Below are 121896 nucleotides of genomic sequence, written 5' to 3' on the forward strand. Positions count from 1 at the left end.
TATCAACCAGCATATTTGTTAAATCTGTTTATTGATGGATTGGCAGATTGCTGAAGCATTAGTTATTAGTCAGAACGCTTTATTATACTGTTAGATGCAATGTGTACCAATCACCAGCAGAGGGAGCTGCTAGCCCATTTATAGTCACTGACCTGGCCTTTGTCCTAACGTGCACTTCACTGTAGGGTTTCTCAGATCTAATCCCTGGGACTCGTTGCCCTGCAGAGTTCAGAGTATTTCCTACCACTGATACACCTGAGCCAACTAATGAGCTCATTTATAAGCCCTTCATGAGGTGGAACAAGTGTAAATGAGAGCAGGAAGAACTTCAAACCGTACCAGGCAGCGAGTCCCCAGGACTCTAAACCGCCTTTCTTTACCTCTCACTCCAACAGGGAGTTGGCAGGCTGGAACCGGTCACTCTGAGTGCTAAGCAACTTCACAAACATTGGACATTGACCAATCAGAACATAATAACAAAACTGGTTCCAAAAATATGTATAATACTGCTTGCACTGCCAACACAAATTTGTACTCTTCTGCATTTTGACAGGAGAAAACGGCAATGAAATAATTGGTTCATTGTGCTTCTTTCATCACGTACTTCAAGAAATTAGATTTGGGACAAAGATATAGTCAGTGTGACTTAGTCACTGACATTGTTTTCCCCTCCACTACTGCTTTCCTCTTCCCGTTTTGCACCCAGTACTATTACATTAGAGAGGGACAATGATGTCTGTGTATAAGTGTATGTGAGTCTGCTTGTGTTTGTGTTGATGGAAACAATTTCAATTCATATTCAAGGAATACATATACATATACATATATACATATCCTGGGCTCATTATGTACAATATTCACAATGAACGTGTGCTCTGTTCTAAGATGAAGGTGTGAGTCGTTTTTTGGCATGAAGACAGCACATAGTGCGTCCTTTCCACACTTCTGAGTTTTTGCTGCCAGAAGTAGCCTTCACAGGGTAACATTACTTCCGCTACAACAACATCCATGGCTGAATTGAAGAGTAAGAGCTTTTGCAGTGTCCTTTTGTGTAACAGTTGTTAACAAAAACAGATTTATCTCAGCTTTCATAGCTTTCCTGTGAGAAAACGATGGGTTAGAGCAATCAGGAGGGACGAAGGGATGAATATTGTAATACACAGAGGAAGTACATTTGTGTGTAGATAGCATTTCACCTCTGGCTTACATTTGTCACTGAACAAAAAAAACACTCTTCATTCTCACTACAATTATGAACTCAATTCTCACTGAACTACAACTACAACTAGCTAATGTTAGCAAAAGCCTTCTATCAGTGAAAAAAATTGTCCTTTCTCACCAAAATCATCATCAGTGCTAAGGTCAGTTAACGTAACCTGACCCCGATAGGTATGAATGAATTCTTCCATGAAGAATTTATATCCTTTATTCAGCTTGGAATCCTTGGCTGCTGAGTGTTCTCCAACAATTCTGGATACATCTTCAAAGTTTGTCTCAGCAGCGATAATAAAGATGAGGTGAAAACTCTTTCTACTCAGAGCGAAGGTGATAATAATCCTGGTGTTTCTGTTGTAAACAGTCGACAGTAAGTCTTACCAGAAATAATTTTACCCTGCGTCTAGGTACTTCTTTTGTGGAAAGGGCCCCTCGTTTATCAACTTCTAATCATAAGTTACAGCCATGCCACTCTTCCTCTAATGACTTGTAAAGTGTTCTATAAACATTCAGGGACAAGAGGCAAATGTCAAGAGCAAATTATCATGGATGATTGCTAGATTTGCTTGCATTTCATTGATCACCATGTGGGCCATTATTATTTTCATGAGTATTGGTGTACTTGGAAGTTCAGACCCTCAGCTGTTCTGATCAGGCTCAAGCTCAGCCTCCATCTGCCCTGCCATGCCCTGCTGGGAAATTCCACTCCTTTCCTCCTCCAGCATGAGGGAGAGTGCCAGGAATCCAAGGAGGGAGCATGGCCGTAAAAAAGAGGACAGCTGCCCCCTCATGTCCTATGTTCTCCATTCCGCTGTTGGCAGAGGAACAGTTAAATCGTGAAGTGGGAAGTAGGATAGCGACTAGTGTACTTGAACAGATGGAGGTACAGCCAGGATTAGTGGCTCCAGACCCACAGAATGTCCATGTTCTTCTCTCCTTAAGACACACTGAAATACTCAGAACAAAAGTGTGCATGCATGTAATTTCATCCAGCCCAGCTGCATTGACAGTCAGTACCTCTCAAGTGGTGTTCTTGTCCTGGGGCGGTCTTTTTGTTGTGGGGCCTGGGCTGAGGAAATGTGGCTTGTGTGTTGTGTGTGCATATAAATAAAATACAGAACCAACCATAACCACCGTCCCACCGGCAGCATAACACCAGATCTTCTACTCAGATTTAGCGACTTATGCAGTGGGCACATGGCAATTCACATATAATAAATAACAAATATAATAATAATATAATATAATAATAAACAAATATACACCTTCTATATGTCCTTCTATAACAAAGACTTTATATATATACTGTAGTTATATACTGTATATAACTTAAGAAGTTAATTGACCAGGTGTGGTCCATTCCCTCGTTACTTCAAGACAAATGATGCAGATAAAAGGTCTGGAGTTGATATCAGGTATTGAGTTGGCATTTGGCAGCTGTTCGACTGGAGCTACCAGTATGAAGTCCAAGGAGATCTCAATGCAAGTGAAGGAGGCCATCATTAGGCTGAAAAAACAACATAAATCTATAAGAGAGATAGCAAAAACCTTAGGTGTGGCCAAATCAACAGTTGGGTACATTATTAAAAAGAAAGAAAGCACTGGTGAGCTCAACAACATCGAAAGGCCTGGAAGACCACGGAAGACAGCTAAAGTGGATGATCACAGAATCCTTTCCTTGGTGAAGAAAAACCCCTTCACAACATCAACAGAAGTCAAGAATACTCTGGAGAAGGTAGGCGTATCATTGTCAAAATCTACAATCAAGAGACACCTTCATGAATGTAAATGCAGAGGGTTTATAACAAGGGTGCAAACCCCTGGTAACATTCAAGAACAGGTAAGCCAGATTAGACTTTAGATTAAGCCAGAAAACATCTAAAAAAAAAGCCTCCTATGTTCTGGAATAAGATTCTTTGGACTGATGAAACCAAGATTAACTCGTACCAGAATGATGGGAAGAGAAAAGTATGGCAAAAGAAAGTAACAACTCATGATCCAAAGTATACCACATCATGTGTCAAACATGGTGGAGGCAGTGTTATGGCATGGGCATGTACATGACAAGACATGTAATGGAATATTCTTCAATGGCCAAGTCAGTCGCTTGATCTCAACCCAATAGAGCATGCTTTTCACTTACTGAAGACGAGACTGAAGGCATAAAGACCCACAAACAAGCAGCAACTGAAGGTGGCTGCAGTGAAGGCCTGGCAAAGCATCTCCAGTGAGGAAACTCAGTGGAAACTTGGTGATGTCCATGAGCTCCAGACTTCAGGCAGTCATTGACTGCAAAGGATTTTCATCCAAGTATTAAAATTATGGTTATATTTTGTACAATACAATTTTGTCACTTTGTCCAAATACCTTTGAGCCCCTGAAAATTGAGGTACTTTGTTGAAAATGGCTGTAATTCCTAAATGGTAAATGCCATATTTTTTGTGGACCCTCTTAAAATAAAGCTGAAAGTCTACACTTTGATCACATCTTGATTGTTTTATTTCAAATCCATTGTGGTGCTGTATAAAGGCAAAATCACAAAAACTCCACCATTGTCCAAATACTTCCGGACCTGACTGTATATATATATATATATATATATATATATATATATATATATATATATATATATATATATATACACACACACAAACAGATAGATAGATATCCTTTGAGATGGCCCAGAGTCTGGATCCCCTTGTGCTTTGTGTGGTTAGTGCCCTTGGAATCTCTACTCCCACCTTTACAGCCCCCATATGAATGCATCAATACATACTCTACGTCAATGTGCAATATATGTAGTTAAATAGAATACACACACACAAACCACATAGCCTGTAAACTCCTGACCTGATCAGAACTGTTTAACAAAAATATATTGGTATGAAATGTGGTGACTAACTGTCCAGAATGTAATCAGTACTCAGATAATGTTCAATCAATAATGTAATCAATACACCGTTATTTCTCGGAAACTGACAACAAAATTCTATTACTGTAAAAGCCATTAGATGTGAGTGAGAAGATAGAGATTTCAAAATTGTGAGTTCATTAAGAAATGGCGTATTCATGGTAAAAAAAAAAAAGGCAGAGACACAGCTAGATATTTGAAAAATATTTTGCTTTTGATTTGCCCACGAAAGAAAGTTGTGTAAGAGAGTATGTAAAATCAATTTACATACCATAACGCTACAAATATGAAAAGACAATAAACAGGGGTGTAAAGAGTGCTGATACACAAATGCAGGTTTGTTTCACTGCTAAATCAGTTACAGCAAATCAAAGTCATGGTTAGATAAATTAGTCGATGAATTACAAATGACTGTTACAATCTCAGAACAGAGCCAGAGAGAAATAATGTATAACAACATTCATACTAATGCATGCTTCTTATATAATGAGATGTACTGATGATGCACATGTGTTCTTAAGAAGCAAAACAGCACATTGTCTGCAGCCATCTACAGAATTACTGGTGCCCTTTAAGAGAACAATTTTTCTAAATAGAAGTACAGGTATGTTCTCCCAAAAACATATGTGGCAAAATTATTGGCACCTCAAAAGAAAATGCAAACAAACTGTCATCGGAGATACAACTGCGACTGGCAAGTGATCCAAAGACTTTTGTGAAGATCATGGATCATGAATTCTGCCACAGGATATTTTACTCTAGAATCTGGTTGCCTCTGCCAGGAGGTAATGACTTGGCCATAGCTTATTAAGCAAGTTAATGTCTGAAGAGTGCATGTACAAATTACATGTACCAACTTAAGAATAAAATAGAACTTCAAATGTTCTGTATGGAAACAATAATTTTTTTGAAAAAAATATTGTATTACAATTAAAGTATATCACGTATTACATATCAGTATTACAATATATGTCTCAATATGCTACATTTAAGCTTAAAAGATCAACACATTTTGCATTTTTACATATTAATTATTGCTTATTTTCATGTACAATAATTCTGGTATGGACTACACAAATCAAGCCATCATAACTGTATGATTCCTCCTACATGTGACTACTAAGTAATGCTTTGAAATTCTGAACTGCTGTTATTTTGAGCTTTTTGAACTAATAGAAACACCAAGGCCCATGCTCATGACTCCCTGACTTCATGACTGCCACACCCTCCTGACTAACCTTTGGAAAAGCATTCGTTTCTTCTCATGCACTTAAACAAACATTCACTTGACACTGATATGACAGATTTGTAACTATCCTGGCTAAATATAGTGGTCCAGATTAGCCAAGCGAGAGCATGAGGTTCTGGAGGAGAGGGCAGCTCCCTGAGGAAGGATGTGTGCTGGGAGAGTAGCCATTTCTACTGAGCGGAAGCTGTGACAGAGCCATGTGTTCAGACTGGGGGAGGAGGAGAGAGATTTACTCTCTAAGTGTGCACTGATATCTCATGCATAAAGTCAGAAAACCATGAAACCTAGGATTCGTCTGCTTCTACTAAAAAGATTCTTTTTTACTGTTGGGTTTTTTTTGTTAAAAAAAAAGAAGGCGCCTTTTAAGAATAGAACTATAAATGACAACTTATAACAACATCTGGAAAAGTCGTCTCTTTCTCTAATAATGAAATTTGGAAACTAAAGCTGCTAATCTGACCTTTAAGGCTATTATCAGCCTACACAGACACTGCTGCTCTACTCCCAGACCGTTGGTTTCTAACACTCTGTCTAAGGTCTGATAAGAGCTCTTCTACTTTTAGTCTCTCCAGTGAACTGTGCTCTTAAAATAAACACAAATATCTGCTGCTTTTTTTCTACAACTAAAGTATTCAAAACTAAGTATTCAAAACTAAAATTGCAGATCTCTCTCTCTCTCTCTTATTCATTCTCATTTAATGGCAAAAGGACACATGCAAAGAACCACACCCTTAAAATTCCCTTGCTATTTTGAGTATCCTTGTGAAAACATGTACGTATACATTAAGGATGCAGATGTTCCAAATGCCACATGAACCGTAATGTGTCCCTCTTGCTGAGTGATGCTGTGTAGTGTGGATTTAGGTGGAGCCTGCATAGGGAACAGCACTGGAAATCCCTAGCTAGCATAAAGGTTCACTTGCTCTGGGCTGTTGTCCCAGGAAAAGAAGCGTGTAATCAGTTAGGACAGGGAGGCTTCAGCACCTGTTTGGGTCTGTGGATAAGAACACAAATGAAACGAGGTATTCAGTGAAGCATGCGATACACATTAAAAAGAAAAGTAAACCTTATTTTAGCAGCCTAAATATATATATTGCAGCATAATATGCAGTTTGCCTAAACAGTATGTCCAGGGTTAATGTTTCTTTGTATAATTATTTATTTATTTGTGTCCCAAATCAGTATTAATTGCCTGCCTAGGGGGAAATTCTGCCCTGCACTGCTTATGCAGCAAGTGTCTGGGTTACCAGGCCACACAAAGCTGCAATCACAGCAAGCTTACTGACTCAGAAACCCCTGGCACTGCAAGCTGTAAACACCACAGAGACTTTATCTGTAGACAATCAAATAGTCCAAGAAGATGTGTAGATTTCGCTTTAGTGGAAAGCTTTTTTAAAATATTGACCTAACAGTTTTACCGGTCTCAGGGTTTGAGATAACTGAGAAACAGGGCATGTTAAATTTATCTACAGAATGATGCTGGGATCTGCTCAATGTCATCGGACAGCATGTGGATGTGTGAGACTAGGAACAGTAACAGTTTCACACACACTAGAAGCACATTTAGATGAATAATAAATGCAGTAAGAATCAGAGGCATAGACAAAAACAGAAAAAAAGAATAAGTTGCTCTAAAAAAGATGGTTATTTTTAACTGGGGGAAAAATTGCTCAAGGGGCACGTGGTCCTAAAAATGTCCAGTTTTACAGCCTGACCCTAGGAAAACAAGAAAGGAAGTGTTCTAAGCATGACTAGGACGTGCCAATGTCATTCAGAAAGATTTCACATTGCTAACGGTCTGGCGTGTCCTGAAGAATCCCTATTCATGAGCAGTGAAAGGAGCTTTTGTTGCACACCAGCTCAAGGATGGAAAAAGAGAGAGACACAGACCCCTCGTCGGCCCTCTGTGTGGATGTCCCAGCCTGGCAACCACACTGTGATTGACAGGTCGCTGGACCAATGAGCGCGGCGGACAATGTGGGCGGGAGGTTCAAACGGGCACGCCTGATGGGCGGGGCTATGCAAATATAGAGCCTTTCTCGAAGCGGGATGCTCCAGTGAAATGCTTCTGGCGCGCGACTGAGAAAAGCTGAAAACTGAGGCTAAGCACTATACATCATATCTAATTCAAAAACAAGCATGGCGTCCAAGTGTCCAAAATGCGAAAAGACAGTGTATTTTGGTAAGTTTATTCAATTAAATTTCTTTTCTAAATTAAATGAGAAATATGTTGAAATATTTTGGAATGTATTGGACAGAGTCCAAATGTAAGGTGGCTTCATTTCATCTCCACTGCTTTGTCCTGCTTCAGTACACTGAACTACAGCTGAAGTAAAGCAGGTTGCAGTGAAGCAGGCAGGAATACCAATCTGTAATCTACACAGGGCTCAATATAAAAGGCTCCCTAGACATTCTAGTCACTCGTAAATCACCTTAGCACTTTAGCAAAATACTTTCTGCTATTAGCTGATGAGATGCGTTCACTTTCCTACACATTTCATGCAGAACTGACACCAAATGCCCAGTTCTGAACCTTTACAATACAAACCTCTGTTTACTTTATTATACAGGTGTGTTAACTAGAGGAGGACTGACACTACTGTCTTGCAATGTTATCATTTTTTAAAATAATTTTTATTTTTCAATTGGATTAATGTTGACACACAACACAGCAGTTATATTAACACACTCTCAAAGTCATTTGTTTAATGTTGTTACTGTTTTACTGGAGAACTTGTATGATCATTTTTAACCCAGTGACTTTATTTTTCATGTAATTTTCATACTAGTCCTCAGTGGATCCCTGGTTGTGTCCAGTTTCAGAGATTTTGTAGTGTAATGAAAGAGCAGGTCTATATTTGACCTAGGCATTTTCACACCCAAATGAATTATCCATTACCATCGTACTCTATAGTACTTCATGAGTTACTTCCCTGCAGTCTGACAGTGCAGGATCATTTAATATATCCATTCTTTCTGTAGGACCCTTTTAATTTATCTTATTTATAAAGTGATCCAATGGTACAGTGTGTGTTACTGTCCAGTGATCCAATGGTACAGTGTGTGTTACTGTCCAGTGATACAGTGATACAGTGTGTGTTACTGTCCAGTGATCCAATGGTACAGAGTGTGTTACTGTCCACTGATCCAGTGTGTGTTACTGTCCAGTGATCCAATGGTACAGTGTGTGTTACTGTCCAGTGATACAGTGATACAGTGTGTGTTACTGTCCAGTGATCCAATGGTACAGAGTGTGTTACTGTCCAGTGATCCAATGGTACAGAGTGTGTTACTGTCCAGTGATCCAATGGTACAGAGTGTGTTACTGTCCAGTGATCCAGTGTGTGTTACTGTCCAGTGATCCAGTGTGTGTTACTGTCCAGTGATCCAGTGGTACAGTGTGTGTTACTGTCCAGTGATCCAATGGTACAGAGTGTGTTACTCTCCTTCTTCATACTGCATGGGACTCAGCTACTAAACTGTAACTCGTCCCATCAGTCACAATGTCATGTAATAAAATCAATTGAGTGAATAGAATCAGGGTTATATAACAGCAATCGCAGCCCTACAGCCGTTCATCTGTTAGGCACTGATAAGCAATGTCCCTCAAGAGACCGTTTGGTTCTGGTATTTGTATAAATAAGCCAGTTTATAATTGGATGTCACAGCGGTTTTGACACTGCGCTGTGTTGTTTTGTCAGTCCCCTATTTCTAATTTGCCTTTTTCAGCATCAGCTACAGCTCTGTGCATAGTGGCATCGTTTATTTCTCTACATGGTTCAGGCGGTGGCTGCACTTGATTTTCCAAAACCCTAGACGTGATGGTTTTGTCTACGTCATAGGGTGCTGGACCGGATCAATTAAACAGTGTTCTAATATTAGCACCCAGCTGAAATCATGGCAGCTGTGGTCTCTCGGGTGTGTCCCACTCCTCCCTGTCTCGGAGCTACTCTTAAAGTCTGATGAAGGAATTTCTGAAAGGTTGCCACTGCATGCATACATCTACCTTCCCAACTACTTGAGTTTGCTGGAGAGAAGATCCCTATTCAGATTAAATACCACTGGACGTCTAAAGTAACATATCATTCTTTAATTTTACAGACTGACTTGTGAATATAAGATTTTACATTCCTTATAATGTTTAGAAAGTCAGTTCATCTTTTTACAGCTTGGCACCAGCAAAACAAGAAAGGAAGTGTTCTGAGCACTATTAAGACTTTCCGTTTACTAACTTTTACCCTGTTAGGAATTGAAATGAACTGTGGTGTTGTAAAATGGGTGGCAGGTTTTACCATGCATCCTCTTTATGTAAAATCTGCTGTCCCAAATGGTATTTTCAAATGAGCTTCTACACATCATGTATCCTGTTTAAAATGCAAGTGGTAAACCACTGTGTTGAAGGAGGCATTTTAAATGTTTAAAGTGTACATTTTATTACTCTGCTTTTTCCTTTATTGGTAAAAGATTCTGTAACTGTTCTACAGCTGTTGTAAGCGTTAGTGGAAGCCTGCTGCTTTTCAAATGAAAGGCCAAAAAGCCACATTTCCCATTCATTGTCAATCTTCTGTGCTTCCTTTATGTAGGGTGGTAATTATATTTTCAAATCCTCTTTAACATGTCATCTTTGTGCTTATTTAAATATTTATTTCAAGCTTACTTTACCTTATTTTAATGTAGCCAAGCAAGGAAGGAAGGAAGGAGGGTTCTATGCCTATTCCATGCCTCGATCATGACACATCTGCCTCGTTACTTGGCAACATACTACCATTTATACATAAAGTGTTTCATAAATCAGCCTGATGTAATTAATTTGAGTTTCAGCCAAATTTCTATGTACTGGTTTCGTGCTTTGTATCAAATTATTTTGGTAACTGATATAAGCATGGATGTTGGTTTTTGTATAACTTTGCTTTTTGTCGTTCTTTTTCATGTTCTCTGTAATGAATACTACTGATGTTGCATGTGAGAACACAGACTTTAATAATTCAAAGGTTAACGTTGGATAAAATAACTCTACAGTATTGCTAACTTATTATTTGCCAACAAACTATTACAATAACTCTGAAATGTTAATTTATTTATTTATTTTTTGTACGCGAATATGCTAGCTGCCTATCTCACTGAGCATGTTCATTTTGTGGTCCATTATTATGGAATGTTCTCGTTGGTTTGGGTAACGTATGTAAACATATCCAATCGCTCAAACTGGTTAATGTTCAGAAATTTTGTGCATGCTCCTGTTGATATCTGAAGTCTGTTCTTCTGTCTCAGTTTGGCGATTCCATATTGCGGTAATCATAGGGCCCTACATAGGTAATGCTTGCACAAGGGCCTGTTATGGTGACTTCCCTCAGTACGGAAACCCCACCTTGGCTGGCACCACAGTGGCCTTCTGTAGCCAGGTTTGAGGAGCCCTTGCATCAGCCTGAGAAAGCCAGACACATCTGCACACCAGAGCTTTCCTGCCACACCCAGTTGCTACTGCTATGTAACGCCTGAGTTCAGAAGCCAACTCAAACTGGAACTCAGAGCTCACACTCAACTGACAAATTTATGATTTGTTTGGAGATATTAGTAGCACGTCTCCTCTAAATTAGGTTAAGGCCATGGAGCTTAGTCAGGAGTGTTCACAGATCAGAAGAGGCACAGCTGTTAAAGCGGATAATGTTATTTCAGAGCAAATGTGCTGTTAATAATGAGAGATTAGAGAGGAAGCACTGGACTGGCCCACAGTTTTGTAGAGGTTTTTTATGCTGTAATTGTACTGCCAGGCCCCCTCTGTGTTTGTGCATGGGAGGTTTAGTCCCATCGACCAGATGTATGAGGCGAGCAGATCATGTAATAATCAGGTCCCTGTAACTGAAATGCTGGATGGACTCAGCTGGCATGCGTTCAGAACAGAAGTCAGAGATGAGATTGGAAGGTCTGGTTACGAGTTCAGCTTTGCAAATATTGTTGGAGGCCCGGGTTTTATTTGCCTGTGATTACACATTAATCATTTGCTAAATGCAGGGTGAGCAACCAATAATTGTATTTTTTCCAGCCTCCCTCTTGTTTTTCCTCAGTCTCTCTGGCGTAGGTTGTTGGGTTGCCGACTTGCTGTTGATTATCACGGAAAAGCAATTAGCCTACCAGAAAAAGAACCTCCTTTCAGTGAGCCCCGTAAAGAGCCTCTGTAAATTACCAGCGCTTTGCGATTTCTCCTCTCCCCATTACCCACTTAAATACACCTCTTTAACAATTCCCCTACTTGGATTATCACAGACCACACACAGAAAGGTAATGACAATTAAAGTAGTTGTTAATTCTGTGAAAATGTTCCAGTGTCGAATGATCTGAGTCAGGGTACGTTTTTTTTTTAAGGTAAGTTTACACTAAAAGAGTCTCTAAAAGATATAACAACCTTTTATATGGAATAATGTAATATCATGTTTAGATATTTGCATCTATTTGATATGCAACAGAAGAAACTTTAACGCTAGCTCATACTTTTCATGAGCTGTAATATAATATGTTCAACATGCGGCACAAGAATTTTGCAGCTAGCAAATTATGCTTGTGTCTGTTACATCTTTGTGTTATTATCTGCAATCAGGTAAGCATGTAGTGCTCTATCTGCTACACTAGATAAAGCCTGATATCCCCTCATGGATAATCTTACACGGTGCATAGTTGGTATCCTGTGCTTTGGTGTCCTTCATTTCAGGACTCCATAATGCAATTCTAAGTACTACAGTGTCCCCAGTGAAGGGGACATCAGTATCTGGCATGAAGATGACTCGTGGTGACCACCAGGCTGACTGTATATAACAGAATTGATAGATTTATGCAGCTAGTGCAGCCTGAAGTAATTGGCTACACACTGTTTCGATTGTGTTTAAGTAACTGGAAGAGGGCCAGCTACTAACTAGCTGGATGAGACACTCAGACCCTCAGACAACCTCTTGTGTCTCACAATGACAGCAGTACCTTTTAACCACAAGTCTATATGTCTGCTTTTTCTCCCACGTGGTCTTCTTAGGCCTGGCACTGCCTCGTGTCTCACTCTAAAGCACTTGCAGTCCACTGACTCCTAATGTCTCCGTGGACAGATTAGCCTCTATTTTTATTAGCAATAATTTATGCTGTGGGGAACTGACGTTCTGCTATTGAATCTCTGGAGAACAGGTGTAGCTTTGTACTCATGGAGGATTTGCAATATAGTAGTTGCATTATTATCAGGTCATATAAAGGACTTGCTAGAGTCCAGCACTTTTTTTGTGCTGTGATGCATTATATTTCATAGTGAAAATGATCCCTGTTGCCCTGAGCTGCTCCCACGAGAGAGTCTGAGGAGGCAGTAGGACCGACAGACCTTAAACAATACTCCTTCTTCTGGCGGAAAAGCTACGGAAGAGGAGAGATCTGGAGGAAATGGTTTGCCCTCTTTGGCCGGTTGTGCCCAGGTCTGATAAGAGGAGGTGTTTCCTCTAGTGGATGAAAGCTGCCCCAGCATGACTCCATTCTGCATTGTGTACAGGAGGAGATTTATAATTGAAACATGTATACTTAGGCCTGTGGTTAACTCACTTGGGACACACAGGGATAGAAACCGTCTAGAGGAAGTTAGGAGATTCGGATACAAAAGAATCAGAATGAGAAGTTGACAATATGGCTGTCCAGCTGCAGCTTCAATTTTGCATTCATGTGTATCAGCAGGAGAAGTGTTGATGCACATGATGTAAAAATAAAGCTACAGCTGCAACAACAACTGCAATTTTTTTTTTATGTTAAATGGTGCACTACCATTTTTTTATAGATTGCGAACATACAGTGGGGTCCAAATGTCTAAGGCCACATTGATAATCTGGGATTTTTTCCATTTAAAATTGGAAATAAACAGAAGGTTTTAGAATTTTGAAATATTTAAAACAATGAAAGTAAAAATGTTCAATATCTTGACTGCTCAAAATTCAAGATTTTGCACTTCTTCTAGGTCTCTATTTAAATGTAAGTAAATTTGTGATATTGACCATGTTATCTGCTTTGTAATAAAGGTCAGATTTTCTTCATGCCTAATCTCTTCTATTGAAGCATGTGTTTGGATGACACTCTGATGGATTTGTTAAGTGGATCATAAGTTTTTGCACAAACTTGTGGAGTCCTTGCCAGATCGAGTGCACACTGTCATTAAAGCAAAAAAGGGGACAAACTAAATACTAAAAACTCTGAAATTCATGTAAAGATTTCAAAGATTCTACTTTTCACTCAAATTGTTGTCAGAATATAATTTGTAATGAAAATTGTTGTATTAATTAGACAATTTTCACTAGTGCTCTCAGACTTATGGACCCCACTGTATTGATTTACAATAACCAACCAGACCAACTCTAAAGTGACTGTAAATTTTCAAAGAAATTAGCCATACATAGAGTTTCAAATTTTGTGTCTGGTTGCTTCAGAGCTCCAGGATCTGAGTTTCGATCCTTTCCTCTGGTTACTGAATGTGTGGGTTCTTCACATGTCTATATTGGTTTCCTCTGGATTCTATGGAAAAAAATACCAGTAGTTGGATTGGCTACTCTTCACTGGCATCCCATCTGGGTGAATCTGTGTCTTACACCCAATGTTCCTGGTGTAGACTCTGGATGCACAGCATCCTTGACCAGGATAAAACAATTACTGAACATGAGACTCTCATGGACATTGTATAGACAAGGAATTGTCAAAACAAGGAGAAGAGTTCTGTACTGTTGAATTACCAAGCAAGATACATGCAGTAGATTTATCAAAGTTCATTTCTATATTGAGAATTTAAAGGTGCTGTAATTGATTGATTTAAAAAAAAAAAAAAAAAACCTTCAGCTCAATTGTCTTTACATCCTGATAGCTATTAAAATAGATGCTCTGAGAAAAGAAATCTCAGTGACTTTCTTGGGCTCTTATCAGCCACTAAAATACATCGATATCCTCTCTAATGTAGTATTATTGATGTATCTTATGACAACAATGGCAGAGAAAGATGATGTTAACCAAAAGTGCCAGTTCCACTGTTGTGACAACAACTTGCACTATGAAACTGCCTGAAGATTGCAGTAAAAAAAGAAAGCATTCATAAAAATGTTACAAGTAAGAAAACACTGTAGTGAACAGTGGTTTTGGTTCTCAGTGCTGGAGAGACTTGAGACAAGTGTGGGAATCTTACCCAATTTGCTTTATTTCTGCAGAATAATTATGTTGCTTGAAAAGGCCAGGTGTAATTTGTTATATATACATACACAACATATGGTTTTGTGTAGCTGTGATTGTTGCTTGCTTGGATGTAGATTACAAAAGAGCCATTGTTGGTGAAACTTTTCAAGCATTGATTCAAAGCATGCTTTTAATGCAAACTTTTAATGTTTTGTAAAAATCATTAAAGTTGGCATTGCTAAGTTTCTTGAGCTGAAATCTGGTATGTAAGTGCAGATGTGGCCCAAAATCTGGACCTACACCAGCACTTTCTGGCTCATGATTCTACATCATGTTTCAATGGAGGGCCTGGGATAGGCCATTTTGACAGAAGTTGTCAAAATCACCAACAGTGCTTACAGCAATGTACTTATTTTAAGTACTTCCTCTACAGTGGTGCCAAATATGGCTTTTGATCAAGTACAGGAAACCACAGTTACAAGATTTATCTTCTCACTAGAGCACAATGTAAATCATAAAAATCTGGGATGTTGCCAAAGGAGGTTCGTTCTTATAATTAAGGAAATGGGTAGAGTAACCACTACGAATATTTATTAACATGCCTGTGCTTCTTTTCTCTCACCTGGTCTCTTTCTAATCTTCTTCCTTTCCTCTCTACCTCTCTCTCTCGCTCCACTAGCTGAAAAGGTGACATCTCTGGGGAAGGACTGGCACAAGTTTTGCCTGAAGTGTGAACGCTGCAGCAAAACCCTGACACCAGGAGGCCATGCTGAGGTGAGTGTGTCCAGTGTGTACTGTGTAAAGGAGCGCACTGAGGGGTCCATGCTACCATTGATCAAATTTTTTCCAGGCTAGCAGGAAGAACTACCTTGTTTTCTAGATCACTCTGGAATATAAGAATCATCCGAAATTATATTTAAAAAAAATAATAACATACAAAATAAAGTTACATTACTGTACCAGGCAATTTTGCGTAATATTTTTTGCACTTCCCAAAAATACAGTTTATACCCTATCCTTTCTTCATTGTATAATCTCACCTGGAAACTATAGCCTTGTACCTGAGAACTGCTGCTGTGATCATAGAGGCTATTATGCTTATACTGAACATCCCTTCAACACAGTTAGTACTGTTTGGCATTATAGTGTACAAATGTAGAAGTAATGATTTACTGTATAATCCCACCATCGGGTGTCACCCAGAAGAGGATGGGTTCCTTTTTGACTCTGGTTCCTCTCGAGGTTTTTTCCTCATGTCATCTCAGGGAGTTTTTTCCTTACACTGTCGCCTCTGGTTTGCTCATTAGGCATCTAAATAGAAATCTATATTGGATTGGAAAGCTGCTTTGTGACACTATATATTAGTGTGGCCATAGTTCAGCACCGTTTTATTTCCTTTACTACAGTCCTTATCTTAATCCAACTGTCAGGCCTGGAAATATCTGCCTGTAAGTACATCCTTTTGAAGAAGTCATAGCTAGGGATGTGCCTTCTGCTTAATTTTGATATAGCATATACCTCACTATATACCTCACTGAATTGTTTTCTGACCTGACTGAATCACATGTTATTGTCAGAGTCTGCTGTTATTGACTGTTATTTTGATATATGATTGAGTCAGATGATTACGATTAATGCTATAATGGTAAATGAATTAAACACTGGCTTTAGGTGAACTACTGTAAGACAGTTTGGCATGTAACAATGATGTTCTCTGTAGCAAAATGCAGCTTGATTGCTTTTCCTCTTTTCCTTTTTCTCCCCAACTTTCTCGTGACACAACAGTCATTTCACTGTTAGAATACTTGCACCTCTAAAGGTTAACCGAGTATTTGATTACCTAGTGTGCACACACCTCGTCATTACACAGCAATATTTAACACTTAAAAACTGTAAATCATTTTCTTAGTTCCGTTTTTAAACAATTACTGGTACGGTATTGCCAATTTATCAATTTTTCAAAAACAAATGGACAAACAACTAACTGCTAGAGTACCATACCTACAGTAAAAATGATCATATATTAACACATGATCATATGCATGAAATAACATGAACATCATTTCACTGTATAAATTGCAGCACAGCAAATGTGTCTTGTATCATGTGTATGGTACATGCTGATTTTCTGATCATTTGTATTTGCTTCAGAGGCTTTGGGGCTAGGGCAAGACTGGTCTGTTTGAAGAAGGAGTAGGCTTCAGGGCTCTGGGAACGTGACGTGTGTTGCTGTGTTTGGGGTGACAGGCCAGTGAACTGCTGGACTCGGTTCTTCCCTTTAGTTTTACTTAGCAGGCATAAACATTAAAATCAGGATCTACACTGAGACAGCAGTATACTGTAAATGGTTAAATAAACAAAGCTACCTTAACTATCATATTTATTCATCTTTTTTTTTTTTTACTGTGGTGTAATTAGAAATCTTTCCTACCTTTCCTTTTATAGTTGCCAGACACGCAACAGCACTTTATTTACATTTTTAAACTGTCCCATGGGGATAGTCTACTGTGATTTTTGTATATTTTGGGCTTTCCTGTTTTTGTGTTTCTGCTATAATGATCTATAACTTGTTCCTCATCTTCCTGTATGATCATCATACCAGACTCTTATGTTTGAGATCAGAGGTGGGAGCAGTAGTATGGGATGTTTTATAGGAGTCAAGTCTAAGCTTGTTCCTATTTCACTCTATAAAGGCAGCTTGATGAATACTATATTATGAACCCCAAATGTCTTCTCCGTTCTTATTTATGCTTCCAGCAGCTGGATTAAAGCTGTAAGCATCTGGTATTTGCATTTACTGTAGAAACAATGCCTCTACCATCCCCAGTTGAATGCTGGTCTGCATCAGTAATGTCTCAGTGAGGGTATTTATACGTTCAATCCATGCGATGGCACTTCATTATCTTACCTAGCCCATCGTGAGTGCATGCTCCAATGTGCCCAAGTCTCATGTTTTGTCTGCCTGGAAAGGTAGCTAACGTAGTTTAATCCAAATGTTTGACGAGCTACCCTGGAGCTCTGGGTGGCAATGCTACATACTGCACCACAATGCTGCCTTAAAAATTTTAGCAGTGAAAGCCAGTAGGGAGCAGTTTTTATTATCCAACTCATGGGCAAGATAAAAAATGCTGGTGACTGCCATATCAGTAGCCTACTTGTCACCTGACAAATAAAAAAAACAAAAAACAAAACAAAACAAAAAACTTGTACCCCAGGCTACTAATGTGTCAATCCCTGTATCAGATGTGGAGCTTATCTTACCGTGGTAAGGATGTGCCTCTGTTAAGACTGAGCCCCATTGTTATGGAAATGAGAGTATCAACAGTCATGACTAAAGGATATGTTTTCCCCTTTAAGACTGATGGCACTATACTTTAGTGCACTTTAGAGATCTTGTACTATTCAGAATAAAACCCACCATAGTCCCAGGTGGATAATCCCTATAAAAAATCTGGATAGATTCCCTGTCATTAATGACAAATGGTCTTCTAGATATTACTGTGCTGTGTTTTGGTATCCAAAAGTTCAGTTATAAGACATCCTCCTCTTGAAGAGCTTGTGGGGGTTCATGAGGCTATGCTCTTGGAAAACATGGGGTTGGGTTTCTGATGGAAAAACAATGGCAAAGACATTGGTATTAGGTTGTGGGAAGTGAGTGGGCTGGGACCACCTAATTCATCTCACCAGTATCTGTAGAGAAAGCAGTCTGGCTCGAAATGGAAAGAAATGAATCCTTGCCTCAAGTGGTAGGCTGAGAAAGTTATCACACCAGATTCTCAGTGATTGCACCAATATACAGGGTGTCCCAAATTCTCCATACATAGAGGACTATGTGTGCTAGCACCATGTTGGTTAGAGACTCTAATGGATAGAGACTCGGACTTGTAACCCGAAGGTGAACCTGAAGGTCGTGGGTTCGAGTCTCAGGTCCAGCAGGGATTGTAGGTGGGGGGAGTGAATGACCAGTGCTCTCTTCCACCCTCAATACCACGACTGAGGTGAGACCCTTGAGCAAGGCACCAAACCCCCAACTGCTCCCCGGGCGCCGCAGCAAAAAAGGCTGCCCACTGCTCCGGGTGTGTATGTGTGTGTGTTCACTACTGTGTGTGTGCACTTGGATGGGTTAAATGCAGAGCACAAATTCTGAGTATGGGTCACCATACTTGGCCACACGTCACTTCACATCATCATCATCATCATCAGTGGATGTTCGTGGATGTCCACTTCTCGGTTGGTCCGCAGCACTTCCAGTCTTTTTGAATTTGTTAATAAGTTTGGTAACAGTGTTGTGTGTGATGTGCTTTCAATACGTTCTTCTTTTGTCAAAGCCATTCTTAAAGGCAATCTGAAAAAAATATATATATTAACTAAGTATGAAAAATTTTGGAAGACGTTTTGCTAAAAAGTGTTCATTTCCCCCATGTATAGAGGTTTTGGGACACCCTGTAGTGTGCAGAGAAATAGACTTACACTTATTATCCTGTTCAGTAGTCCTGATGAGTAAGAATCTGCCCTTTCCCAGTCTTGACCATTTGTGGTATAACTGTCTGGTATGATGAGAGTGTAGGCATTTCTGCAATTTTTCCCAGCAGACGTCTGCTAACAGGGCCACTGGCCTTGTTCATGATTTCCTCCTGACATCCTCTCACAGCTGGCCATTAGTTGTTTCCATGCTAACCACATCCCAGCCTCATCCCAGTCACAGAAGTGAAGGTTATTCATATTCAGCACATACCTGCTTGTTACAGTTTATGCATCAACAGAGCCCTTGTTATAGTTTATGCAGCAACAGAGCCTTAGTAACTGCTGATAGAGTTGTCAAGAACGGGGAGCTGATGCCATGGGACAGCAAGCATTTCTTTGGCTTTTAAACTCAAATGGATCTGTTCTGGAGGTGCTGTATACACGCAAAAAGCTTAAAATGTAAACTCAACTTCTAGCCAAATTAAAGATACAGCAAACAAAAACATCACTCACAAGTGCACACAAGTGGATTTAAGACTTCAGACGCCATCATATTTATAACAGATTGAAATATTGATGGAACATTGCAGGTTTTAAATAGCTGCCAAGTTTTAATTCATGCCTTGCTTACATTCTTCTACCTCTTTTTTTGCAGCATGATGGGAAACCCTTTTGTCACAAGCCCTGCTATGCTGCCCTCTTTGGGCCAAAAGGTGAGAACTGAGTTCATGACCATGTACAAAACTAGCAGTGCCATAAAGAATCCATGGCAACCATTTTAATACCAGATAACTCAAGTATAATTACATACTGATACTTTTTGATACAGATTCTGATACTGAGAACAAAATGAATAACCTACTTGGTATTAAGCAATCGGGGGCATCATGGGACTTTTTATTTACCTTTGTTTTATGTTGGTTGTTGCTATGCGCTGCTAGCACTGAATTCCTCGTGCTGAATTTTATGTTTGATGTTTATGTTATTGGATTTAGACAGTAACTTTAATAGAGACTGTGATGGAGGCAAACCTGAGCATTCAGAGCTGTAGCAGCGAGTGTGGTCCTTACAAATTAGCACAAGGTCCCATGAATTGCACCTTGATTCACAAGCAAAGTGGAGACCCGAAGCACATATGTCTCAGTGCTCAGTGCTCACAGAAATGAAGTGCATCTCACATGTGACTGTTTCTCTGCATGCTTGCGTCACTACTCCATGCTCACAAATACATTTTTGGTTGACCAGCAGTATCTTGCTGATACTGCTGTGTGCATTCAGATTGGCAATGCTCATATTTTCTATTAAAAATTCAGTTTAAATGCCATAAGATGTTTCTTCAGGTTACTTGATTGTAGGCAGATGCTGAAGTACCTCCTGCTGATATGTTCTCACAGCACAGTTTGCAGTCTGCTTTGCTTTGATTATTAATTGTAATTGTGAAATATTTTAAGTTTACTGTCTTTTCGTGTCATCTGTTCATAAATGTGACAATATACCCTAGATGAAAACCTGCACTTCACCCAGTATCACATGGTATTGGATGTATCGAACCTTTTTTTTTTTTTTTTTTTTTTTTTTTTTTTTCCTAAAGAAAAAAAGTAAGAGTAAATGATTATGGTACTGGACCGAAACCCGGTACCACTATCATATCGATGCATACCTATACAGATGTAATACACTTAATATGACCACTTACTGTATCTTACTTCTTGAATTGGTGTAGCTCTGAACTTTTCAGAAAGTATGTGTACATATGGTTTTAAAATGCCTGCAATTGTGTCAGTAAATGGAATTGAAGTTATTGCAGGTTATTACGCTTCTACTTTAAAATATATGAAAACATTGTTCAAACTGTAAGCAGCGGATTTTGGCAGTTTCAGTATAACAGGTGCTGAGTAAATTCTGAGTAAGGAGTAGACAGAGCTTTCACCTGTCTGTCAGCATGTAACTGGGTTAAAGTAAAAGAAAGTGAAACAAATGAATTTCATTCCACTTGTTCACAGTTGTTGGATATCATCTGCTGATCATAAAAGTTAAATGGCTCTCTCTGCAGTTTCGTATGACAGAGGGCCCTCTGCTGGACAATACGTGTTAGATGTTGTTTGATAAATTGTTGGATGTCACTACAGTGATTTTATTAATGTGATTAATAATGACAACAGTTTGGATTTAAACATTTAGGATCATAGATGAAAAGGATTTTCCAAACTAAACTGAACCTGAACTAATATATGAAAGATGTTTACCTTTATGTTATACCTTTATTACCTTTGTGTGTTTAATTTGTGCCCTTGTTTTCTTGGGTGGCTTTCATTTTTGCTTCTTATGCAGGTGTAAACATTGGGGGTGCAGGCTCTTATGTGTATGAGGCACCCGTCAACAAAGACCCAGCCCCGGCTACTGTGGACTCTGCACCCAAACCTGATGAGAAGTGGGTCCCTGCACCCAGCAGACCTCCTTCTAAAGGTACAAAAAGAATTGCTTAGACTGTATTCACATAACTCAGTCACTCTGGGGAATTGCTGAGGCCAGTGAGCCCAGCTTTTCCCACAGCTGCAGGCCAGAGGCTTTCAAACACTTTCTTTAACTCTCTGCTGCTCGTTCATACCCAGTATCCAGTGAAAACAACAAAACAGAGCGAAGGGAAGTGTCTGAGTGCCTGTCTGTATGGATTTTTCTGTTCTCATTTCAGCTGGAAGCATCACCACCTTTTCTGGGGAGGCAAACATGTGCCCCAGGTGTAATAAGAGGGTCTACTTTGGTAGGTTGCTCAGTCTCATGTGAATTGGTATCATGTAATCTAGCACTTCATAGGTAATAGGAATCTTAATAAAGCTATATTGTGTCATGGCAGCCGAGAAGGTGACGTCTCTGGGGAAGGACTGGCATCGGCCATGTCTGCGCTGTGAGAGGTGCAACAAGACCCTGGCTGCTGGGAGTCATGCAGAGGTGAGGAGAAAAGTAGAAAAGACTGAGCAGATAAACCCATAGTGTCATCTCAGCGATTTCTCTTTTAACAGTGTGGTCATTTAGAAGCAGGATGATCTGAAAGGTTCCATGCAGTGATTTTGTCTTATGTGTTTAAGGTTGCATGAAATTATTTTTGATTCAAAAAAACAAATTGTAATAAACTTTAACATTTTATTTGAATGTGTAGAAATAAGATTGTCATGGTGTATGAATGGACAGTTACCTCAGCGCTAACTTTTTTAAAAATCCACAATGCAATTCCATCTATTATCTTCTACCCTTTCATATTTGTACCCAATGAAGTTCCTTATGGCAGTGTTTTCATCCCTTTTGTGTCTGTCTGCATCTCCCTGGATTTTGCAGCTCCCTCCCTCGCATCCTCATTTCTCCACACAGGGGACACGGCCTCACTGAAAGCGCTTTGGCTACTGTTGTATACATGCTACATTAGCTGCCACTAGCATAATGTTATCATACACGACAGCTATCAAACCCACAGAAGAACATAGCATTGCAGACCAAAATGAAATGAAATGAAGCCACAAATCTATTTTTGGCTAAACAGCACTGAACACTACCATAGTGTTTGGATTTTTTTTTTTTTTAGCATGCCATCTTTCCTTGCAGCCACACTTCCTTTCAGCTTACAACAACATAATATATATTGACAGTATAAGAGGTTTTATGGAAAAGACATTCTTAAAAATAAGGAAAGTAATAATACATCATAATAAAATAATTGATAATAAGCTTTTCCGTTAATTGTCACCACTGTGTGTTTTTAAATGGTCGATTAATACCATGATACCATGAGAAGTTTATACTAGGTTACCATACTGGGAACATTTCTGTAAAACTGTAAAACCCCTAGTAGAAAATGTATCCAAATCCTGATGTGTTTGTTTTATGTTGTCAGCATGATGGCCAGCCCTACTGCCATAAACCATGCTACGCTGTCCTGTTCGGGCCAAAAGGTACAATCTTTTTTTACCCTCTAGGTGGAGCTGTTCAATTTATTATTCTCTTCAGCATTCAACATTTAAGTAGATTCTAAAAATGCACATCTAGTGGTTAAATTTAAGAGGAAGCATGTGCACTTATGTAAAATAATTAAGAAATAGTCTAAAAAAAAATTTCAGTTTATTGGCTGTTCATAGTTTTACATATAGTTATTGCGCGCGCGCGTGTGTGTGTGTGTGTAAAATGATGCTTTGTCATATGTCATGTTTCATTGTGGTGCTTTCAGGAGTGAACACAGGTGGTGTTGGCAGCTACATTTATGACAAGGAGGTCAACACAGAGGCCCAGCCATGAGCATGCATCTTCAAAACGTCCCTGCACTACAGTCACACATCACCACTACAAACACAGCCACTACAGTACCTCATACAGGCTCACACACACCTTCCCCAACACATACACCAACACATTCCCCAGCCTCCAGCCACACCGACTGAGAGCATTGCCAACATGGACATCTGTGGAAACCTGATGCCACATAACGTAACCCATCCTGACCTTTGACCCTTCACTGATGGTTGTCTGATGGCTTCATCCTTGTTACACATAGATGCTGTCAGTCTGAGCATCCTGTTCTGATGATTTGTTATGGAGTATGGCAATATATTTAAAAGTTTTATAAATAGATCTTACGTATGTGATCCAACCCATTATTATTGTTATGTTGTACCACGCTCTTCCACAGTAGGGTGCTAGCTACAATAACGTCAGTCATACAGCACTGTAGAATAATATCTCTGTGGTGGTTTTCCAGCTGAATGTAATGAAATGTAAAAAAAAAAGTTCTGAAAGTGTTTTATATGTAAAGGATTTGGGATTTTTTAATACCTTGCTGACAAGATTATTGGTCTCACTTCTCGAACTTCTTTGCCCAGGTGCAGCGCTGCAGTACTTTATATCTGCAATAAATAAGTCTACTATAAATCTACAAAATATTCACCAACCCAGATTTACACTTTGGCTGCCTCTACAGCATTTCTAACTCAACAAAGATGTGTACGAAATCTACAGACAGTAAAATAAAGGGTCAAATCTTATTTTTATGAGAGAAATCAAACCTGTCTCCAGGTGGTTGTGCGGTAGAAGGGTGTTGTGTGGCTTTGTGATGGCTCCCTAATGATCAAGTAGCTGAGACTAGTACTTATAGTAGCTGACCATTTTTAGCTTATGTCCATTAATGTATCAATAATTTGTTTAATGTATTACATTAATGTGGTCTGAATGTTGAAGAATTACTTGCATGAAAACACATTGCCAGTCAGAATTAGCTGATAGGAAGCTTTAAGTTAAACTTTAATGACAATGCATTCTTATGGAATGTGCTTTAGTACTTAAAGACTGTTATTGATTGTGTGATTTATTTTAGTTGGTAAAAATGAGACGAATGCTTCCACTTATGTCCTGCTGCTTGTGTTCTTAATAAATTTGTATACAACCTTTCTTTGCTCTGATTGTCTATTTAATTTGAACAGTTCATAAAATGAGTAAAATTTACAGCAGTGCCAGTTTTAAGAAAGATATACGTGATTCGTGGATCAAAAGGAATTGTGTTAAGTTCAACATAAGTTTCATCCAGCGATATAAATCATAAATTGTTTTTAATTGTTTTGCATCTTAGTGGCATGGTGGCTCAGTAGGTAGTGTTGCTGCCTCATAGCTGCAAGGTCCCCCAGTTTGGTCCTGAGCTCCATCTGTGGAGTTTCACATGTTCTCCCAGTGTCCATGTGGGTTTGCTCCAAGTTCTCTGGTTTCCTCCCAACTCCCAAAAACATTTGGCTATAGCAGGTATAAATAAGTGTGTGAGTGTGTCCATGGTGCCCTGGAGTGGCTTCTCTTCCAGGGTGTATCCCTTCTCATGTCCAGTGTTTCCGGGACAGTGTCTGGATCTACTGCGACCCTGACGAGGAAAAAACAGTTACTGAAGACGAAGTAATGTTTTGCCTCCATTTTTCAGACCACTACTTGACAGTTGAGGTCACTGAACTTCCGGTGTTCCACTGCGTTACTCTTTTTTTTTCCCCCTAAAGAAACATGTTATACTCAATATGCTATACTAAAGCTTTTGACAAACAGTCTTTAAACTATGTATTTTCTACTGTGCTACTTATGATTTAACAACAAATGCCTCATTGCATATGCTATGTTGTTAACAGCAGAAGATTGTTCACAGCCGGCTGACTGTTGGACTTTTCCTCTACCACGCCCAGCTATTTGCTGAAAGCCAAAGGCAGACCTGCCAGTACATTTACAGATAATTTTTCACGAGCTCTCAGACATGACAGGCAGTGACAAAACACATCACTCACACAGAGTGCACAAATAATATCTCACCATTATATACTAACATACTACTTGAAAATGTAAGAAGTATAGTTATGCATTGTTAGTAGGATCTTTTTTAATCAACGTACTTTGCAGGTACAAGGTTAATGCTTTTGCGATGCTATATGTTTATAACAAAGCTCGTCGACAACAAAAGATAGCAACAAATTGAAATAATTGAAATGACTAAATAGTGTGACACTGTACATGTCTTATTTCATGGGAACAGGAGCAACAGACAGATTTTCATTGGCACACCATGCACACTCCCATGTGGAAGCCAATTTTCACCCTGATCTCATGCTGGGATAATGGGATAAAGGCTACATCAACAGCAACCTACAAGTTTCTATGCTAGCTTCTATGCAAGTATGCATAAAAAACTGGTAATGCTACATATTTCCCTAAAAATTTGATCATCAGGGGTGTAGCCAGTGCTTTTACAATGATGTGGCAGGGTTAAACCCAACAACGTTATTGAGGAGGCAATCTAAGGTGGGGTAAAATACTAATCCACACGTATATAAGATGACATACTGTGGCTTCCCCTAACCTGCTTGTTCCTGCATGACATTAGACTTGATGACAATTCTCCTTGTTGGACAAACTACTGAGATTTACCAAGTCATTCAGTTCCTCATCTTATGGCATTGGTAACTGCACTGACTATTACTACTACCACTAATAATAATAATAGTAATAATAATAATAATAATAATAATAATAATAATAATAATGTCCTACTGGGATGGCCATGCATGCTTTACATTAGATTGTCCCATGGTGATCTCACACACAAGTGTAACATAAGAGTTGCCTCAATGCTATAAACTTTCTCAAGTGACATCCCGCAATACTAAAACTGCTAAATCGTGTCACATCATCATATTAAAAGGTTTGAATACTGTATATATCCAGTACCCAGGCCTGATCCTACAGCTAAAGAACACTGCATTGTCTGTCTATAACTCGATTGTACTCTGTCTCATCAAACTCCACCCAAGGAAGCAATGCTGTGGGCTGGATACATACTCCAGAACTTTTCAGTATCCACTAGGGACATATTGTTCTTAGATGAAATGCAGTTCTGTCCATGCACACAAGGTTCCATGGTAGTTTTCTGATGCTAGCAGCCAAATGAAACAGGGTCTGGCCAGATAAAGTGAGATTTAGTTTGGAGACCGTCTGATGCAGCTGTGCTTATACACACTCACACAGCAGAGACTGATAATAATGCCTGTGATTAGCTAAAGATATCATTTGAAAGCCCTGAAGTTGAACTGTAGAATATTTAAAAGTCAAATAAAATGGTTTTTTTTTTTTATGTCTCCACTGGAACACTGTATCTTCTGTGAGTATGGCTATTTTCTGTCACATGCTACAGTAACATTTGTGCAGACGTATACCAAAATCATCCAGCAGGGTGGAAATCATAGATTCATCTAGCAGATGGTCTCATGGTTTAAAACAAAAACATGGATACAGACTGTGGGATCTAAAGGGGTCACTGAGATTCAAGGCCAAAAATATTATACTATATTGGTCTTGGTTTAGTCAAGTGTTTCATTGTTCTTTTCTGCTAATTAACTTTATAAGCATGCATAATACTTTGTTAAGATGAACTTTTCATTCCAAAATGTTCTGGCTGGTTCGGTGTCAAGAGTAAACAGCTGCTCAACATTGAGACCTGTGTGACAGCCAAATGAGGTTGGATTATTTGTAGGAAAAAACTCTGAAATTAGATACTTCTCATCTGTTGGAGTGATTCTGCAAGCTGTATATGTTCCTCTCCGACAGTCAGACTGTAGAAATATGAGCTACTGCTTTCATTAACTCGGTTGTAACAACAGACTAGAAGACCTTCGACTGGTGCCTGTTTCTTTGCTCTTGTCTGGGCTCAGTATTTCCAGACACCATCTCTTACCAATACCAATATCCTCTCACTCCTATTGTATGCCAGTGACAGGCCTTAAGTAAGCAGATTGGGCTAGATAGCCACAGATAAACAGATCTGGGCTCGACTTCCTGCTGTCCAACTCGTAGATCAAACAAGTGGGCGCACGGCTCCTAGAACGTTTCTGCCAAGCAAAACAGAAGACCTACTCATCTGCTTTTCTGCTCTTATTGTTATCTGTCTCGTAAAGATGGTCCTAATGTAGTTAGCCATGGTCTGGGGAAAGGAAATTTCTGTTTTTATCATTCATGCTGCCCTCAAAGAGTGAACAGGAGGGTGTTCTATGTTAGAATGGTCCTCTCTTTGCAAGGACAGGAAGAGAAAAAAAACATCTGTATCTTTTGTAACTTCACTGAGGAAGTAATGAATGGTTCATTTATTCCTACAGGACATAATAGCAATAATTATTCGTTCTAAAGCCACTGGTAAGTCTTAGTCTTACATTTTTAAAGCCATTTATGACTATAGAAAGTCTGCTAAACTCCTTATGGGAAATAACTGGTGTTTCCTCTGGTTCATTCTTTTATTTTCTGTCTCTGAGTTTCTGTTGGCCATGTGTTTACTTACAGCCTCCCCATCACAGCATTTAATCTGGGCCGCCATCCCATACCAGATATCCTCTTCATTAGTTCCATCCCTTAGGGATAACAGTTGTTTTGGTTTAGGAGCACAAGCAAGTTGTCTAAAAGTTATCAAGATGTAGCTCTGGATGTCGCTTGTTTGTTTTCTAGGCTTCTATATTGTAGTTGCCCAGAATGACAGAACAGTAGAGAAGCCAAGGAAGATTTACCCAGAGACATTGGCCACGATCTATGCTTGCCCACTAGTCCATCCACCCATTTTCTGTACTGCTTATCCTACACAGGGTCACAGGGAGACTGGAGGCTATCCCAGGAGACTCAGGGCACAAGGCAGGGGACACCCTGGACGGGGTGCCAACCCATCGCAGGGCATGCACACTCACACACCCATTCACTCTCTACGGACAATTTAGAGATGCCAATCAGCTTATTACGCATGTCTTTGGACAGGGAGCACAGGGAGAACAAGCATACTCCACTAACTGGAGTACTGCTAACTACTAAGCCATTGTGCTCCCCTGCCCACTAGTCAATTAAGGAACAATACAGTAAAAGTACAATATTGGTTTCTTCCATCCAGTATTGTTCTGTTGTCCTGTCTAGTTAGAGTTCACAATCCTCTATATTTATTGTATAATTTGCACTTGTGTCACACTGTTGTGTATTTGCACTTTATGTAGTCATGTGTACTGTGCTGCTTATTATTGTGTGTTGTTCCATGGTCCTGAAGAAATGACCCATTTCATTCCAATATGTTTTTGTTCCAAATTAAATGGAAGCATGGTAATAAAATCCACTTGCCTGTTCTGAGAAAATGATTATTGAATGCAGGACTGGAGCAACACTAAATGAAGAGAAGAGAACCAAAATGTGGTGATTCCATGCTGATTTACTACATAACTTCCACACTGCACATTTTCATTACTTTTGTTACTCTATAGTCTTTGACTCTATCAGTATACACATTAAGTACAAGTGGAAGAGAGATATCGGGCATAAGACTAAAGCTGCATTAACCAGATTGATTTGTGCACAATATCCTCGGTATCCCACAGCTGCAGACCCGTTACCATTTCATAGTGTTGCATTCTTTAGTGGTCTGAAAGTGTTCCCACATAAACCCACCCTTTGATACAACTCTCTCACTTGGGAAAACTTTTCCCTCAGCCGCCCTTTTCTTGTCTGGCCAGCGAATCAGAGTTTGTGTTTGAGAGCTATAGTTTCCATGGAGACGGTAGCGTTCTCAGACGTCCGGCATTCCAGAGTATTTTAAGCGTGCTGACATTCTGTATCATACAACAGGCGTTTTAAATCTCTAATTTCCTGCTCATGAGGAAAAATTCACATAAACGAGTCATTTCCTAAAGGCAGAGGAACCAAATATAAAAAGGAAAATTGGTTTTCTGTTAAGACTGATGCTGAAAGAGACAAGTGAAACTTCAAATACATAGACAATTGAAACCGTTGTCAGGCTAGCATGTGATTACCACCTGATTATTGGATACTTGGGCAGCAATGAAAACCACATGATAGATGTGCCATAACCAGAGACAGTAAATGTTACCATTTGAAACCACAGTTGATTGCTTTGACTTTGCAATTTAAAAATGTCAACTTTCAATGCTCTTTCCTTAAATTTGGGAACTCTTTTTATAGGAACATAGTCTACTCATAGTAACCAGTGCAAAAACACTGGCTTTGATTACTTGGGAATATCAAGAGGACAAGCCTTAAAATAGCATAAATGTAGGTTATTTAATAAAAACCATAAAAATGAACACAATTACCACTTGCAGAGGCATCCAATGCACAGAGTCTGATGGTCATAATGTATATTCATGATGAACTACCAGAACAGAACTGGGGTAGTTCATGATATGATTAATTACATTAAATATCTTTTAACTTTGCAGCAGTAGCAGTGAAGTATTAAATTATTTAGGTGTGTAACCCAATAAAAACTGCTATATTGTAATTCAGTCCTGTAAAGAGGATAATCATTAGCGTTCTTCATTAACTTGGATATCCTTTTCTTTAAATTGGATGCATTACACCTAGAAAAACTTTTTTATGTCATTATTGATCATATCTTTCACAACTTCAGTCCTGAAATGCCAGAGTCTAGTCCAACTGCCTCAGGTAATTGCTAAGCGTTAGAAAAAGCAAATCACTAATCACCAGTGAGTTGTACACCCCTGAAACAGAGTATAACAATAATTATTTATAAGTATTTCATATTTTTCTAACACAATATATTGTATGGGGCAGCACAGTGGTACAGTCTTGTGGTCTCACAGCTCCAGGGTGATGGTCTGATGCATGTTCTCTCTGTGCCCATTTGGGTTTATTCTGGGTTCTCTCACCTTCCAAAACATACTGGTAGGTGGATTGGCTACTCTAACGTGCCACTAGGTGTGAATATGTGTGTGCATGGTATACTGCAATGGACTGACATCCCATCCATTCCTGCATTGTGCCCAGAGTTCCTGCGATAGGCTCCAGATTCTCAGCAACCCTGACCAGGATAAAGCATTTAGTGAAGATGAATGAATGAATAAATAAATAAATAAATAAATAATGAATGAATGAATATGCTGTATATAGTCACACTCATCTTTTCAGCAGAGCCACTTCTTTCATTCTGAGCCCCAAAACTCATGACCACAGCACAGTTTCCAGCTTTAACCAAGGCCATATCAAACAGGTGCAACTGAAATACTTCTTAAAATAAAACAATCATTTCTGCATGCAGAGGAAACAAAAGCACAAGAAATATGGAGAGAAGTGAGCACATACAATCAGAAGTAAACCCTGTGTGTTCTGTGGAATGTCTAATTTGGGGCTTAATAAGAGATGCCAAGGAGACTTAAGGACACACAGAAATATTCATTAAGATTTATTGGCAAAGTGAGTAAGGTGTGTTTCCAATTACTGTACCATACCTCCATATTCCATCACTGGATTTACAAGTTACCAGAGTACTGCTTATTTTACGGGCAAATTTTATGTGAACAACAGTGTTTATTAACAGCAGACCACAAAGGAGCTACCATGCTCAGATTTGATGACAGGTCGATGATGGGAGCTTTAACAACACATGCTTAACATTAGTCAATATCATCATAAACTTGGCCTGATATACAGGATATACTGCATATATCTAACATTCTTACATTCTACTTGCATTCCTAAAGCAAGCTGTCTGTGTAAGTTAAAAGTGATATAATGCATTATAAACTTCAGAATAAATTTCATCATCCCTTCATAAGTAAGAAATACTTATACAGATGTATAATGATTTCTTATGAAAATGTCAACAATTAAACTACAAACGAGCCTACAAACGTTTCAAAGAAACTCACTGATGCTATACAATGCTGGAGCAGTTCCAATAAGAGGAGAATGATTGCTTCTCCAGCCTTCAGTCTTTTTCCCTCCTGTCACACATACTTTACTAGCAGCATATTTTCCACAGCTACCTTCAATCATTACACTCCCTGGTAAAGCAAACCAATCAGTCAAAATAGAACCAAAAATAGTTATCATCCAGATCAAGCCAACCCATTTCTTTGGAGTACAGTAAGTTCTCTCACTCTTTTATAGTGGACATTATGTCAGGCCTATTAATCCTAAGCCAGGGATCTAGAGGAAGGAGTTCACACAGTATAATCGGTATAGCAGGGATCAGTTACTGCAGCTCCCATCTGTCACAGTCTTTTCATGTCCATCCTTCTTAACACCAGGTCCTCCATTATGAAATAACTTCCAAAGTTCCTTTCAACTACAGCAATATAGTCCCCTTTGGACTTATTACAGAGTATTACATAAATACTCTAACTACATTCAAATGCAGCCACGTTGGATTAATATTTTTGCAAGCACACATTAAAAAGCTAAACCCCAAGTTCCAATCCCTATAAAAATATCAGTAAATCTACATTCATGTTGATTACATGTGCTAATCTTTACCATGTGGTGGTTGGGCATGGGCCGAAAAGAACTAAGTACATGGGTATGATGTGGTGTGTGTGTCCGTACTGCATCTGATTTGTGCCTATGGTGGTTTAGAGCACGGGAACAAATTAGAGGAGATGACTGGTTGATTGCAGTACTTATGTGCTCTAAGAGTATGCGTACATATGATTAGCCTTATTACAATTTCAGAGCAAGCCAGCTAAATATAATACTGCAGAGGGAAAGATGCATTAGCCTCTGAGTTCTATTATAGTTGGGGGAAAAAAAGAGAGACTGGACTCGTAACTCAATGCTTGACTGCCCTGTGAAAGTTATTATCCTTTTTGGTGATATAAATCAGAATAACACTGATCTATGATTAAGTGCCAAACGTACTCCCTTCTGACTCACAGCACATGAAGATATCCAGACTGGTAGAGAAAAGCTGGAAAGTTGGCACGAAATGGGTTGGAAAATAGGGCGCGGTATGTTCAGTAGGCAAGACACCAGTGCCTTCACACACGCAATAGGGCCCCACCCTAAACTCCCATCACAGTAAGTGTGATGTCATCTTTCACCACCCATTAGTTGGCATGGCTGTTGTAATGTGATTGAATCAGCTCACACACACACACACACACACACACACAGGGAGTCACTGTCTAACATCATTGCATCATTCAAGCATAATGTGAAACCTTAGCATTGAAGAATCTGCCAGGTTTCACTGCTTACAGCTCTGCAAATAACCTTTAAAGAATGATCAGGATAAATATTTTCTCATGTTTTTCTTGAGGAACATAGGTATAACTGTAAACAGTGTGAACAACGGTTCACGGGAAAAGCATAAAGTGGCATAATAAATCCACATAATTGCTTGTAAAATCTGTACTGTACTGTTGCTGAGTGGATTATAATTGAATATTATCTAACTTGAAAGAAATGACTTATATAATAATTCTGTGGTGATTGTCTTATATAATGGAAGGAAGTAAGAGTGTCTGCTTGTCAATATTTACAGACTGAACGTGGGTAGCATATTTTGTATCATAGCTGAAAACAAGGTTGCAGCACTGATAAGAACTGCTCTTTGTTCACAGATGTGATGTCACTGCGATTCTCTGTATAGTGCCCTAATGCTGGAAACATGTAACCCCTCCCTTGATTGTTATCAAAGACAAACATTACCACTTTCCTCATCTCTCATTATAGACTTTATATGCCTTAGTTATGCAGTTGTATTGATATCAGCATTATACTGCACATTAGGAGTTATAAATGTTGAAACTTCGGGTTTATTGAGCATCAGCAGATATTCACCTTGTACCCTACAGGTGTCTGCCCAGCCTCTGTCTTCACTGTGCTATATCTGTGTGATGTTTTTGTAACTTTAGACGACATGTTCTATTAACACATGGGATTGATCGTGTGTGTGGACAAGCACGGATGCAGCTGTAACTAAACTAAAAATGACAGTTAGAGTGGGGAATTAAATACTGCAGGGTGAATCATAGTGTAAATTATGTATTGGATATACTGCCAATGAATAGTACTTACTAAAATTATACTCTAGTGTCCTCGGCCAAAAAAAGCTCCATTCTGATTCTGATTCAGATATAATGAACGACTCAATGCCACCACTCATTTTTGTGGTTCATGCATGTAAATGTAATGGGGAAGATGGCAAATTCGGTTTCAGTTCAGCATGGACAATTCGATTCAGGCCAAAATGCATTGATGTGTCCTAGTTTGTCTCTGTGAGTAACAACAATTTCAACCCATTTCTTCACTGGCTTTATTTAGTCTGGGACTCTGTACTACCTTAATTCTCAGTACTTCATTAATTCTCTCTCCAAATGCATCCATTTCCATCCATGCATCCAAATGCATTTCTCTCTCTGACACACACACACATACACAAACACACATTGATTGTCATGTCCAACGTTTGTCGATGGGAATGTTGGTTTTTAACTATATTCCATTTCGAGTCCTACCTAATCTAGGCTTGGAAATCAGTGTGGCTGTATCACAGACTGTTCTTTACACCCTAGTTACGGTTGTGATCATAAAGATTGTTACTGTGAAATTACATACTGGGTGAAAGACATATCTGTTTTGAATGACAGGATAATCCTGTAATTGTAACCTAGAGGCATGAGGTGATTATGCAGGTGCACAATTTGTTCACTGGACCATGTCCAACATTTACAGTCATAAAGTAAGGAATGACACTCAAATAATGCAACAGAATGCATCAATGCAGAAGGGTGTATATTGTAAAAAAGGTGTCAAAAAAGCTGAGGAAGTATAACAGCAACACTAGTCTAATCAAGTAGTAGTTACATTCAAAAAACACTATTAATTCTTCAGATTTTTATTAACATAAATGTATATGTAGTACAGCATCTGCACTGGCTGAACAAGTGTTAGAACTCCTGACACATAATGGAAGAGCATGTGAGGATTGCCTATCAGCTATGTAATGTTATTATAAAGTGCTATTTTTTTTCATAAAATGCTACTTCTGCCTGGACAGAAATACACTGTGCTCTAATCTAACATCTGCACTGCCATCACAGCAGAGCCCCAGGAGGAACAGTTCAAAATACATAGTTCAAAACACATGACAGCATTTCACTTCCTGTTTTCATTCTGCTTGTTTCTTGTTACCATAGCACAGGAAACAACCATAAGCAAATAATCACTGGTTGCCAGGAAACACGCTTGTCAAGCTGCTGTTTGCTAATTTTATGCTTTTGGGAGGAAAGTTAGCTATATGCCAAGAAGCACATAGATATATGTGCGGCAGACTGGGAAAACAGTTTCTGTTCTATTAAGTTCTGAAAACTCTGAAAAAAGGCTTTCTTGGACTGAAATATGTTTCACTTTTGCATATATTCTAAACCAGGAGTAAAGTTTTAGTCTTAAAATCTGGTTTCCCCCAAAAGTGAAATTGCAGAGTGCTGCATTTTACAGATTCCATTCCACTTGTACTGAAAGATACCAAAAATGCCTCCTTACCTAATGTGATCTTTGCAGGACAATAGCCAAGGCAATATAATACCTAAATAAATAAAAACATTTCCATGTTGTTTGGTGAAATATATTTATGGTTACTTACAATTTGTATGTTATAGACAGAAAACCCCAATTTAGGCCAAAACCTGATTTATCATCACTTTTGGCTGTTTGCTAGATTTCAGCCACAGCATTCAACAGGCTTCCACAGTCCTCCACACCTTATTTTGCATGAAGTATTTACATGGACACCATCCTTCCCACAATTCCCTAAAATACACAAATCACTTTCATGTAGAACAGAGAATGAAAATACACAGACTCAAATGAAGTGTAATAGACTGCATCAGTGAATCATGAAACACAATAAATGGAAACGTGAATTTATACAGGAATGCATAACAGAGATATGCAGAGAAATAAGAATTAATAAGTTAGTCGACATTTTGTGCTTGCATCAGGGTGTGAAAGTGGAGCACTTTCATAATACCAGGTTGTTAAACAACATACAGTATGTTGTAATTCTGAACATTGAGCACAATAGGTTTAGTAAGTGTGAAAGATAGAAGATTCAAAGCCTGACTTATAGAATGGTAAAGGCTATTTTACAACAGTCAGTGACATCACCAACAACCTCCACAGGGCAGGGGTGGAGGTATCACAATCACCGTTTGAAGAAAACCTCAAGAGCAGAAATATAGAGGCCATACCACAGGATGCAAACCACTCATCAGCAGTAAGAATCTGAAGGCCAGACTGGAATTCTCAAAGAAATACAGAGATGAGCCACAAAACCTCTGGAACCAAGATTGTGGAACCACCACTACCAAAGTGATGGAAATGCCAAAGTGTGGCGAAAAAAAGGATCTGCTCATGATCCAAAACATACGAGCTCATTAGTGAAGCACATTGGAGGTAGTGTCATGGCTTGGGCTTACATGGCTGCTTCTGGAATGGTCTCACTAATCTTTACCTCATGATGGTAGCAGCAGAATGAATTCAGAAGTCTAAAGAAAGCTCTTATGTGCCAATTTACACAGAAATGCATCCAATCTAATTGGGAGGAACTTCAACATGGAGCAAGACAATGACCCAAAACGCACTGCCAACACAGCAAATGACTTCATCAGGTGAAAAAAGGCCAAGTCAATCACCAGACCTTTACCCAACTGAGCATGCATTTCACCTCCTGAAGAGGAGACTGAAGGGAGAAAGCCCCCAAAACAAACAAAAACTGAAAGAAGCCGCAGTACAAGCCTGGAAAAGCAACACAAAAGAAGAATGCAACAGTTTGGTGATGTCAGTGGTTTGCCGGCTTGATGCAATTATTGCAAGCAAGGGATATGTAACCAAATACTAAGTGCTATTTACTTTAAGACTATCTGTTCCAATACTTTTGCTCACCTAGAAAATTGGGTGTTCTGCCACCAAAGGTGCCATGGTCTAAGATGTTTAACATATTTAGACGTAAATATCTAGAAATGAAAGCTGAAATGAAAATTCTGTTCTATCATCTCATGTTCATCTTTTGATCTCAAACCCAAATGTCTTCGGTGTATAGCAAAAACAACAGAATTGGCCTTGCCACTCCAATAGTTACAGAGGTGACTGTATGCTTTCTAAATAAGTGTCTTCTTGCAACTCTTGCTGAATTGTTTAAATTTAATTGTTTTTATTCCACATCTTGGTCTGTTCTGACATGAATGTTCTCTGAACCTTAAGCCAGCCCACAAGTTTATTTCAAACATTTTGTTTCATGGCCCATTTGTATTTGGAACTAAAGTACAGCAAAAAAAAAAAAAAAAAATGGAACATGCTGCAGGCCCTGAAGGACAGACTGGGAGCCTCTGTACTAACCTTAGCCTAGACTAAGACACATAGCTTCCTTTAAGTGCTTTGATATGCTTACTGCTCACCTATGACCTTACTTTTTATCATGTCTGAACAGGCCAAGTGTCACTGTTAAAGAATGTCAACAACAACATCATAGTCATGGTTACCATGGTCTTGTGTTTTTCTATATACGTGGTGTGTGTGTGTGTGGGTGCATATATGTACTGACTCATTTTCTCATTATCATTTTAGATTCATCTTTTTCATTTTTTCCAGTCCACAAAAAGTCTAGACTAGTCCAACTCAGACTATTCACTTCATACAAGCCTGTCTTGTTCCCAGCTCCACACCCCTGCCACCATACAGAAGTGATGCTTTTAGCCTGGAGAGTGTTAAGATGCCTTAATGTCTGATCAAAAGTGGCTGAGTCTTGCTTGTACTGTACTCTTTCGATCCTACTAGAGCATGATCCATAACCTGCTCCTACAAGCATCCGGCTCACGAAAACAGTCCTTCAACAAAAACACTCCATGCCAAACTTTAAGGCAGATAAATTACAGGAAATTAACAGATTCTAACTGTTCAGTTGAATGAAATACTGTACAAATTACCCGTTTCCACACATGAACAAAAACACTTACAAATTATGCATTCACAGACTTGGCTTAAATGGTGTCTCGTGCTGAGTTGAGGTAGAATTTGTGACTTATGTTTGAAATAGGATGGTAAATACACAATGGATTTGTTGTTCAAGTGGTCAAAGTCATGACTACACCGTTTCTAGACAACTGGGGGAACATGGAAGCAATGCATAAACTAGCTAATGACTAAAGCTTAAAATTTAGCTAGCTAGTAAATAAAGTGTGCTCATGCTGAATACAACACACAGCCTAAGATTCAGGACTCAGTTCAGTACAAATATTCCTTTTAACACACACACACACACACACACACACACACAAACATATATATATTTATATATTTAGGCCATGACAGAGCAATTCTGTTCTTCGCATATCCTAGCTTGTTAGGAAGTTGGGGTTAGAGTGCAGGGAAAGCCATAATAATAATGGCACCCCTGGACCAGAGAGGGTCAAGGGTCTTGCTCAAGGGCCCAACAGTGACATGGCAGCTTGGCAGTGCTGAGGCCTAAATCCTCAACCTTCAGATTGTTAACCCAGAGCCTAAACCACTGAGCCACCTCTGCCTGGCACCCTTCACCCCTGCACACACTCTGCTGTAGGTTGGCACCTCTTCAAGAATGAGGAGAGCCCTGCAGGTCCTGAGGTAAGACACTCCTGCTGAGGTTAAGGGGGACTGTGAGCATGGTAATAAGCAGAAAGATGAGAATATGAGAAAGGAAAAAAAAATCATTATAGAGCCACATGGTTTCCTGGATATACTATCAACAGTGAGAGGAAATTAAATTCAGTGGAAACATCCTTGAAGGTGAATATCCCAGCTCATAAAGCATGGAGGTGCACACACAGGGAGTAGGAACATAACTAGAAGGGAGGAAGGGAAAATTCAGACTTGAAGTGGTGATGAAACAGAAGCAGGTTTTTTTTCCCTTGAAGATGAACAGAGAAGTGAGGTCATGCATAACTTGGGTGGCATTACATGCAGATCTGGTTTTAAAGGCGCCATGAGGCAGTTGAGTCTGATTTATTTCATCTCTACCCAGATGAGAAATAACCGGTGAAACACATTCTCGGAGAGACTCAGTGTTTCCTCTGTCACTGGTGAATTTTGCTAATTAAAGTATGAACCAAAATATTATTCAACTACACAGATTAAAAAGCGACTTGTTTTATTTATGTGTTTATAAACATTTTAACATCATTCATATTTCACATAAGAGCTTTTGCATCAGCTGGACATATTACAAGAAGAATTATGGTTAAAAGAATTAAAAAAAAAACCCACACAATTTTCATGCAATCAACATGCCACAACAGTTAGATCAGTGTGTGTTCACATTATCTGTGTGTGTATGTGTGTGTGTGTGTGGGTACATACTTTACTGAGCATGAAAAGTGAATGGTTGACATGGTGTATTTGAGCAACACATGGGGTTGGTCTGAAGCTTTGTTATCTTTACTTGGACAAGTCAACAATGATGAGGAGTGGCCATTGGAGGTTTACAGACTAATGCAAAGTGACCACATCTACGCAAATCATGTAGTTTCAAAGCTAAGCTGTACAGAAAAGAAGGGAACTAGTTTTAGAGTGTCTTTGCCCTTTTGCATAACCAAAATAGAACATGATACTGTATATTGTTGTACAGGAACTTACATACTGTATTGGTTTTAGAACCTGTTGTTATACCTGCTCATTACTCTTTATTACTCATTTCCTACTGCATAACTTATAATTTATTTTCATGGATATAATCTTTAAATACTGTCCTGAGTTTATCAATTACACTGAGAGGCACACAGAGCTCTCACTATTCACGACATAAACAAAGGTGAATCTCACTGCAGATTCCAAGCACCAAATAGCTATTCAATGATTTATAAAAAGTACAAACAAACTTGTACAAAACATTCAGTGTCATTTTCTATTGTTCAGTAAAGCACCATTTCAACTGCTTGTATTCCTCAGACTGTCTCAAACTGTAATAATTTGGGAGTCGGTGATGTTAAGTTTCCAGAACCCAGAGAAATGCAATTTGTTTCCTGAACAGCACAGACCTGGCATAGCTGAAATGTTTAAAACAAAATGGACAGTGAAATGTCATCCAGTGTTAAGCTGAAATCAGAACAAGATCTGGGTAATGGAAAGTCATAAACTCTGTAGTTTGAGCAGCATGTGAGCACCAAATGTCAATAAACCCTAAATTTCAAATAAATTCCCAAATTTCCTAAGTACAAAGATTGCGACCAAAATTAGCCTCTTAATATTTAGCATTCCTGGGAGCACCTGCAGCATCCACCAACTAAATGATTAGATGCAATTATTCATAAACCTAACTTTGCCAATGAAGGCATCATAGTAAACCTCGGGGAAGATTTTGTCAAAAGTTATATGCACATCAAAGCTTAGATACTAACGTCATTCTCAGTGGATAGTGGATATTTTTTTGAATTCTTGAATTGGATTGGTTAGAAGGTGTTGATTCATTTTCTATCATTGTAGAATTAATTTGCTCTGACAGTAGTTTGGCCATAAGGCAAATCACAGGTTTATATTAATGTGTCCATTCTCAATTCAATTCAATTCAATTTTATTTCTATAACACTTTTAACAGTGGACATTGTCACAAAGTAGCTTTACAGAAAAATATAAATTTAGGATATAAATTTTAAATTTATGCATTTATAAATTTATCCCTAATGAGCAAACCAGAGGCGACGATGGCAAGAAAAATCTCCCTGAGACAGTTTGAGGAAGAAACCTTGAGAGGAACTACCAGACAACAGATTAACAGACGCAATCACAAATAAATGCCTTCTATAACCGTGTACTACATGGTCAAAAGTGCAATTGTGTAACCAGGAAATTCATCATAGTTTTCACTTGAAGTCTACTTTGTAGAAGTTATCAAACTGTCCAGTGATGGAGACTTGATTGCAAAACTGTTTGTGGCAATTGCAGTCCTAAAGCTATCATAGCAATTGCAGTCCAAAGCCATTTTCATGGTTTCTAAGTGGTACCATCCACAGTAATCTCATGTATCTTTAGCCTGTCCATATGGGGCTCTCCTCAGCAGCAGTGAGCGGTTTCCATTCTACTATGTTATCTACAGTAACAGCTACTTGTATGCTGGACACTCCACAGAAACAAAATTAAAAATTTAAGTTTTCTGTGAGGAGACATTTATTTAGCATTGTCAGTTATAACAGTCAGTGGTAAAGCTGTAACATTAAGTATTGCATTTTGTGCCTTATTAACTTCAAGTGAAAGAAAAAGGAGGGGCTGGTGAGGGAACAACTGTTTATAGTTATGTTAAACGTAACATGGAAAAAAATACAGCATGTCATTCTTCAACACATAACTATTATTGTTGCTGGCAAATGTTGTATAAAAGGAATAAAAGAATTTGGGATATGCTGTTATTTGAAAATAATCCACTTCAGGTTGGTAACTTTGTTATTTCCCTATATCAGCCCGCTTCCTTGTGTATTATTCCACTCCATGGTTAATATCTAAAATCTAAAATGTTTGGCATCCATCTCGGACCAAGCTACATATCTTTAAGTCTAAGGTTAAACCAGTAATTGCCTATATGTAGCAAAGGAAAAAGTGGATGACCAAACAGCTGTGGGAGAGACACCATCAAAGAGTTGGCCTTAAGTTGAACAGCATAGAGACAAAGCGGACAGTGACTACGTTTACATGCACAGCAATATTCCGATATTAAACAGAATTTGGCAATATTCCGATTGCCATATATATTGAGTCATGTATCTGACGTATATATGACTCAATATCTATATTGAGTCATGTATCTGACGCAATCTGATTGTCCAATTCAGATTACGACAATATTCTGATTCCCCAAATTCTGATTCCCACCCCTGGAATATTCCTGTGTTATTCGGAAATTTGTTGCATTTAAACACCTTATTCAGAAAATTCACTGAAAGGTGAAATATGTGCATACTCAGTCTGCAAGGAATTGTGGGTGCTAACAGATGCTTAGTTTAACAGATGCTTACCCTTTCCATTTCGAGGTGGTGTTGTCGGGCATTTTAGATGGAGAGAAGTGTTACAGTCCTAATTAAATTAGTGTGAATAAGTAGTAATAAAAGTAATAACTAACATACTCTCTAACCAGTGGCAATACCTTGAATCTCCCGAGAAATAACAGTAGGAAAGGAAACGCGCATGTGTAGATCGTCATACTTACAACAACCATGTATACAGGAATATTCCAATGGCTATACGCATAAAAACAACATATTCGGAATATGGTTCAACCCGAATACAGACCTCAAACAGAATTTGATGTGCAGGTAAACATAGTCAGTGTTTACTAATGCTCTATTCTCCACATGGGGCATTGGGCATAAGAAATATCCACTGAATCAACACACTATGATAAACATTTTACTATAACCTGCTTGCAAATCTTATGTTATAGTATAACAGACACAGCACATAAGAGAACATAATAAAGAAGACATTAACCACAAGGGCACCTTTGAAAAAAAAAAAAAAACACTCCAAAATTGCATAATACCATACTAACTTGTATGTCAAAACAGTACTTGAATAAATAGAGTTAACCCCTGTTTTTCACCTTTCCATCTCTGAAAAAAATGAAAGGTTTTGAGTCCAGGCCCTTTGAAGGCTCCCTCAATCTTGGGGCATTTGTTACAATGATAGTGCTGCTGTTCACCTCACTGTAACACTGATGGATATATAGGCAGCCATGCTACTTTAGACAACTGTCATGTTTTCATAGGCAATACAGGAATAGACAATATGCTCAAAGAAACACACTGCTGCCAGTTTATTACACAGTATATGAGACTGACATGATAGTACCCTGGCAGTGATTGTGGCGTTGGCATTGGTATGAGCGTATCAGGTGTAGCAGCATTGCTAGAATTTTTAAACACTGCCTACACTTAGTCACTACTTTTGAGACCCATTTGCCTTGCACCTTCTTCCATGCACAATGTGTGTGTTAAGCGTCCTCTAAGCCTTTATTAGTGGTTATTTCTGACCACAGAAATAACCACTAATATTTTTTTTAGAATATTTTTGGCTGGTGAACTGTTCACTCTCAACCCAGTAGTGACAGTGAGGTGTTTAAAAACTCTAGCAGCCCCGCACTCATACCAGTGCCATACACACTTCCATGTCAATCACCTAAACATTATCTTATCAGTGGTGGTCCCTTCTCATTGATGGACAGTGTAAATGGGTTAAGAAACTGTGCACAGTAACAGAAGGGCTACAGTAAGTAATTGTATACCTAAACTAAAATAAAGTAAAAGCTAAGGCTAAAGATAATAAACTAAATCTAATGTAAACTTCTCAGATTATTTCTCTCTGCTGAATGTAGGGTGAATTCAGGTAAATTGGGACAGTTAAACTTAGCAGCATTTATTTTCTGGCCTGATTAGTGAAAATCAAAACTTATGTTACTAAGCCCTTGCAGTGAACATGCTTGATAAAAGTGACTTCATGTGACATCATATAAGGAAGTGTGGTCAGGCTCATACCAGACGTTGACACCATACACATACGACATATGGACTGCCTCTTTTTCCATAAGTTTATAAAATTGCTATGACATATTTATAGTGCATGTACCTAAGATGTAGTACTGTAACAATATGAGCATAAAATCATGTAGATATGTTTATAATTGAATCATTTTCAAGACAGCATGGTGCAGGTTAATTGGGACAGTCTGAAAGTGGAGAAAGGAAAAGTGAAGAGTTGATACAATGAATGCATGAATGGATGCACGAAACACAGCTAAGGTTAAATGTTGCACTGTTGGAGTTTATGTGCATTAAATGGTGCTTTTGTGAAACAACCTAATAAGGGGAATGAGGTAGACTGGGAAATCTAGAATGCCTACTTAGTATGCAGAGTTTTTTACTCAGCGTACGTACTGTGTTCACATAAATTTAGAGATTGATGGTGACGTTTATGATTTAAACATCACCATCACCATGTTTTATTTATATGATAATTTTATAAATTATAAAATGTTACTTTTTACTGTGATTTTTAATTCATCTGTTCATGTTGAACTTTAGAAAAGTTTGATTGGTTATGAATTTGGAAAATAGTGAAGGTTTTCTAAAGCCTGTTATTGTTGTTATTGCTGTAAGTAAAAAAAAAGTTTCTTAGGCTAACATCATAATATGTAGTAAATTCATGTTCATAAAACATTAGAATATGTCGATGATGAATTTGGAGATTTTTTTCAAGGCCTGTTAGTATGTTGTTATTATGTTATAACATACAGTTCTGCTGTTTAAGCTTCTTCTTCTTCTTCTACTTATTATTATTATTATTATTATTATTATTATTATGAGACCCAAAATTTCTAAACGCTACTCCTCCTAGAGCTTTCAAGCTACACGCACCAAACTCTCCACAGACTGTCAGCCTGTTATGACTTTTCTAACTGATCGGAATTATGGTTTTCCCGTTATGGAAGCTCAAATTGGCCAAAATTCCCATTGACCTCTATTGAAAATATTGGACTGTTATAACTCCTAAACCTTTCAAGCTACTTCCACCAAACGCACAGTCCTTCAAGCTGTTCATTCTGATCATGTTATATTTTTTTCTAACTGATTGGATCTATGGTTTTCCTGTAGTGGACGATCAAATACCCCAAAAATTCCCATAGACTTACATTGACGGAATGTTCAGAGCTTGGCTCGGATTGTTCAAGATTTCAAAAACCAACTGTCCAAACTCACACACACCTGTGTGCACATGGCCTGAAGCCCCTCTTCCCTCCCTCTCAATGCCACACACTCTCTCCATCAATCTACCAGTAGCACACACACATTCTCTCTCCATATTTCTTTCTATCAATCTACATGTATCACTCTCTCACTCCTTCTGTCTTTATACTAATAACACTCTCTCTCTCTCCATCTATCTACTTGTCATTCTCTCACTCCATCTTACTTACTACTTGTCACTCTATTTGTCTGTCTGTCTTTCTGTCTGTCTGTCACCCTTTCTTTCTTTCTGTCTTTCAGCATCAAACTCTCTTCAAGCTAATGAGACAGTTTCAAACTTTCAGACTGGCTCTGTCAAGCCAACACCTAAGTCTGTCATGACGAGCTTTCCTGTCTAGTTGAAATTTGATTTACTGATGCTAGGAATAAACCAATAAAAATATGTATAAAAATATAAATAAAAATGTCCCAATTTATAAACATGTCATTATTAATGGTTGTCAGCCAGTCTGGAAAAAAGGGTAAGCAATGCTTCTGTAGAATACAGAATGTGACATAAACATAAACATCCTTCACAGTCAACATCTTGAGGATTACAGAAATGTATCATGTGCTGGGGAATTTTATGTTATTTATGGAAAGAAAGCTTAGACATTCTGGAAATTTAAAACTATTCCAATATATCTGAATTCACCATACTGTTTTGATGAGGAAGTGGGCAATAACTTCAAATTATTGTGACATAACTTACCGTTTTTCTCCCTCAAACACACAATAACCTCAAATTATTGTGACAGAACTTACCGTTTTTCTCTCTCAAACACACAATAACCTCAAATTATTGTGACAGAACTTACCGTTTCTCTCTCTCTCTCTCTCACACACACACACACACACACACACACACACACACACACACACTGGAGCCTCCCCTTCACGCAGTATAAAAGCGCGCTTGCAGCTGAAGGCGAGGTCAGTGCAGGTGGAGGGTTAATCGCCGCTGCTGCTGCGCAAATCTTTCCGCCCGGAGCTATTTCATTCTAGCAAGGAAACAATACTGCAACTGCCAACATGCCTAAATGCCCCAAGTGCAGCAAGGAAGTGTACTTTGGTAAGGAACCATGTTTCTACTTGTTTTTATGAAAGGAGAACGCAAAAATGAATACGTTAAACGAAAATGTTCAAGCTTTAACGTGTGCATTGCGCAAATAGGGCGCGTCAAGGAAGCGCGCAAATATATCACATGTGCTCTATTTGAACTCATTTCCTGTGTAGTGAGCAATATATCCGGAATAATGTTGTTAGGTAGTGCTACCTTTTTATTTGAATTTATGCTACAGTTGAGTTCGAGGGAAATTGAAGAAAGTGAAGATTACTCATTATTATTATTATTATTATTATTATTATTATTATTATTATTATTATAAGTACCTCAGTCAAAACTACCCAATACTAGTCCTAACAAGCTTTGTTTTTTTTATTCTAAGAAGCTGAAAATCTCTGACATAATCCTTATTTATTGCCTAAAAGTAATCTGAAAGATAAAAGTTTAGAAACTGCCTGCAGGATGATCCTGAGTGGATCACAGGGGAATTAGATATGATGTGAGGTGCTCTGTTTCATGTACTACACCCTGGAGCATTTTTCTTAGACAGGTGTCAGGAGGGTTCTGCCTGAGGCATGTAAATTCACTGAATCTACAATACAAAGCACTATCTCTCTGTTTGTAATGTCTGGACTCCAGCACTGTGCCAACAGTAGGATGAACTGATCCTCCATTCTTTTTTTTTTCTTTTCCCTTCCCCATAGATGAACTGCCCACCTTCTGCCAAAGAAAACACCCTGGTTCATTCACTAACTGCTTTCCTTGTCAGGGTTGCAATCAATCCTTATTGTTTCTATAAACAAAAGTAGCTTTTTCTGTCTTCTTGGTGGTCTGTCAAAAGTTTATAGGTCATATTATTTATGTAGGTTTGAATGAATTGGTAGGGAAGACATTCAATAATATGATTAAATACTCGTCGGTGGTTGAAGCCAGAAAGATTCTAAAGAAATCCCTAAAACAGCAATAAACTGTTTGTAGGTTTCAAAGCATGAGATTCAAAGTGCACTATCGCAAGACTGCTGTGTTTACAATAGTATATACTGCTACAGCTGTTCTGGTGATTTCTATTAAGCTGTGTAAGTGTTTTCGACTAGTTATATCCTCCTTATTCAGTAAAATGAAGTAACATCCAGTGTGTTAATATCTGTTTACCTTCTCATTCTTTACACCACTAATGTTCAGATGGAAACAATCTCTCTGTCGCTGCTTCGCTGATGGAGGCTTAATCTTATCATCATCCAGAAACAGAGAAAAATAATAAAATCCGCCCTTAGAGGAATTCAAAAGCCCTCTGCCTTCCTCCCTCAGCTACAGCAGCAGTGTAGGAGGAGTCCTTTACGAGAGAGCAGAACAATCCCCATAGTGTCGGGAGATTTACCAGTAATCACCATGGAATTCTATGCTTATGCACTATTTCTCATTATAGATTTGTGACAAAAACACACACACCACAGGAGAAGGTTAGAGCCATATTTAGTCTAATAGGGTTAAATAACGGTTATCTCAGTGCATACAGGTTTTTTTTAGTGTGAAACGTTTATCTACTTTTGCACTTCCTTTGAAGGGTTTTCACTGAACACTGAAAAAAGAAGTGAGACTCATTGCAAACCAAGTCAGAGATCCTAACAAAACAATGTTTACGCTATAAACCAGGGTTTTTAGGAAAGGAAATGTTCAGATGAAAAACAACAACTAGAGTAATTTCCATTCACTGCTGTCATTTCCCTTCCTGTCATCCTCTGTCACTTTTTCTCAGTAGAAGGATTTTTCCGTGGTTTTGTGTGTGTGTGTGCGTGTGCGCACGAATGCGCACGCTTTGGATGAGCTCTCCTGCTCCTTGGTGTGCGTCACTGGGAGTAACCAGGACTATGATATACAGAACAGATCATCTGCAAAGTTCATCACACTCAGTAAACTGATGAGGACATCATGGCAAAAATACAAGGCACACACACATACGCACCCACACTCAGTTTTGTATAAACTTGGCACACAGTATCAGGGACATCAGGGAGTGACCATCAATTCTCAGGGTACGGACTGTATATATAGTCTATAACAGGGTTTCTCAAATGTTTTACAGTTAACTGTTAAAAAAAAAAGAAAAAAAAAAGAGGAACCCCTCAGTACAGATTTATTTTATAAACAAAAAATAATTAAGCATATTATTTAAATGTGTATAATTTGCTATTTTGGCTATTTATTAGAGAATTTTTCATTTCTGAACTTTCCAGACCAAGCCTTTCAGGACTTTAATACACCACCTTCCACGCCAAGCCTTCATTTTATACAGGCCATATTGTTTGTTCAAATATTAAACTTTATGATATCCTAAACTCAGGTTTATTTTGGGAAATAACCTCTACAGCTATGCAATCTATATGCAATCTCTACAGCTATGCAATCTATTATTATGCAAATATTATCCTTCAGGTCACTTCAACCAGGCATGATGTGCCTAATAGCAATTAATACTTTTGTAATGTTTCACTTTAATTTTACATTTTCGTTACATTTTGTAGGTTGCTTTATGTGTGCTGCACTTTATGTACAAAGCCTTTGACAGCTTTTCTCTTCTTTTTTCATGGGAACATCTCCACGGTGTTGCAAGCATTTGGCCTCTATGCAATGCAGACCCTTCGTGAAAAAATCCTTTAACACGAAAACATGTGCAGACATCAATAATAGTAATAAATCTCATGATGCGTGCCTTTCTGTCCTTGCCTTGTTTTATGATATCATCATGGGAGTTGTTTTCATGTCTTTTATGCACTGCCCCACAGATAAAGCCTAGTTTATTGGCCTTTGCAAGGGAGGAGTTGGGAATTCACCAGAGATCATACTTTTGTGCAGAAACATATTGACCTAATGTCTTCCTTACCATAACTTAGAGACAACTGAGAGGGGAAAAAATACATTATTGAGCAGAGCTGATTTTATTAGACTTGACTTTCAACCATTCTAGAAGAATAGTCTCAAGGATCTGAGGAATATTCAAATAGAGATCTATTTATAGTATCAGGATGAAAAAAACTCACAATGTTAACCATATCTTAGAATTACAATAGTGCTTGTCTCTATTTTTCAGCCGAGAGAGTGTCATCTCTGGGTAAGGACTGGCACAGACCCTGTCTGAAATGTGAGAAATGCAATAAAACCCTGTCTGCAGGCTCCCATGCAGAGGTAAGAACCACATCACCAGCAAATCATTACATAAAAGTAACTTGATGCTGTTGACTCTACGGGCTGTTGATTTTGGCATCACACTGCAGTCAAAACAATGTCTGGAGCTACAGTAGCATCACATTTGTCTTGGGGAAGGGTGCACAAATGGGCTTTGCTCCATATCCATTTATAGGCTATAAATTGAATTATGTTTTCCTTCTCAGCATGAGGGAAAGCCGTACTGTAACAAACCATGTTACTCTGCACTCTTCGGACCCAAAGGTGAGTGAATATTCATTGTTGCATTACCAAAAAAAGGAGGTTGATTATCAACTAAGAATATGCAATAAAATTGTTTAGTAGATATGGTGTCCTCCCACTAAATCTTTATCTGCATTTAATTGAGCTCAGAGAGCTAATCCTTCAAGGCTTCTTATCAAGCTGTTATCTTGTGCCATCTCACATCATTCGCCACTTGAAGAAATAAGCTTGAAAAAAACCTTAGAAAAAAACCTTGCTATAGGCAAGCTGTCAGTATTTCCTCACTCAGCTGTCAGTATTTCCTCACTCAGCTGTCAATGTTTCCTCACTAAGCTGAACCATTTGCCAGTATGCTATACATTAATGGGTCTCTCTCCTTCTGTCTTTCTCGTTTTTTCTCTCTCAGGGTTTGGACGTGGAGGCACCGAGAGCCACACATTCAATTAAATCCAGACTCAGGTGAGGGCTTTAGCTGAGTATTTTTAGAAGTGAATTCCTTTTAATTATGTAGTTTAAGACATAAAGAAAATAAAAATAAACAGTTTTATAGTCTTATATAGTTCTTATCAGTTGCTCTTTTAAGTGCACACCTTGTCAATGTCCATTGATAATGTGGTGTTTATTCTGGCTATCATTTTTATTTACAGGTTTCCTCCCTCTACAAACCAGCAGGGGAAACTAGGACACCATGCTGCAAGCCTTTTTATCTATATATAGCTCAACCAAAGAAGAAAGTGACCAAATCATGGCCCTCTGGCTATGGACATACTATTTTTTGTTATGAGCAATGAGGGATGATTTCTGAGATCTAGATTAAGCCTGAATTTAGGCTAAAATGTTTTTTCACGGATTAATCTCCATCATTATATTTTAGTTCAAAACCAGCCTTAATGCAGTGTCAGAAATTAAGCCCAGTAGGTTTTAGTTTGGAGAATGTAATGTAGTTTGATATACATAAAACCATGGAATGATGTTTGGGATAGTTCTGAAGCACTATACAAAATCATTTTTGTAATTAAACATTGAGTTGTAAACATTCACGTGAAGAAGTGTGTCACTTTCTCATGCAAACTTTCAGTTTTACCTTCCCACATACATTTCTGTTCTTTGACTTTTTTGTTTATGAGTGTTTTGCCCATCAGAAGAGAGCAGAGCACAGTGTTGCCACTTAAACTACTGCACGTCTAGAAGTCCTGAAACCTACCCAGGAAATTAGTGCCTACAAACTGCATTACAGTCTTCAATCTTTAGAAGTATATATGCTCCCAAGAGCTCTTAGAAGGCAGTGTTAATTTCGAATTAATGTCCTACATTTAAGCAGTCATTTCCTCTAAAATAAATCACTCGGTTGCACCAAATGAAACCAAATGACTGAATGGTATTTAAGCTTTTGATGCTATTAAGTACTAACATTGCTGCTAGAATATCCTTATAAGGTAGCATTCCTTCACTTCGCCTACATATGGAATGCTCAAATCTGGAACGTTCCCACACTCACTTTGAGAACATTGACTCAATAGAGGAGTCTTAAAGTGAGTCTCGGTCTTCTCAGCAGTCCCAGAATTGACCAGACTTAGCCAGCCACTCCCATCTCTCTTCAACTGCCCTTCCTAGTGTACACATACAGCACCAACTTCAGCCTGCCATCAGAGGGTGGGCATTGCCATGGTAACAAACCCAAACAAGACCCAACACATGCCCTGCCAACACCCTCTCTCTTTCACATGCCTTTGCCCTCTAAACAAAGACCTTTTATCTCATTCTGAGAGCCTGTCCATAGAGAGCCAGAGAGATTAAAAAAGAAAAAAAAAGACATCTGTCTTGGCTCTAACAGCGTTATAGATGTCTGATTTTTTTTCAGGTTAATATGTAAGAAGTTGACCATGTGGATAGAGTAATCAATATGATCTTTTTTTTGTCTCCACCCTCCCAGTCTTATCAGTTCATACAGGAAGGACATGCTTATCATAGAATTTGACTCAGTAATGAAATCTCACATTACAGTAAACAGAATCCTGAAACTGACCAGTACACCACTTACCCAGTGCTTCTGTTTAAGCTGAACATGAAAATAGCCTGACACATCTAAATCTTTCACTTATAAATGACCTTTTGCACATCTTTATTCACTGAATTCACTCAGGTCTGATTTCAGCAGGGTTGCAGTAGCAAAATACTTCCCCTTTATTATTTTTTTATGCAAGGATATTGCTCAATCATTAAAAGAGCAAAAGCATACTGTAAAACCTTTTTTGGGGGGGCGTGTCTGCTACTTTCCCCCAAAGACCTAGTGAATAGTTTAATGGGTTTACCAGTATCGAAACGTCAAAGTACACTACTTTCATGGAAGCAAGTATGTTTTAACTTGTTAATGTAGTTTCCAGCTGTGATTTTTAACATCTTCATGTACTTCATTCTATTCTGACAAATGATGTGAAGTGGACCTTTTAAAAACATTTAGCCATTTGTGGTTTTCTGCAAGGCAATGATGAACACTGAACATACTGTAGATATTAGACAAACTTGAACTGTACACCAAAATCCCCAGTTAAGTCTTATAGTTAAGTCTTATAGCGTTCCTTTACACCCTGTGACTAAAAACTGTTGTTTTTTTAAAAGATGGGTTTTTTTCATCACTGGGGAATTTACTGCATGTTGCTTTGACTTCTTGACAATTTATATGTAATTACACATAAATTAATCGGTATTAACTCCACTGCGACCCGATAGTGTCTGACTGGTTTCTCTTTGTTCTTTGATATTCTACCTCATTTCAAGTCATTTTAGTAAACGTGTCTACCAAATGAATAGATGTAAATGTGAATGATTCTATGCTGACACTGAAATACAGCTCCTCTATAGCTATCACTAAAACACATGCTGTGAAGAAAAAAAGCCCATGTGGCTGATAGCTAATGCAGGCTAGTAATGTTAGATATGTTAGACCTATGTAAGACCAGCTAACTAATTAGCCAAACAAAACAACTACACATATTTAATGGGTTTTTACCAATGTGCCGTTGTGTCACATTGGAGTAGCTCAAAAAAGTGCACTTTTAATCCAACCAGATAGCTGCAAACATCTCAAATTACACACTGGAATCCGGTATGTAACTACTTGGCTGTTCTCCTTTCATATTTTCTTACCATTGCACTGCGCATGTGCATGACCTTAACGAGAGCTGTGGACAGAGGTCTTGAATTGAACTACTTCATAGAATAAGCCAGGATAAAGACATTATCAATCTGGAAAATGTGCTTTTTGTGGCTTGTACTGTTTTACAAACTGAAAAAAAAATTTCATGAATAGCAAACTTTTTTTTTATTTGCAATATTGGTCAAGTTACTTTAAACGCTCTTAGAAAATAATTTGAATTTTAGCTGAATACAAAAGTCTCTGATACAGTATAAAGATGCTGATGTCCAAAAGCCATACTGACGTCCTTGTAACTATAAAAATCCTAAATGTCTGTCTACTGTTCCAAAATATGTTCTCCACTCAACCTTTATACAGACCTTATTTATATATGCTAACAGTTTGGCTAACAGTTTCAGGTATAAATTGTTAAGTGTGAAATCCAGTAATGTGTACAGTATTAAACTCTTACCAAGGCATAAGCTACACTATGAAGCATTGCCCATTTTCTTAATAAATCATACAAAAGTGTTAATTCAGCAGGACGACTGAAACAATGTTCTATTCATAGCTTGTAAGAGAGGGAGTTACTGTAAAATCTGGTCTCCATTTCTCTAATTGACTGAGCATGGAAGGCTCCCATTTCTGTCATCCCTCTCTCCAACCCAGCCTCTCCTTCACTCCACAGTAATGATGGAGAGGAACTGGAAGCAATTACGCTTGTTGGAAGGATTGGCTTACAGTGTAGCACTTCTCTGCAAATGCTCTATAGGAAGCTAATGAGGGCAGAGTGAGAAGAAGGACAAACACTGCGCATTTGAAAGATCACCACATTTCTGCCTCTAGTGTATGGATTTGGGCTTCCTTAAAGAAACTCTAAGCCTTCTGGGATGATGAAACTCCTAAACAGCTCCACAGCTCTTGGCTGATGTTGCAGCGGTGCTACAGTTCTCCAGGCCAGCTCCCGCTGTCCATTATTTACAGGCCTAATGAGAGTTGTAAAATTAACAATGCAAACAGGAGATGTCAGATCGGCCTGGCACAAGATTACTGTTATTTCTGCACAAGCTGTAAATGCAAGCAAGAGAAGAACTGTGAGTTGTGGTCCAGCTGATCCAGCTGTTTTGTTTCTTCTGTAAGGAGCATAGTTTCAGTCAAAATGATTTGGCTGATAAAATAAAATACATACAAACTGAGAAGCAATTGTATATACTGCTTCCTATTTCACTCTACATAGCCTTTTGAAGTTTTCCCTGAAGGTATGTAAGCTCTAGGCTGTTAGGGTGTTTACATGCCTATAATCAGATAAAAGTCAGCAAATGGTCAAGTGTACTTCAACAGTCACCACAAGGTCAGTTGAATAGAACAAGGTTAATTTATCTTCTGATGTCTGTGATCCATTGCATCACTTCAGATGAAATTCCACCAGTCTAAACATAATTATAGAGGCGGTTTTGTTTCAAATTTGAGAGGATGAAAGACATTATGAGAACTTTCTTTTCACCAGTTCCCTCACTGCTTGAAAACTGACCGTCCACTGATTAATAAATTTTAAATCCTGCAAGTTTTCTATATGGCCTTATAGAATGACACCTGAGTTACATTGTGCAGACCCTGCATTATACACATTTGTCAAATAGATCTTTCTATAAAATAGCTCCTTAGATCTTTCATTGTTTCCATGTGTCATTTTTTTGTCCGATATTCTTTATCTGTTTGTCCAAGGTTAAGCCTGAATGGAGTGCGTGTGTGTGTCTGTGACTATATATATTCACCAGGCACTCATTTGTCTTTCCCTGAATCCAGATTGCTTACTCTGGCATGTGTTTCAGAACAGTTCCTGTCCCTGCTCCAGCCTGGATCTGTGCTCTACACCATAGCAACATCCTACACATCTCTCAACATTTCTCATTGTGCCTTCAGATCACAGCCTCTCTGGAAAACCTTTGAGATTATGCCCAGGCCATAAGTGATTTATAATGCCAATAATAGCTTCCTATTGAGTAAAAACACATTGATCCCAGTACTGCCAGGATTTTCTGAACCAAGTGTACCAAATATGTAATAAATACTACAAACACATACTAAACCAGCTAAACGCATAAAAAAAAAACAGATGCAAAATGAAGCACAGCCTTACTATTCAAACCAAGAAGCGTGATATTATATGTGACTTTATAGAGGTTTGCAGTTGTACTGCATTATGACTACAGTGTCTAAAAAAAAACAGACATAACCATTCAAAAATGTTGTAACTCATCTCAGGCAACAATATCTCATTTTTTCTGACTTTGGGCCTCTTTTATCAAGCTGGGTACAAAACATTTATTTGTAAATTGTGTGCAAGGCATTTACATGAGAAATGTAGTATTACTAAAATCCAGTTAGTTTGGAGCAATGATCATATCCTACAAGAGCTCTTGAGATGATATCCTACAAGAGCTCTTGAACTGATAGGCTTCAAAATATATAATTGGTGCAAGTTACTGCAAATTTGTATACAGATTACATTGAGAAGATTAAAGATTACACACAAATTGAATAAAAGATTTTGTGAAACTGTCAATTTTTATATTAATGACTTGAAAGAAAGCAATCAAAAACAAATCCATGGTTTTAAGATACATCCTAGGATGTGCTTGGTAATTTACAGGTGATTGGCATTTATCAATATGCAACAGTTAGCTCTGATCCGCTAATTTGATTGGTTGAGTAGCGTTCCAAAAGTGCCTAAATTTCCTATAACCACCCCGGGACGTTTCACTGTGTGTATCACTCCACTCGTCTGTGTTCAATTTCCTAGTGGAATTGAAACGGTTATTACAGTAGTGTCCGTGACATCATCAGTGGACATGGCAAATGATACTTTTCAGGAATATAACTGTTGACTTAAAATATGAAAGCTCGTCAGATGAAGATGAAAAGGAAGAAGGGACACCACTTTTACAGGGATGTACAAATCAAAGTGAGCTAGCTTGCCAGCTAGCCGATGTGCTATAAAATGAGTGTAGCTTCTTCGAGTTCTATTTCTGCTATCAGAGTAAAAATAAACATTCGGCCATATTGTGTCCGAAATGTCACTGACTTGATATTGCACAAACAAGAGTGAGGTTATACTGAATATCAGCACGGCTGTAATTAGCTACAGCACTCACCCCGTGACTTCATGTCTGAGGCCAAATCACAGCCATGCCGATATTCAGTATAATAGCACTCTTGCTTGGGCAATATTGCTTAAATATACACACGCAAGTACAAAGAAAATCAGCATTACAAAACTTTTGTAAATCTCCCAGGAATTTTTAGTTCAGTTTGGACTATGAAAACATTACACACAACTTCAATAAAAGATTGATTAATGAGGCCCAATGACTGCGTTTTCCTCTTAAATGAAAAACAGGTTGCATTTTCTAGCATACAGTCAACAAATACACAAAATGTGGTTAACTTTAAGGACATTATAATTTAAGGACATTAAGCACATTCTAACAATTTACTTAAATGTATTTTTTTAAGTAATAATTTATTTTCAATCTATAATTTGGGCAACAGGGTTGTACTTTCAAAGGACCTCATCAGTCAGTAACAAATCATGATGGTCTTCATGGTGTTCCATGGTACTTCTAATGTTTTAGAAATTCTTTTGTATCCCTCTCCTGATCGACACCTTGTGACAATGAGATCTTGTACATGCTTTGTAAGCTCTTTGCAGACCCTGGCTTCAACCAAACCAAAAAGATGTCAATAAAATCATACACAAACAGCTGATCTTTATTGTTGGCAGGAGTATGATAATTACTTTTGGACATACAGTAAGTTTGAATGTGATTGGTTCATTCTGAGCACAGTCACATGCCTCATTATAAAAGGGTGTGCACACATGCAACCAAATTATTGTAAGTATATTTCTTCTGCTTTTTTTCCCCTAAAACAATTCTGTTTGTTTTTCACTTGAATCTTTTGGTTGCTATATCACATTAAAGGTGGAAAAACGTGCATTATTAACAGGGGTGTGTAGAATTGTTATATCCACTATATTAATAAATAACAAAAGCAAAAGTGTCTGAATACTTATTTCTTCTTGCTGTATGTATCTGAAGTATGCACATACAGTAGGTTGATGTGAAGGACATTTTACCTCTGTTTAAAATGACTTTTACCTTGCATACCTTTAGAGTTTTTGTAACATTAAGGGGACACAAATGGCAGCCCAATCATGCAATCATCCAGAAACACTTTAAAGTTACAGCACTATCATAGTCTCTCTCTCACCACTACACTCTACTGGGGTTAGTTTGCAATAGACGACTGACTCCATCTAGTGATTTCTAGAGGAAAGCAAGAATTACCTGATGCATAAAGGATAAAAAAAAACATATTTAGATATTTGTCATTGTGATGGTATTCTTTGTACGATTTCCTAGTTTGGTTCTTTCAGTATGTAATGGGCCATGAATAATGTTTGCTTCAAAAAAACAGATAATTATAATACAAGTCCTTAGAGAAAACTGAGAGTGTTTGTCCTTACTTTGTGCCTCAAAGGTAGTTGATTTTTGGAGGTCTCAGTCAGGTTTTTCTCACTCTCTGCCAGTGACTCCATCAAAACCCTGACCTCAGATACACCATCACAGTGAAACTTTTTAAAGTTTCGGTGGAAGTGCAGGGGAATTCCACAAAATCATATTTTCATAACTGCCTCAACTGCCGGTCCCAATGCTGGGAGTGGTTATTTTGTGCATTCACTCATTTTAGATTATAAACAGGCCTAATCTGGGTATCATAATGCTATATTTAGGATATGTTTGCAAACTACCTGCATCTGACATAAAGTAAAGTAATAACGTAAAGCACTGTAAAATATCACCTTAACTGAATGTGTTCTGCTAGATCCATTTTAACAATGAGGTCTGTACCCCAAAGCTGTTGGGAAACTCAGTCAATATGAGTTACACATTTCAATATGAGTCAGATGTAGGAGATGGGCTTAGACCACCCCCAGTGCATTCTTTGAAATGAATAAATCAGAAAGTGTGTTGTATGATCACATCGAACTAAATCCAAATTGTACACTGCTGAAATATGTAGTTTGTTCTGAAAAGCACCAGCTGTCATAAACAGACATGGTCAAGCTGCTAGATCATCTTTGCCAGGCTGGGAAGTTATAATCATAAATTTAAACAAAAAAACTTTCTCTAATATCAATAGTAAAGCTAGTTCAGAAACACTGAAGGTGGCTGGAGCAGATCAGACAAAATCAACATCGATGATAGAGCTAGAACTCATCAGTAGCTAGTGAAGCTCTGTTGCAGTTCATCAGCAGAAATCCACAAGCTGCGGCCTGATTCCAAAGCAAGAGATTTTTGTGTCAAGTTTTGGTATTAGGAACAGTTTGTTCAATATAGTATTAGGCTTTGATGAATACGGAGATTGAACAACTTTCTGGATTTTGCTATGTATATTGTTGTGCTGAAATACAGTAAACGCATTGTAAAATGTTGGTCTTGAATCGTGTCTGTCCGTGACTCTATATTACTGGCCATGCTGTATAATCTAAATGAACTGAAGTTTATGCTAGTGTGAAATCAAATTAAAACGAGGGCTGAAGCATTCTCGGACAAGACTGACATCTTGTGGCACATTGTGCAGTTTTGATTTTTGAAAATACAACGTATTTTCTTTGTAAACTTATGATTAACAATTATGACTTTACAAAGATATTTTTTTGAACATATTTATTTCAAAACAATAATTGATCATTAAATTTAACACAAATAAGTTATACTGTAGTAAAAAGCACTTCTATGTAGGTCACCATTAGTGTATGAGTCCCTATGAAAATAGCATAGAAAGTATACATTTTGTTTCATTTTCATACACAAGCACACACACTTTATATATACACGTGTGTGTGTTTGTGTGAGTACATTTATATATATTACCTATACAAGCATTTCCCTTGGCTGAATAAAAGCAACAGTTGCTCCGTGGCAGCAAAACCTGTATTTATTTAGCTTTTATATTAATTTAAAAAAAAAAAAAAAAAAAAAAAACCTTGGCTAGACCATCTTACCACAAGGCCCCTGACCTGCCCGTACGAAAGAGCAGGTCAATCTCTTCACAAGTTTGCAACAAATACATAATTTCAAAAAATCTAAATAGATCTGGAAGCTTCTTCTTCTCACTTGGCTCTGAGTTTCAAACAGTTTTTATTATTGGTGTTAACACCCATACACATCCACACATACATGCACACATACACATATGTGTGCAAAAACACACTTCTACATCCACCCACAGGGCAACTAACACACACAAACACACAGACACAGAGTGCATAGCAGACTGAAGTGTGATGAGCAGTAATTGGAGCCGTTACTCTCGGCTGAGATCTCCACAGTGTGGCTGTTCTTAGAGGATGGGGGTTCAGCAGCCTCTGTTGCCATGGTGATATCGCCAAGTGCTGGGCCAGCAGAGTTGGAGTGTGACGGCGCAGCGCTAGAAATTTACAAACGTTACGCTTCATTCTTTAGCCACTCAAGCACATTTGTTCTCTTTTTCCCCCAAAAAATAACATTAAATAAATATCTTCTAATGATCTTGTTCAATCGAGGCTGCATTAGGGTTCAGTTCAAGTTCAGATTATGTTGGAGTTGGACAGGGAATGGAGGAGGAGGAGGAGGAGGAGGAGGAGGAGGAGGAGGGAAGAGTGGTAGCACATTTGCATCAAGATTTCAAATTGTTCTATTGCACTTTCACCCTCGGGTTCTGTCTTTTCCTGTCTAACACCTTAGAGAAGCTTTACAAACCGCAAACACAGGTAGCAAAAGTCTTAAATAAACTAACAGCTAAATGATAAAAAGAACTTCAAAACAAAAAAGTTACCTTTCCCAAAAACAATATAACAATATAACAATAAAACAGTACAATGACAACACTAAGAAGGATAATAACAATTATAACAACAATAATAATAAGGAATATATCAAAAACAATGATACTTTGTTGGATATATAAAAAAGAACCTTTGTAAAATTGATTGTCATGTCACGATTAAAAGTGTCAAAAACATCCAAGGCATCAGCGAGGTGGCCAGAAGTAAACGTAACAAAAACACCAAAGCCCAAAGTTACAGCACTACAAAAAAAAAAAAAAAAAAAAAAAAAAAAAAAAAAACAGGTGCACATGTACAGCTGTGCAAGCTTTTGGCAGTCAACCGTAAAAGAGTCACACAAACAGATTTCATTTAGAAAACTCAATAGAGGACAAAACGTATCAAGAGTGACATTAGTCCGTCCTCCTGTCTTTGCCAGGTTACATGTCCTGCAGTGTCCAGAGCACTGAATGCATGCTGGCCTGAATCACAGCGGATAATAAAGGGGTGAAGCGAGTCTGTGCTGGGTAGGTGGGCAGGTGGATAGGGTAAGCAGGTGGAACTCCTGGGCTGCACCCAGTGTGCGTAAGGGGACTGAAACGGTCATAGGACAGTGTTTGGTACTGCCCCTCACTCTACACACACACACACACACACACACACACACACACACACACACACACACACACACACACACACACACACACACACCCTCCTTGGCTTGTACTCCCTATAGCCCTATGTCTGAACGAGAAACCCTGAATGCTTCTCTTTGACACTAACTCTCTGGCACATGCCCACACACACACGCACGCACACACACACACACACACCCTTGGCTTGTACTCCCTATAGCCCTATGTCTGAATGAGAAACCCTGAATGCTTCTCTTTGACACTCACACCCTGGCACATGCACACACATGCTTGCACGCATGCGCGCACGCATGCACACACACGCACACACACACGCACACACACACACATTAAGGGAGTAAGTTAGTCCCTGAAGGCGTTCATGTTCCATCTCCCCGTTATTCCTCCCCGTGCAGACCAATGTATCAGGTCACGTTGGAGAAGCGTCCCAGCTCCGCCATGCAGAAAAAGAGAGTATTTGCTAGTGCCAGTCTTCATCATCTGTGGAGTCTTCCTCATCCGAGGAGTCCTCGCTGCTGGCTCGTCGCGTTGCTGCTTGCTCCCCTCGAGATCCATTCTGCTGAGCAGCCATTAAGGCTGCTGCGGCCGCTGCCGCGCGCTCCTCAGCCTCCCGCTGCCTGAGAGCCGCTGCTTTCTTCTCTTGCTCAGCATGGCTCTTCATGTGTGCGCTCCGGCTTTTCACCTTATAGAATATCCTGCAGAAACAACAACACAGCACACACTTGGGTTAGCCACCAGACAGAGGGGATGAAGACTGAATTATGAAGCAGCTTAACTGTGCCAGTAATGTATAAGTAAATATTTATTATCTGCGACGGCGCAGGCATCACCAGTTATTCTCCTAACCAGCACAGCTACATTAATCACACACATATTAAACTGCAGTGTATTGCCTTTATAAGGATTGTCACACTCAGAGGGGTTCAGTTTAGGTTTGTGTGGTGGGGAAGCACTATATCTGTCATAGGGGCCAACAATGTAAGAACAGTACCTTTTCATTTATACGTTATGTGTCACAGGTTTAATTTAGCCAACTGGGTGGCCACATTTGACATAAAAAAACAATTTATAGAACAGAATGGCCCAGACAGTTCTGACTCAACAAAAACCACAGGTTTATCTTAATGCACTCGTCCTAATACATTATTGCTTCTATAGTAATAACTTACATTTGTATGCTGAATGCTCAACGTAAACAGAGTAAGAAAAATGAAGGAGATGTTTTCTTTGAGGAGACATTTATATAACAATATTATATAATATTTTTGGAGTTTATAGGAGTCTCTAGTGGCAGCACTTTGCAAAAGTTTTCTGACACAGGAAGGTCTTCAGGAGAAAGGGCTTTGAATTCTGTGGTTTCTCTGTAACCTCTGTAACAAGCAGCATTTTTTCTTATTAACTTCAAAAGAGATGTTGGTGAGGGAATGACTGTTTATAACAGGAAATAACTTGTTTCGCCGGATGTTCAACAACATTAAACGTAACTATACACTGCTAAAAAAAAAATCGACATGTTGCTCATTAATACCTTTTTAAATTTATAATTATTGCCAAATTGCTGTGGTATGAGAGGAATAAAACACTTAACGGCAGGCTTAAGTGTAATGGATCAAAGCACCTAGAACAGCATGCCTCATCATTGTTTAAACTCTGTAGCACTTCACAACTGCCTTGACTAAATTACTGTATTACAAACCTTTTATTAAGATATTTAAATCAAATTAAAGTACAGGAGATTAGCTCATGTTGTTACATAAACACAGTAAACCGTTGTGCGTTTTCTGATGTTAATAGATTGTGAGAATGAGGTTTGATGATACAGATTGAATGCTTGAGTTGACGCTTCATATAAACACCTCACTATAAACCGTTCACAAAATATGACCACAGAGTGTCATAAACGGAAAGTACGAGCAAGCGAGCAAGATTCGTCTTTTGACAAAGCGAGAGCAGATGCACTGGCAAAATGCAAATGAGCAGCACTGGCCAATGGTGAGTGGGCAGAAAAACAAAGTGTACGAGATGTTTTCATATTCCAAATCATACACGTGCACACACAACCTGCACTCAGTCACTGGGCAGACAGGCACACAGCAGAGGGCATGGCATTTAACACTACGTAAAACTTTCCGTTGCTAAGAGACAGTTGATAATAACAGTGCCAGCCATTGCCATTACTGATATGAGACCTCTTATTGGAATCAGATGTTATGTTTTATTGCTCTCAGCTCTGATATACTCTAATGCACATTACTCACAGGCTTTCCCTATTAAATACAGGTCGTGTCCCTGCTATATGCAACAAAGGTACAGGAAAACAGATGATAAAGCTCAAAGCCAGTGCTTAAACTGATGCTTCAGAGATGTGGAGAACATGGTGAGGTCCTGGATAGCAGGATTTAAACCCATATCAAAGGGTTACAGGAGCATGAACCTCATCGTCAGATTTTGCACTTGAGCAAAACTACAAAGGGAAGTGACACGTTTGCCTTAAAACATTGCAAAACTGCTGCACAGTCAGAAACAAGGTTGCACAAAAAAAACATCCTAACAGCTTTAAAGTTATTTTCAGCATTACGTGTCAGATGAGCAACAACAGAAGCTGGCAATGTGATCACAGGTAATTAAAAAATGTTCATGCACATGACACAGTGACTAACAGCTGCCACGACTACCGGGAGCACATCATTTTGACGCCTGCTTATACCAATGTGGATCTGTTAAGCATAAATTAGATATCAGACAGTAAAACAGAGCAGTCGTTGCTCTCTCAAATACATATCAAATGAAGATGAAAAGATGGCTAGAAAAGAACTGGAGTGATTTATACAGACTAATGAGATATGAAGAACCGCAGCTATTTTTGTCACTTGATTGTTTACACATTTTATAAAGAATGTAAAAAGACCAGATGACTTTTTTTTTTCTAATCTTCAACTGTCCAGTTTGGGTGAGCCTTGAGTGGAATCTGATGGGGTCTTCTGCTGTTAGAGCCCATCCACCCCAAGGTTCAATGTTTTGTGCATGCTGAGATGCTTTTCTGCTAACCACGGTTGTTAAGAGTGATTATTTGAGTTACTAAAGACTTCCCTGCAGCTCGAACCAATCTGGCCATTTTCCTCTGACCTCTCTTATCAACAAGCCATTTACTCCCACAGAACCGTCACTCACTCAATGTCTTTTGTTTTTTGCACCATTCTGCATAAACACTAGAGACTGCTGTGTGGGGAAACCCCAGGAGATCAGCAGCTTCTGAAATACTCAAACCAGCCAAAAACCTGATACCAAAAACCATGCCGTGATCAAAGTCACTGAGATAACCCTTTTTCTGACATTTGATGTGAACATCAGCTGACACTCTTGACCTAGACTTGACCTAGCATTGTGCTGCTGCCACATGATTGGCTGATTGGATAACTGCATATATGAGCAGGTGTACATGTGTTCCTATTAAAGTGGACAGTGAAAATTATATTATATATATACATATTCATATGTGTGTGTGTTTCTGTGTGGTATTTAAAGTCATAAATTATCGCTAACGTTGAAGTATTAAGTCATTGCAATTCAGTCAAGCTAGCTGTTTATCAGAACCTTTGCAAGCAAGGAATTTTATGTAGCTGGGCCGTTACAAGTTTTAGTAGAATATCCCTGCCATACACCACTGACATTAAAAATTATTTGAAAATATCATGGCTATATTGAGCACCTCTATTTTGAGTAACATATTAATATTCTTGTGTCACCTTAAAGTCAGGCCAGTAATAAGAGAACAATCATTTATAGAGTATTGGCAGGTTTATCTGTGACATGACCGGTGTTAAAAACTGGATCACATGCTTTCTTACTCTTCCTGTTCCTATAACAGTTTGACTTAAATTAAATGCTTTCTTAATTCTTTCTATTCCTTACATAAATTTGCTGCTTATTAAACGCCAGCACAGATTTCTGGTTTAATGCTGTCTCACCTTCCACATTTCTTGCAGGGAAATTCTCCCTCTTGTCCTGCAGAGCCTTTTGTCCCGACCCCGCTCTTCCGCACCGTGCTCTCTGGCCGGGGTTTAGGAGGCACTGTGGGGGCATGGCTCACCGCAACCGTTGGATGGTCCCGTCTTCCCTCCTCCTGACTCCTTAAGACCAGTACTGCAGCAGTCTGGAGGATGAGAGGATTACAGTCAGTCACAGGGAGGCAATCAGAGGTGAGATGTTTTTATCACTGCTTATTTCAGCACTCAATCTGCAGTGTACTCATGTTTTACTACAGCTAGAGCAGCATGCTGTTGTTACAGGTGTTAGCCACAAGAGGGCACCAGACATGAGTCTAACAGAAATATTGCAAGTTATAATAAACAATCTGGATATCAGATAGCTATATTCTTATTTTATTTTATTCATTTATGATGAACATAATAGCTCCTGCGGTATTTTATTAAATATTCTAAAATAATCCATACATTTTCACCTTTATATTTATCCCAAGGCTTGGACAACTTGATACTCACATTTTCACTGGCCTGTAGAGATTGTGTCACCCTGTCAGGGCTGCTCTCTCGCTTCCTGTCCCCTGATACCTCCCACTTCCTGTCCTCTTCCTCTTCCTTTCGCAAATCAAATCTCTGTGAACCCTGTTCAGGACAGCAGATAAGATTATAAACCCTACCACTCTGCACCTGTCCATATGAGATTCAACACACATGTACAAACACACAGGCTTACTTTATAGTCCACTTCCTCCTCTGTGGGTCGCGTTTCAGGAAGCTCTGCTTCTCCGTAGATGAGTGTGCCATTCCTGCCGATCTTCACCTGTTTCTTATAGGTGTAATAGAACTCCACACACTGAGCCACTGTCTTGGAGTTTACCTTTGAAGAACCATAACAACAATGTGGCACATGAACACAGCACTTAGGAAAGCAGACACCTATTCCACAAATAACGATGCAACAGAGTGAAAGACCGAGCTAGGAAGGAAATAAATAAATAAATAAATAAATGGGCAAGAAAATATGCAGCATGATGTAAATCAAGCGAAATCAAAATGTAATTCTACTGACGTAAAGGTAACAACTTGTATGTAAGTGTAAATGTAGCATAATGTAAATGTTATGTTATGTTCCAAATTCTTTTAGAGATAGAGATTGTGTGAGCATGGCCCTAGGCATTAAGCATGAAAGGAAAGAAGGTTAGAGAGAAAGTGAAAGGATCTGGAATAGTGTGAACCGCAGGCCCATAAATATAAACTATACATAAACACTGATCTCTGATACTATGTATTACTATTCATTATTTCTAATAATATCTAAATTTCTTGTTAAAAGCAAAATGACTTTTTAATCTGATGAGATCCTGACTGCTCCCTTAATTACTGTACACTGTATACTACACACGGACTCTGCCCCTAACCTCTGTACAAAAGTTACTGCTGGCTAGAATGAGAACATTATTTTCAACAATGCTTGGTGTCAATGAAAAACACATAGTGATGGCATTATCCAGAACCTAACATTGTTTTATTGTACTATAAACAATAAGGGTAGCAATGACATGTGTTTTTATTCAGGAGGGAGGTGACTACTGTGCTCTGAATGGCTTAAGCATTGTTCTTCAATGCACTTTTTTTTCCGCTCTGAGATGGTGAAATGTGATGTGATACCATTTTCTGCACCATGAAGAAGTCTTTCTTGTAGGTAGAGATGCCCTTGTTGAAGACGCGTCTCTCCTCAGGTGTCCAGTTGTCTGAGCCTGATGGAGAGATGGAGGGACCAGGACATGAGTCAGGCAATTGCTGTCAAGTCTGAAGCAAACGAGCTTGTGCATGTATACACACACTCACACAGATACACACAAGGCACACAGCCAGGACACATACTGGCACATAAACAATAGTGCTCCTGTCCTCGTTTATGGATTAAGCACACGCCGCCAACACGCTGCCCACACTCTCTTTCTCCCTCCTCTCTCTCCCCTCACCCACTCTGTACATCTCCAACAGGCAACCCTGACCCACCCCCACTCCTTCACCCAGTAATCCCAGCCACCCCTGCCCTCCCCCAGTACTCAGCTGGTATGGTTTATGGCTGAGAGACAGAGAGCATTGCATGGAATTCCAGCACAGAAAAAGTCCCTACTGGGGCAGAGAGACAAGAAGCCAAGCTCACTAGTTTAAAGGCAGGCTAGGCAGAAAGACAGAGGTGGAAACAAAAGAAAAATGACAAAATGAGGTGTTAGGTACTTACCGGAGTAGTGGTAATCTGCCAGAGGATGAAATTTGGGAAAGATGGGGTTTTTCAAAAGAAGGAGGGTAAGGGCTCCCTGGAAAAACAAGAGGAGGTACAAGAGTGATTTCAACTTGGTGCTTGATCTGAGATAACAACATACAGCTTTAAATGATTGGCGAGTGCTGTGGAACACAATAACAAGGCAAAGTCATAGCCAGCTGTGTAGGATTTAATTATATAAGAAGACATGAGAACAAAAGAGTACGATATGTCGCACATGCAGCAAAAAGCAACGAGCGAGCGGGAGAGAGAGAGAGAGAGAGAGAGAGAGAGAGAGAGAGAGAGATAGAAAACGAGAGACAAAGAAAAGAGAAAGAGAAACACAGTAGAGCCAGACACTCTCCATCTCCTTGGCAACGTAGGCAAGAGTATTTCGCTGGAGGCGTTTAACCAAGCAGCACCAGGCACTGGCTAATATTCCTCTCTACCTCTCTCTATCTCTCCCTGCATCTTGAATGTGATCTGTCGATTTATTTCTCAAGCTGCAAACCATAGATGGTCCACGAAAAAGAACAAATCTCTCTGTGTCTGTTCCTGAGCACAGATGGCAATGGCTTGTTGAACAGCAGACCCGTAGCCTGAGCCTCATCAGTGCAAATAATAAGAACCAGTAAACACTGAGGCCTGATTTTTACTTCTGCAAAGGTGCACATAAAAATATCTGAGCTAATTCGCAGCGAATAGGATTCAGGATGACTCGCAGAGGCTTGCAAAGGAGCAGCATGCACAGCACCAATGCAGCACTGATTGTTTGAGCAGGGAAATGTATCTGGTGGAGTTGTGGTCAGAACGAAATCCAACTAATTACGTGACCCCAACCAGAAGTAGTGCAAAAGCAAAATGGAGCAGTTTGATTGGTCGGCGGTAGAGGTGCAACATTATAAACACGTATGCAGCCCATCCTTAAAACAATTACAAAAAAAAGGGAGGTGACAGTGAATTATTGCAGGAAAGTAGTGCAATGGCACATCTCTGGGTAAGTATTCAGAGATGTGCTAGGAAAAACAGACAGAGGGTAATCAGAGAAATATTTTATTGTAATATTTCCATAAATTCATTAATTCTTTTATTCATCAACCACTTTGTCTTTGCCTTGGTGACAATGGATCCTGAGCCTATCTCGGGAACACCAGGGTTGAGGCAGGAATACATCCTGATGGGTATGGGATGGCGGTCCATCACTAAGCACCATGCATACACATTACATCACTCTTTCAAACCTAGAGGCAATCCACTTACCAGCACTGTTTTTGGGAAGGGATACTCCAAACAGACAGTAACCTGAGCTCTGGGGAACCCGAGGACCCTGGAGCTCTGACACAGCGATACTATATGCTACACCACTATGCCTCCCTTGCAAACTAAATTTAAAATGACTAAGTTCTTCCTTATTGCATCTAGTACCCTGAATTTACAACCACAGCGAAACATGACACTTGCTTATTCATTTTTCTTTTTTTGCATCTCATAGTTTGGTACATGCAACACTAAACACCTGTGCACACATTGACGTTACATGCCAGCATGTTGGCAGACACCTATGAGAATGTCAAAGCGTCACCCTTGTATAGTTTGCAGTTTCGCAGATGCAGAAGTACAAATTCATGTTTAAGCACGCTATCTGGGGAAAAGAAGGGGTCAAAACAATGCAACAGAACAGCCATTCAGATCAAAAGAGCTTGCAGCTTAAACACAGTAGCACGTGTGACAGCACGTGTCCCTGGTATTGACAGCAGGTTGCTATGGCAGCAGAGTTGACAGCTCAGCACTATCAGGCTGGCCTCTGCGCTGCTGTTGCTGGTTCAGCTGTGTGAACATAAAGCACACACAAACACATATCTAATTCCCCTCATTTGTGTTTATGTGAACATGCAGGCATTGAAACAGTGATTATTCAGCCACCTGAACACGTGACATGTGGGCCCATGACCAAATGCATTGTAATGCAGTCGGTTTAGGGGATAACATGAAATCATATCCCTCTGTTTATATCCCTGTGGATGTTTCATAAAGCACTATAGGAAAGGAAATGGGTTTAGAGGACAAAGGCGGTGCGTTTCATTGAGATCATGCTGGTGTAGTCTTACATCATCTCACACTCACCATGATATCACCCTTGCACTCGTGGAGACAGTGCATGGCCAGCTCCTGATTGGTCCCTCCTCCACACAGTGCACTGGAGCAGGCCAGGTGCATGAGGTCATTCACTGCAGACACACAAACCCACATAAACAGACACATTAATCTATCTATGCATATACATTACATACACTCACTGTCCACTTTATTAGGAACACCTATACACCTGCACGTTCATGTACTTACCTAATCAGTCAGTCATGTGAGAGAACGGCAATGCCGAAAAAAAACATCCAGATACAAGTAAAAAGCTTCAGTTAATGTTCACATCATACATCAAACTGAAGAAAAATTGTGATCTCTGTGACTTTGTGTTTCAGCCTATAGACCCTACACACACAAGATGTTTTTTGTTTTTTGCACCATTCTGTGTAAACTCTAGAGACTGTTGTGTGTGAAAATCCCAGGAGATCAGCAGTTTCTGAAATACTCAAACCAGCCCATCTGGTACCAACAACCATGCCATGGTTAAAGTCATTGAGATCACAATTTTTCCCTATTTTGATGTTTGATGTGAACTTTAACTGAAGCTCTTGACCTGTATCTGCATGATTTTATTCATTGCGCTGTTGCCACATGATTGGATGATTGGTTAACTGCATAAATGTGCACGTGTACAGGTGTTTCTATTAAAGTGGATGGTGAGTGTAAATTACATATATACACACAGACAGGTGACAAATTAAAGGAAAAATCTGATTCAATGAGTGAAATAACATACTAAGTGCAGATGTGAGCTCCAGACAAACAGCTTGATACAATTAAACACTTAACATGCTCTGTGGCATATATAAAAATACTGAGCAGACTCATTTAATATTAATTTTGGACTGTGAAAGAGGGTTCTTTATTACAGGCAGATGGCCAGACCTTCATTCACAAAGACTGCTCAACTGACTGTGTTTCAGTAGGAAACATGACTATAGGGACATATACATTTAGGTTTTATTATACATTTATAACAAATCTGTACATAGGGACAGAAATTGTGGTTGAAAGTGCACATTCAATGACCGTAATGCTAGTGCATTTGTCTGACTGATCTTCAGGTGTCTGAGATTGTCAGTGCACTACTTGATTAGAACAGCCTGTCCACACTACATAGAGAGGTATATTGTAGTTGGATTGCAGTGCATAAACCGCTCATTACAAAGACAAATGCACATTTGAAAGTTCGGGGGTGCAAATGATCTACAGAGATGTGGTGTATTCTTAACAAGTGGTCAAGAGAATAAGTGGGGTATACCAAGAGAACAGTACAGGACTGATGCTTGACCCCTACCCAAAGTTGGCCCGGTATCTCTGTTATTCTGTGGGGGACATTTTGCATTAATGGTTTGGCTTTACTGAGAATCAGTACAAAGTTATTCTGACTTCTCACCTTTATTCTATAATAAAACATTACTATTCTGATGATGACAATGACCCCATCCACAGGGCATAAGGCCTCACTGAGAATCTGTGCCAAGGCACGCTGTAGCTGTGCACAAGGCACCTTGTGTAAGCCACCTTGTTATTTTTTCCCTTTAATTTGTAACCCAGATGTGTATATGCTTAAAAATGCAAATCAACACTCAAATACTGAAACCCAACTCATGACTACCTGTGACAAGTGCAAGCTTGTTTAGTAGTTACTAACGTTAGTAACAAACTACACTGTGGCCGTTCTTACATATATTGATAGAATTAGCTACTGTAAAATAAATTGCTGTTATACTTTTAATTTATTATATACACACACAAATTTATGCTTTCCTCTACTGTCTTTTTTGCCACACAATTCAGATTGATTGATCTGTACAATACTTGCATAATAGTTTTGACACTACAGAGAGGTAGTTATACAACGGCAAAACAAGGAAAAGGCTTCTCTACAACTTTCAGTCTAAAAAGCACTCGAATAGAAAAGCAGAGTATGTTGTGATTGAATAGAGCTACCTCTTTCCTGCTGCTGGCCTTTGGACTCCAGCTCAGGCAGTGGCGCCCACACCAGCTCAGCCTTGTGTGGGTCGAGCTGCGCAGCCGAGCGCTCCTTCAGCTCGGGCACCTCCGCCTGGTACCTCTGCCCAATGTTTATTCGCCTGAGAGACAGTGTGAAAGCATGAGAGAGGGAAAGAGAGAAAGTCTGAGAGCATATTTATACATATAAACGGTATACTTTACTGTGCAGCCATGAAAGGAATCATGATCAATTAATGATAATCATTTCAGTGTGATAGCTGTATTGTTAATAACAAAGAGAATATGTATTAAAAAAAACATGCACCTTGACTGTCAGCATTTCGTTAGAAAACTAAACAATGAAGTATATTTGCAATATAAAAAGCAGTGGCATTCTATGTGAGGTTCAAATCAGTTTAAATCCAAGCCTTTCTGCTTTACCAATCATGATCCACAGTTCAAAGAGGAGCTGACAAAACCGAAAATCATTAGGAATTTATGCAGAAAAGTTAACAACTGGCAATCCTAATATCACTGTCATCGCATTTTAAGTCAACAATCTGTAACAACAAATCCATATCCTACATTCAAAATCTGTCTTACACATAATTGGCCCTTTTGGTTAACATTTTATGAACGTCTTGAAAAAGATGCTTAAATATTTTGTGAAATATTTTTACTTTCATACCAGAAATGCAACATCAGCTTTTAAGAGGCTATTTTTAGGATACACTCAGAGGTATACGTCACGTAGGTGGTAATTTAGCACAGGCTGCTTTACCACCCTGCTGGGTAATGCTGGGAGATTATCAGCCTAGAAGAGCTGCCTTTCTGACCTATAGGCCTGCAAGAGTGAGTTAGACTTTGGCCTTGGATAATTTACACAACATTAGCACTCCATGCTATTCATAGCCAACTGTTCCAAGTTGCTAAAGGCTGATTTATACTTCTGTCTAGACGCAGAGATCAGGCAGATAAGGGGGTTTATAGGTGGCTGATGTGTACACCTTTAAAACTTCACTCCACTACACATCAGGAACATCTGTACTGCGAGAAACAATTGAGCAGGGAATATTTAACAGCACTGGATTTGGGATTAAACTCAAAACGCAACTAAAAATTGTTAAAAAAAAAAAAACATACTGGAAAGTAAAGCAACTTTTAAGGCAACTGGCCAAATTAGTGTATAATCTTTTGATGACCCCTCATTACACCATTATCTGGACAATGATAGGGAAAATCCCGGGTGAAGATAAGCGAGCATAAAAAATTCAATACAAGACAAATTTGTGTGTGTGTGTGTGTGTGTGTGTGTGCGGTTTGCTAACTATGATGTTGACTTCTAGAGCTGTTAATGTTAAATTCTCTCAAAACTCAAAAGCATAAAACACCTCTTGGATTCTATATATTGGTGTTTAGGTCAAATTTTATAACAACACAAAAGTTACATTTCTTAGTTAGTACTTTCATCTGTGTTTCTCCACAATTTAGACCAATCCCATCCAATATTAGAGGATCACATGATACACAGAATCCTTTAGTCACAGAACCTTAGCTATGATCAAAATAGTCGTTGTAAGAATCCTTTAGTCACAGAACCTTAGCTATGATCAAAATAGTGGTTGTATATTTTGACAGGTTTGGTCACTGTTAAATAAACTACTAAAAAAGGGACCATGTAAACTGAGAATCAGATAGTGAAATCTCATTCGTATCTAACCGTGACAAATGCAAGTTATTTCAGCAGTTAGCTACCCAGGCAACTTATCTAATGTTAATCATGAACTAAATTTAATTTGTTTTGGAATAATATGAACCAGCTGGGAAACACTGAAATAAATCACTAAGATTATGATAATGTAAACTGAGAGTCAAGTGAAATCTCACTTGTATCTACCCGTGATAAATAGATAGCAGGGCCGAACTGGATTTTCAGTTATACTGATCCTGGTATTTTAAATATGGCTAGAGGAGTAAGCCATTTTAGTAGTTTTTTTAAGATTTAATATATTAACCATGCATTATTGTACACATATTATTTTAATAGTTTAAAGTGACCTGTTCAGAGTTTTAAAAGTGTATGTGATAGTATGCTTTAGGACAGCTATGTAAACATTTTTACACAACACCACGCCTTAAGCACACTTCTGGAAAGCCCACATGAATTATCTGTATGTTTATATGTTTCACTCAGGGCTAAAAATTAAAGACACAGACAAATCAGCTGGTTACAATCAGAGATAATATCTCATCGCTACACTCTCTGCTGAAACCCCACAACACACACATACAGAAACACCACTACCGCAGCCAAGACTAGTGACACTGAAACAGTCACCCAAAACTGACAGCGTTTACAATCTAGCTGAAGGAAGTCAGAACAGCAGATTCACTGCCAACTGTAAATTATAAAATACGCATGTAGGCACACGCAGACTGAACAGTACCGTTAAGGCTGATCACTTTTGCAAAAGTGATGTGTGTGAGAGGTGGAAGTGAGAGATAGAATGCTGTTATTGTAAATGATGATGCCTACTGCACTTCCACTTGGATGTGGAAGTAGGTCAAGGACTTAACAGTATGTGCTTGTATGTGCGTGTGAGAAGTCGTCGGTACTTACGGCTCAACGCTGACAGGAGTAGCCTCGCTCATAGCAGACAACACTGGAGGGGTAATCTCAGCGCTGTCTATACACACAACAACAAAAACAAATGATTCCATCACTGACACATAATTACAGCCAGGGCTAATTACAACAATCATCTGCATTCACCAACAATTATTCCTGAATGCATGCTGAATCCACTCTCTGATATGCACCAGTGTTTGTTCAACAAGTTCACAATAACAATATACAAATAGTAAGAATTTACAATACAGAAGGAGGTGCATGTGAGGGCACTCACTAGAGCGGAGGAGGCTACGGGTGGCTGATTTGGGTGTCGCGGGCGGCGGTAGGCCCTGTGTTCCTGCGACAGCCGCAGCAGCAGAGAGTATGGTCGAGAAGTAAAGGCCCGAACCCTCTCTCACAGGGCTGAGGATGGGTGGAGGGGTGTAAGGAGGCAGCGTGAGCGGGTTATCAGCCAGCCTTACTGGCGAGCGAAGGTGACTCTGGTAGGGCGTGATGCTAGAGTAAACAGGTGGCGCAATCAGTGTGCTCACTTTGGGCGGAGGGATGAAGAGCGGCTCCGGCCGTGGACGCCGTTTTGCCTTGGATGATTTGCCATCTACGTCGCCAACATCAGCTCCGCCATTCTGGAGTATGAAAAGAGAGGCAGACGTGTGGTGACTAAAAGCATGAAAAAGACCATATTTATGGGAACATTTGCTTTAGTTTGAATTAACTGCATGCTTATTCTCTCTTTGTGGTGGAAAAAGAAAGTAGAAAAGCGATGGAGAAAAGGAGAACATGGTCTGGATTAGATTTCAAAGGATGAAAAACAAACACTAGGGATTATGGTGGAAGCTTTAATCCAGGTTTTAACTGATGGGGGATACAGTGGATCAAAAATCAAAAAGAGATCATGGTCAGAGGCTCGCTACCGATGCTCTGTGACACACTCACCTGGCTCGAGCTCTCAGACAGAGAGTTCCGTAGCGAGCGGCGGCGTGTGACGATGACGGAGGGTTTGTGGTCATTCCGGTTTGGGTCACTGGGCCGCTGGGGCCAGCTGGCTGAGAGAGAGGTTTGCTCCTGGTCCAAAGAAGTGGGGTCTGCCCGCCGTACAGGAACTGACACTGGGATCACCAGCGGCACCAGGCTCTCATCTCTTGCACGTTTGGCACTCAAACCCTCCATCTCTCCAACCCCTCGACCGGGGCCTGATGCTGGGGGGCTCCAGGACCTGTGAGACTCCTACACATATGTAACACGTATCACAGAGAACCTTTACATATAAACACAGACTGGCAAATTACAAACTTATCTACATGGTTATAATTTATTCTAATTATACTTTGACCACATAACACTAAAAAAGCTTCTTAAGATTATATGGGAATTTGAAAAAGAAGATGAAAATTGATGGAAATAAAGAAATCATTTCTGAGGTGCTGCATTTCATTCTCAGCTGAGGAACACCATGGATGCAGCGTAATGAGTAGAGTGGGAAATATCTGGTAAATGAGTATTGGAAATGACTAGACAGGACACAGGCATTATATTGTTTTTCAGGCTCTTTCAATTCTCAGAAAGGATATTACATGGGCTTCCATTTTTATGCCTTTGGTACACGTAAGAACAGTGAGTTAAAGCTGGTACCTCATGTTAACCATATATCGACTGATACTGTAATTTCCTATTCCTTTGTTTCTCTTTTAACAGAAAAAAAAAAGCTCCTGAATTCACTCTGCAGGTTATAACCGTTTGCCAGAAGAAGGCAATATGCATGCGCAAATATGCTACAGTAACTTGTATCAATAGAATGTTGAAACAAAGGCATGTAACTACAAGCTCTCAGGATAATAAATCTAAGCTTTATTGCGGTTACATAGGTGGACACAAAGCCAAAGTTCCTTTCTTCTCATTGAACTGCATTTACGCTTAATAGAAACAAAAAGCAGTTCTCGATTACCACCAATTTTCAAATCCCCTTTATTTTAAATACAATTTCACTCAATTCTGAGGAACAGAACAAACCCTCCTGCAAAAGCCTTATTTCCTGTATTCTCTAGACATTTCCTGTTTCTCTGAGTGACCAGACCAACACACGCATGAGAACATTTCACAGCACTGAATTAAAACTACATGGACAGACTCCTTAATCTTAACTGCACACAAACCCACAAAAAAAATTCCTCAATGTGAAGAAATAACGCACAAAAACTAACAAATCACAGGCTGATTTAATTGATATAAATGTCGTTTCTACCACAGCTGACACTTGAGTTTGCAACAGCAGGAATTTCCAGCACTTAACCTTCCCCAGGCTGGAGCCCTGTCCTGGCTCACATACACAACAGCAACGGTCTAATCCAAAAATTCTTGAGAAATTTTTTACCTACTCATGTAGAACATACAAGTGTGGGCAGGTACAGTTTTTTCATTGTTGCACTGGTGAGTATGGGTTATGTTTTACTGGAGTGTACTTTAAGGGCTACTCATTCAGCGCCTGAGGTCAGTAGCACATGCACCCACACACCCAATGTACTGTTACTGGAGCTGCTGACCTTCTTAAAAGAGACTTATATAACACAAACTTAACAACTAACATGCTCTAGCAAAGTAAACTGAGTCTCTGCAGTAGGAACAATAGAAGTGAAAAAGACAAAACATGTCTAGACAGATGCATAGATTCGAAGTGCATATTCAAGCATATTCTAACCAGCTCTTTTTTTATTTTTTTGAATCGCTCAGCTAAAAGAAATCTATCAATATGTTAACAGCCATAATCAACTGGTATGCACAGACGGATGTGCAACACATTTTAATTTCTTACAGCAGTTGTTCATTCTTTTGGTATGAATCTATTACTAAATACACACTAAGCACAGATAATAGAGTTATGTGTGACATGAAAATACTCTGTAGGCACTCAAGAACTGTATGATATGTACCTTACTAATTTTACTTCTCTGTATTTATGTCATAAGGAAAAATTACAATTTTGCTTTTGTACCCACACATTTTATTCATAAACTTGGGCCAATTTGAGCCATTTCAGGCAGGGAGGTTAGAACGTTACTGCCAACTTCCAACTCCACCCTGAACTTAAAATGAGGAACTCTAAAGTCTACATAGGCACAACCTTTAGCACTGTGCACTCTAATGCCTAATACAAGACCTAATATATCCTTCAGCTGTTTCTTCAGGGGAACCAACCAGACACACACATAGTGCATGCAAGAAATAAATCAATTAAAAAATATATGAAGAGGAGGAACCAAGTGCCAATTTGATGAATTATGATTCAACTTAAATTAGTCTATGACCCTAAATTATGCTGAGTATTTATGCTTATATACATATATACTTAATATACGAGAGAATTGCTGAGTGCAGGCCTAACGGCAGAGAACAATCACTTGTATTTGCACATGAGGCATCAGCAGAGGCAGTGGTTTGAATCGACATGTGGGCTAGAACAGCAGCACCTGTTCTATTCACATTCTGCTGAAAGCATTCTGCTACAGTACAGTAGCGAATCCTGCAGAACCAGTAGGCATTTCAAAATGGTTTCTGTTCATGTGTGGAAGGCAAGACTTCCACACATGAGTGACCAGAGTCAACGGAGCACAATAATCATGCTTCCATTTCACAGTACAAAGTATAGTATCTTGCTGAACTTACCTTGACTGTGTCTGAAGGTAAGCACTCCATCTCGGAGGCCTTCTGCGCCAACGTCTCCAGGTTGGCCTCTTGGGACACCCTTCTCTTTCGCCGTGTGCTCTGGATAACCCCTGTAGGAGCAGCTCGGATGGCCTGCTTGGCTCCAGCCTCACTTGCTTCAGTGGCCCCATTATGAGAGCCCTGAGTCTGTTGCTCAGCAGGCATGAGGACAGGATTCTCTGTCGCCTGTCCTCCACCCTCTTTGGAGAGGCGCCGAGACCTCCGTGGTCCAGGTTGTTGTGTCTCAGTGGATGCCTGAGGAAGGACAGGAGGGCACTGAGGAGCATTATCCGGGGGCTGTGTTGATTCAGGTGTGTCCTGGGATTGCCCTGTTGATTGCTCAGGTTGGGAAAGTGATGGCGGTTGTTTGCCAGCAGAGGAATATTCCACTGCTTGCTGATTCTGCTGCAGCTTTTGTAGTTGTTCGGCTTTTTGCTGATTTAGTGATTGGGGCTGTTGCACTTGCTGCAGCTGCTGAGATTTTTGCAAATGTTGCTGTAACTGCTGTTGTAGTGGCTGTGCTTGCTGTTGTATTTGTAACTGTTGTATCGACTGCTGCTGGATCTGGTTTAAATGCTGTGCTTGCTGTTGTGGCTGTGTCTGTTGTGATTGCACTAGTTGTTGTGACTGTTGTTGGAGTATTTGTTGTTGTTGGTGTACTAGCTGTTGAGTTTGCTGCTGAATTTGCTGTTTATGAAGCATCAGTCTCTGGATCTGCTGCTGCTGAAGTTGCTGCTGCTGCTGAAGTTGCTGTTGCTGCTGCTGAAGTTGCTGCTGAATTCGATTTTGGGAATTTGTTTGGGTGCTGTTTACAAAATTCACATTTTGCAAGGTTCTGTTACCATGGAATACCTGATAATAGCCTGCTGCCAAGTTTTGCCTGGGCTGCCCGAAAGCTAACTGAAAGGGCTGAAGCACTGATGTGTTCCCAGTGGTAGATGTCACATTCTGCTGGGGATTGAAAAGTGCAGGTTTGTGACCCTGCTGAAAGGCTTGCTGCTGCTGCTCCCAGTCCAGACCGCTGCTGGCTTTAGAAGCATCCCTAAAGGCTTCGCTGCCTGTGTTAGGTGCCTGTTGCTTTTCTGCCATCCTAATGGCAGCTGGCTGCTGCTGTGGTATTGCAATGCCGTCAGGCACCTGCTTCACAAAACCAGGCTGCGTTCCCAGGTATGGAGGATAGTTCTGAGCCCAAGTCGTTGTTGTGACACCCTGAGACCAGGCTGTAGGTCTCTGCTGAGGTTGCTGGGATAGCTCCTGGTGTGGCCACTTCATAGCCATAGTCTGTTGGTAATGGCCTCGGTTCTGGCTGCCCTTCTCTGGGCTGAAAATGACAGAATTGAGAAACATATGTGGTGCATCAGCAGTGGAGCTTTCTACACCCGAAGCCTCACTGTGGCCTGACTCTGAGGGAGGGGCCCCCATGCCATAGTAGGAGCCCTCCGTGCGCTGAGAAGCTTCTTTCATTGCAACGCCCTGGTCGTTAAAGAAAGTGATGCGTTTGCCTGTCCTCTTTGTGTTGGCTTTCTGTTGAGCTGGCAAACTCATGACTACCATGAATAAGGATGGTAAGAGAGGGCTGGAGTGAGCTCGTGAAGGGGTAAAGAAGAGTTCAAACCTCCAAACCACACTAAGCTCTCTCCAGTGTGATTAACCTTCTAGGTCCCTCTTTATTCACAAATGTAGTTAGAGGTTTTAAAGAGTCTGTGGTCATCCAAATCTGCTAAGCATAGTTGGAATGGAAGTCAGCTTTAAAATGCAAAACTGCAGCATCCCATTAGCAGAAATCACAGTGTCAACTGACAGACCCTCAAACATGTCTATTGCTTTCCTTTGTACCAAGTCTTCTTCTACTCCTAGCGTATCAAGGCAATTTGAAACTCCTGGAACTTGACTTCCGTTGTGTGTTCATGGGTGACAACCTGAAGAGAGAGTAATGCAGTTACGCTTATAATCTTTTTGACTCCAGTGCCTACAGAGATGAAAAATAACACTTTTAGGGTTCACACTCATTTCAGCAAACCACCAATGATACGACACTGTGAGTCACAGCAGAAAATGTGAGAACGCAATCAATTGTACATTTGGAAAACTTAACTGTAAGTTTGTCAATTACCAATTTTTATTTATCCTCTGATTTCAGAGAGAGTGAGACAGAGAGAGACAGAGAGACACACAAACAACGAAAAAGAAAGGGAAAAAACTACATACAATCCAAAGCAAGTGTGTAAATGTCTCAGGCGCTTTACATTAAGAAATGAAACTAAGCTACAGTTCTGAATATCATAATGCTGTTTCATAATATATTAAATAACATTATATTAGACATTAACATGTCTTAACATATAGAATGCATTAACAGTATATGCCATAATTTCATTTGTTCAGTGGTGTTTGTGAACCAATTGCACCTAAAGCCTTTATTTCAACCATTTTTTCATATGAGAGCCTTCAGATCCCAAAACAATTTACACTTTCCTAGCTTAACATTTGTCAGCAGTAAAACACTTCTCCATGGAAACTATTCTTTGGTTTTATCAGCTCTGAATTTGCCTTCTGCAAAACACTGACAAAATAGCTTTATATGTGTAAATTAGGAGGTGCTGATTTATGATGAATCGGGTCTGAGATCTAGATCACGCAGATGCTGCAACTTAGACCCCAGGACACCATTTCTTATTTCCAGGTCCTGAAAATCTAATGACTTAAAGTAACACTGACTACAGCCAGCAGTTCCTCATTCTCAGCACCAACCTTTAATATATGAATGCAATATGTTAATTTAAGAATGAGCTCCTGCATGATTCACCCGGTTGTTCATAAAAAAAAAAAAAAAAAAAAAAAAACAGCGCCCTGGATTGCCTTTGCTTAGAACAAGTGAGCAGAAAAAGTAAGATGGGGAAAACCCAGCATGCTCTTAGATCACACAGGATGATTTGCATTTGCACTCTGATCCTGCCGCAACAGAAAATATATCTATACATTATTGCTAAATGATAAACTGTCTATGCATCTCTTGCAAGTTCAACCTTAAAAAGGACCATCATCTATGTATGCAAGGAGAGCAACCATGATCATGCAGACCACTGTAATTAAGGATCTATAACAAGTTTATGCAGAGACTCAGCAAGGCGCGCAGAGTCGTGTGTAAATTGCTTTAAGGCAAGTGGTCTTGACATTTAGAGTTGTACAAGTGACAACCGCCATATTATGATAGCATTAAGGCTCAGGTTTCTGCAAGGCAGCTGCAGTACTTCAGTATCATTTCACTACACGTGTGGATGAGAACAGCACCTAGGATAGAGGTCAAAGCCACATACTTCAGCGTATTACCGTCCCAAATATATGATAAATAATATGGTTTTACAGAGACGTACTATTCTGACACAAGCTATTACTTAGTACAGCAGTAAGCTACTTGGTTTGGAACTAGCTGTTTATAGATGGTGATTGTAAACAGTATTAAGGAGGTATTACATTCAATTCAAAGTGAGTACTATGTCAAAGCGAGTCTATGTTTTAAAAAAAACAAATTTTTCTACCTTTAGTATTTATCTTTTACTTAGATATATCTTGGTATCTTTAAAGTTTTAGTCTAAAATTGAATGAATGCAATATATGCACATTAATTCATTTAGGTACAGTATATCCACCTTTGTTGACAAAAGATAGATATTAAAGGTAGAACAGATGTAGGTTTGAAGCTAACCACTCCAGCAACAAGGAAAAGCAGGCCTACAGTTTAATACTTTTTTCTGAGAGTTTACAAGGTAATTAAGCTACAATTGAGTAGCTTAAAACTTTTTTTTGTTTTTAAGGTACAGTATAGCCTCAGTTCCAGGTGAAAATATATATTAAAAGCTACAAAATATAAGAGTGCTAGCTTCGACGACAAGGAAAGGTACAGTTTAGTACTATTTTTTTCTGAAAGCGCAGAGGGCAAGCAACGCGAAAATAAGGTATAACGACACACCAGGCGACAAAATAGGCTTGTAATGTCAAGTGCCATCATGTAATGACATTCCATTGTGAATTGAAATCAGTCAAAGCGCCATGCTTGATATGGAAATGCGATTTTTTTTGCACTAGTGCAGTGTAGTGTGTAGACACTCGGCGTTGCGCATTACTACATGAGCCAGAGCCCATGCTGGAGCCCCTTCATCAGAGTCCAGCCAGCTCAGCGCGATTTACGAGAAGTCTTTTGTTGCAGAAACGGGATTATACACTGACTAATTCTGTGGCAACAAAGTGCGACAACAATACGCCATGTAAAGGGCCAGCACAGGAGAACAGTGACCGTACAGGAGGAAAGCAGAGCAGTAGCAGCCTGCTGAGCTACAGCGCTGCGTTCAGCTTCAGAGTTGTCAACTCTGTAACACTGCAAAACTGAGGCACAGTTGTAACCTTCGATATGACAAAGCTCTACAGTTACCGACCATCGTACGAGTAACGTTACGCAATGTCAAATCTAGTCTGTTTCCTCCCCCCCCCCCACATCGAAACTGTAAACGGTACAATTTAGCAAGTTAGCCCAGACAGAACTCTAGCAGACGGAGCCCAAGTTGTTTACAAATCTACTCGCGCGCAGTGGATTGTTTAAAGTGTCCACCATTTTGGTAAACACAACCACGATCTAGTTTGCAGACGCTAATATAAAATAATAATAATTTTAAAAAACTCTTACCGCTCTCTTCAGGGATCAGATCAGAAACAAACTCCTGTATGTCCATGCGCCAAGCTGGGAAAGCAAGAGCCCAGAAATGACTGCATGCACATCCAAGGTTGAGTCATGCTATGCTGACCTCACTCCCGTGTTACTCAAGAGGTAGACTTTCGCAAAGATAAAGAGGGTTCAGTTAGAGATCGGATAGCTTCTTTGCAAAAGAAAGAGCCACCAGGGATTAGAAAAGTGCACGCTGTTTGCTTTTATCTGCATATACGTCTTCAGGCTGTTTAAGGCGCAGTCCATAAGCACTATCGAACAACACATTTCTGTTTCAGCTCCAGTCTTGTGATCCTCCAGTCCACTTGGCCGCGCCTACTTCCGCTACCATATAAGGCTGTGACTTCCATGTGGGGCGCTGAGAGTACAGCAAACGCGCCGGGGTCGTGCGGGAAATTCCGTCAGAGGGAAAATGCGGTGTTAAAGCGTGAGTGAGGAACCAACTCTCCAAATAACTCTCCAACACTGCCAACTAGAAATCCATTACTGTATATGACTGCTCCAGGCTTTTGGGAAGAATGAGACAGACAAGACAGAGTGAAAGTAGTGTTGGTTTTTGAAAGGCCAGTGTTTTTACAGCCAGGACTTTAATAAATCCGGTAAACCAGTGGTTCCCGAAAATGCAATGTTCTCAACCTATTTTACTGAACACTTCACCTGAAAGGGATTAAAACCATATATATATATATATATATATATATATATATATATATATATATATATATACACATACATACACATACACATAATGCAATATTAATAAAACTAGAAAACATGATAATATGATACAGAAATTTTAAAATATATTTTAACTATGTAATTGGTTTAAATTCTCAGGGTTGATGGTTCAGGAATAAAAATTATCACCTATGCCTAATATGGCTAATAATTGAATACTTGGGTTGTTGTGTTCATCCAGTAAATCTGTAGGGTCTGTGGACTTTATTCTTACACCAAATGGCTGCAAAACATTTCAGACCCCTCCTGCTGTGAACTGCATTGTGGGCTACAGCTAATATGCCCATAACAGATTACCTTCTGGAGTTACACATCTTTTCACAGAAATTGATTGATGATAGATAGATAGATAGATAGATAGATATGCTCAGATTCTTTCAAATACCACATTACTTTACACCAAAGACACATTTCCATACCTGAGCCTGTATATGAGTTCATATATGCATAAACCACCACATCCTTCTAATATTACTAAGCCCATGCAAAACCATGAATAAAACAGTAGCTTGACAGGTACAAATGTATTTACGGTATTTTTATAGAATCATAGATTTAAACCGAAAACAACAACCATGAGGCTTTAGAATCTGGGCATTGATTTCTAACACACTACTGCTATATGTGCAGGCTACAGAGCACTTCAGAACAACAGCTACAGGCATGACCACGCATGCTTGCCAAGAGAAAGGAGACACTGGGCCCCAATAGCCATGTGTCAAGAGTGTGTGCATGCTGTCTCTGCTGTGGCTTAAAATAAAGTGCAAAGCCAACAAACATTCATTGCACTGGTTCTTCATACCGTGCTACACTTCTTGAGCCTATTTTGTGTGAGTAAGCAGTCTAGTCTATGAAATATTTATGTTGTAGGGTCAAGATTTAAGATGGTGTAACATTTTACATTTGTTATGCAAATGCAAAGAACAAAAAGTTAAAGCTGGAATCTTTCAGTCAAATCTCAACCCCTTTCTAAACATTACATAACTTACTAGTTAAAATACTGCATATTAAAAATCATTATAAACAAAATAGTGGACATGCATAAAACTGAACAACTAGGATGGTATCAGAAAGTCACTTTAAGATAGTTACAGATAGCATGAGCTCCCCCTTTAGTATCACAACCCCAGGAGGAATTCCCCAAAAATAACATACAAATGAGTTATTTATTCTGAAAGAAAAAAAAAAAAAAAAAAAGAAATCTTTTCTCTTAGATAGCACCCTGTGCATTAAGCAAACCCTTCAACATACTTGTGGCTCCCCGTGTAGTCTGCAGGAAGCATCTATTGTAGCTTGGACATGCACTTCTGTCACTTCAGCAAGGAACCACCCTGTCCATTACAACTGAACCTCAGGTTCATCTTCCGACATCTTGCACTAAACCGAACTCATCACTAATTCGAGTAAGACTGCATTTAAAATGGACACACAGGAAATATCATGGTTATTACAGTACCTCAGTATTTCACGTAGCACTTCTGCGGTACACTCAGCTTTATGAGCACTGCTTTCAGGGGCGGAAAAAAAACTTTCAAGCGTCACTTCCTAGTTTGTAACATGAGCACATCGCTTTCAAAATCGGATATAGCCCCGAAAAGGGTCTGAATAGCAGGTTATTTCGATGCATTTTGAATATACATGAACATATTTAAGGGTGTGCTTTTCACTGTAGGTATTTCTGACAGGTTTGTGCAGGCATGTCAGAAATAAGCGGATACAATTTACACTTAGGGAGTGATTCATTGACCTGATAACCAAAGTGTTTTATCCTTCATTGATCATCTATAAAAGCATTTCCAAAAGACATGTTTAGTTTTCTCTTAAGCTATATTACTCATAAGCTATTACAAGCCAGTCTATGCAACTGTAAATAGTACATAAGCTCCTGAAACAGCCAACAGTTAATTGTTTACTACACTGGAGATGAAGCTTTATAATCTGCCACATCCAGATTGAGATGTCTGACCTAAATAACCTGCACCCACCACCACTGCCCGGCACAATTACCCAGCAACCAATCAGAGTCAGAGTAGAAGGTCACGTGAGTTGCACAACGTCAAAGGCCATTCATTGACTCTTCAGTGTTTGAGTGTTTAATAGCTGCAGTTCTTCGCGCGCGCGTGGGTGTGTGTTTGAGTTAAGACTTTTCGCAATCTGTTTAAACACACACACACTCCCGGAGAGTGCAGTAATAGCCTAACCAAATCAATGACTGGGGTTGAATTCGTATTTACTCCCTATTTTGTATTCATTGGAAATCAATGCTTAAAAAAACAAACAAACAAAAAATACGTTAAAAGCTCTAATACACTGGTTCCCACCCCTGGTCCTGCAGTACTCAGTGTCCTGCACATTTTACTGTTCTTCCCTGCTCTGACACACCCAATTTAACTCGAGGGCTGGGTTGGGAATCTTCTCTACTGCACACTCACTTTATGAGAGATTGTTTTAAAAAAAATTAGATTTAATTTCTTGCATTAAATAAAACTGATTATTAAATTAATAAAAATAATTTTTAAAAAATCTGTGTGGTGTTTTATCTGCATTGTAGGATCCTTCGTATAATAATTAACCTCACATTCTTATATTTTTTTGGCATATGTGATTTTAACAAAAGAATGTGTTCCCGAACTTTTATTTTGAAATATCCGTTTTACCACGACCGGAAGTCAATCCCGGTATTTGGGCTGTTGCTTCTACAGCCTAAACAGTATATTATTGCACTAAATAATATCCACATGCAGCATATTGTTTAGTATGATATTCTATGTTAGTTTAAATGCTGCTTTTCCCGCTGCTTTAAGGGGGAAGTCGCGACAGAGCGCAGTGCTTTCTGGGCACTTTTACTGCAGGCTGCGTCCCAAATTATCTGCTTTCATACTAAATAGTATTCCAAATTAGCACTCCAACATTGGCGGCGTTACTTGACATGTTTAGTGCGTAGCGTGCGGTTTGGGACACAGGCGATGAGCTGCTGTTGTTGTGCCGAAACGAGGTTAAAGATTTGTGAATGTCTTGTTGAGATTATGTAACATTAACTATTCGCTTTGCTGAGCCTTTTTTTTATTATTATTATTAAGATGTTAACAGTGCAAAGAGTTGTCTTATCCTCTCGGCCAGGTAAGCAAACTTTATTTCTATATTCTGAGGTACTTTAAGTATTTATGTAAACATAATTCTACCTTAAATATTTTATTTTGTTTGTGCAAAGGGAAAAACGGCCATCCATCTCCTGATAACTTCCGTGTGGAGGAGACGAGTTTGTGCACTGAGCTGAAGCAGGGAGAAGTCCTTGTCAGGACGGTGTATCTGTCTGTTGACCCCTACATGGTGCAGATAAACCTCTTCAAGTTTATTCATAATGACATATAACCAAGTGTATGAATTATTGTTGGTATAAATCAGAGGTGTCTAAACTTTTTTTTTTTTTTTTTTTTTAATTTTATAATTATTAAAGGACGCCAGATTACACAGGGACAGTCACCAAAATATTATTTATGAATTATGCAAAATACATTTTTTACAACATGAAAACAGATTATATATGATGATTTTCAGATGTTCCTGCTTTAATTTTTGGGTCAAATGCCAATGACCACTTTAGTTAATGACTCTTAAAGGCCCCCCTTTGCTGCTCTAACAGCCTCCATTCTTCTGCGAAGTCTTTCCACTAGATTTTGGAGTGTAGCTGTGGGGATTTGTGCTCATTCAGACACAAGAGCATTAGTGAGATCAGGCACTGATGTTGGGCGAGGAAATGAGCAGTCAGCGTTCCAGTTCATCCCAAAGGTGTTCAGTGGGGTTGAGGACAGGACTGTGTGCAGGCCACTCGATTTCTTCCACTCCAATATCGATAAACCATGTCTTTATGGACATCGTTTTGTGCACAGGGGCATTGTCATGCTGGAACATGTTTGGGCCTCTTAGTTCCAGGGAAGGGAAAGTATAATGCTGCAGCATACAAAGCCATCCTATACAATTGTGTGTTTCCACTTTTGTGGCAACAGCTTTGGGAAGAATCACATATGGGTGTGATGCTCAGGTGTCCGCAAACTTTTGGCCGTATAACGTATTTACAAAATAGAGTCAAATCAATTATTTACATTGTTATGCAAAATACTATCATTTCTATCAAGAACGCATATAAAAGAAGCAGTGGTAGTAAGCAGCTGGGAAATAGACAGGAAACAGTTACAGATGGAATAAGTCACTTTTATTGTTTGTTAATATAGCCAAGAATGGAGATTAAAACAAAGAACATAGAAGTATGGGAGTGGGCCAAACAGTGGTGATCAGTAGTTTGGTCATTTGGTCCCACACTCGGGTGGTGAGGTGACTGAAGCTGCACTGTCAACTCATATAACCAGCAACTTTGATGTGAGCTGGAGAGACATATCACGTGCAGGATAGTCGCTAACATCGGATCAGAAAGTTGTTAGATTTATCACTAGGTTCTTTTAGGAAATAAGATTGCTAAAGGGATCTAAAAAGTCACCAAATCTACTGACAAAGTTTATATGGCAAAAATACTGTATATTTGTATTAAATATTTTATATGTATCACAATATTTAGTCAAAGAAAATTAGATGTCAAATTTTGTTTGTTTCTGTGAGTAACAATAGAGTTGATCACTGATATAAAAGGATTGACAGTGTCCCTAATATCTGAGTGTAATTAATATGGTTATATGATGATAATTAATATGTCAGGGTGAATGAAAACATGCAAAAAAGGCTCTAAACAGGACCCTTAAAACTGAGTTTGCATATTACAGTAACTGGAGCTGATTATTTTGTTCACATGTCCAGCGTTGTCGCATGAATGATGATACGGGTGCTGATTATCTGCTACCATGGAGGCTGGAGGAGTGTATCGATGGAGGTGGGGTTGGTGTGGTGGAGGCCAGCAAGAACACACAACTGGCCACCGGTGACATTGTCACCTCCTTCAACTGGCATTGGCAAACCCATGATGTGATTCATGGTAACTGTGTACAGAAGGTATTCCTTAGTGTCAGTACATGCATTAGAGGACATGTGCATGTTTCATGTGAGATTGCATGACACATTTGCATTTTTTTTCCGGTAGGTTGACCCCAGGATGGTTGATGGCCACTTGTCATATGTTCTGGGTGCAGTAGGCATGCCTGGACTCACTGCTCTGCTCGGTGTGAGAGAGAAAGGTCACGTGACTTGCGGTGCTGGACAGACCATGGTGATCAGTGGAGCATCTGGAGCTTGTGGATCACTTGCCGGACAGGTAATTTTCATGATCTTGCTCCATTTAACCTGTTAATCTGTTGATGTGTGTTATTTGAATGTAGTGTTGTGCTGTAAGATTGGCAGATTGGATGGCTGTGAAAGAGTGGTTGGGATCTGTGGATCAGATGAGAAATGCCGGATCCTGGTGTCGCAGCTCGGTTTCACAGCAGCCGTGAATTATAAGAAGGGGGACATCTCAAAAGCACTGAGGGACAATTGTCCTAATGGAGTGGACATCTACTTTGACAATGTTGGAGGTCCTATTAGTGACACGGTTATATCACAGGTAAGCCTATATATTCCTTATATTTCATAATCATGCTATTTCATTATGTACTTTGTTATATACTGTGTGTCTAATAGTCTGCTGTATTTATGTAGAACACACATTTCTGACACCACACTTATTCAAACCTCAATCACCTGATGTTATTGGAGCCCTGTGTAACTTCTGCTTTCGATGAAAGATTCATTCAGTGATGATGCTTAGTCAGCAATAATGCAATGACTTGCATGTTGAGTCCATGGGTAATTCACTTAAGGTTTGCAAAAAAAAAAAAAAAAGTTTAGATTAATCAATCAGTTTTATATTGGGATTATTTTACAAATGTGCTCAGTATTTATTTCAAAATATTTCTCTTCAGCATTTCAACAACTAATACGGCTACAGAACTCTTACCTAGGGTTAATTTAATAACAGGTTACTAACTACAGTATAATACAACATTTATCAGACTGAGAATAGAATATCATCCTTATGACCTTAGTCCTTATGTTGAACACCTTTTTTCAAATCAGACACCAAAACTAATGTCTGGTCACTGTATACACACACACACACACACACACACACAATTTCAATTTTGTCGGCGTGACCAATGGACCAGTGGTCACAATCGCTAGGAGATGGTTTTACCTGCCTTTCAAACCCTAATATGTTCGATTCAAACCAGTCCAATAAAAAAAAGGCAGATATCTACCGTCACTAAATGAAACACTTGGGTGCTAAATTTGCTTGCCATGTTTGAGTGAGGCAAATCGTTTTCAGTGTGTGAGAATTTTTTTGAGACCATGTTCTGTGATTTTCAGCCCATTGAGTTGTCATTTAAACTACAGACATTTTGACCATAGTAGCATAAAATGTTTTCTGATAGGGATAAGTATGACATACTCAACAGAATACTTGGTGGTTAATACACATGGCTCAACCCAGAATATTGTGCTTTCACTGTTTCTATCATTGGCTGAAAGTGAATCAGATATAACAGTAGTGCAAAAGAGTAACCATATAATAAATTGCTGTGAATGTAAACATAACATACTATGACACAGTATTCAGCAGATAAGCTTATACTATAAATGGACATAGCAGTTATTGGGGTAGCAGGGGTATATACAATATTTTATAAATACAGTAGCAGCAAAAATGCAGGTAGTAAATACAGAAATGTGCAAAAATTGCAAAGAGAGTGGGATGGTGTTCAGTTGAGTGTGTGTGTGTTGTCAGTCCAGTCTCTGAGCATTGAGGAGTCTGATGGCTTGGGGGGAAGAAACTGTCTGGCCCGAGTGACAGCCAGTGAGGGCCTGAATGCTTCGGTACCTTTTGGCAGATGGCAAGAGGGTGAAGAGTTTGTGTGAGGGGTGCCTGGGGTCATCCACAATGCTGGTGGCTTTGTGGATGCAGTGTGTGGTGTAAATGTCTGTGACGGAGGGAAGAGAGACCCCAATGATCTTCTGAGCTGTCCTCACTATCCACCGAAGGGTCTTGCGATCCGAATCAGGCAGTGATGCAGCTGCTCACGATGCTCTCGATGCTCTCCCTCTGTAGAACATGTTGAGGATGGGGGGTGGGTGATGGGCTTTCCTCAGCCTTTGCAGGAAGTAGAGATGCTGCTGGGCTTTCTTGGTTATGGAGCTGGTTTTGAGGGACCAGGTGAGGTTCTCCGCCAGGTGAACACCAAGGAATTTGGTGCTCTTGACAGTCTCCACAGTGGAGCCGCCGATGTTCAGTGGAGAGTGGTCACTCCTTGCTCTCCTGAAGTCAACAACCATCTCTTTAGTTTTGTCCACATTCAGAGACAGATTGCTGGCTCTGCACCAGCCTGTTAGCCTCTGCACCTTCTCTCTGTATGCCGACTCGTTGTTCTTGCTGATGAGACCCACCACGGTCGTGTCATTGGCGAACTTGATGATGTGATCCAAGCTGTGCATTGCTACACAGTCGTGAGTCAGCAGTGTGAACAGCAGTGGACTGAGCACACAGCCCTGGGGGGCTCCAGTGCTCAGTGTGGTGGTGTTGGAGATGCTGCTCCTGATCTGGACTGACTAACCTCTCCCAGTCAGGAAGTCCAGGATCCAGTTGCAGAGGGAGGTGTTCAGGCCCAGCAGGTTCAGCTTTTCAATCAGTGAGGAATGTGTAATATAAAGTGCTGCCTTACCTTGGAGGACTTTTGGAGAACATAGTTGTAATTATATGATAATAACAGAGTGTGAGCTACCATTTATCCATTATGTATGAAGGACCAAAGTTGTTTAATGCATATATTTCTTTGTATAAACATACACAAAATATACTGTATGGTCAAAAGTATGTGGACACCTGATCATCACACCTGTATGAGCTTGCTGGACATCAGGATCCAAAATCAAGGGCATTAATATGGAGTTGGACCTCTACAGCAGCCTCCACTGTTTTGGGAAGGCTTTCTATAGGATTTTGGAGTGTGTCTGTGGTCTGATTAGTGCCCATCCTTTCAAAAGAGCATTTGTGAGGTCAACGCACTGACGTTGAAAGAGAAAGCCTGGCTCTAAATCAACGTTTGGTTCATCTCAAAGGTGTTCAGTGGGGTTCAAGTCAGGGCTTTGTGCGAGCCACCAGAGTTCCTCCACATCAAACTCCTCAAACTATGTCTTTATGGACCTCGCTTTGTGCAAAGCTTTTACAGCGAAGGGCCCTTCCCCAAACTGTTGCCACAAAGTTAGAAGCATACAATTGTCTAAAATGTGTGTGTATGCTGTAGTATTAATAATACCCTTCGCTGGAACTAAGAGGCCTCGCCCAAATCCTGAAAAACAGCCCCAGACCATTTTCCTAGCTCCAACAAACTTCACTGTTGGCACTATGCAATCTGGTAGATAACGTTCCCCTGGCATCCGCCTAACTCAGATAGACTGATGAAACACGCTTCACTAGAGAACACATTTGCACTGCTCCAGAGTCCACTGGTGGCATGCTTCACACCAATCCAACTGATGCTTGGCATTGCGCATAGTGATCTTAGGCCTGTGTGCAGCTGCCATGCACAGTTCTTGTGCTAATGTTGCTTCCAAAAGCAGTTTGGGGCTCTGTAATTAGCGATACGACAGAGGATAGGTGATTTTTATCACAAGTAGCATCCTAAAACAGTGCCATGTTTAAAGTCACTTAGCTCTTTAGTACGACCCATTTTACTGCCACTGTTTGTCTATGGAGATTGCATGGCTATGTGCTTGATTTCACGCACCTCATAGCAATGGGTGTAGCTGAATCCACTGAACTTAATAATTAGGAGGTGTGTCCACATACATTTGGCCATATAGTGTACCGTCACAGCACCTCTGCTGTTGTTTGAACAGATTATTCCTCTGATAGTCATGCCTAATATAAGCCAGATATATAGAGTCCAACGCTGATACTCAAAATGAAGATTACACCTTATCGTTAGTTTAACATATAGGTTATGTAGCTAATAAAGTGTGTACTAAGTGTATTTCCATTTCTCACACCAGTAGTAGTTTTTGTGGTGAGGAGCTTTTACTTATCTCCAATCTGTATTGTAGATGAACAGCGGCGGTCATGTGATCCTGTGTGGGCAGATCTCTCAGTACAATAAAGACGTACCCTACCCACCTCCGCTCAGCGAGGAGACTCAAGAAGCTCTGCGCCGCAAAAATATCACCAGGTACAAACCCGGCTAATGGTTTCTCACACAGTGAATAGCCTCTAACTAGTATTACAGCTTTTGATGTTTTAAAATATTGGACCAAAGATGATCTTTCAATGTCACCTGAGCAAGCACAACATTTTGTAAATATCAGAAGCTTACATCAAATACAAATGCCTTCTTCATGCTCCTTTTTATAGCAACCTGGAACATGTTTGCTTCATTTACATTTAGGGATAGATTTATGGTTCTGAACTACATGGATAAACATAAAGAAGGACTAGAACTGCTGAGTCACTGGGTGAAGACTGGCCAAATTAAAGTAAGAAGGCTGACTTTGTAAAGCAAAATTTATTGCTGGCAAATATTTACACCCACAAGTATGTGCATGTGCTGCAGAAATGATTCTCTGTTAAATTTTACTGCAGGTGTTAGAAACTGTAGCAAATGGAATAGAAAACATGAGTGGTAAGATCCAAATCAGATCTGATTAATATCATATTTACTTTGTGAATATTACATTCTTATTCAGTTGTATGCAACTTTTATTGCAGTGGCCTTTTGCTCCATGATGACCGGAGGCAACGTTGGGAAGCAAATTGTTAAAATATCAGACTGAGCCACATCTTGCCAGCAGAGGCTGCTGTTTTTCTCCCCACAAGCAGCCCTGTGTGTTTTATTTATTTTCAGCTATAATTACTATAATATAGTATATAGTATACATGTGCATAGGAAATATTAAAATTATATTGCTATATGCTATTTTATGTGCCTAAACAACACTAAAAGGTATACTGAGAACAATTTTTCACCCTACTGCGATGTTTTTTTGTTTTTTTTTAATGAGAAAAAATATTTTCATGATGTACAGTGGTGGGTGCTGTCTTGAATGTGGTTCACTTGAAGGTCATGACTACTAAAAGGGCAACTGAGCTGTTTTGCCTGGAAAACATGTCACTAAAATATTTTTTTAACCTGATGGTTACTATTCATTCAGAGAAATGTTGCTGTTTTTTTTCCTGGATCATAGTAAAGGGCTGTTTGTGCCTGAACGTTGGCTATTATTTTATGGATTAACTGTGGAATTATAGCAATTACCATGCAAGGGGTTACTGCAAGTTGTCATTTACCAGAAATATTTAAAAGTATACACCTTCTAAAAGTGTATATAACCAGTGCCTTTGATGAAAAAGACACATGCAGCCTTAATGCCATAAGCATATTATATGAAATATATGAAGTAGAAGTGAAAGGTATTTAAAAAACAAAACAAAACACGTGTGCTTTCTTTTTTGTTTATTTTGTCAGAAAAGCAAATTTTCTAAGAACAAATGATCTTTAAGTCATCACTTGCATTCTGACTGACCAGTGAGCACAATAACTTGTTCACCTATCAGTGTGTAATTAAGTTTCCATTAGTTGAGCAGCAATCTTTAGCATTCAAGGAACGTCAAAGTTGTACTACACACAAGGTAATGGGCAACAACACAGTACTAAAAAACAATAAAATCAATATGCATAAAATAATTATAAAAGTATATTATTTCAAATCATTTTTTTTTCAAGAAATATGTCACTTCACCACAACTGTTAATGAACAAATATTGAGTTATTGGTCTGAATGAACCCAAAAGCAAAAAAGAAACCATTTGAAACCCTTCACATTGTTGATAGATCATCCAGAGCAGCCAAGTATTGAAGTCTTTATGTTCCCAAGAGATCTTAACTGAGCTACAGGTAATCAAACACAATTCAACAAAAACACACAAAACAATCTACCACTGCAAATTTATCACAGCAACATATGAAGTAGACTGAAAAAAACAACATTTTTGTGGATTAAACAGAAAAACATATTCAACATGAACACTAATATTCTCTCTACTTTTAGTTCCTTCTGTACAACAACATGATTGTTATGCATTGATTGTGTTGCATGGATTGTTTCCCTAGTTTGCAATCTGTGTTTATCATATCCAGCTGAAGTACAGAATGAGAAGCTAAAAAAAAAAAAATCCCTGGAACTTCAGTGAGCTTATATTTTAATGAGCTATAGTGTATACACACAGTGGCGATTGTCTTTTCCTGCAACTTAATCCCACGAAGCTATCCTACGTACAGTTTATCCTCACGCTTATTTACTAAAACAGTGGTTTGTGTTTAGTGAGATCAGTGGTCTCTTGCCAGTGTAATACAATAAATAAAGCATATAGTTGTAGTATGTCTAGGATACAGCTCCGGCACTCATACCTTCTCCATAAAAGCCCGTCTGTCCTTTGCTAGTCTAATATAAAAGCTATCTCATGAGGTTACTCTATATACTCCTCCACAAACTGTGACTCACCAAATAGACAAAACAAACGATCAGCATGTTCTGATGAGCCTGCACAATTGGTGATGAAATTTGATCAAGGCAGAAACGATAAGAGCAAGTCAAACTCTCAGTGTTAGACATTAGGTTTCTGTATTTATAGGTACAACATAGGGGTGTAATATAATCCACTATATGTCTCTGTTTAGTGCTCCAAACATTTGTATCTGTATTTAGATTTAAAGTGGGCGTGGTGTTTTTTTGACCTAGAGAAATAGAGTGTCAAATAGAGGTATTATTTTGTTTGAACCTGCCTACAACATTTTCTAATAAATTTAGTTGGTCTGTTGTTCTATTTTGCAAAATATAAGCCTAAATAAACTGGAAGCCTAATTTAAACCATCGCAACCCTGACCAGGCAGTTACTAACAATGAATGAATGAATGAATGAATGAATGAATGCTCGGCAGTATGAAAGTGAAACTTCCCACTGGGATTGCCTTTTCTTGGGATCACAGTCCCAATGCACACATCTAGTCTCAACTTGATGCCATGTGAACCTTTCTGGCAAACTTTCTTTACAAAAATAAAAAATAATAATAATAGTGAGTCTCCTATTCGTGTCTGTATTTGTACATGTTTAGAACATAATATCTGTTCATTCTGAATAAACTGTTTGTATTTGGTGCAGGAAGGCATGTGAATAAACAGAAAAAAGACTTTAACAACCTCAATGCTGACATCAATATGTCCAAGTAGCAGAACCAAACTTGCTACTTTTTTTTTTTAAACCAAACTATTGCTCTCTTAATGAAACAAATTATATTGCGAGTGGTTGTCAACTGATTATGCAAGTCAGAGGGTCTCAGTGCTCATCCACAAATCGGGATTTTATGTAATTGATCACGTTTTTTTTTTAGTCTGGCAGTCACAACTATCAGTGTTGAATTGCTGGAATACTTCAGTGTAATCTACTGAAAAAGAACAAGAACAGTGGCCCAAGAACAGTGTTAAAGTAAATGGCCCAACCTGCCCTTGCTTAAGTAGTACATCTCTCCAGCTCTCCTATTATGATTGTATTGTATAGTGATTGTACAGAAAGATAGAGAGGGGAGAATTTGGCACACAAATATGTATAACAGTAAAATATTGAAAACTGTGTCTGAAAAACTGGTCAGTTTAGTTGTCATAGCTGTGAGTTGCTCTTGTTAGTGAGATTTGGAGCTGGTCCCCTCCAGACCTTGTAGATGAGCAGCAGACCCATCAGCAGAGCCCAGGTACGCACCGGAGACAGGAAGAAAGCCAAAAGGCCGTAGGTCTCCAGCAGGAAGTAGCAGGAGTATGCCTGCCAGATGAAGAGAAGCAGCATGACCACGTGTACAGCCAGAGTACTCCAGCGGTATCCCAGCCTGCAGAAGTGAGAGCGGAAGGAGCAGCCGCTGAAGCGCTGGTGCAGGCTCCAGCAGAGGTAGCATGTCAGAGGCATGTTGAAGAAGATCAACTGTAGATGTCCATAAAGAAAAACAACACATTTTTTGAGATTGTGTTTTAGTTTTAGAATGTGTCTCTTAATGCGTGGGTTCTGAACCATGTCCCTGGAGTACCTCCTGTCCTACACTGTTCTAACACACCCACTTCAGTGGCTGTTAATGGCTGATTAGTTAAATCAGGTGTGTTGAAGCAGGGAAAACACTAAAACGTGCATGACAAGGGGTACTCCAGGACCAGGTTTGGGGACCTATGTCTTTGCATCTCCAGCATAATCAGTTTAACAGGTTTAAGCAGAAACACTGACTTTTAATATGTAGCATCCTAAAGATCAAATACAGCCTACCTCAAATAAGATGGTAGTAGGACACTACAAAATTTATGTGCTAAAACCACAACAAGATTAGCTATATGAACCTGAGGGGGAAGTCTACTATGACAACACTGAGAAACATAGTCAGCAAATTTCATGGAAGTTAGTTAAAGCTAGCTGTTTCGAAAATCAAAACACAACACAGCGGGTGGCTTTGCCACCTCACACCTCCAGGGTCCCAGGTTTGATTCTGAGCTTTGTGTCTGTACAGTTTTTGTACACGTTTCATTTCTGCATGGGTTTCCTCCAGATTCTCCAGTTTCCTCGTCCCTCCCAAACATGCATGGATGGACTGGTTATGCTAAATTGCCCCTAGGTGTGAATGAGTGTGTGTCCATTCCATGGTGCCTTGCAATGGACTTTTTTTTTTTTCTAAGCAGATATTTCCATATTCCAGCAGCTGCCGGAAATGTGAGAACTTCACCAAAATATTACAAAAATGCTGTGTATTATAAATCACCCCCACCTTTAACCCTCTTACTTGGTTGTCTTTTCACAAGTCAGAACTCTTACCTGCATCACACCCACAACATAGGTCAGACTGCCCTCAAGAAAATGCCCATCCACCAACACACCGAAAGCAAAGCAAGCTCCACTGTGTCCATCAATTACCTCCCCAACGAACCATGGACCTGTGCAAGACCAGGAAACGCAGGTTCAATCCACAAACTAACAGCAGAAAAAATATGTATATGACAGGCTGTGGATGTGTTGTGTCACTAGAAAAAAGATATTATTACTAGTTATTTTGTTCTTACTATATAACTCCTTCATAAACCACATCATTCAGAGACAAGCTCAGTGATGTGAACATGTGCAGTACTTTTATGTGGTAAATCTACAACATCTTATCTGGTAAATGGATATTTGGTAGTTTTTCCAAGATTGTGCTTCTTAAACAATCAGAATTAAATGCAGAATTCTTGAATGTGATTGGTCAGAAGGTGTTGGTTTATTTTCGTAACAACAGAAGCTCGGACAATAGTGCTGGCAGGTTTATATTAATGTACTTGTTCTAATACTTTATCATTGCTATAGTAACAGCTAATTCACATGGACTTGTCTGGTGGATGCTCTACATAATACAATGCTTTTTAACAGATTAAAAATACATGCTGTTATTTAAGAAAGAAAAATGGATAATCATTTTAATTGTGTGGCTTCTGTAAGGAGATGCTTATTTAACATTTATGGAAGGAGTCCTGTGTGTCTTGGGTGTTGTGTAACAGTTGGGTGTTTTATAACAGTCAGTAAGTTTTCCGACATGGAACAGTCTTCAGATCAGAGGATACTGCACTTTCTGATTTCTCGGTAGCATGACTAGTTGTGTTTTTTCTCTTATTAACTTCAACAAAGAGAAAAGAAGAGAGACTGGTTAGGGAAAGACTGTTTATAGCTGCTATAATGAAAGTGTAAACAGGAACGAACTTGTTTCATGGATTGAGGGGCAAGCAGGCACAAAACTTAACAGAAGGAAGATTTTTGGGATTTTCACAATTTTCAAACAGAGATGTGCTATCCCTGTAACTCTGCCCACTAGAATCTAACACCCTCTCTTCACACACACTTCCTTACTCTTCGGCTGGTACTATTCTTCTGCTGAGGTGTGTGTGTCTGTGTCTGCATGTGTGCCTCTGTGGCTCAGGTCAAGCCTTATCTCTGAATTTCTGCTGTAGAGGCAGAACCTGTTATGGCTTATTAGCTCTGAGGTAAGTAAGAAATGCCTATAACAATACCTCACTCCCCAATTTTTGATTAAAACAAACAGATCTGTCAATTAAATGAGTGTAAATGTAATATGAAACTGGGATTAACTTACCTAATGCTGTACACAGATTAAACAGCAGCAAGGTGTAGTAGAAAGCATCGATCTTGCTGACAAGGTGCAGGGACATAAATGCTTGAGAGCGAAACCCTGAAAAGACACAGTGTATGTGGCATAGTATTCACTGTAGATTGCACTGTAGATTGGTTTCATTTTTTGCCATATTTACCACTGAGCCGCACCTCGGGCAGCGGGCATGTGCCAGAATCTGAAGGCAACAAGGACGCCCACATTCAGCAACACGACAGCTACAAAAGCGATCCGTGCCTAAAAACACACACAGATATCCACAGTCTCTTACATAAAATAATTGGGGTGACTTTGTATTGGATCTAGTATTCACTACACCTTTGATATTATTCATGGCTGCTTCTCTTTATCAGGTCCAGTCTATTCTTTACTCTGAATTTAAAGTCATATAGCTCAAATACTATACTATACAAGCACTAAACCACAGAGACCTCCAGGCTTATTCAACCCAAATAGGAGGTACAACTTATACACATTTAAATAATTGATCTTGCTTCTGTTTAGCTGGAATTAAAACAGCCATATTGGCTCCTTGTGGATATGATGAACCTTACTTTATTTGGACAGGCTTATTACTGCCTCCCTTTCATAGCAGAAAAAAACTTACTTGAAAATGTACATCAGTGCAAGAACTTTTTGTATTTTTCTGTTTTTAAAACTGTATTAGAAATATGCAAATTAGATTACAGATCATAAAATATATCCTAATTTGCAGTATAAAAATTCCAACCATAAGAGCAGTTCCTTCCAGAACTAGTGGACTTTTCTCATATTCTTGTTTCCCAGCCGAACATTAAAAGCAAAGTCACCATCTCATGACTGACCTCACAAGTGTAGCCTATGTAGACTGTGTAGCCTATAAAAGGCCCCAACTATGTCATGCCTCTTTCCCATTCCTGTCTTGCTGAGGAACGGATAAAGCAGATTCAGGATGCTAGGAAAGCACTCAAAAATCCTTGGACACAATAATAAAATTGTAAAATCTGCACCATCAAGGAGGGAGCGCTGATGTGCACCTTAGGATACATGTGTAACTTTTTGATTTATCAATATTCACTACTGACTCATGGCCTATTGAAGAAAAGACACATGGCCTATTGTTTGTGTTGCTGTGCAGCAGCATGGTGCTTCAAATGTAGAATAATTAATAACATAATATTGTAAGTTCATAAATTCTAACTTCTTGTGAACTGTTGAACTTTTTTCCCCACCTTCTCTAATTTCTTAGTCTCCTGTATATCAGGTCACAATGGTGATTAGTGATGGATGATGGACATGACCAGTGTCCAAAGTGCCTGGCACCGGGGCCTCTTTAACAAGCACTTATGATTCACAGGATGAACTGCATCCATTCAGCAACTTCCCCAATGCTGAAAGAGTGCAGTGGGGAGTGTAGCTGGCAACCGATGTGACTGCTGGGCCTGCTAGGAAAGGGAAGGCTTGCTCTTCTGTAGCACAAGAAAGAACATCCATGGAAAGGAGGTAACAAATGCCCTTACTGCACTGGAACACAGAGTAGAAGAGCCTGCAGCAGGCACTGGCCAAATGTAAGAGCTATTAGTGACAGTGCAACAAGTGTGGAGCTCAGTGAAGGTGCCCTGATATGCTTTCAGTGGCTGCATCTCATTTTCTAAACTTGAGGTCCACCTTGGAGGCAAGTGCGGCCTGGCCACCATAGGAGAGACTAGTGTCCTCGCTAACACCTGAATATATAAAAAGCTGATGATACTCTTCCAAATGTAAGTTTAACATCATGGTGCATTTGGTCCTCAAGGGGATAATGCCCACGACAGGAGACTCAGTGGGCATAGAGATCTTACAGGGAGTGTTCCTATGAGAGCACTATGAGCGCTATAGCAACAGGGCATGGGAAATCATTGGTAAATTGATACAAATGAGAAGGCAGTTAAGCATGAACAAGCATGAACAAAATCCAACTGGAGCTACATAGCAATAGTAAGAAGAAGAATTTATATAGCATCTTGCTTTTGGTTATTTTATTATTATTATTATTATTATTATTATTATTATTATTACCAGGATGTAGTGGTCAGTGAGGAGGATGAAAGACTGTAGGAAGCCAAAGCTGGGTGTGAGGTCCTCCTGCATGGTAAAAAGTTGCTCTTGCACCTTGGTCTGACCTGCCAAATTCTTACACACAAGCACACACAAGCGTGCAGACACACACACACACACACACACACACAGAGAGAGAGACAGAGAGGAAGAAAAGGATTCATAAAGCACAGAGACAAAATAAATGTGATTTAGGCGCTGCCAATGTGTATTTAAATCCCCCACAATCTACTAGTATTTGAGTCAACCCTTAACACACATCTCTCACACACACACAGACACACACAGACACACACAGACACACACAGACACACACAGACACACACAGACACAGATGCTCCACTCACTGCTAACACAGCAGAAAATAATGCAGAATACTGTACAGCACGTTATCTATTAGTCCTCCTGCTGTCTGTTTCTGCTGTCTTGTATTAATACTATAAGAGGTTTTTCTAAATTAAGTACATGGCCAATCTTTATATTGACCATTAAACAGAGGATTACATGATGTTGTATTGTATCAGAGTGTCTAATGTCCTTAAGGTTTTACATCGTTAGATTTTAGGGTCTTTTTAATGGTATTTTATTTACTGTTCACACTAGCAAGCAAAGGACACAATTCATATCTTATGTAAGTTTGAGATATTAAGCCAAAACCCAGGCAAAAAGACATTTGAACTGCGAAGCTTTGATACAGTAAAATGACAAACTGACACAGAAGGATCAAAATAAACTCTTGATCAAATATATTTAACCCCAATCTGCACAACCTTAAATTAAGCAGCTTTCACTTACCTCTGCTTTGACTGTAATGGTATGCAGTCCAGTGGAGTAGGCTTTGGGATCCCAGCGCAGCACATACAGAGGTCCCCCTACACGCTCTGCTTTCCCCAAGAACTCTCCATCCACATTCACATACACTGCTGTAACTGGAGCTGCTGAAAAGACCAGGATCCTGCAGAGTGCAAAAGACACTAGCTGTTGTCAAACCATCAGCACTAACTGTTGTCAAACCATCCACTCGAGCCATCACACTAACAAGGAACTGTAACAGGTAAGCTAGACTGTATGCAGTGTAAAGTAAAGTAAAATAAAGTGCATAAAATAATAGTGTATATAGTGAGGGCTGATGATGGGCAGCAATGATGCCTTAGGACTTGAGAAGACACACACAGAGGGGACACCTGATGTGTGTGGAGCTGTAGATGCGACCCACAGGCTCCATTCCTGGATGCAGGTACTGAGCATCTTTGGGGTTGGTGATGACCACTGCTGGCCAGTCCTCAAATGTCAGGTCCGAGAAACTCAAGAGATCGTGGTCAAAGGCCAGGATCCTGTATCTGGTGACAGGAATATGACAGAATAAAATAAATTGTCTGCAAATATACCAGTAAATCATCATTTTTTTGTACTGTTGATGTTTAAAATGTGATTAATGTTCTCTGAGAGCATACAGTTCCAGCTGTAATTAAAATCATCTTAAAATGAGATTTATATGAATGCGCTTGTTCTTATGTAGTTATATAGTTATATCATTTCTGTAGTAACAGCTCATTCCCAGAGAAGCTCCACATAATGCAAGTCCAATAAATGGATCAAAATATGTATTGTTATTTAAAAAAGAAAAATGTAGAATCATTTATATTGCAAATCTTTCTTTTAGAAAAAGCCCTATATCATTTATAGAATCATTTATATCACAAATCTTTTAGGAAAAGCCCTTTATCCTGAATACTTTCCTGTGGCTTTGTTATGGTAAGTAAGTTTTTGGCCACAGGAAAGTATTCAGGATAAAGGGCTTTTCGCTTTCCAGTTTTTCTGTAACATGATGAGCTGATTTTTTTGGATTATTAACTCTAAGAGAGAGTGTACATAATTTAGAAACACATCTGATATTTACACAAGACGGCAGAAACACACTTGACAGGATAGCTAATAAATAAATTGCTGTACAGTATACTGCACTATTTTCTGCTGTGTTAGTGGTGAGTGGACCATCTGGGTCTGGGTCTGTGTGTGCGTGTGTGCGTGTGTGTGCACATGCGTTTTCACTCAGCCCTGCTGGTCTTACCTGCGGTTGTCCATCCAGTCTCCCAGCTCCAGCTCCAGTGTTCCCGTTGAGTGTCTGCTGTGGAGGACAGGCATCAGACCCCCCAGCGTGTGCAGGTGCCCACACAGGTACGCCACTGCCATGCTGCAAACGTGTCATATCACAAGATTAACTGATTAACATCACTGGATTCAGTTTAGCATAAACAAATGACAGTGGACATTATGTTAACAGTTTACATTTCATAAAATACAGGATCACTCATACACAAAATCATCAGTCCCTTCCCTAACCTCATCAGGGCTCTGACCCCTGGTGAAGGGGAGATGACAGTGGAGGTGGTGTAGTGTCCAAACCAGATGGTCTGATTGCTGCTCTGACTCTCCTGCCTAAAGGTGGCCAGCATGTCAATTTGACTCTGTGGACCAGAAGATCATCCAAAATCAGATGGAGAAAAGTACAGTTGAAGCTGGTGCACATCTGTATTGCAAATCATCCACAAACCTACCTGATTAAGTATTCCAAAGAAGTTGTAGGGACGCTTAGGCCCAGGGGTGAGGGTGGCATCAACACAGATAAATGAATAGTTCCCAAAGGGAGTGCTGTGTACATAGTGGAAGGAGCCAAGCTTCTGGTTGGCAGAATACTTCCTAAACACCAAAGCACAAATCAGAGTTATTTACTATCTGATACACTGCTCAGCAAATTAGATGAATTGATGTAATCTTATACCACAGCACTGCTGAATTCTCAAATCTGATTGGCCAGATAGTGTTAATTTTGTATAACGGCACAGCTATGACAATAGTCTGAGCTGTAATTCAAATCACTAACCTGAAAAAGCTTAATGTGCTTTTTCTAATATGTTGTGGTTTCTATAGTAACAGCTAATACACAGGGACTTGTATGGCAGAAACATCAAATAATCTAAACCTAATAAAAATTATAATTAATTATAATTGTATGAAAATGTTATTTAATAAACAAAGAAAAAGGCATCTTTATTAATATGGTGAAGCTTTCTGTGAGCAGACTTTTAGCTTTTTTGGAAGGAGTCTCCAGTGTCAGTGCTTTATAACAGTAAGAGGTAAGGTTTCTACTTGGGACAGTCTTCAGGACAGAGGCAGAAAAACAGAAGTGTTGAGGAAGGGACTGTTTATAGCTTCTATAACATAAGTGATGACAGGAATTAACTTGTTTAGCAGATGTCCTACAACATTTAATAAATGGACAGAAGTATTTATTTTAATAAATAAAAATAAAAATTGCAGTAGTTGCTGTGGTATAAGAGGAACATGCTGTTATAGGAAAACAATCAGCTGTGGTGGTAACAGTAACTCCACGTACATTATTTGGCTAAAAGTTTGTGGACACCTGATGGGTCATCACACCCATATGTGCTTTTTAAACATCCCATTCCAGAATTAGTCCCTTCTTTACTGTTATAATAACCTCCACTCTTCTGGAAAGGCTTTCCACTAGATTTCAGAGGGTGGATGTGGGGATTTGCCCATTCAGCCACAAGAGCATCAGTGAGGTCAGATACTGATGTTGGGTGAGGAGGCCTGGGGCTCAGTCGGCTTTCCAATTCATCCCAAAGGTGGGGTTGAGGCAGGGCTCTGTGCAGGCCACTCGAGTTGTTCCACTCCAACCTTGGCAAACCATGTCTTCATGGACCTCGATTTGTGCACAGGGGCATTGTCATGCTGGAACAGGTTTGGGAAATCTTAAGATTTCAAGGCAGCTCTGTGCTTCAAACTTTGTGGCAACAGTTTCAGAAGACCCACATGGGTGTAATGGTCAGGTATCCACAATATTTTGGCCATATAGTTTATCACAGCACCTGGTTGTTCATTATTTTCCCTATAACACACCCCGCTGTGTTTTACTCCTTACTCAATCCACTATTGATTTATCTGTATTTATGACATTCACTTGGCCTATAACTTGAATTCAGCCATTTAGAATTCTAACTAAATAAACCTTTAAATGTGACATATAACTGTAAATAAACTTTTCATGCTCATGTTACAAATCACAGCAAGAAAGTGAACCTTCCTGATAACATTATAAAGGTAAAGCAAGTCAATGAATCTTCCAGCTACACAATAGCTGCAATTATAAGAATTTTTGCACAGACCTGTAATAATTGTTTACACTATCCGGAGAAATAATATTGAAGGCATCTGAGGAGAAAAGAAGACACAGGTTTAGAGTTTATTTTCGTGAAGCAGAGGAAGAAGATGGAAGACCACTGGACTAATGAGAGCTCTTGTCTGGAAGCTTGTAATGCAATACCAGTTTCAAGGTCTGTGGGGAAATGGTCGGTATGGATACACGGAAAACCACTGGCAAGCCCTAGTATTAGAGCTGAGCTCATGAGGGTGGTCCCTAAATGCTCAGTCTTTATCAACTGTTAACATCTTCAAGAGAACAAAGCAAATTATTAACTGAATAACCAAAATAGTAGTTAACTAGTAATTCTGCTTCAGACAGACTGAACATTGTGTATGAATTCATGTAATTTATTCCCTTGCCATAATCACAAAAGAAGAATAACTACCATTTTTTAAAGCGCTTAATAATTAGGGAAATGTGACGATTTCTCTTGGGTCCTAAATTGTTTTGATGCTGGTGGTTAGGATTGGAAGGTACTAGACCTAAATGATCAGCAAAGATTGAGAATCAACTCTAGTCTTCCATTAATAGAGATTTTCAATATATACAGTACTGTGCAACAGTCTTTTGTGACTTCTACATTATTGATTCAGTACAAAAACATTTTAGAATTCCAAACATGAGTTTTTCAGCACAAAATTAAATATTATAGAAAAATGTTTGTATGTCAGTAAAGAAAGCAGCATATTACATAAGAGACACTTTTCAGACAAAAAACATAATGAAGGCTGCTGGATTTTGCTGCAAAAATAAGAAGCAAGTGTGATAGTCAAAGTCTCCAGAAGAACTGTGGCTGCTTCTGCAAGGTGCTCAGTAAACGTTACAGCTCATTTCCTTATAAAACTACACTAATTGTACCTGAGACAACTTTTTTTTGGTAGCAAAAGGTCGTCACACCAAATATTGACTTTTTTCCCCATTTATTACTGTTTACTGCTCTTTATAGTATTTTTTTAATGTAGAAACATTTAGTTTCATTATTTTTGAAGGCATCTTTGCTCTACAGCATTTCTTTGCATGTGCCTAAGACTTTTGCACAGTACTGTACATAATCTTTGTCTGGCCCACACAGCAATCACAACTAACTAGAGTTTTGAATCTGATCACGTTTATAAATATAGCATAACCATACTAACCAAATTATCATATTCCACAACTCAGGCTCATAACCTCTGCTAAAAATATCTATATCAAATAACAAATTCAATTCTGAGCAACAATTTTTCAACTCATATATTCAACCCATATATTTATGAACAAATCGTAGTCTTTTTAATCAATGGATGCAAGCAGGAGTCATTAAATATGATATTTAAATCTTGCTATATTGCAGTAGAATGTAGGTTCTATGTTTTATCTCCCATACAAACATATGTTTAAAAAGTGCAAGATCATTCCTTTAGCATTTCAACTTGCTGCTTAATTACTAATCACTTGAACAGATCAATATTCATAAATGTAAAATTAAAAAAAAAAAAAAAAAAAAAAAAAAAAAAAGGCCAGAAAAATACTCACCATGGTTTCCACGAATGTCTATCCATTTTGTGCGCTCCAGCACTCGAGATTTCTTTAGGACGTTGTGATAGGCCTGCCACTCCACCTCATGCTGAAGAGAGCCAACTTTATTCTCTGTCTTTGCATCTGTTAAGTCCCCTGGTAAATATCGAGTCAAAGGCGCATTAGTGCACCAGATCTTAACTAATGTAACAAGTCATGACAAGAATCCATGTCTGACGGTGTAAAATCATCTCACCTGTGGCAAGTACAAGAGCTGGTTTAATGACCTCAACAGTGTCTGTACAGAACCTTTCGAAGTCTGGGACACGTCTCGGATCACGGAAGCGACTTATATGAATGTCTGATACCTGTACACAACAGCGAACAGAGATTTACTATACAATACTTTACACATAAAATAATTAAGACAGTTAAGAACAAGAAGGATGTCTCAGAGGCTCTGGTTTAGACAATTGCAAACCAGACCCTTTAAACATCGTGTTCCACTGTTTCAGTGACACAGAACGTTGTGTAGATCCTCTTAAATGCTCTTAAAAGATAGCTAAGATCTAAACTGATTTTAAAAGCAGTATTTCAACAGACTATATTCACTAAGGTCATAGCCTGTGAGGTTCATTTAAAATAATAAAGAAGCACATGTATTTTTCATCAACCAATTGATCTAAAGTAGGATGCTGTTTTTGATACTACTATCAAGAGACCCCGATTTGATCCTGTGCTCAGGTTTCTGTCTGTGCAGAGTTTCACATGTTCTCCTTGTGTCATTGTGGGTTTCTTCCTGGTTCTCCGGTTTCCTCCCATCTCCCAAAAAAATGGACGGAGGTGTGTGTGTGTGTTTGTGTGTGTGTGTCTGTGTGTGTGTGTGTGGGTGTGTATGTGTGTGTATGGTGCCCTGCGATTCCTGCATCACACCCTGTGTTTGTTTCTGGGATAGGCTCCAGATCCACCACGATCCTAACCAGGACAAAGTGATTACTGAAGAAGAATGAATGAATGAATGAAGGTTATAGCCTACTCAAGTAATTTAAGAGGATAGAGAGGCACATGTATCCTTTGAATCTGAAATAGCTGCTTGGAACTCTAATCTCCATTCAAATGCTACACCAAAAAATGAAATACTAAGGTGATTTAATAAAAAATAAAATTAATAAATTATTATTATTTTTTTTTTTTAAGATTACAATATATTACAGGGTTAAATGCAGGGTTAGGTAACTGTGATTTAACTGTAGATAAGAGTTCAGGTAGCAGCAGTCTCCACTCGCCTTATATAGACTCACCTGCACAAACCAGAAGATGTTCTGCAGCTCTGCGCCTGGAAAAGGTTCCTCTCTTTTCTTCCTAACATGTTCTCCGTCTGACTGCGCTAAACTCCGTTTAGGGTGCCAGGTGGTGTCGTAGCTATCCAGCACCCAGGAAGTAAAACACGCCAGCACCAAGCCGGTAACAAGCAGGACAACAAACAGTCGGAGCATCCTGACAGCAGCGGTGTTCCTGCACAGAGCGAGCACACGTCAAACCCTGTCCTGGAAACCCCCCGGAGCACTGGCCATGGCCTCTCTCCGCTCACTGCTTAACAGCTGCAACCCCAAAATCCTGCGCTGTTCAGTGGCGGGGAGACGAACAGACAGAGCACACGATAGGACAAATAACCGCGCTGTCATCACCGCTTACAGCTCACACTTCCGCCTTTCTGGATTTTTAAACTGAGGCCACAGATCGTCACGCGCTGTCGAGACGCTTCACTCTGCGCAAAGCGGAAATCCTGCGTACAGCACGCTGACATAGTAGTCACGACTTTAAAAAAAAAAACAGAATTAAAAATAAATAAAAAAAAAATAAAAGCAATTAATATTAATTAATATGCGAATAAAATTAATAAAAATAATAAAAAATTATTTTTAAACAATTATCTTTTTAAAATAATTATATATATATATATATATATATATATATATATATATATATATATATATATATATATATATATATATATATATATATATATGCTACTATAAAATGATTATTTTTGATTTACTAAATGGAATGTATTTTTTTTGTATATTTACTGAACCTTTTCAGAATCACAATCACTAAATCTACAAGTATACAGGAACGTAACTTGGCAGATCAGTGCAAGAAAATGTAAAGTATGACTTTGTAAGTCAGCATACATAATGTCTTTAATTTATTGAATAATACGTTTTTCAAAGCATGGTAAAACGTAATAAAATAAAACATATTATTAAATTAATAAGTCCTATCATATTTGTAGGAGTCATCTTGCCTAATCATAAAATAAGGTGTCATTTGGGAGGATGACGCACATGCGCGGTGCAGCTCGAGCTACATAGTAAAATGTAATATGATATACGCATGTGCAGCACTGACGCGCATGCGCAGTGAAAATTGGGCAGGACACGGATCAGGTTTAGTGACACTGCTTGCCGAAAGTGTTTGCGCATGCGCAGTGGCGTCTTTTTCCGTGGTGTGTGACGAGTTCCGTAAAGTCGTAACTGTTTTAGACGTAAATAGCTGGTTTTGTCTTTGCCATAAAAATAGTTTACATTTGTAGTCTCTTCTTTCGACAAAACCTTGTTGTTCTGGTTCTATGAGCTGGTAGGTAAGCTAATTAGCAAGTTACTTTAATCGTGCTAAGTAAGTGGCCCTATAGTAGCTAATAGCTAGCAGCTAGTGTGGCTAAGAAACTTTGACAGTTAGGGAACTAACAACGCGCTATCTGTATTTATTAGTGAACTTGGAGAGTATGAGCTGCTCTTGGTGAGGTTACTCATTTAGATTTGAGGATCAGAAAGGTGGGCCGCTTGCTTTTACACTTAGACTAGTTCATTGAAGGAGTGTCCGTTTGAAGCTCCATGCCAAATGGCCAAGAAGACCTATGATTTGCTGTTTAAACTCCTGCTTATTGGAGACTCAGGAGTTGGCAAAACCTGTGTGTTGTTTCGCTTTTCGGATGATGCGTTCAACACCACGTTTATCTCAACAATCGGTAAGGATCATATGTGTATTCAGTTAATCAATAAATCAGCTAAGCTTAGGAAATGCTCTGAGAAACCCCAAAGCAAAGGATGTTGCTCATTCACTGTGTATAATAACTCTGTTTAAATCAGAGCTTACTTCTAACACCTGAAAAGTAGTCATGTTTGTGTAGTAACCTTTATAATGTAACTTTCCAGGAATAGATTTCAAAATCAAGACAGTTGAACTAAATGGCAAGAGGATCAAACTTCAGATATGGTAGGTTATAAGTACTGAAAGGTTTTGATGATATCTCATGTGTCAACAGACAAAAAAAAATCTGCAAAGCTCACTCTGATTACAAATGCAGAATCATAATCTTATGTGATGTTAATTGTCCTGTTTCAGGGATACAGCTGGACAGGAGCGTTTTCACACCATCACAACCTCCTACTACAGAGGAGCCATGGGGATCCTGCTGGTGTATGACATTACCAACGCTAAGAGCTTTGAGAATATCAGCAAATGGCTGCGAAACATTGAGGAGGTGGGATTCTAACCACCTAGATTCATCTTATATGGATTGTAGTGTAATACGAAAGATGATTAGCGAGAATTTCCAGTGCTGTATTTTTAATCTGTATTTTTTTTTTTTGGATGATGGCTCTGCTTTTTTTTTCTTCTAAGAAATGACACAAAATATCTTTCTTGGAAGCCTAGTCCTCTCACATAATATAATTGACATTTATGTGATATGATGCTTCAGGGTGTTTCCTCTAGTGGGAGCTGTGACTTTGCATTAGTCTAAAGGTATTTGCTTATTTTTATAACACATGTATGACAAACATTACAACAACATTACGTTACACACTTGGTATAATTGTCATGCTTCTATCTAAACAAAAACACAGTTGTCACGGCAAGCAAAATCACTTAATTGTCATCAGATTGAAACCAGTGTTTTCATCCCAGCTGACAGTCATGTAGGTGAAATGTTCACACACTATTATGTGATGCTGTTGATCTGGAGACAACCTTTTTTGCCCAGAGACACCGCTGACCTAAACACCCAACCCCCCAACAACCCCCCTATTGCATTTCATGTATAGTTTCCTGAGTGTAAAGATCATTGCACACTAGAAGCATGGCAGCCTGGGCACGTCGGGGCATTGAGTATTCATTTCTGTGCTTTCTTGCACTGATTTAGTGAATACAGTGTTCAAATATCTGTAAATATTTTAAACATGCATTACCACTGTACAGTATATGCTCACATAAAGTTCATTAATGTATGCGATTTTCACTTCTACGCTCAGTTTTAACTGGCTCTTGCTGCAGTAGGCTACAGACCGAAATAACACTCATGTACTGTTGGCCATACACTACAAAAAATAGCATGAGTGTTGTATTTTGTAGTGTTTCTACCTAGAAAACATGAGCATGTCTCGCAAAAGTGCGCTTGTTTTTATTTTAAATAGCCACTTTGTATGCTGCCGGTGTCTGGTGTAAAAGCCACTTTGACAACATGAAAGCATGTTGGACACAGAACCAGGTATATAATGGGCTTAAATGGAGGTTCAAATTGAATGAAGGATAATGAAATTTATTAATAATAATAATAGTAATAATAATAATAGCAATCTGATAGTTTTAATTATTAGTAAATGTTACATAAATCAAATTTTTTATGCAGTGAACTACATTATAAATAATGGTTCATAAAAGTCTCCCGTGGCCCATCCGTATCTTAGGCGACCCCACGGTTGAGAATCTACGCTGTAGCTGTTCTATCAGTAAATTTAAATGATATGAAATGAAAAATCCTAGGTACAATTAATGCAGCAGAAACAGTGGGGTGATAAGGTATAAAGGGATTAAAGGTATAAAGATTTTTCTTTCTCTGAGCAGAATTTAAGGGGGCTGCGTCTCGTATGCCGGGGTAGATTATAGTCTGAAAATGTTATAGTTTATTGTCTATAACGTTTATAGTTAGTGTAGTGTTTTTTATGCTGATGGCAAATTTTTAATGCATTTCTTATTTATTCTCCTAGCATGCAAATGAGGATGTGGAAAGAATGCTGCTTGGTAACAAGTGTGATATGGAGGACATGCGCGTGGTATCTAAAGCAAAGGGAGAACAGGTAAATTCCTGTGACAGGGTAACAGTATTTTCCTACACGAGTTGACTGTACACCTAGAACAGCTGAGGGATGTGTCTAGAATGCAGGCTTAAAGGGTAAGTTTTAGGGTTTCGGTTCAGACATGCTTAATCATGTAATTATCCCCGTTTGTTTTCAGATTGCCTCAGAACACAACATCCGCTTCTTTGAAACGAGTGCAAAAGCGAACATCAACATTGAAAAAGCTTTCCTCACACTTGCTGAAGACATTTTGCAAAAGGTAAGTCCTATAAATCAGAGACTGTCAAAAGTTTTGCAGTAAAAATTCCATGTTTCACAAAAAATTCCAGCTTATTCAATATAACCAGAAGTTTGTTGACACCTGACAGTCACACCCATATGTGCTTTTTTGAACAATCCAGTCCAGATTTAGTTCCCTTTTGCTGTTTTAATAACCTCCACTCTTCTGGGAAGGCTTTCCACTAGATTTTGGAGCGTGGCTGAGGGGATTTGCCCATTCAGCCACAAGAACATTAGTGACGTCAGGTGCTGGTGTTGGGTGAGGAGGCCTGGGGTGCAATCCACATTACAGTTCATCTTAAAAGGTGTTCAGTGGGGTTGAAGGCAGAGCCCTGTTCAGGCCGCTCGAGTTCTTCCACTCCAGCCCTGGCAAACCATGTTTTTTATGGACCTCGCTTTGTGCACAGAGGCATTGTTGGAGCATGTTTGGGCCCTTTAGTTCCAGTGAAGGAAAATTGTAATGCTACAGCATACAAAGACATTCTATACAATTGTGTGCTTCCAGAATTGTGACAATAGTTTGGAGAAAGACCACAAATAGGTGTGTGATGTTCAAATGTCCACAAACCTTTGGCCATACAGTGTTAGGCATTTTATTTAAACATGTACAATAATATTTTGTCTGTTTATTGGAGCCAAATATGTATTTTAATTTCTGAAAATACATAGAACCCATTTTTATTAAAATTGTCATTAGATTCCAGTAGATTTTTTACATAAGGCATAAAAAGGTGATAATTGTGGGTTGAGTTTTCATGACTGTAACAAAATTATGCTTTGATTTTTTGTTTCAGACCCCTGGAAAGGAGCCGACCAATGAAAATGTCGACATAAACAACAGAAGTGGCTCTGCAGGAGGCATCAGGTGTTGCAGTTGAACAGGCGTTTCACTGCTTTGCTTCCAAAAACCCTCACACCATTTACAATGCACAAGATTGATCTCTTACAACTATGTTAACCTAAATGCCCATTATGCTGGACAAGACCTTTACCTCTCACTGTACTTTAACTATTGTATCCGTGTCAAAACATAAATTTCCCAATTTTCTGTTAGTAATATTCAATCAAACAGGACCTTTGTTACTTTAGTGATGATCTGACAACAGCACTGTGTACAGGGAAACCAATCAAATAATTACACACTTATTGAGAAAAACAAAAGGGACACATAACACTTAACATTCATGTTATTGTGAACTCTGTGCCTTAATGCCATTTAGAAATAGGAGAGCTTAGTTTATTAGACAGTTCATGGATAGTGTTTGAATTGCTGAACTGTGAATGAGTGTTTCATATGACACTTCCCCTTATAACATTCAAGGTTGTGCCTTATGACCTGCGGCAATGAAGTCAAAAGACTGTTCTCTGTTATTCCACGCTGTCACGTTTTCATACGCCCAGTGCACATACAATGCCTGTAAAGGCACAGACTGGCCTGATTGTCATGGTCTTTGTTGTATTAATAACTTGCATGCCGGTTGGCCTAAAGAGTCAGTGTAAGGTATCACATTCAAGAGAAATACTTCAGACCTTCTTGTTTGGTTCTAAGTACTGAGTTATTTTCTCTAAGGATAAGTCAAAACTAATTATACGCACTTGTTTAATGAACAAATGCTGCTCAGTCCCACTGATGTTTTATCTGTCTGAGATTCTGCACTTTAGGGGCTATGCTGAACATGAGTCCCAAATGCAAAGGTCTATTCTGGATCTATGTGTGAGATTTTAGGCTTATGAATTGATCTATGCCTTTCTATTACCGTGTTTGGTTAAATTGCTGCTCATTGGTATTTTTTTTCCTTGGTTTCAGCATGTGTCACTTCCCTGTCCTTTCCAGCATTAATCTTTAATTATAGTTTCATTAGACAATTGCTGTGGGGGTGCAGAGGACCTTTTTGGTGATGGTGAGGGGAAGTTCAGAATACACTCAAATTTCAAAGCAGTGATTTATGATGTACTAACCGTAAAGGTATTTCAACCTGTAAAATGTTTTGGCTGTTAGTGATTTTTGTCATCTTTACTGAGTTTTTGGGTGCATTTTCTACATTTCTTCTTAATATTCTCCTAAACAGGCATTACTAGTATTCAGTAAGTGTTGACTGGTATATCTTGGCTTTCTCTCTGAATCTAAATAACAGCTTTATTATTATAACTTCTTACTGATACATTTAGCACTTTTTTTTACTGATGACTTTAAGTACACTAGTTCATGGCAAGATGACTTGAAAACTAGTTGTGAAGGTGGACACTGGCAATTCAAAGTCAAACACGGGATCGAACACTTTACTACCTGGCTAGTAAGTACATATGTTTCCTTAAATGTAGTGTTTTAAAGATCTAAACTGAGGATGGCCAATGTCCACCTTTAATCAGGCTAAGAACTGACCTTGGTTTACATTTGAATAACTAATTCTGTAATAATAGAAAACCAGAATGATGAATAAAATGTTTCTTGAACTAGAAGACTTAATAGCATGACATTTTCTGCTCACAGAATTCAATATAGTTAAAATAAAAAGGGAGTGATGGGTTTTGGATGGTAGTTTCATAGTGCAATAAACTCACTTTTCAAAAATAGACCTGTGTTTTGTTTATTTAGGTTGCCAGATTCAAGAGTTGTGCTGTGTTGGGGTACGGGAAGTGGTCTTTTGGTGCTATTTAAAAGTTATAGCAAACTACACAAGCATGCATTTCATATTATATTCAGGTAATGCCTTATACAGCACAGTAGAGAATATAAATGAATAGTGGTGCTGTCTGTACTGAACAGGAAAATAGATTATGATAGCTGCTTAGCATTTGCTAGACTTGGAAGTTATTGGCAAAGTTGCAGCATGCATGCAAAATATTTATTAGAAAATACATATTCAAGAAATGCAAATCATTGACAAGTTTAAACATTTGATGTTTATTTTCTTACTGACTCTTTGCATGGTCTATCAGAGAGTGGTCCAAGTAAGTGCTAATATTTATCCAAATCAAAACAGTTAAATGTACACACAGCTAAACAAAAAAATGTAGCCTGCTGAATGAAGCGTAAGGAAATGAAATTATTGGTGTGTTTACTGGTTAAGATGTTTTCACTTAACCTTTACAGTAATGAAAGAAAGATCCAATCTGAAGTGTGCTTACTAACATGTACAAGCATTGGAAAAACACAGCTATGAAGCATGTTAAAATCAGACAAACAAGCCAAACACATATCTTTAATTCAGTAAAAATATTACTTTAATATTACTCATGGTCACATCATGTATTTAATGTTTTATTAACAAAAAGAGGTCTTTTACATAATTAACACATTGTGACCTCTAAGTGCAGCAGGTTTTCTGTTTACAAGAAAGAATTCATTGTTGGCACATCTTGACAAGGTCACTTGTGAAATTTTTTGCTTGGATCCTTGGCATGTTCAAGTAAAAGTGCGCATGGAGTAAACTGGTTTCCGTACACCTCCTCGAACCGTCTCATCTTCTCCACCAATTTGTCTGCACCGAAGCTGTCCACAAAGCGGAAGGGACCTGTAGAAGTAAAACACCATATTAAATATCATTTATACCACAGCACTGTTGAATACTCGAAATCTGATTGGTCAGAAGGTGTTGATTAATTCTGAATAACAGCACGGTATTTGGACGGAAGTTCTGGCTATAATTCAAATAATAGGTTTATGTTGATGCACTCATTCTAATACGTCTATAGTAAGTACTCATTTACTGGGAGTTCTATGGCAGACACTCCCACTCCTCATAAGCCTTTGTAACCTTTGCAGAAGTAAGGTTGTTCCTTCAAGTTCCAGCACAAGAAAGTATTCAGAGTAAAGGTCTTTGCAGTTTCTCAGTAACAAGCTGCATTCTTTCTGCCTTATTAACTTCAAAAGAAAGTGACGATTAATTATAGCTGCTATAATGTAAGTGATAACCGGAACAGACTTGTTTCACAGATATTTCACAACATTCAATGTAACTACAAATGGATAAAAAAGTATAGCAGGTCATTCTTTAATAAATAAAAATTGTAATCGTTGGCAAATTGCTTTCATGTAGGGATGCGTCACAAGACCCAGTCATTGATTATTTTCCTATAACAACATGCCCTGTGTCCGTTCTTTATTTAACGAACATTCATTCATTGAGTATTCCTTATCAGATCATCACTGCTATTTTGGCTTTTGTGAAAAAGACAGTTTTACAACAATGCTAAAATCAGTTAAAGAACTTGGTTCTAAAACTCAGTAAAACTAAGTTTTACTGGCTGACAGAGTGACTGGTTAATATGTATTTAATTTGTATTTAATTATTTTATATTATACACACACACACACACACACACACACAACTACCATGTTATACAATAAAACAAATAAACTATATAGTAACGTCTGAGATGCTCACCTCCAAGGCATGGGGGGAAGCCAAGGCCGAACACTGCGCCAATGTCGCCCTCCACTGGATTGGTGAGGATGCCCTCCTGTAGGCACAGCACAGCCTCGTTCACAAAGCGAGACACCAGTCTGTACTGCACGTCCGAGTCTGACGACCTGTGTCGAGAGAGACAGTTAGAGCACAGCTCTCCATCATGTGTAAGAAAATCACTGCAGAAGCAGAACTGCTTGAAAAGCTTCAATAGCAATAATGCACCTGCGCAGTAACACTTACACTGAAGGGTTTGCAGTTATCTTGTACTGCTCCAGAATGTCCCCTATTTCTGGGTTGACGTCTTTGCGTTTAAGTCCAGGTTGGTAAACATAGCACCCTTTACCAGACTTCCGGCCTAATAACGCAGTCACATACACACTGATCAACATTAGCGGCATTAATAAATATAATTTCAAGTCACACAGCTTGATTATCCTTGCCTTTGAATCCTTTCTCCACCATTGTTTTCAGCAGCTCAGGATTTCCTCCACCAAATCTTGAGCCGAAAGCTTTGCCCAGGTCCTCGGCCACGTGAGCGGCGACATCGATACCCACTTCATCAGCCAGAGTAGCAGCACCCACTGGGAAGCCAAACCCTGTAGTCAGAGAATCCAGCTTCTTGGGGTCCACGCCTTCCTGTGTTTTCAGGATGGAGCATAAGGCTTTAAAGTCTTTTATTTATAATCCTTTTTATAATTTATAACATGTATATTATAAATGGATAAAAGAAAACAAACCTGCAGTACTCTGACTGCTTCTGCTAACATGGGAGCTAAGCACCTGGTGGTATAAAACCCAGGTCCATCCTGCAATTAAAGTATTAGTGTTAATTACAGTAACGCAGACCAGAACATTTAGGAACATGAGACAATTTGTTGAGATTTAAATCGTTTCTGTATTTTTTAAATGCCTGCTGTTTATCTTATAAATTATATCGTAATGAAAAAGAAAAATGCAGAGGTGCTATATAATATGGGGGAAAGGGGGTGTAACATGCATGACCAGATTAGAATAAAGCTGAAATCAAACTTGAAAGTTTGAAGAATAGGAGCCAGCCTACATAAGTCAGTGGAACTGTACATAAAAATATAAAAGTACTGTACTGATGGGCCATCACATCTCACACCTCCTGAACATGGAAGGTCAAACTTGAGGTGCGTGCAGGATTGTTTTTTTATCCCACTCTCACCCACTCCTGAATGAATTAATTTTACTTCTACCTGTCTGTGATATTTTCTATTCAACTCATTTGGTTTTGTTTCCCAATATATGAACAAATACATAATTTAAAACACAGCAACCCTGTCCCTGCATGAATGATGGAATGCAGTTAACAAGTCACACAGAGCAATGCGAGCAATTCACCACGTCCAGTATAGTCCGTGTTAATCAATGTGGCCTTTTGCTTCATATCTGATTGCTTTCATGGCTTTTTTTGCTGATTCCCGCACAATACCAGTCCTGATGCACACGTCTAATTCATATATCAACCATAGCAGAGGTCAAAGTTAAAAACTCCTTCCTGTTTAGGGTAGCGAACATTACTCACCCCAACCACAATAATGACTTTGCCTTGCTTCAGGCCCACTGCTACAGCAGAGGCAGTGGTGTCCTTAGAGGTTTTATCAGTAGTTATGATCTCCAGAAGCTGCATCTTGTCCACTGGAGAAAAGTAATGCATTCCAATTACCTAAGACAAACCACATGAGTTAGTCATTTCACATACAGTTTAAAATTGATTGATCAATCTCAAAATAACGGGTCTAAACACTCACTGACCTTTTCTGGTCGTTTACTGGCAGCTGCGATGTCTTTGATTGGGAGAGCTGATGTGTTTGAGGCAAATATACAATGAGGAGGAATGACCTGTTGAAATAAAAATAAGTATCACTCATTGGAAATTTGGTTTAAAAAAAAAAAAAAAAAAAAAAAAAAAAAAAAGTGGTCATTTATGATCAAAATATTTAGGTACCAGCCTCTGTTTTCTTAGGAAACTCACCTTAACATGACTTGCATACTGTATGTGTTATGTACAATTTAACTAAACTGTAAAGTGCATTTAAGCATTTGAAGCTTTTTTGACAGGGAAAGAAATATTCAAGTGGTGGCTTACTGTGAGCATGGTGAGGCAAATAATTACTGTCATGTCATGTGGCACTTTATTACTTTTAACTTATGACACTTTCTTGAAATAAATAATGTAAATGCAGAACAGATTTAAAGGCCAAGTCATTAGTCTGACATTGGAAACAACAACTGAACATTCTGACCAAACTCTACTTACAGCTTCGACTTCATTTATGACTTTGTGTTTAATGGCGATATCCTCAAATACAGCTTCAATGACCATGTCAGCCTTCTGGAAGCCACTGTAGTCTAGCTGTCCTGTGAGGTTGGATAGTATGTTGTCCCTTTCAAATGAGGTAATGCTCTTCTTCTTTGTCTTATCATTTAATCTGTGACAAACAATTAGGGTGAACGTAACATTAGTACGCATACTGTATCACTTAAAATGTATTACCAATTACGAAAGAGTACATAGTTCAGTTCTTTCTCACCCTTTGTAAACCTGCTGCTGCCCTCGATTAAGTCCCTCCAGAGTGGTGTCCTTAAGAATGGTATTAATGCCTTTGTCCACAGAGACCTGGCCAATTCCTGCCCCCATCAGCCCTGCTCCCAAGATGGCCAGGGTTCTATGAAAAATGGATTGGTAAGCAATAAATTAATGAAACATTTAAGAGTTAGACCTATTCTTAAATAGGACTGATCTTAATCCTAAAATTAGACAGTAGCACTTACTTAACCTCCTTTTCAGGGGTTCCAAATCGGTTCTTCTTGCAAGCAACTTGGCCATGATAAAGTCCAATAAGTGCATTGGATTCTGGGGTCATTGCTAATTTGCCAAAGTTCTGCAAAGTAGAATGTTGGTTAAACATTTCAATTTACACTGTTATTAAAGTAATTTATCCAAACTGCACATTTTCTCTAAGTGAGTTTACTGTACCTGAGACTCTGCCAGGTATCCTGCATCTAAGCCCTGCTCTATGCCAGTCTTCACAGTCTATGGAGAAGAATTGTGAGGAAATTAGTGGATGGTTAAATAATGTTTCTGACTCTCAGTGGCATCCCTTCCACCCCCCAAAAAACAAAAACCCTACAGCATACCTCAATGATTTTCACAGGAGCAGGATATAGCCCTTTTGTCTGATTCATGACCTTGTTCTGCACAGTGTTGTAGATTTGATTACGCACAAACCCAAAGCTCATAACGTAGTCTTGTATTTCTGCAGAACAAAAAATGTTTTTCCATGGTCAGAAAATTAGTACAGAATAAGTAAAGAATAAAACATGATGGGGGGATGCTCTTATAGGAAAAGAATCAATGACGGGGTGGTGGGATGTGGGCCGACATGAAGCAGTGTTACTGTTACTATCCGAAGTTTATTACTTTCCACCACCAGCATGTCAAAGTGTTTTTCCCCCTCTTATACCACAGCAGTTTGACAATGATTACAATTTTTTAACATATTAATGAATTACATGTTTTTTTGATAACTTTCTATCCATTTATAGTTATATTTCATTTTGTGGAATATATGCAAGACACGTTCTTTATAAACTAGTTATAACATACATTGTAACAGCTATACAGTTCTTTCACAAGCCTTTGTCTTTTTTCCCCCTATGACTTTAATAAAACCAAAACAAAAAAAATGCAGCTTGTCATTTATTGAGAAAACAGAAGGCACAAGGTGCTCTGTTCTGAAGACTTTCCAATATCTGAAAACTTACTGTTACAAATTTCTGACACGCAAAATGTGTTATAAAATCTTAACTAAACATCTCCTTACAGAAAGTTTCACCATAATCATCACTTATACCTTAGATTAGAGTGTTCACCATACAAGTCCCTGTGAACAAGTTGTTACTATAGGAATGATAATGTATTAGAACCAGCGCATTAATATAAACATGTGCTTTGTCTGAGCTGCTGTTATGGAAAATGAATCAGCACCATCTGCCCAATCAGATTTGAGGATTCAACAGTGCTGTGGTATAAAAATAACATAATAAAAAAAAAAATGACAAAGGAATGAAATGAGACACATACTTTGCATCACACCCTTTTCTTTAGTGAGTGGGATTCTCTTGTCAGCAATTCCACGGGCACAGTCTACCGCTACTTCTTCCAAGTATTCAATGGTTCTCTCCTCTGGGTTCTTCAATCCAGGGCCTGAGTTTTATTTCAAAAAAGTAAAAGTTAAGACAAGTTTAAAAAAAATAATACTAATTAATTTTTTACTAAATAAAAAAAAAAAAAACTCCAGAAAAACATACACAAAAAATAGATTATTACCAAGTGGGTCAACCAGTTGGTGAATGAGCCCCATTTTCTTGGCTTTATCTGCACGAATATTCCTTCCTGTTAGCATCATGTCAAAGGCACTGGGTAGCCCAACCTAAAAAACAAACACCAAAAAGACTTGTTGGTCAACTACTGTAATCAGGGAATGCATGTATTTTTAGATAATATATAATATTTTAGAACATTTATGTCTAACTCTTTTAAAGAGTTGTCAGAGACCATTTTGGGAAGCCTCTGTGTTCCTCCAGCACCAGGAAGAAGACCCAGCATCACCTCAGGAGTGCCCAGAACTGTCTTCTTACTCTTTGTGGCCACTCTGTACTGGCAGGCGATGGCAAACTACAAAGCAGAGTGTGCAAGAAGATCCATCATCATGGTTTCAGAAAGAAAAAGGAAACTAGCAGACGATGTATATATTCAATCTATTTTAAAGCAAAATATTAAAATACAGTAATTCACACCAACATATATTAGACAGTATTATTCAGTGTAGAGGATCTTTAGATCAACTATTTTCTGATGTAATCAAAGGCAAGCTGATGAATGTGAAATAAAATATTCCATAAATCTCTACAACTTTATTTTAAAAAAATACAAAAATGTTTCTAATATTTTATTTTGTAAAATTATGATAAAGGTTCATCTACTACGAATTAAAAAGAATCTACTTAATACAAAAAATACTCAGACCAAAACATTGCAGATCTCGCTTCAGTACCTCTAGTCCTCCACCAAGACATGATCCATTGATGGCAGCAACAATTGGTTTTGGAGAATTCTCAATTTTCTCAAACATCTTCTGCCCCTCCTGAGAGAGTTTGCTTACTTCCTCTGCACTCTTACATGCCTGTATCATGCTGTTTACAAATGAGAAAGAAAAAGTAAAACAATAAAATGCACTACCTGGCCAAAGGTCTGTGAACACTTGACCATCACAGCTGTGGTTCTTCCCCAAACTATTGCCACAAAAGGTTGGAAGCAACCAATTATATAGAAGGTCACTGTATACTGAAATATTAAAGATTTCCCTTCAGAGGAACCCAATCTTGGTCCAGCATGAAATGTCCCTGTGCACAAAGCGAGGTCCATGTAGACATGGTGTGCCAGGATTGGAGAAAAAGAACTCAAGTGGCCTGAACAGAGCCCTGACCTCACTGAACCCCACTGAACCCATTTGGGATGAACTGGAACACTGACTACTCCCCAGGCCTCCTCACCCATCATCAATGCCTGACCTCACTAATGCTTTTGTGGCTATATGAGCACAAATCCCCACAGCCACGCTCCAAAATCTAGTAGCAAGCCTTCAAAGGGGGAACCAAATCTGAAATGGCGTGTTCAAAAAGTATATATGTGTGTGACTGTCAGGTGTCCACAAGCTTTTGGTAATATACAGTAGTATAGCACCATATGGTTATCAATTCCATTTGACAAAAAAAGAAAAAAAAAAAAAAAAAAAACAATGATGGGCTTACATTCAAAATGTAAACCTTTTCATAATACACTGTGATGTAGGAAACGTGTTACTAACTTGATATCTGCTCCTGCAATGAAGCAGCCAGGCTTAGAGGAGATCAGTACAGCGCTTCTGACTGCGCTGTCCGCCCAAATCTCATCAATAACTTCTGTCAGCTCCTTTTGCATTGTAACTGATAGCGTGTTCACCTGCAAACACGGAAATGAATGAAGTCTTAAATATATGTGGGTTTTTTTTTACAATTATAATAAATATAACAGTGTAGCTTGTCAAAGCAAAGTTTACCTTAGAATTTGGGTCGTTGATGCGAATAACAGCCACATCTCCCTTGACCTCATAGTTGACATGCGTACGAGCTGAATAAACACAGACAAGAAAAGTCATTTTAAAAATTCAAAAAGTGTAAAAATGAGGCCAATAATTCAAGTCATGTTAATTCTGGTTAGATTATAATATTTACCCATTAAGCAGGGAACAACACTGAAGCTTCTTCCAGACGCACCTTGGAATAAACAAGCAGAAATTAATAAAGTTAGACTATAGAAGTCAATGTATGAGAATTTATTGTAGTGCATTTGAATGTTATTTGTTACAAAAGTACATTAAAATTAGTCTTTGGTCAATCACAGTCATTTACTAATAACTGTAATAACAAGTTAAAAAAAAAACAGTTAAATATACTGTACTTAACAGTATATTACAGTTGTATTAGCACCTGTACTATTTAGTACTTATCCATAAGCGCTAAGGCACTGGCATGGAGGCGGTGGGCGGGGCAAAACCACTGGCAGTGCAGACTGCATGACCTTTAACCTACATTCTCCCCAAACTCTACATCACGAGTCATGACTTTGTTTTAACGATGAAAAAAGCATAACTGCTCTAAGAAATCTATTTTTAGACCATAAGAACTAGCTATTTTCATAAAACCATGCCAGAAAACGAAACACAGTCAACATTCAGGGGTTGAAGTCACTGAGGTATTAAGACGTAAAACAGTTTAGCAATTTAGCAAACAGAAGTAGTGTTCATAGTATTCTGTAATAGTACAATTTCTACTACAGCAGCAAGAAGAAGAAGAAGAAGAAGAAGCAAAAATGGCTCATCTCATTCATTTTTATGCGTACTTTCACTCAATGGTAGCAAACATGCTAAATTTAGCCGGCTAATTAGGTTAAGAAAAGTGCCTGCTCATTACATACATTTAATCCCTTTTTATACGAGCGTACTAACCAAACATTATACATATTCAGAAGGTAGACATAAAGGTGGCATAGAGTTAGTTATTCAGCAATGAGTAGCTGAACTTAGTTAGCAAGCTGCCTGAAGCTAAATCCTGAGGAATTTCATGCTGGAACGAAAATTCAAAGACTCCTGCAATCTACTGCAGAGCTCTGAGTATACAATTATAAAGTGCGTCTACCTGAAAGCAGTGTATATCTTCCCCTGACTGTAAGTCTGGACAGGACACCTAGAGCTCGTATCGCCGCCATCTTGGGAGGTCAATGCTGACAACCGGAAGTGAGAATAAAAAGCGCAAGGATTGCTGCTGGACCAATCACACAGCGCTCACACTGTTTTACCCCGCCCCCTCAGGCCAAGTCTACTTAAAGCAATTGCTTGTAAAGAAATTTACACAAATTTCTCATTACCTCAGCTGTAACTGATCAGCCAATTAAAAATATTTAATAAATATTATTTACATATTTATTAATTTATTATTTATTTTAAAAAGGTTTTTTTTTTTAAGTTTTATTAGTGAAATAAATTTGTACTGAGGGGTCTGTGGGATTTATTTAATATTTAAAAGGGTTCCTGT

General features: G+C 39.0%; 7 protein-coding genes across 11 annotated transcripts; 4 read left to right on the forward strand and 3 right to left on the reverse strand.

The window, feature by feature from the left end:
* Positions 1–7400: 7400 nt before the first annotated feature.
* On the forward strand, positions 7401–24440 carry crip2 (cysteine-rich protein 2). Its single transcript, XM_026933874.3, has 8 exons — positions 7401–7557; positions 15226–15320; positions 19666–19723; positions 21342–21476; positions 21703–21771; positions 21865–21959; positions 22897–22954; positions 23227–24440. The coding sequence occupies exons 1-8, from the start codon at positions 7515–7517 to the stop codon at positions 23292–23294; spliced, it is 621 nt and encodes a 206-aa protein (XP_026789675.3). The 5' UTR covers positions 7401–7514; the 3' UTR covers positions 23295–24440.
* A 20565-nt stretch (positions 24441–45005) lies between these two features.
* crip1 (cysteine-rich protein 1) lies at positions 45006–49624 on the forward strand. Its single transcript, XM_026933875.3, has 5 exons — positions 45006–45164; positions 48247–48341; positions 48548–48605; positions 48991–49043; positions 49232–49624. The coding sequence occupies exons 1-4, from the start codon at positions 45125–45127 to the stop codon at positions 49029–49031; spliced, it is 234 nt and encodes a 77-aa protein (XP_026789676.1). The 5' UTR covers positions 45006–45124; the 3' UTR covers positions 49032–49043; positions 49232–49624.
* Positions 49625–58861: 9237 nt separating this feature from the next.
* mideasb (mitotic deacetylase associated SANT domain protein b) lies at positions 58862–82944 on the reverse strand. 4 transcript variants are annotated; one of them, XM_026933870.3, is made up of 13 exons: positions 82846–82944; positions 75893–77850; positions 73169–73459; positions 72510–72858; positions 72224–72290; positions 69601–69743; positions 67627–67730; positions 65482–65557; positions 64899–64987; positions 63964–64107; positions 63750–63872; positions 63216–63400; positions 58862–59942 (listed from the first exon to the last, which is right to left on the reverse strand). In XM_026933870.3, exons 2-13 carry the CDS (start codon positions 77483–77485, stop codon positions 59708–59710), a joined length of 3399 nt encoding a protein of 1132 aa, XP_026789671.3. In that variant the 5' UTR covers positions 77486–77850; positions 82846–82944; the 3' UTR covers positions 58862–59707. The 4 variants fall into 4 exon arrangements, with proteins under 4 accessions (XP_026789671.3, XP_053093683.1, XP_026789670.3 ...); XM_053237708.1 differs by lacking the exon at positions 82846–82944 and adding an exon at positions 82641–82834; XM_026933869.3 differs by lacking the exon at positions 82846–82944 and adding an exon at positions 80613–80934.
* A 1103-nt stretch (positions 82945–84047) lies between these two features.
* ptgr2 (prostaglandin reductase 2) lies at positions 84048–93293 on the forward strand. Of its 2 annotated transcripts, XM_026933872.3 has the most exons (10): positions 84049–84384; positions 84470–84509; positions 84601–84719; positions 86199–86390; positions 86479–86649; positions 86728–86937; positions 90471–90592; positions 90809–90896; positions 91003–91042; positions 91129–93293. In XM_026933872.3, the coding sequence occupies exons 2-10, from the start codon at positions 84470–84472 to the stop codon at positions 91191–91193; spliced, it is 1047 nt and encodes a 348-aa protein (XP_026789673.2). In that variant the 5' UTR covers positions 84049–84384; the 3' UTR covers positions 91194–93293. The 2 variants fall into 2 exon arrangements, with proteins under 2 accessions (XP_026789674.1, XP_026789673.2); XM_026933873.3 differs by lacking the exons at positions 91003–91042; positions 91129–93293 and having other exon boundaries at positions 84048–84509; positions 90775–90896.
* Positions 93294–93440: 147 nt separating this feature from the next.
* Positions 93441–106184, reverse strand: tmem62 (transmembrane protein 62). The gene is made up of 14 exons (XM_026933876.3): positions 105704–106184; positions 104659–104770; positions 104421–104558; positions 102868–102913; positions 101236–101377; positions 101021–101145; positions 100749–100871; positions 99862–100017; positions 99473–99632; positions 98639–98752; positions 96754–96838; positions 96566–96661; positions 95260–95378; positions 93441–94386 (listed from the first exon to the last, which is right to left on the reverse strand). Exons 1-14 carry the CDS (start codon positions 105896–105898, stop codon positions 94072–94074), a joined length of 1926 nt encoding a protein of 641 aa, XP_026789677.1. The 5' UTR covers positions 105899–106184; the 3' UTR covers positions 93441–94071.
* Positions 106185–106867: 683 nt separating this feature from the next.
* LOC113538647 (ras-related protein Rab-10) lies at positions 106868–112396 on the forward strand. Its single transcript, XM_026933877.3, has 6 exons — positions 106868–107433; positions 107621–107681; positions 107811–107949; positions 109454–109543; positions 109701–109802; positions 110617–112396. The coding sequence occupies exons 1-6, from the start codon at positions 107307–107309 to the stop codon at positions 110698–110700; spliced, it is 603 nt and encodes a 200-aa protein (XP_026789678.1). The 5' UTR covers positions 106868–107306; the 3' UTR covers positions 110701–112396.
* Positions 112397–112703: 307 nt separating this feature from the next.
* Positions 112704–121635, reverse strand: hadhab (hydroxyacyl-CoA dehydrogenase trifunctional multienzyme complex subunit alpha b). The gene is made up of 20 exons (XM_026934436.3): positions 121501–121635; positions 120538–120579; positions 120363–120433; positions 120132–120265; positions 119319–119457; positions 118820–118939; positions 118592–118694; positions 118346–118468; positions 117400–117518; positions 117239–117295; positions 117034–117143; positions 116793–116927; positions 116519–116690; positions 116014–116100; positions 115784–115924; positions 114972–115040; positions 114675–114870; positions 114475–114589; positions 114211–114356; positions 112704–113337 (listed from the first exon to the last, which is right to left on the reverse strand). Exons 1-20 carry the CDS (start codon positions 121568–121570, stop codon positions 113192–113194), a joined length of 2295 nt encoding a protein of 764 aa, XP_026790237.3. The 5' UTR covers positions 121571–121635; the 3' UTR covers positions 112704–113191.
* Between the last annotated feature and the right edge of the window lie 261 nt (positions 121636–121896).

This window comes from Pangasianodon hypophthalmus, chromosome 10 (assembly GCF_027358585.1).
Source record: "Pangasianodon hypophthalmus isolate fPanHyp1 chromosome 10, fPanHyp1.pri, whole genome shotgun sequence".
Lineage (NCBI taxonomy): Eukaryota > Metazoa > Chordata > Actinopteri > Siluriformes > Pangasiidae > Pangasianodon > Pangasianodon hypophthalmus.

What these genes read in the sequence shown, in the direction of transcription:
- crip2 (XM_026933874.3), top strand. Translation starts at nt 7,515, where the DNA reads ATGGCGTCCAAGTGTCCAAAATGCGAAAAGACAGTGTATTTTG. An exon ending in TGCCCTCTTTGGGCCAAAAG is followed by an intron (nt 19,724 to 21,341) that starts GTGAGAACTGAG and finishes CTTCTTATGCAG; the next exon opens with GTGTAAACATTGGGGGTGCA. An exon ending in TAATAAGAGGGTCTACTTTG is followed by an intron (nt 21,772 to 21,864) that starts GTAGGTTGCTCA and finishes GTGTCATGGCAG; the next exon opens with CCGAGAAGGTGACGTCTCTG.
- crip1 (XM_026933875.3), top strand. Translation starts at nt 45,125, where the DNA reads ATGCCTAAATGCCCCAAGTGCAGCAAGGAAGTGTACTTTG. An exon ending in CTGCAGGCTCCCATGCAGAG is followed by an intron (nt 48,342 to 48,547) that starts GTAAGAACCACA and finishes TTTCCTTCTCAG; the next exon opens with CATGAGGGAAAGCCGTACTG. An exon ending in TGCACTCTTCGGACCCAAAG is followed by an intron (nt 48,606 to 48,990) that starts GTGAGTGAATAT and finishes TTTCTCTCTCAG; the next exon opens with GGTTTGGACGTGGAGGCACC.
- mideasb (XM_026933870.3), bottom strand. Translation starts at nt 77,485, where the DNA reads ATGGTAGTCATGAGTTTGCCAGCTCAACAGAAAGCCAACACAAAGAGG. An exon ending in ACTCCTGTCAGCGTTGAGCC is followed by an intron (nt 69,744 to 72,223) that starts GTAAGTACCGAC and finishes ACTGTCTCTCAG; the next exon opens with GCGAATAAACATTGGGCAGA. An exon ending in GGCAGATTACCACTACTCCG is followed by an intron (nt 64,988 to 65,481) that starts GTAAGTACCTAA and finishes TCTCTCCATCAG; the next exon opens with GCTCAGACAACTGGACACCT.
- ptgr2 (XM_026933872.3), top strand. Translation starts at nt 84,470, where the DNA reads ATGTTAACAGTGCAAAGAGTTGTCTTATCCTCTCGGCCAG. An exon ending in TGTCTGTTGACCCCTACATG is followed by an intron (nt 84,720 to 86,198) that starts GTGCAGATAAAC and finishes TCACATGTCCAG; the next exon opens with CGTTGTCGCATGAATGATGA. An exon ending in TGGAATAGAAAACATGAGTG is followed by an intron (nt 91,043 to 91,128) that starts GTAAGATCCAAA and finishes CTTTTATTGCAG; the next exon opens with TGGCCTTTTGCTCCATGATG.
- tmem62 (XM_026933876.3), bottom strand. Translation starts at nt 105,898, where the DNA reads ATGCTCCGACTGTTTGTTGTCCTGCTTGTTACCGGCTTGGTGCTGGCG. An exon ending in CCATTACAGTCAAAGCAGAG is followed by an intron (nt 98,753 to 99,472) that starts GTAAGTGAAAGC and finishes CTTGTGTGTAAG; the next exon opens with AATTTGGCAGGTCAGACCAA. An exon ending in TAATCTGTGTACAGCATTAG is followed by an intron (nt 95,379 to 96,565) that starts GTAAGTTAATCC and finishes GGTCTTGCACAG; the next exon opens with GTCCATGGTTCGTTGGGGAG.
- LOC113538647 (XM_026933877.3), top strand. Translation starts at nt 107,307, where the DNA reads ATGGCCAAGAAGACCTATGATTTGCTGTTTAAACTCCTGCTTATTGGA. An exon ending in CACGTTTATCTCAACAATCG is followed by an intron (nt 107,434 to 107,620) that starts GTAAGGATCATA and finishes GTAACTTTCCAG; the next exon opens with GAATAGATTTCAAAATCAAG. An exon ending in GGCTGCGAAACATTGAGGAG is followed by an intron (nt 107,950 to 109,453) that starts GTGGGATTCTAA and finishes TTATTCTCCTAG; the next exon opens with CATGCAAATGAGGATGTGGA.
- hadhab (XM_026934436.3), bottom strand. Translation starts at nt 121,570, where the DNA reads ATGGCGGCGATACGAGCTCTAGGTGTCCTGTCCAGACTTACAGTCAGG. An exon ending in CCAGTAAACGACCAGAAAAG is followed by an intron (nt 115,925 to 116,013) that starts GTCAGTGAGTGT and finishes GGTTTGTCTTAG; the next exon opens with GTAATTGGAATGCATTACTT. An exon ending in AAGTCATTATTGTGGTTGGG is followed by an intron (nt 115,041 to 115,783) that starts GTGAGTAATGTT and finishes CTTTAATTGCAG; the next exon opens with GATGGACCTGGGTTTTATAC.